Genomic DNA, 144,179 nt, shown 5'->3' on the forward strand with positions numbered 1-144,179 from the left:
GTGAAAAACGTAGCCCCTCCTCTTCCCCGTTGCCATGGTGACTCGTCGAATCGGGGCTCCATTGATGCTGGCTTTTTAAAGGTGGTGCATGCGCTAAACTCAAGGTGAACTTACTCAGAGTTGATTAACCTCACTCAAATCAGCGTTTCTGGAACCGAAAACTCAGGGTTTTCTATCTCAGAGTAGATCAACTCAGAGATCAGGAATAGACTCAGAGTTGGTTGAACCTGCTTTGTGAAACGGACCCCAGGTGTTGTAAAAACAGAGAACGGGATGATAACTCATTATTGTCAAGATTCTGATGACAAACTGAACGTGAGCATAGGTAGTCCTTTTCAAATGATTTGCATTTTGAAGTAGCATGTTAGAAAAGATTGATGGCAAAATGGCAAAATTCAAAAAACAAGAAAAAAACTGACGTAATTTTCCAAAAATAAAAATGCTTGAGCTCGTCTGTGGGGATTTTTTCAGTTTTTTTCAAAAACAGAGTTTTGTTGGTTCTGTTGAACTGAACTTGTGACTCATCACATGAACGATGAGTTGTCTGCTAGAGTAAGTAGAGTAGAGTAAGTAGAGTAGAGTAAGCACGCGGTTCAAGCTAGATGACATGAAAGTAAACGTTAAAAATGACAATACAAAAATCTCTCTTTTTCTCTCATATATGGCCAAGACGGCTAGCTTTGTTTGCTTCTTCTTCTGTTTATTACAGTCTTATTCAACAGAGCGTACATATTTGCATTGCGACGACACAACATAGCCTAGTTCATTTGCTTTAGGCCAGGTTATGCAAGCATGCTTAACTTGCTCTTGTTCTTTTTAACAATATGAAAAAAAAAAAAATTAATGAGACAAATAAATGAGAAAAAAAGCCTGTGAAATATAGATAGGTTAACACCGTTTAACAAATCCACACTCTTCTCTCTGTAGACGTGTGTGAGAGAATGTAAAATAGGCTTGTGGGTTTCTTTGCACCCGTTACTCATATTGTGCTATTTTTCTATGGCTGTCCGTGTACGTGTGCGCACGCATGTGTGATTGTGACATTCCAGCAGCAGAAACCTGAGAAGGTGTGACTTACGAGACACTGGATTCTGCTCTTCCTGGGGACTGAGGGGTGCTGAAGTGTCAGAATTCCAATTTTCTCCAAACAGTCCCTCCCAGTGACACACTCTGACCCTCTGTGTCTCTTTCACACTGCCAAACACAGTCTGCTGCCTTCATCCTCATCTCACACAGCTTTACTTTCACTCCCCTCTCATTTAGCTAGGAACACTTTCTTTCATTTCTCTTACTTCCATACATAAGGTCCTATAAGAAGAAAATCTTATCTCACATGACTGTATTGTGCTGCCACCACCTTTTCCTTTCTTCCCCTGTTGAAACTAATCACTCAGCCCCTCTCTTTAGATTGAGCTTCAAAATTGAGTAAAACAGGGGGGAAAGAAGAGAGGGAAAAAGAGAGGGAAGAGTTTGAGAATCGCGGGCTCCTCCCACTTTCCGGAGATGCTCCAGCCCATCCCTAAATTGCGGACCAATGAGGATGGCTCATTCACAACTCATGCGTTCCTTCTACAATAGGTAAGGAAAGAGAGACAGAGAGTGCAAGAGATATATGCAAAGAGAGAAAGACAGAGAGGGGGAGAAACAGGGAATTTGTCTGGGGGAAAAAGTGTAAAGGAAAGGGCAGAGGGGGAGGAAAGACAGGGAAAAAAGGGAAAGAGGTTAGAGCAAAGTGGAACCCCTGGGAATGAAGCAGAGACTGAGAGACAGGCAGATTAATAGAGATGAAGAGGTACTCCTTGTGACAGAATAGATTTACAGTGTGGACAACCTAGGGGGGAAAAGGATTTAGGTAGACAGGAGCAGAGGGAACTCCTTATCACAGCTGCCTCGCAACACATCACAGAGGACAGGCGGGAACCAATACAGGTGTAGATGCAGACAGGTGGAAGTTCAGACATGCTGCTTGTGCTCCTGCTTCTCTGTATTGTTGGAGGAGTTTGTGGGTCCACCTCCGGAGCGTGGGCGTATGGACAGATCCAGGACAGACAGGGACCATCGGCACCACTTTGCCCATCTTCATGCCAATGTGAAGAAGATGGCATCTTTGTCATGGTGGACTGCTCAGAGATGGGACTATCGTCTGTGCCAACCAACCTCAGCCCTCTCACCACGTACTTGTGAGTAACACCTCACTGTTACAGCTGTAACAGACTCTGGTTTCCTGACATTATTCATTTCCCTTAAACCTTTAACCTTACCACTTATGGGCCTCTCACTGTTTCCCTTACCTCAATAAATCATTTTGTTGTGTTAAGGTTAGTTTAACAGTCACCTTTATCTTCAAGCCTCCTCTCTTCTGCTGTCACTGATCACAGCTGCATGTCAATTAGATTCAAAATGTTGCGTGAAATAAATTGAATAATGACACTAAAAAGTTACTGGTAGTTCATTGTTTTGTAAAAATAGAGCAGTACGCAACAGTTGGTTAGATGTATGACAAGCAAACACTGGCATAGCCCACATGTAGATAAAAATGGACAGGGCCAAATGGGAACATGTGTATAGAAGAGAGGGAGAATGTGTGTGTGTGTGTGTGTGTGTGTGTGTGTATGTGTGTGCTGACCACTTCGGCAAAATAACTGGACCACTTTCAGTGTCAGGTTTCTTGGCACCAACTGGCGACTTGGCTTGTGCATGTGTACGCACTTGTGTAGAGTATGGATTTTGCACGCATGTATGTTTGAATGCGTGTGCAAACATGTGCGAGTGCAAAATGCAAGCGCATCACAGAAGTATGTATTTTTGTGTGTGAATGAGGTGCTTGAACACAGATGTGTGCAGAATTGTAACAATATGCTTTTTGTCAATAGTTTGCATCACATGTTTGTGACTGTCGGTCGTGGAAACGAGGTATAACTTGTAGGCTAACTGTCTTATTTTTCTAAATAAATTGACAAAATGACTTATTTATTGGACTTGATTTGCAAAAATTGAAGAAAAGCTTGGATTATTCTTAAATATGATTTGTTAGCATGGGTTTGAAAGGCTGGCTAGAGCAAATGCCATAAACAGTTTAAAACATGACTACCAGCCACTTACAGACACTTTAGACACATATCACATAAAAGCGCTGAGCTCTTTCTTACACCACCCTGCCGTGGCTTAAAGCCAGATCTTTCAAATTGCTTCACTGCATAAGCCCTCAGAGGACAGATTACAGACACTCTGTGATAAATGATACAGAAGTGATAGAAGTCAAATCTAGGAAACATGGTATGTTAGAGCAGTTCGCAGTTGGGGATCTGCAAGATGAATAACCCTAACCCAAAGGGGTAGAATTAAAAAAGATCAACAGTTTATGTGGCAAACAACTCCATAAGTGACACATAAAAGAACTGTACTTAAATGAGGGTCTTGCAGAGTCTCGGGAGCCCGTGATGGTCAGATTTCACTGTTTTTCTTTTGAAAGTTAAAACATATGTACAGTTTATGGGGGTGAAATATGGTTTATAACTTCATCCAGTAATCACTACCCATGAGAGCATCAGGCTTTGGCCCAGCAATGGGGCACAACTAAATCAGCTCATACACTGTCAGACGGGTGAATATTTTTAAAGGAAAAGTATTGAACCTCTCAGTCCTCTAAAACAAAAACTGTGACAACTTGAGACTTTTTCTGTGGAAATCTACATTGCTCTTAATTGCTCGGCTACAGCTGCACACAAACGCACATCATTCCCTACAAACACGAGTGTAATTGTTCATTTCCCCTCGTTACCTAACAGTGGAACTGACCAATTAGTGAGTTTGAGGGATGATTTGGAATAAGATAAATAAACTCAGTGACCAAACGCACAAGTCCACACACACACACACACACACGCACACACACACACACACACACACACACACACACACACACACACACGCACACACACACACACACAGACACATTACTTGTGGACAAGACTGGAGGGGAATATGGGATAGCAGGAGAGATGCCGCAACAAATTAAGATTCAATCCACAAAAATAACAGATTTTCTTCTTTTAACGTGCTGATAAAAATCATCAAAGGCAAACAAAACAACATCTCTTTGCTGACAGTACCCACATGCATGCACACACACACACACACGCACGCACACACACACACACACACACACACACACACACACACACACACACACACACACACACACACACACACACAGCCCAAAACACAATTGCAGCCTCCACAGCAGGCTACAGTTTCTTGTTTCATTCTGGAGTATAAAAGACTGCAACAGCGGTGAGCCGGTCCAAACCCCACCAAGATCTGTTGTGTCCAGCACGCCCCGCTGTGCCGTGTAGGATGGATTAGCCTCCAAGCACATTGCGCAGGCTGCCGAGGTCACAGGGATTTGCTTGGGAACAGTCCACTTTACAAACCACATCCACACAACCCTATGAAAGTATATGACATCATTTACCCGTGTCACCGGAGAGCTCTTCAAAGTGAGCCGAAATGTTAATGCTGTAGTGACGGAAAGTGCAATCCAGGCAATGCATGATTCACACTATTTTCTTGTCTTCATTTGCACACTTGGAAGACCTCACCGAATATATCTATAAACATAATTAAATTTAAATCACCAAAATCAACTGCATCACAGGACTGAAGCGAATACAGTTTGACTCTGCAAAGGAATTTAACCAGTCAGAGGCGAAAGTGCTCTGAGCAACTCAGAGCAGGGAGGGTAGAGATTTATGACAATAATAATTTCCGTGGGCAACGCATGAAATGAGCTGTCATGTGAGATGCTTTGAAAGACCTTCTCTTTGATATCAGATTAAGAAGGAAAGACAGTGCCCAAGGGTGTGTGTGTGTGTCTATGTGAGTGTGCATGGATGTATGTTGAGTTTGAGAACACTAAGTACAGTAGAGAAGTTTGAGGATCTGAGCTGCTTCATGTGAGGCCGCAGGTAAGGTAACTTGTCCCAGGGGATGACTTCACAGTGAAAGAGCAAAAGGCTTGTATGTCACAAACTAAAGGTGAGACCAAATTAATTTGTAAATTGTTCTCCTGACAGATTTATACTTATTTAAAAAAAAAAAATTAAATTAAATAACTGAAAATAATTAATATGTTTGTCATCTGACTCGGGTGATATCCTGTACATAGACTCATGTTTAGACATCTCACACTTACTCAAGCAGTGTGTGCGAGGAAAAGAGTGTGGGTCTGGGATTGGTCTGAGACTGAAATTGAGCAGAGTTTAGGTGATGCTTTGTGGTAGTGGTGAATGCGGTGAACTTCTGACGGTGTTATGGCCAAGGCCAGGAAACCACAGCTAGCGCATTACCAGACAGAGAAAAACCAAGGAGAGTGTGAGCACGTGTGTGTGTGCATGTGTGTGAAGACCACCCACACTGAAGAGAGGATTTTTTTTTTCTAGTCGGTAGTGGTGTAAAAGGATTGTAAGAATAATGGAGATATGCAGATGGAATATGAAGAAACAGTGGGAGAAAACCTCACAAGAAACTGGTGATACACAAATGTGTCTAGGAAGATTTGGAAGATCCACTTTAGGTTTATCAGCATCACACGCACAGTATACATACACACGAAGGGGGCAACATCGTGCCTCCGTGTGGTGGCCGTGACAGTAACAGTCGTGTGCGTGTCGTTTAGCTATTATGTTGATGGAATGATTCCTATCAGGAGTGACCGGGAGGTCACACTGTAAACATCATGTCTCAGAGACAGGGAGAGAAATTAGAGGAACTGTATGTGATAGAGGGGGAGGAGAATTTTTTGGTGGGGGGGGAATGAACAAAAATAAGAGTCCTGAAGGAGAAAGAAGGAGCAGTGTGAGTGCTTGAGTGCGTGTGTACTGACAGCGGTCCTTTACAGAGCAGCTATCAGCTCTAGCATCAGTGTCCTGGCTCCAGACGTCTATGGTAGACCCCCCGCCTTAACTACACTCCCCTCCCTAGCTGTCTTTGTTTACCCACCTCCCCTCCCATACCTATTTTCCTTTCCTCACCTGCTTCCTCTGGTCCCCTTCAGGTTGAAGTGGAGTCCATACATGAGGTGCCCGTGTGTGTGTGTGTGCTTTCAGAGCAGGTGTTGAAGCTGGCCATGCAGCACTAAGTGTAAATGGATGATCACTGATGTGCAATGTGCTTCCTAGAAAATCAAATTGAACGCATTGAAGTGAAGGGTGTGTCCCCAAGTCAAATGGTGTAAATGTTTCAGGGTGTGTGTGTGTGTGTGTGTGTGTGTGTGTGTGTGTGTGTGTGTGTGTGTCAGTTGGGGGAGGAGTTGCTTTGACTATGAGCCAAGAAACTGTCAGATAGTTACACACCTCTTATACATCTTACACAGAGGCCCAAATCAGTGGCATGTAGCATTGTGGTTAATCTTTTTTTTATGGAAAATGTTGCATTAAGAAGCTATCTATCCAGTCCTTCCTTTATTTTTACTGTTCTTTCTTTCCTTCCTTTACACTCAAATTAATTGTTTACTTCAAAGTGTCAGTTCCTCAGCTCTATACTAGATTCCCTGGAGACCCTGTGGTGAACACTGACAAAAAAAGCCACTTCCGCCAGCCACAAAACAGGTATTTATGCCAGAGGGGTGTTGGATAGAAGGGAGAGGCAGTTAGCATTGGACAGTGCTATGATTTGTGGTTTCCTGAGAGCAAACTGGAAAGCTTTTAAATGCTGTTCAGGGACAGACAGCAGGTAGACAGGTACAGGAAAACAATGGGAACAATGACACTTCCCATAGGAGCAGCAGGCGGAGAAGACACAGAGGCCACAGTGTGCTCTACCGCTCCATATCCTGTCCTTTAGAAAAAGTAGAAAGCAATCCCGACATGAGATCTTGAGGGGAAATAGGGTGGAGGAGGTAGAGGTCACTGGAGAATGTGTTTTAGGTGTGCATATGCCCATTAGTCCATGTACTAAAAACAGCAATGCTCGTTGTCAGAGCACTGCCTGCTGACTCAGTATGTGGACCTGTATGTTTCATATGATTGCAGTGTGATGCAAGTGGGACAGGCTATGAATGTTCTTCTCGTGATATGTGGTGAAGGGCTACTTCTGACTGAGAATTCAGTCTGCGTGGCCCAGATTCCTATTCAGGCCCTCTCCAACCCTGGGAATTCATGGGAATGTTTGTTTGTGTGTGTGTATGTGTGTGTGTGTGTGTGTGTGTGTGTGTGTGTGTGTGTGTGTGTGTGTGTGTGTGTGTGTGTGTGTGTGTGTGTGTGTGTGTGTGTGTGTGTGCATGAATATGTGCATGGATCTGTGCAAATGGATTGGCCCTCTCTTTTTCACAACAGAGAAGACATTGTTCTATCCTGGGATGGGCCCTAGCAAATGTCCCTAACTGTCCTGGTAGATGTGCTTGCATGTGGATCTATATGTCAGAATGACATGATTTGTGACCTTTCGAACTGTTATTTGTATCAGTATATGATCGCTAATATCTTAAAACAAGAATACGGCATCAGAGTCCATAAGCAATTCTAAAAAAGAATAAAGGCGTAACTGGAGTTCCAACATTTTTTTCAATTTTTTTAAAGAAACATCAATAATTACCCTTATAATAAGACATAAAGGGCAATACTAACATGAGTGTTGACAGCTGTGTGTGTAAGACATAGCTTTCTGAGTTCTCCTTATACCTCAGCTTAGGTCTGTCTGTCTCTGTCTGCTATCTGTGTGATCGCTGGCCAGGCCTGCTGAGTAAAGTGGCTCATGTGAGGCTGGCAGTGTGCAGGTGATGACTAGTAAGAGCTAATGATACTTAATGCCCTTTCCAACGGTGTACACACATATGCACGTATCCACAAGACCCTAAGATGCATATTACACATGGGGAAAAATGTTGCACAAGCCTGAATGTGTGTTTGCACTCACACATACAGACACACACGTGCACGCACACAGACACAGTTCCCGATGGTTAAAGCATCAACCTATCTCACAGAGCAGTACGGAGGATGAGAAGAATGGCCCACTAAGATGGGAGTTACTTAAAAGTAACCAAAAAGCGATCACAAACATAAGAATCACACAAAAGTGCACACAATTAAGTTTGAGAGAATCATGGGGTAAAAAAATAGAGAACGATCTTTTTGAGGACTTAATTTTGGAGGATCAGTTCATATCATATGAATGCAACAACAGTCAGGTCACTAAAGTCGCTTTTCCATTCAACTACTTTTATGCATATTTTGAATTTGTACACAAAACAGGTGGGTAGAAAGAGAAAAGATGAAAAAATTAAATGTTTTTTATGATCTGGAGGGGTAGACAAACTATATCTATAAAAGCTAAATGCAAAGAAGTGCATTGGTATAAAATTCAGCGAATATGATCTGAAATTTACTCACATAACCTTTGATGCACATTGGATGTAGGTTTAAAATTCAAATATCAAAATCCTCAGTTTCCATTATCCATCCTGCTATTCAAATATTATTTTCCTTTGTCTGAGGTTCTGCAGTTGTGGCTGAATAAAAGTTCCAAAAACAACTTACAGCAATAAATCTTTTCTTGAAAATGACATACTAGTCGTGAATGGAAAAGGGCATGTTCAGGCAGCCGTCTTACTACATGTCTGTTGGACTCGATTCCTACCAAACCTCTTCCAAACCTCTCAAAGACTGAACTTCTGGTCATCCCAGTCACTCCTTCCATCCAACACAATAAAAGCATAAAAATAGCTTCTACTACTATAACTCAAACAACGATTGCAACAAACCTGGATGTATTGGTTAATGGCCAGCTGTCATTGCTGTCTCTCGGCCATGTGCACAAACTAGCTCTTGGTGCAAACCATGGTTATCTCCTACTTTGACTACTTTAATGCTCTTCTAGCAGGTCCCAACACTTGCTCAGTAAATCCCCTATAAATACCATTGACATGTCTGGTGTTTGATCACCCAAAATTGACATATGTCACTCCAGTACTCATTGATCTACACTAGCTATCACTAGCTACACTATCCTAATTAAATCCAAGTCACTGATGCTCTTATGAAAAGTGACTGCAGGGTCTGCACCCAGCTATATAAAAACTGTTCTCAACTGTGGTTCAAGTGATGGTACAAGGAGCTACTAAATGCTATCCAAACAGGGCACCCCTCTCTACCTTGAAGACTTTTTTGGACCCTAATGCTCTACTTGCACATTTTTGCTTGTTTTACTTTCGATAGATTCAAACTGATTTCGCTCTCAGTGCATAGATTGGATCTCTTACTGCAGTGAAGCTTGAATATTATTTTTCTCTTTCTCACTTTGGATAAGTAAGTGAATGTAAATTTTAATTTACATTTTATTTGGAAAACCTGGTTTAAATTTACTATGGATCCGACATAATTATTGGTGAGGCTGGATGTCACAGGTGAATTTCCCATCTGTTGTATAGGGAGGAAAGAGAGACTTTTGCCACTGCAAGACATATGCAATTGCAGCCAGACTTACTGATGTCTCTGTTACATGTCTGAGAGGGAATAAAATAAGAAATCTGGACTTTTAAATGTATGGCAAGAGGCCAAACTAAATCTCTTTAAACCAGCAGCAGCCATATTCCTTTACTGGCATGGGGTAAGATTTCATCAAGTGCTGATCGAAGTTCAGTTCTAGATGTTATCCAAAGTCACTGTTAAATATATGGAACAGATTAGCTGATCACAGATCTGTGAAAGCAATAGCAAAGGAGGAGGGAGCCAGCAACGGATTTGAGCAGTCTTCTAACTAGATCCAGTGTCCTCCTGTTTCTACCATTCAACCAAATGAAGTCATAATGGAGCCTGACACTAATACTCATCAGGTTTCATTCACTGTTGTATCTACTGCTGAGAATCTGCCTTGAATCAGCATGCAGGAAAAAACACTTTGGTAGAAGATATCCTTTCAGGATGTGTGGAAAAGTGGTGAAATTTGTAACCATTTTCCACACAACTTTGCCATCATTTCAACAGATTTCATGGCATATGTTTTGTCCTTCATAGAATTTTTACAAACATAAATTCAAATCAGACAAAATATACATGCCAGAGCAACAGATATGTAGGCAGGGCTAAGAATGCCTTACTGCCTTCCAAAGCTATGGCCTACAAACAACAGCTGCCTGTCAGTCCTGTCCACATGTTGAAGCCAGTTGTATGTTGTGTAGCACCGACTGTTCCAACACTTCCTGTTCCATTACTGAAGTGCTTGACCTTTCACCCCCCTCCTCTCTGTCTCATGACAGTGTGTGAGTGGGAGGACAGGGAGCGGACATGGAGTGTGTATGTGCACGTGTGTATGTGCGTGCACAGTATACCAGGGTATGAATAAGTCCCAGACGGCATGAGTATGTTTCCCATGACATGGCCTCAGACTAAACAGCCGCTCTCTCCACCCTAACATCCGCCTGCCATTCTCCCCTAAACCGCAGCAAGCACGAGCACAAAACATCGAGGCATCTCCCTTTCTGTCTCTTCTTCCCTCCCTCTCTGTTTATCTGCACTTTTGTGGCTGAGTCCTCCCCGTGGCCCTCCTTGTCCAGGTGACAGACCTCTCTTCGCCCTCTCCGTCACTCTTTGTGCCCCATGAATGAGAGAAAGAAAGAATAAGAGAGGGAAAGATAAAGAGAGAGTGCCTTTGGACACAAAGGGGAGTGTACCCCTCCCAGGAAGTCTGGAAGAGACGGAGAGAAAAAAAAAACACATCTTCAGAGGAAGGAGGAGGGAGGAGGGAGGACAGCATTGTGCCCTCCTTCCTGACTCTTTGTGTGTGTGTATGTGTGTGTCTGCAAGCTCATGTGTGACCAGGACAGAAACTGAATGCCAAAGCAGTCAATCTATTCAGATAGCAAAAAAACAAACACACTTAGACCTCACCCTTGCATACAATACACATACACACTGCTCTCTTTTACACACGCTTGTGCACACAACTATTTAGATCCTCTTAAAGGCAGCACCCAAGCACTGACTACCAGTTGCATTGTGTGAAATAAAAGATCCTCTTTCATCGTGCCTTAACTATTTCAAAGGGCTAAGCGGAGAGGATCAGGCTGAATCCGACTGAAGACATTACTGTCACAGTAACAGTAAAAGACAGCTAAAGTGCGGATCAAGCACCCGTAATACAGAACTCCTGCCCTCTGGCTAAGGCCCCGACTGCTGATTTCCACTAAAGATCTATTACTCTAATGTTCCTCACATATAAGCCATCTTCAAAGGGGCTGAGCTTACTGCCATTATTGGCTGTTTGTTTGGTAAATGTCTCCACCTGAGGAATGGAGTAAAGAATTAGCAGGGAGGCAAGAAGAAAGAATTAGTAACGGAGGAAGTGAGAGGGAAGGCCACAGGGTACAGCTCTTGTAAGTTGATTGTGTATGTGTGTAGGAGTGCTATAAAAAACATCCCTCTCAGGGGTAACAGTGTAAGCTTCTCTATCCATAAGCTTTCGCCTGCCTTTCCATGTACTGTACTTCATGCAATTTTGTGTATGAACGACAGGCCTGAGTTTCTCTCACTCACAACTCTTCACATATTGACCCTTTCAGGTCATTTTTCCAGTTCCAACGTACTAATTGAGCAGCATGGGCATGTTTCTGAGCGAGGACTTCTAACAGCCTTCAAGGTCTGTATCTGGACGTTGAAAGAGTGGTGTGGAATTTAAGCACACACAGAACTTCAAACCAGAAATCTTCATTTTTAGACCCTTGATCCAAATAGGATATGTGCGTTTTCTTAGCTTGACTACTTTTTATGAGTTGGCATTATATGACTACAGTATTAACAAAATTGCTTATTTTCTCTGTAAAGTGCCCTAAGATGACTATAATTAAAATGAATAGCACATTTGTTTTACTTTTGCTTTTCATATTTTGCTTTCAGTTGCTGTTTGGATAAATCCAGCCAAGGAAACTGCTTGGTTATGCACAAGTCATAGCTTATGCACTAACAAAATATGTGAGAGTCTGGTAGGGCCTGTGGGATTTAAATGTCGTCATTAGTTGATGTGCATGATGCTCAGTGTTAAAGTCTGCATTTGCCTATTGGTTGCAACCACATGGATTTGATTCACAGAGCATATTCTAGGAGTATCTTTCAGTAGAAGCTGATCTTCTGCAAATGTATTAAACATGTTATCCAGGCATACGTATAGTGAATACAATATTAATGACAACTGGTGGTTGGTGCAGGTGTCTGAGTGTGTGTATGCAACCAAGTTTAATTGGGCCTTAAAATTCCACTCTTCGACAATGATATTCACAATATATACAGAATACTTCCTTCTGCAAAAGAAATAAAAAAAAACTTCTCTGTTTTCTGGGTTACCTCAGTGACACATTCAGCAACAATGATGTCACCAGCTGAGAACATTTGGCTACAGTCTTATGCCATCTATTAAAGGCATTAAGGGACTTTTAATAAAGTCTATCGGATCACCCTGCTTGTTGAAAAGGGGAACGTTGTGCATTGAAATTCAAGGGCAACAGTCTTATCCAGCTTCCATATGTGATAAGCTGGTGAGCAGGTTAAGATGACAAAGGCCGTTCCATACTAGTTCTGTTTTTTACTGTGAGACAATGTATTTTCCCCATTTTCTCAGTTTGCTCCTGCTCAGCTTTGTCTGACTGACACATTTCAGCAATAATGCCAGAAACAGACACCTGAGTGCTGATGGTATCTGTCCTGCTCTGAGGGTATATTCACTCACCAGGGTGGTCTATCATCGACCCCACAAAAAACAACCGGAGCCTGAAGTGGACGTAGTTTGGGTGTGTATATCTCTCAACTTAAACGGGGAGAGGGGTTTCGTATGATGTGGCCAGTTGTTTTGCTGCGCTAAATCACCAGCTCTTGTCAGAAAGGCTTCCAGTTTGAAACTGGTTACAATGGAGCTAGGGGCACATTCACACCCACACACACACTGCCTTTGATCAAACAGCCGATAACATACTTCGGTAGTTCTGCTGACGGCAAAGAGGAAATATGATAAATCACAATATTGTTACAACAGGACTGTGTAAGCCCATGCTCCAATTGAAATTTAAAACACAGGTACAGAAAGAACGAGTGTGAGGGATAGAGAGCGACTGAAAGGGCCAAGGCTGATGAATGGGAATGTACCTCTGCTTCTTCATGCTTCTGTTCCTCCCTGAAGTCAAGCTCCTTTCCATGGATACTCTGTCACACACAGTATAAAGCAGTCAAATAATCAGTGTTTTACCTTTCTTCCCATGCCAAACCTTTCTCTATAACATTCTCATATACACAAGTTTAACACACACACACGCATTGGAGGGAAAAGATTAAACGACCTATCAAAGCACTTTGTGTATCTGCAAATCATGGAACAATGGTAGAACAGGAATGGAAAACTGTCAAATTCTTTTTTCCTCCTTGAATTGCAGCAATACTAGCCTCAATTTCTTACACGCTACTGTGTTTAAACACACAAAAACTGCATGCACACACACGGAAATCGAATTCCTCTCCAGGGAAAAAGAAAGACATTGCTGGGGCTTTGTCAGTCAGTCTGCAGAATCGATGAGAAAGAGGATAAAAAGGAACTGTTAGGAGGCACTTTTGGGAGTATGTTTGATGATGAGCATTGGTCTGCTTTCCCTACATTGAACACTGCTTTGGAGTCTCTAGTTCATCATTCAGCAAAAGAAGGGAATCTAAGGGAGACAATGGCCTCTTGGTCTCTGTCAGTTGAGACACGTGTTGTCCTACGAGCAATATCAAGCTGCTGTCCTGATGCTGTTAAGGCCAAGACAGGGCAAAACGGTTCCCTGCTGAGCACTCGCATAAAAAATAAAGAAAAGAAACCACATGTGCTTGCATTCTGTCAGCAATCTGTTGCTGACAGAATGCCCCGGCAACATGGGTGTATGATGTGGTTAAAGCGCACCCAGCGACTGTACCCACCACATCTGCAGGCTTACTGGGAAACAATAGGGGTGTGAAAATGAGCGACAGACATCTTACCACACACACCGCAACCACCTATAAATGGAAAAAATAATATGTGGCACACACAAACACAGATATTGACACACATATTTGCACTCATTCTCAATCCCTCTCCCACAGCACCCACGCAATCAGACAGACTGGAGATGCCCATAAAATGGGGGACACAGAAACCCCGGTTCTAATTGTGAAACTACAATACAGTGCGGAGGCTGCAAAATCTTTAGGCACTCTTTTTCTCATTTCTTTTGCGGCCGTTTATTTGCGCTGAAAATATCTGCACCTCACAGCGCCAGCCGACACAATGCACATGTGGTAGTCATCAATCATAATTATCATGGTTTAAAAAAGCCACAGCTGTTATTTGATTTTAAAAACAAGCCATAGAGCAGTGCCTTCCAACGATACGTCAAGTTGTCAGCGGAGGCCTTGGCCTGCACAGCAGAAATGTCTCTCTCTAGCTTCCCAATGTTGGAGTGCACAGCCGAGCTGAGCTGCATTCAACCTTTCCCCATGACTCACCAGCGTGTGTCTTTATTTTTAAACATTTTTCTCTCTCCATCGCTGTGTGTTTATTCTGTCTGAGTGAGCCCGCTGTTATGGACTTCACACAACGTTTGTTTATGGCTTCTTTAATCAGGACCAGAGAATGGAGAGTTGTCTCCATCTGTGGGCGCATCCCCAGAAGCTGTCTGTGTGTACCTACATGTGTCTGCCTGTGTCGCTATGCTTTAATGATTCCTGCAGAATGTTCCAATAAATATTTTTGTCAATAGAACATCAGTACATACAGGATGAATAGGATTAAGGTGTATATGTTTATTGTCCGTGTGGCCACACACGTTTGTGCTGTTGCGCATGGTATCACTCAGTCTTGATTAACTAGCTAACCGGTTTGCTGTTCCTGCTCGCAGTGTCATCTCTATGGCAACTTTGTTATGACTTCCATCCACTTCAGACTTGTGGTATTTGATAATGCATTATATCAGTTGTACTGTTTTCAAAATGACTCTCTGAAGTCCAAGCAGATACAATCAAAAATGCGTGAAACATGAAGCATATAGCCCTGAAAAAAAAACAAAAAAACGAATGCATTCCGTTGTTTTGGTTTGTGAAAACATATTGAGACAGACTTTTGATCCTATGTTGAGGCGTTTTTTAAAAGCAAAGGAGGTTTTGTTTAAAAAAACAACAGTAAAAATCTCAGTAGATGTAATACTTTTGTCACCACAAGTTCATATTGCGAACATGTCAGAACTAACTTTATAGATGCTTTTTATATTTGTCCACTGGTCATTTTTGTCTTCCATACAAAATTCCTTCAGTTGCAAGATGTTTGAAGATTTGATTGCATGTAATAACCCTTTCAAATCTTTCCACAACCCTTTGATGGGATTCAAATCTGGGGCTTGACTTGGCCGTTCCATAATCCTCTGTTTCTTCTCTTGGAGCCACTGCTGGGTTGAGTTACTGATGTCGCCATTGTCTTGCTAAAATATCCACTTTCGGTCAAAGCCCGGCCAACTGACACATTATTTTCAAGCACTAATTAAAATCACCTAGAAGAATGACTCTTAACCCATTGGTCTTGCACTATTCTTATATCACTTATTATTTCTGTGGACAGTTGTTCGTGTCTGTGTTGCTAAAAATCCACCAAGACTACACTCTATAAGAGAATATCTCAAGAGAGTGATGACAATAGTTTTGTCCTTTATTGTACATTTTTTGGTGTGAACCAAAGTCTTTGGACTATATTTTCAAAAGTGACCTTCAGATCCTTCGCAGATCAATTGCTTATGTTTCTTTATTTCTTTGCCTTTTCAGCAACAGTTCTTTTTGTCACAATGGGACGATTTATTGTTGAGATCTATGTTTTATTTCCAACTGGGCTCACTAAATAGAATACAATATATATATATATATATATATATATATTGTGACTGATCTGTTTTCAATAAGTGGAAAAAGTCAAAAGTTTAAATGAGATTTATTTATTTTTTCCATAATTGTATTGAAATTATCAATACTGCATTGGCAGCAGCAATGTTAGAAAAAGGTACACATTGTTTGTCCAGGTGCTTCAATTTACTGAAATATTGTTCTCGACATTCATGAGAAATAATGTTAAAAATTTGTCACATTTTAAGAATCTAGCACACATCTCAGTAGCTGTATTTACTCCATCTACTTAACTCTTATGTCATTTGCTCTCTCATTTAATTGCAACTGCATCATGTTCAATATAAACTGACGTCTGGATAAGATAAGAGATCACAGTCGTCATGTAATGAGGCAATAACATTTGAAGGTGCCTGGTTTCCACTGTAAGCAAATGCAGCTTGGATTACACAAACATGTTGAACAAATAATCTGTTCCTCCATAAATATTTGCAAAATCTTTATCAAATATCTCTGTATCTAAATCATTTACTCTGCCTTGCAGTCTCCTTTATCTTCTATTTTATTGGCCTAATCCTGCTTATCCCTAACCCCAAGCTTATCTTTGAGTCCCAGCTGTCAATATGCATTATAACTCGTGGCTTAAATGTGTAGAGAACTGAGCAAATGATAAGATCCAAACACTAGGGCCTGCTAGGGAAATATACAAATGAAACACCGAGATTTGGTCAGTAATAATAATAACATGATACTGAAACCCTAAAAGCCTACTTCATTCTTTTACAGAATCCTATTCCAGAATAAGTCATTTTCCTCTCAAGATTGATCATAAGCATCCTTGAAAGTCACCTTGAATCTCTCTCTGTGCAGTTAGAATAGCCACGATTGGGGCATTTGTAACAGGAAATTTTCTTGTAAGAAAACTAAGATGCAATTGTTATACTTTCAGTACCAGCAGATGTCTTGGAAGGCGGCTTAATTATTTGTCCAGGAAAATATCATGACAGAAACAAAAGTTTAACACTGCACGCTCAAACAGTGAGATCACACCTTCATACTCCAAGTGACAGTTGGAGTACACATCCAATCTGATGTGAAATGTTCTCTTTGACAGGAACCAAACTTTGGTATTTTCATCTTGTCTCATCTGCTAATTATGACAGGAAACTCAAATAGTTGAATTTTTTAACCAAATTATTGCCATGCAGCGTTTTCCACACCTCACTGGAATCTGGATGTAGATCACGCCTGAGGGCCGATCCATTAAGCTTGCCTGACTTGACAAACAAACAACCAGTGTGTCAAAACTCCCAACTGCAAAGGGCTTCTGAGAGCACAGTTTACACTTGCTAACCCGGTGGTCTGGCTTTATGAGCAATGGTTAGTGTCATACACACATGCAGACACACGCGCACATATGAACCTAACTCCTGAAAACTCATGCAAGACCCCAAGGGCTGTGAAAGCAAAGATGGGGAGACGTAACACCTCCTTGCTTTCATTGTGTTTATCAAGGGGATGACCTTACATGACTGGGGCCACAAGGTTATATATGTTTTCTACCAGAGGCTGACACAAAAGTGTTAAAATGTGTGTGCGATGAAGTCCTGGGTGCGTGTGTGTGTAATTGCCTGAGCATCCTTCACCTCTCCCTCTTTTTACCGCAACCCAGCTGCATCAACACTCACCCCACAAGACACACTCATGACAGAGACTGTGTCAGAGGAGCAGAGAAATGGAGTGTGTCTATGTCAGAGAACCAAACAAGAAGGGAAGGAGGTGGACTCCTGAGAAACCTGAGCAAGAAAAAAAAAGAAGAAAGGAGACGGGGGGGGGGGTTAGATATGAGGGGAGGCTGAGGGGTCAGATGTGAAAGAAAGTCGAGTGAGACATCTGGAAAAGAGAAAGAGTCACTGGGACGAGGAGGAAATTACAGCTGCCCAACAATGATTCATTGGGGAAAATTCTCTTCTGCATCTCCCTCTCCACCCTTTTGTCCTCCAACCTCTCTACCTAGCCCTGTAACCTCTCTCTGTACCGCTCCCTGCTCCCAGTGATTGATTGCCAAGTAAAAAAACACATTTGAGACATTTGTTATTTTACCCATTCTGAGTACCTTCAAAGACCAACAGTAAGGTTTATGTTAATTGAGTCTTTATTTTGATGCTTTCCATTTTATGTCTCCAGGGACCTGAGCATGAACAACATCAGTGAGATCCAGCCCAGAGCCTTCCACCGACTGCACCTGTTATCAGAACTGTGAGTACAAAATCATTCAACTCATGCTCAGTTTATGAACCCCCTCTGACACAACTCACACATGACAAGAAACAGTCATTTCCTGAACTGCTCATATGTGCAGACCTCGGTGATGGGGTTGATGGCTCTGGCCTGCGTCTGATCTCCCCCACCAAGAAAGTGCCTGCAGTAATATGCAAGTAGATCCTGAGATGGCTACACGAAAGAGGGAACAAAAGGGAACCTGATAGTCACTCAGAGTGAATATATGCTCCTTAAAGTATTTGCAGAGTAGGTTTTGTGTTTAGTATCCAAGCCCCTGCTTTTCCCCCGTAACTTTGTTTCAGCTGGACAACTCCGCAGGAGCAATGCACTCAGACACAAGCCTTTGCCAAGATGGACACATATTATAATAGAACCACGACTGTGCACAAGAGCGGTCCCACGAGCGTTGACCCTCCTTATGCGCTCACAAGACGTCAACACATGCTTCAACCACTCGTCAGGTTGATGTTTGTGATTTCATTGGAGGTACTGTTGCCTGCTGTAACCGACTCTAACCATAGCTCAACAGTTGAGTTGAGCTATGGTTAGAGTTTGACCTGGCCATCTAATCGGACCACTGTATGGATTGCTAATCATTGGCAAAAGTATGTTTGATGGAGTGTGTAAGTATAGCTGGATTCAAGGCAGAGGTTGTTGTTAAGTTACTTTTAATTATAATTTCGTCACAATTAAACTGTGGTTTTCTTGAAATCATTTTCATGAAACCAGCCCTTAAAGACACATAGTCTTAAGATGCCGATTTTAAGTCACAGTTTCTGACAAAGTTTATCCGTCTCACAAGTGAAAACAGAAAATGATGTGATTGAGAGCAGCTTTATTAGAATAACAATTTGGTCTAGTTGGGCATACACTAGCAGGAATGATGTGAACAACCAACCGCATTATGCACCAGCACGATAACTTTTTTGTCTTCCGTGTAATGTTAACATGCACATTGGATTGTCAAGACAGAGTATGTAAGACGGTATGTTTGGGTAACACAAGTGCTATGATTGTGTTAGTGGCTGAAATAAAAACTTCTATCTCAAGCAATTCCACAAGTACTACCACTGACATTACTTCTTCTTCTGGTACTTGTAGTAAATCTGCTATAACAACAACTATTAAACTATTAATGCTGGTATTTCTATAGCAAAATTGTAGCCACCACAACTATCTATCAACGGAAACTACTGGCCCAAATTTTACTGAAGTTACTGAACTCTATACTTCTAATAATATGTGTCATGTTGGCACAACCACAACCAGAAAAGTCCACTTGAGCAGCGAGTATTGATCTGTTAAAGGATGGATATCTTTGGAGATGATTTATTGTAACTGTTTTCATATAGGTGCCCATTACATATTTTCTCAATGCTGTATGTTTCTCTTTGCTGGTTACAAATCCAAATTTAGTTTGAGGTAAAATTAGGAAATAAGAATATGTTTTGAAAAACAAAAACCTTGCCTCAGCTGTATGCTATGCAGTTCAAATTTGGCCAGTGTATCAAAAAGAATAAAGTCCTGGTTTTATTCTCACAGGATGAAACAGTGCTCTGCGTAACAAATTTACAAAGCTTTCTGAACACTGTCTTTGCAAGCCTTGCTGATATTTGATCTGACAATTCAGCAGAATTTCGCTCCGTTTGACAAAAGCTGCCTGCAAATTTGCCCTGGGGGTGAAAATGTGTGTATGTCAGTCTTCACATGATTATTTTTCCTCTAAATCCTGCACCGTGTGTGTCTGCACTGGGTGTTTGAACAGTCCACTGTTTTCTTTTCTAATTCTTCCAGCTGCAGCCTGTGAGGCATGAGCTAATGATGATGAAAGTAAAAGGTTAGCTGGATCACCGCTCAGTTCACTTTTAGTCACGATCTCCCTGTGCATGAACGGCACAACAAAGCTGAAATCTTTTGACAACTTATGATTTGAATATTGAATTCAAGACTTTGATCTATTTTATTTCCTTGAATTCCAGATCCTAACTTTTGCTTTAAAAAAAAACAAAACAGTAAAGGTTTGGTTTTGCGGTTGGTGTAATAATGAGAACCACCTACAGGGTGATGCTGAACAGTGAGGTTGACTTTTGCCTGCAGTGGGGAAACAGGCTATGGAGCCTTAGATGCAACACCTGCTGCTTTTGTCAAGAGACGGTCCTCAAAACGTTTTACAGCCCCACTGATCTTGCTTCGTCTGTATCGCTATCAAGTTCTGACACTGTATGGAGACATTCTGCTGCTTTGTACTCCTTCCAAGGAGGATGTTTCCCTAAAGCCACATTTTGTTGCCTGCTGACCATTTCTGAAGAAGTGCTGAGATGATGTTCCAAGGGAGGGAAAAGTACATTTTTGACATTCACCTCTGTCTAGATGGTTTAGGGAGGTAGAGCATAAGGGAAACAGATTATAATTAAAACAAGTTATAGCACTTAGAAAAACAAACCAAGGCTCTCAGCACAAACACGGTTGCTTTGAGACAGACAGCTTTTGATGTGGGACTGCCGCACTGGTTGGTAGCACAAGGAGAGGCAAGGGCCAGGCGTGTTGTGACTGGTAGAGTGATAAATTGTTTGATGTTGGGCTCGACTTCACTGCCCTCTCTTGCTCTGTCTCCCTCCCTTCAAATTCATTTCTACAGCCCCCAATATACATTTCACCAGAGGCTATTGCAAGCTATAGTTTCTGCCTTTGAAAGCTTTTTCCTCTTTCTCCCTTTTTGGTCTTTCCTCTCACCCAACAAAACAAATCTGGCAAGAACTTTCATCCTTTTTTTACGCAACAGGGAGGAGAGGGAATAAAATCTTAAGAGCAAGCTCTTAAACACGAACTTCACCATGCTACCTCTTATCTCCTTGCTCAGTTCTTACCTTTATAGTATCAAAGTGCAGGCAGCTAATCCCTTTGAACCTCCGGCGTGGTTATTAAGTTAACTCACAAAGCAGGTAGCAAATCTCACTAAGATGAACCTACCTTTGATTCACTGCGGTATTAACATTGATAATAAGGTGTAAGTGTAATCATCCCTCCCTCCAGCCTTTTCTCCGCTTCAAACTCCTTATTTTTAATCCTATTCTATTGATCTCAGATTCCTCTCATTAAGCCTTCATTTAATACTTTGATCTGTGAATTGCCCAATAATTCAAACTCAGAACTGCACGCAACTGTCAGTGACGCGTAGTATGAGAAGAGGCAACTGAGAGGTAGACAGCATGTCTGTTGTTTAATGAGAGGGCAGCGGTGCCCACACTCAGGTACAGACTCTGAGCATGGTTACTTATCTACCTGACATTTCAAAGACATCTCCTCTTTTCAGATGTTCCGCTATTATCAAAGATGCCCTCTCTGTATCTGGTCAAATTGCAACTCGGAAGGATGATTTTGATGAAACTGCCCCCAAAGAAGCTTTTCCTGTAAACATCTTTAGAAGGCGACAGTGCTTCCAGCCTATCATCTTTATCAAAGTGAACGCTGATCGCACCTTGAGAGATCACATTTCACTCAAAGCTGTTTGCTTTTGATTCTCCACATAATCAGCCGTTTGGGTTCAGTCTTTCATACTCATCATTATCTGTAGACATCAATCACTTAGTACCGGCAATTAGAAAGCTGAAACGAGACCACTCAAAGTAGCCGGATAGAAACAATTTCACAATTGCCGGGTTAAAATTCCCTCACATACAATATTGCAACAGTGTTATCTTAAGTGAATTTGTGCAGAAAATGGTCGTAAAAATTTAAGCAACCCCACCCCGCCCCAAAAAAATAAATAAAAAAACTCTCACATTTCCATTAAGCTCCTGTCAAAGCACTCCAACAATAATGGATACTGCATGTAGTCCAAATGTTAGAGGGAAGAAGTGGTGAAAGGAGGCCATTGCTGCGCCGCTTATCTTCTTCACAGCGATAAGACTGTCTGCAGATATGCCAGGAGCATGACGTATGTCTTGATGTCTTGATGCTCCAGGTGCACCCCACAGCTGGGTCAATTAAAAGTTCCCCTTTTAAAATTGCCAACATTGTCATTTGTCTTCATGTCTTTCTCGCCCTGTGTCTTCCAAAAAAAAAAAAAAGAAATCAGTCATTCACACCAACAGACACTCCTCCTGTCTATATTTTACTCCTGCAATTTCAGGGGTTAATGTCAGGTTAAGTGGCCGACCCTGAGGCTGGACCAAAGGGTCAAACACTTAACCAATCACTTCTTTTGATGGACCACAGATATCAAAGGTCACACATGCAAAAGTACTAACAGAAAACACCCACGCGCAAATCGTCCTCTCTCAGATAAGACCTGTTTATCCTCTTCGTTTCCTTTCATCATCGACTCCTATCAACCACCCAGGCCCTGTTGTGCCTCTATCGCTAAACCAGATTGTATCCCAAAATATGATGTTGGCCTCCATCTTTGTTCTCTAACTCTTTAATCTGTCAGTTTGTTTATTATTCTGAGGCAATAGAACATGGTGATACATAGGATAATCAGCAGTTGGTATGCTTCAGTAAAGGCCTTACTGATTAGCACCGATAGCAGGGTGGTCTCACCTTTAGAACAAGCGCTACCACTCCCATTTCTCTCCCATACATTTGAACAACAAAGGTCTTTGTTTTTTGTTTTTTTATACCTATGAGTCATTTAAATAGAAGTGAATCGTTTTGAGGTGGACTTTTCTTTATGTAAGCAGGGCCAACAACAATTCTGACAATCCCCAAATCAAGTTAAAAGAAAAACCTCTTGGAGCCCCGGTTTGACAAGAGCAAGGCGCCTTTCATTAGTATGAGATTGATGTGGAACGACTAGGAGGCTAAGTGTGGAACACTCAATCATTTACACGCACGTACACACATAAACACACACACTGATATCATGGAAAGAGTCGGTCAGGGGCAACACTGCTGATGTTTATCGAGAATGTCTGAAAATATCTTTCCTTTTTCAATATCCATCTTCACTTTTGACACAGCTGTCCGTTTGACAAATGAAGTCTGTAAAGAGGAGGCAGAAGAAGAAGAAAGTTGTTTTGGTACCAATGGTGCAGCTATTAGAGAAAGGCTGTGTTGGCAGTAGAACATGCACATCACATTTGTGCTTTAAACCTAAAAGTACTGGTGTTCCTCATCACCTGATACGAAACACTTTTTTGTTTTTTGGTGCTACCTATATCTCATTTTTATCCATTGCATCTGTAACTAATCATTGTGTTTGAGCAGCAACCAAAAAAAGGCACTTAGGGGTCGACTCTTTGCAGAGATCGCCTTTGATGTATTTTACTGTTGTCCAGACTTCAGCAAAGCCTATTGAAACAGCTCCCTCTGGAAATATAGCTTTTTAAATTGTCCCTTGTGACCAGCTAATGTGAAAGCATAAACTGACATGGTATTAAAGCAGTCGTCTTACTTTATGAATGAAATCCTAAGGGCAAAACTGAACTCCTTCATCTTGACTCAAGAATAAATTTTGGAATTTGCTAGGTCACAGCTCAGCTGTGTCTCATTTTTGTGAAATATATACCGAGACATCATGAGGGGCAGTCAATGTTTTTTTGATTGCGGTTTTAGAGGAATGACTAAAGGGTACCACAAGCAGTCTAGTCCACTTTGTATTCTAGTATGTTGATGTGCATCTTTGTGTTGATATACATGAGCTTTGGAAGAGTTGTAGATTGAGTTGAGTGTGAAATTTGGCAGGCGTGGGTGGGGTTGTGTGGTTTGCCACTGCACAGTAATATGACCGAGACGTGTTGACATGAGTATATGATGTCAGAGAGAAGTTTTCTTGGAGCCCCCGTGCATTATTGACTTGATGATAGCGACTTGGAAAGGCAGTCTCTGCTCAGTATAGGCATTTTTTTTTATCCTGGCACTGATGGCACAACTTCGTCAGAGGCCGACTGCTTAGCATAAAGCTTAAGTGTTACCTGCAGAGTAATGGTGTGAGGTGGAGGAGGGTGCCAATGACTAACCTTTAACGTATGTGTGTGTCTGTTTGATAAAAGTGGGTGGTCTTGGGCCATGACGACCAAATTTGTGTTTAAACTGTGCTTCCAGCTTGTGACCTTGAGAGTTACTCTGTTGGACCGAGTGGTATTTATTTGGACATCTTATACACACTCACAAATGACCATTAGGTGCTGTGTTTGATAAACAATCTGATTGGATTGCTGGGGTGAATGTGTGTGGTTTCTCTCCCGTGCTGTCCTCAAGGCCTCTGAGAATAAGCCCAGTTTTACCTCAAGGACATGGAATTTGGCCACGCATTCACACTGCACATGTGTTTGTGTGGACATACATTGCATACATCACACTATACACGCACACACGTACTTATGTACTGCACTTGTTGACCCAGTCTCAGTCTTTACTCACTCATCAGAGCTGCAAGGGATTGGTTAAGGTTTCAGAATGTGCGTTGAGCCAATAGTAACCACACTGAGGGAATTGAATATTGTTATTTGCATACTGCCCCAACAGTAACCCCAAAGCAGTAACTCCAGGATGAAGTCATATTGCATTCTAATCCAAAAACGTTGAATAAAGTAAACGGCAAAACTGCTCTTCTGAAATTTGTACATTTTCTGTCAGTCTGATTATATTTCAATTTTACTTTTACATTTTTCTTTTCTGAAATTCGTGTTTTTTCTTCTAGGCGTATCTCAGGAAATCAGCTGAGGTATATTTCGGGCCTCGCTCTTCAAGGTCTCCACAACCTCAAAGTTCTGTAAGTAACTTCCTCCTTCCTCTTACCTGCGCTAAATTTGGTTCGTCTTTATGCAACGCTGAGCCATCATGTCCTGCTCCAGTCTTTTAGGAGTTGTTCTGCAGCCTTTTCTAAAACACACAGGCTACGCATCATTAACTGCAGTTAAAGTTTATGGGTTGGCGGAGACCTGCTCTGCTTGCAGCTCCTTCAAGTCCCAAACGAGTATCAGTTGCAAGCATATACACACACGTATGCGCCTTCACAGGTGTAATGCAGAGACCTCCCAGTCGCCACCTCACAAGACTGCAGCATGTATAAAAATAGATACTTTAGAACTCTATTCAAAGCTTTTCTCCTAACACCCCACTTATCATACTGTGTTCATAGCCTTATGATCCATGGCCACCAACTGTTAGAGCTGCCGTGAAGTATTAAATCATGAAAAAAAGAGCGAAGCAGCAATAAAATACACAGCACCTTCTGACTTGCGGCATTTAATGAGTTGTGGCCATATTTCTTGTGGTGCAAGACAAGGGTTTTAAGGAGGTTTTCATGAGCTTTGGCAACCAGCTCAATTTCTTTTGGACCCTGGCTGAAAAATGTTTGAGAATCAATGCCACAGAACATAAACTTAGCTAGCAAACTGTACTTTGTAATTGAGAAAATCTGGAGAATAACCAGGGGCACGATCTGATTCTCGGAGACCTTGTATTGTGAAACTCACCAAGACAAAACGAACGAACCAGCCATGAATTCAGGAGCATTACACAATTACTGCGAAAGGACTTGTAGCCTAAATTAATACACATCTGAATATGTTTATGCTTTACACTATAACACCAATCGAGGGTCTCTGTGGCCTCATAGTTGCTGAAAATTGGGCTCTCTTTTTCGTAATATATAGGTGTAAGTTAGGCCATGCCAAATACAAATATACTGCTGACCATGTGCAGAATAACCAGTAGATCTCTGCTGAAACAGACGGCTATAAATAAAAAAAAGGGCTATTCACACTGAGTTATGCAGCTCTTCATGACTTATAGCATTTTGTCACTACACATCAAGGTTCTTTTGTGGTTCCAAAGAAAAAGTCCTCAGGAATCTTACATGATATGAGCATTATTATAAGCTCAGGTATATTTATCTATTGTTTTGAAATAAGGTCTCACACTCACAGACTCACAGTGACAGGCTTTTGTGGCATCATGATGTCACAATAAGAAAATGACAGCATTGCTGGGCATTGGCATTCACATGCATTCTCAACATTTGAAGTTCAAAATGAATGGTGAGAGAAAGAGGAAGAAATGGAGGGTGAGGAAAGAGAGGAGGCTATTGTTTGCCCCCACAATTTTTGGTCCATTCTTCTGAGAATGACATCAGCAGCCCACCCAAGGAGGTTCTTTTTTCCTCTACCCTTCATTCTCTGCTTCTCTTCAAGCTTTCCTTTGGGTCCTTCCTTCTTGTGTCAGATTTCCCTCACTATGGAATTATTTGTTCTGCTTGATGTGCACTAACACACACTAAATTAACGATAGACCTGATGCCTGTCGCTGAATCATCTGTCTGCCTTCTAGGATGTTACAAAACAACCAGCTGGAGAGACTTCCTGATGATGCTCCATGGGACCTACCCAACCTCCTGTCCTTGTGAGTCTTACTCTTACACACATACACACACTAATCATGTTACTCTACCTCATCCAGCAGGGAATGAAACATCCCCCCCCGGCCACCCACACATCTCAGCTCTGACCGCAATGCAGGTATAGAGTACCACTGACAAATTACAGACCATACCCCAGTGCTGGCTGCAACAGTCGTACATTCAGTGCTCTGCAGCCCGACGGTTGGAGTCACAGCCCTGATTGTATCAGTGCAGTTCATGGTAGCATCTGGAAGCCATGAGGGAAACAGCAGACACTGCAGGCCAGGGAGAGCATCTCCAATGAGCTGTGAAACAACCCCATTTTCCATCAATTCCCCCCTCTTCTTCCTCCGCTCCTACTCCTCCGTTCTTCTTCCACCACCCACACTGCTATCCCCCTGGCTAATGAGAGCATTCGGTGGCTTAATTATCTAATCTGTGGGGTCAGTGAATGTGTGTCATTGTGCATGTTTGGACGAGAGCACGTGGACCACCTCATCTACATTTCCTCACTTCTGCTCATGTCTCCCAACTTTTTACCGCACATGTACTCCACTTCTCTGCATTACAAATTGAGTATGCCATATAAATTTTCTACAGCGCTATTTCCTTCATCGCACAGACGGATGCACAAATTGCTTGAGATGTACCACCTAAAATGTTTGCCTGTCGGTGTCCCCTCAATTCAGTCGCTAAGGTGACAAAGACACTCACGCGTCTGTATCAACACACTGAAAGTACAGGCAGAAACTGCAGTTGAGGCTGTGCTTGTGTGAATGAGTCTAGTTCTGATTTAACACTTTGAATTATTTTGCTGTCATGCTTGTCTTCAGCCTGTGTGTGTGTGTGTGTGTGAGGTCTCCTCTCATTTTTTTTCTTCAGACAGAGATCACCTCGTGTAATGAAAAACGCGCGTACACACACACAGAACACACAAACAGAGCCAGTGTATAGAGATGCACCTTATCATTATAGTAATGATAAGCTCGGCAGAGAAAGATTACTGGAAAGACTTTGGAGAGTGAAGCTTGTCGGCGCCTCTCATTGGCATAGAGCACACCAGGTAAAAAGACTGGCAGACAGAAAATGAGTTGGCTCATGGATTTTATATCAGTATAAATGTATAAAGGAGGCTTTCATCCGAAGTAAACCGTGACTTATTCACAGACAACAATACTATTTGTCTGCACAAACTAATTTGAGAAATTCCTCTCACCATTCGAAACACATTAGTTATAACAAAGTGCGAGTGCTATTTTTTAGTTTGGTGCCACCGTAAGCAGACAGACATGTTTTGGGCCCCAACCCACAGGTTAAGTAGCGTAATCACCACTGTTGAGTTTCACAAGCAGTTTTAAGTCAGCATAAGCCTGTTTTTAGAGATTTGGCAGTGAAACATGTGCCTCACAGTTCCCCCGTTGTATTAAACTTCAACCATCTGGAGAATTGAACCGGCAAAGGCAGCTCCCCGGATCTCCTGGATCATTTAAGAGATCTTTGTCTTTCTGTCTCTCCTTCTTTCTCATATAATCGTATGTCAGACTTTGACGCGATGGGCAGGAAATAGTCTGCTTTATTGGCTTCAATGGAACATTCCCCATTCTGTCTGGACCTTGTGGAGACCTGGCAGGTCTGCCCAAAGGAGCAATTATAATTTTGCCCAGAGAACAACCCAGAAAGTTGAAGGGGCCTTCCGTAGCTTTCATCCTGTGATTTGGGTCAGGGACAAACAATGTTCTCAGAGGGAGCTCACAGTTTGCACAAGGACAATGTTGAGCACTGTAAAAAATGTGTGCTCAGGAAGCAGACACAATGAATTAAATTTCTCAAAGCTTTTGTGACTGGGTATACACATATTCAACATTTACGACTATGATGGAGGGTGTCTCTGCGCGTGCCTATGTCGAGCATGTGCCAGTGTATACCGTTGCTCTCCCGCTGGAAAATTCCCATACAAAAAGTGCAGAGTTCAGAGTTCAAGTTCAGATTTCACTTTGATGATGCTCTCTGTTTGGTGTAGACTTGGAGGGGCGAGGAGAGTGAGGAGTACAGAAATCAAAGAACCCCAGTAGAAGATTGATAAGAGAAGATGTTTGAAAGACAAACAAGAGTTAAGGACTGTAATGCAAAGGAGTTCACAGCAGCTGGGAGTGCATCAATGAAGACGTAAGAAAACAAAGTGTGTGTGTGAGGGGCCGAAGGGAGGAAAAGGAGATTAATGAATGAGTGTGAAGGGCCAAGGAAAGAAGAATAGCAGGAAGAAGTGGTCTCAGCTTGTCAACCCTGCCTTGAGGGGATCATTCATCACCATCGACAGTGTGTATGCATGTGTGTACTTACGTGAGGTGTGTATCTGCACTCTTGGCCTGTGGGTTTAAGGTATTTAGGAGGAAAGAGGACAAAGGTTTGTTCGGCTTTGTATGGCTGAAGACATGAAAGTGCATCTGTGAGAGCAAATGTGTGCGTCCACTGTCATAACTTCGTTAGATGAAAGAAGTTGTGTTTGTGTCTGAGACGTAAAAACCGTCAGGGACTGATGGTAACAGCAAGACCCCGATGGAAAGAATGAAGTGGGGAGGAACAGCTGAGAATGCATCTTTCCCTTTTTCCAGACACGGAGCAAAGAAAGCTTTACACAACATAAATAAATTCAGGATGAATAAAACAGGCTCACCATAATCGTTCCTACATGTTTGTGTTTTTTTCTCATCTTGCATTTCATACATGTCTGTGCTGGTGAAGCTTGACATGGCTTATTTAGCATGTGAATAAATCATAATGTGGAACATCTAAGAGGCTGCAGTAAAGATGAAAGAGGGAGAATAAAAGGCATGTAATTCTTATAATAATCTTCCCGTAAGCCAAAGCGTTTCAGTGCCATGACACATCACCACTAATGCACACAAAAGCAGATACTCGTGCATATAAGGAAAAATAGTGCACGTTAAGTTGGTGATTATCTTGTTAAGCACAGCTCCTGTCGTCCCTCAGGCGCCTTGATGCTAACCTGTTGTCTGAGGTTCCGGCTGAGGCCTTTAGGGGGGTTCGTTCTCTGAGGCACCTGTGGTTGGATGACAACTCTCTCACAGACATCCCAGTGATGGCCCTGGACTCTCTACCCTCCCTGCAGGCCATGACCCTGGCCCTCAATCAGATCACACACATCCCTGATTATGCATTTACCAACCTCACCGCTCTCGTCGTACTGTAAGTGAAATACTGATTTGTTTGCTTAAAACTCTCTTTGAGTCAGCATTTCTCATCTGACCAGAGAAATAATTGGTCCTGCTAACTGTGATGGCACAGTCAGGATAGCAACTTCTAAATAATTAAAATTATTTGTGGACTTTTTCCAGGCATCTCCATAACAACCACATCCAGAGCATGGGCTCAAGATGTTTTGAAGGTTTACACAGTCTGGAGACACTGTAAGTATCTCACATGCATTTAGACACTTAGATGCATTGGCACAGGCTTCTGAACAGCCGTCACTTTAAAAAATACGACTTTTTCAGAATGTTACACATTCACAGACTCAACATGCAATCACCTTGAAGTGATATGATTTCATCAACCTAAATTAGTACTTCTTTGTTTCCCCAAACACTCATGCAGACTTTGTGATGACAAGAGTATCAGCAAGTATCAACATTCATTTATTGTGGCACTGTTTACAGCAATCAGATTGCCTTATAACAATCTTAAGATACATGAGGAACTCACTGAATATAACCTCAAAGAGGTAATACAACCAAGAACCATTACTTCTCAAAGCATATCCCTGACTCCTGATGTGTTTTGTGTGTGTAGGCGGTGGGTGTTACTATGAAAACCTGAAATTAATGTGTTTTTATAAATCATATGCAACAAGTGTGCCAAAGAATTCTGACGTGTAGCGCTAAATTGTAAAGTCACAATGATTAATGTCCTGGTAATTTCAGCAGGTGCTTGAACGTTTCTCAAAACCACAACCAACAATTGAACGGCAGGAATGTGAAGATTAAAAGATCCCCTTTGATTACCAAGAAGTATCATCAATGGATCCCTCTGTGTTTTGTTAAAGTAATTGCTTAGCAGTGCTAAGGTCAAGAAAAGCACAGTGTGGCTCTGGGAGTTTTTTTGGGAGTACGTGCCATAGCTTCAACAACTAAATTCTAACCACACACCAAAATGGAAAGCACGGAAAACTGACACAGCCTTATGAAAGAGGTGGGGAAAGAAAGCAAGAGAAACCGACATAGTTGCAACTTTGTCTCCTGCAAAATTCATGGTGGTCTGATGAAAACACATTTTCTGGCATGCTGCTTAACAACCTGTTGAAGTGTAAAAAATGATGTGTTCCTTTTTATGAGCATGTGTGTGGGCACATGCATGCATGTGTGTGCATATATGCAAGTCCTTCTGCCTGTGCAATCATAAGCGTATGGCCAGCTTTACACTCAACTTAAAAGCTATTAAGCATGCTGGGAAATGTGAGGAACGAGGGTGTAAGTCCGGGTAGCCATGGTTTAAGGGGATGAAGGGAAACTAGAGAATGTGAAAAAGAGGGATGGAGCTCTCTGGACCAGAATAGTGTGCGTTAAAGTGTTTGGGCCGTCAGCGGTGGGGAGAGACAGATGATTCAGCGGGATAAGATGACAGGTGTCACTGACGTGGGGATTGTGCTGGTATGAGGGGTTAATCTCTCACAGCGGCCTAGTTTATGAGAAATACGAGAGACCATCTGCATCACCACTGACCTCCCCAACCCCAAGTGTGTATTATAAAATCATTACTACAAGGATCCGTCCAAGGGCCTGCTGAAAAATGCAACAATATATGTGACCTGATCCAGCAAAATGAGTCACAGTGACCCAAATGTCAAAATTGAGATTTTGGTATCAAAAGAAAGGAATGGAAATAAGCTTTAAAATGATACCATAGTCAAAGTCATACGTTGGATCGTTTTCAAAATATGGCCATTTGATTTATGATCTTCCACCCTTTTTTTACGATTGAAAACCTGAGAAAATCGCGTTTAAAGTTTTTAGCCCGTTTTTTTGTTGATAGCTTTCAAAATCCTGTGAATTTAAGGGGATAAACTCTTTATCTTAAAGCTTAATTTTACCAAAGGCATTTGTACACATATAAAATGGTATTAAACCAGACTGAAGCCCAAATGATTAGAAAATATTTATTTTTGTTCCCACACACACTGCTCCACAGCTCGACATAGCCCTCGTCACCTCATTAATATCAGTCACAGGTTGCTCAATGACTTCATCGTCATCTTCCACATGAGTGGCGAATTCTTGCTCCTTTTCCATATCCGAGTCTTCGACATCGCTGTCATTATCTTCTTCAGAAGATATCACGTCAGTAAAAAAAATCCGTAACTAGCGCTAGCAAGTCTTGCTGTCCAGCAGCAGAGCTAAAATTGGACACGAGAGTTTAAAGCTTTCTCTACTTTCTTTAGCGAATGACATTTTAAAACAAAAACACAGATCAACACACTACACTATACTACAGTACTACACGATACTAATATTGTAATAAGACGATGACTTTTTTGACAATGACGAATATTGAGAGACTTTCTACGATTAGTTTAGGCCAGGGGTCCCCAACCACCGGGTCGCGGACCGGTACCGGACATTCGAAACCGGGCCGTGAGATTGGGAAAAAAAAAAAAAAAAAAAATTATTATTATTTTTTTTTTAAAAGACATGGAAATCGGGAATTCTTTCATTTCACTCGCTAGATTCTATACTTGGAAACTGCATAGATTGCATTATGGGAGGCCGATTGTGCACGTTTATTTTTTTCAATGATGACTGTCTGTCTGTCATCATATCCTAATTTGTAAAAGCATCTGCTAAATGTAATGTCTGTTGAACGTAAAGTACAAAAAAAAAAAAAAAAAGTATCCCCCCCCCCCCCCCCCCCCCGGGCCGCGGGAACAAATTGCAGAACCAAACCGGTCCTTGGTGCTGAAAAGGTTGGGGACCCCTGGTTTAGGCTACACCAACACAGATAGCTAGTTTGACAGGAGTGATGGCTGGACCAATCGCGTGCACCAGTCACTCGAAACGTGACTTCCCGCCTATTGTGGGCCTTTGTGTCACTGTGTGTGTACATTTTTAAGCATTTTGATTGGTTTTATGAAGTGAGCAGAGATAGAGACGTTTCAGAGGTAAAGGGAAATCCTCAGAGGTATTAGGAACGGTAGACGTTAACGGGAGAGGAGTCGATGAATTTGTTCAACCTGTTCAATTTTAACGCATTTAATACAACTTGCAAGTCAACTTGAATTGTCATTTACGTGCCTTTCCTCAATTATATGGAATATACAACTTTGGGAGATTGTTTTTTAATGTCTATTCTTTGAAATTAGCTAAAAAAAAAATTTTTTTTGAATCCATTGTTTTTTCACGTTATCTGCCCGTACCTCAAAATAGAACGTTGCGACTTCCGACTCATTTCGCCAGAGCGGGTCACATATGCAGAGGACAGAGCAGATGCATACAGGCAAACATGGCAAACCGCTATTGTAAAACATATATACGTGGTTCAAAGTATCCTTGTCAAAGGCATCTGGCTTTTTGGAAGGTAGAACTTTTAGATATCCCTGGTTGTTGATGGCTGAGAATCTTCAACGACATCGTATGTTGACACACATGCCCTGGTATATACATGTTTGAGTACACACTTATGACCAAGCAAACTCATGTACGCTATTCTTTTCCCATTAACACAAGTTCATCGGCAGTTTATACAACTCTTACAATAACCGACCACAACATTAAAACCACTTAATATTGTGTAACGCCCCCTCATTCTGCCAAAGCAGCTCTGATCCATCAGGGCTTGGAAACGGGGACCCTGGGTGTGTCCTGTGGTGTCTGGCTCTGGGACATTTGCAGCAGATTTTTTTGGGTCCAGTGGGTTGTGTAGTGGGACCTTCTGTGGGTAAGACTTGTTCCAGCTCATCCTGTGGATGTTTGATGAGATTGGGATCTTGGATGTTTAGAGGCCAGGTCAATTTTTTTGGCTCTTAGTAACATTCCTAAAGCAGCTCCAGAGTTGTGTTTGGCACTGGTTAACCAATTTGGGTTTACCAATGGCCGACAGTTGTGGCCATAATTCAGCTTTAATGTTTTTCTTTTTGTATCTGATAAAATTAAACATCATCAAATGAAATATCATCAAAATATCTGAAGTTATATGTCTGGATTGTTTCAGTTTTCTTTAGTTTGGTCTGCAAATATCCTCCTCTTACTTCAATTAAAAACATATGCAGGTAACCAGAACTTTTCTACGCAGAAGCCCCACTGACAAGGCCGCAGTCATTTTTCACTTTGGCTTAATTCATTTGTCTATCTTTCGTTTATGGGGTGAGTCAGGCTGCAACATTCAGGGACTCCCGTTGCCATGTGGGGGTATGCTTACACTACATTATGTTTAGGTGGGCAGCACTGCCAGAGTAGCCAACAGAACATGATACTGTAACAAAATTATCACTGATCAGTGTGAAGACTAGAAATAACGTCCAACTCCTTTTTCTGGCACCTGCATGTGAACTGTGCGTCAACTATAACGATGGTTGTTTTGATACAGCGCTTTCTGAGAAACTAATGAGACAAATACCTAAATAATAAGGTCAGAGCAGCAAAGGTCAACAGTCAAACCTAAACTTCACACTCTACAGGTGTTGGTTTCAGGCTGGAGAGGAAATGGCATCGCGTACATATGCAATCGGACACCATCTCACAAAAAGAAACACAGAGCATCAGATTTGGATAAATGACGATTTCAACAGAAACCTGAAGGGCTTGGACTTAACCATCTTAAATATCATTTAACAGTTTACTTTACTTGCAGGGATTTAAACTACAATGATCTACAGGAGTTCCCCTTGGCCATCAGGACACTGAGCAAACTTCAGGAACTGTGAGTATGCATTTGCACGCACATACACGAAAACACACCTGCCCGACATGACTATCATGGTTGCGTTATCCCAAGTAATCCCGTTAAGTGATTTTAATGTGGCACTCGGATACAATCTCTCTCGCCCTAAGCAGGTGCTGGCTACACACCCACGCAGCCGCTTGCCTGCACATAAACACAGATGCACACGCAGTGTTTTCCCTCTGCTTCAGCAGATGTTTCGTAGCATGCATATGGGTCACAGATACAGCGTATGTGTGTGTGTGTGTGTGTGTGTGTGTGTGTGTGTGTGTGTGTGTGTGTTTACATCTCGTGTGTCCAAAAAAATTTTTCAGCTGTGCAACGGCAGGTGCAACAAGGACATATGACTTGCTTCTCACTCACAAGCACAAACTGTCACTTCTCCAAACACACAAAATCTCATATATATTGATCGAGTGTCTCACTAATAGTGTTTTTGTATTTCCAGGGGCTTCCATAACAACAATATCAAAGCGATCCCTGAGAAGGCATTTGTGGGGAACCCTCAGCTCCAAACCATGTGAGTTTGATTTTCATTCATAATGCTACATGTGTACATGCAAAATAAACACAACACATCTTATTTTATTCCCTTTTTCTTGCAGTCATTTTTATGAGAACCCCATCCAGTTTGTGGGAAAGTCTGCTTTCCAGTTCTTACCTAAGTTACACACACTGTAAGTATGTGGTCAGTAAAAACCATTCCAGTGAGTTAGCACAAACACTGTTTAAATCATCCTCTGTCCATTGCATTGAGAGTTAGGTGGACATGTGTAATCGCCTACTGAATGATGTTGTGTTAGGGTATGGCTGTGCTGTGTGCTGATGTGGTAAGAGAGAGTGTGTTGTGAGAACATGTTGAATGGTGTGACTTATGATGTCTGGTGAGAAGGCCAAAACAGCCTTTGTTGACGTTGGAGCAATAGTTTGATGGCTGAAATGAGCTTTTAGATGAGGTCTGTGTTCATGCACGGGTGTGTGAGTATTAGAGAGAGAAGCCAAGAGAAAGATAGTTGCATAGTCTGATACTTTTCTTCCCAACCTCATTTCCCTGCAGTTCTCTGAATGGAGCAACCCAGATTCAAGAGTTTCCTGATTTGAAAGGAACCACCAGCCTGGAAATTTTGTGAGTGGCATACATACATCATTTCACTGCATACGACATGAAAGAATGTGGAAAAACACCTGGGTTGAGGTCAGAACATGTGTGTTTTAGGACTCTAAAATAGATGGGGAACGAATAGAAGAATAGGGAGGGGTTGGCTAGTTATGCCAGCCAGGGACAGGTTTGGCGAACCTACACAGCTGCCTGTCTGACCAAGTTAGACTCACGGGACTGGGAGATCCTTTCGCTTGCTTGCACTCCAACAATGATCAGAGGAACCTCTTTTTCTCTATAGGACGCTGACTCGGGCTGGTCTCTCAGCTCTCCCTGTGGATCTATGTGAGCAGCTGCCTCGCCTCAGAGTGCTGTGAGTACGCACAAACACACACATATTGTGGGGGGTGAGAGTTACAAAAACTGATACACAATACCCGACTGTGGAGAGTTGTACCCCCGAGCAATCATCCATACAATCACTTTGCTATGAAATCCAATCACCATGCCCTACACCCCACCCTCAAAAGAAAAAAAAAAGAAAAATAAATCAATGTACATTGCCGTGCTCACAGAGCTGACACCCAAATAATCCTGTCACCTCATAATTTCCAACACTAGAAGTCCACAGCTGGCCACTGTGTTCCCTGAGCGCTTTGTATAAGTTGCTTTCTGTGCTGTTATAGGGAGCTTTCTTACAACCAGATAGAGGATCTTCCCAGCTTTTATCACTGCTCAGCACTGCAAGAGATGTGAGTATTGTAGCTCCCAATAAACAAAATTGTTAATACTTTTTACCTCATTACGGCTCATTTTGTATTATATCAGCTGTTTGTTAACTCATACATTTTTGTTTACAGTGGACTACAACATAACCAGATCAGGAGGATAGAGTCGAGCACCTTCCAGCAGCTTACATCCCTTAGATCACTGTGAGTCCATCCTCGTTTTAGCTGTTTTAACTTCTCACACGTTACATGTGATTTTCTTTGAAATTCATTGTTAGGGGTTGAATGTGTCACCTTCTAATCAGTTGGGTGCAGCTGCTCCACTTCACATAACTGGACCTTAAGCAGGATAGTGAACTTTAAATTGCCCCAGTGTATCATCTGTTCAGGACTGTGGGTGTGTCAGGATAAGCTCTGTATGTATTCAATACAAATAGTGGGTGAATGTGGTTTGTAGTGTAAATCACTTTGAGTGGTCAATAAGACTTGAAAAGCACTAGCCTACACAATTGCAGTCCATTTATCATTCCATTTCAGTGGTTCCCAACCCTGGCGTCAAGGCCCCACCCAGGAAGTCAAAACATATGGGGTTTAATTGAATAGATTGCTCTAAAAAGAATGGCAAAACATAATCGCGTTATACAAAATTTGCTCTATGTGAGCTTTTCTCTTGAAAAATGCCAAACGGGTTAACCTCTTTCAAGCAATACGATTTAAACAAATCAATATGTGGAGGGGAAAATCACTAAAAGTAGGAAAGAAATGTCAAAAGTACACACTGGTTAATTCTAGGGATTCATGATGTGAAAAAGATTTAGAAGTGTCGGTTAGGCTCAAGCTATAAAAGTGTATGTCCTGATACTGACACCCAGTGGTGATATACTACACTCAGAGGCATACGAGTTATGCTTGGAGTTGTAACTCCTGTAAGTTTATTTCAGTTCACTTTGTATCTTTCTCTCTGTTTTTCCCTGACAGTGATCTGAGCTGGAACATGATCGAGTGGATTCACCCAGATGCTTTCGCCTCGCTCCACTCTTTGATCAAACTGTGAGTAAAAACCTTCCCTTTCCTCACTCCCTCAAGACTCTCCTGCCTTTCATCTGATCTGTCATCAGTGTCACTCTGCTCCCCTAGAGGGCATGATGAATCTGTGTATCATAAATTAGCAGTATGTAAGAGTCCCGGGATTACATAAAGATTGAAGTTTGCCTAACCAAACAAGTGCATTTTCTATATCTGACAGTAAGTACAATCTAGAGGAAATCTGATTCTGGGCCTTGTCTGAACAGGTTGAAATATCTAACAGACACGTCCGTCCCCCCCTCCTTTTTCTTACTAAGTATAACTCTAAACCACAAAAAGCTACTCTTTGTAAACATATTCTGTTTTCCTTTTAATTTATTTTAGGGACCTGACAGAAAACCGCCTAAGCTCCGTACCAGCTGCAGGTTTGGGGGGCCTCACCCATCTCAAGCTGAAGGGGAACCCAGAATTATATGAAGCCTTCAGTTCGGATCAATTCCCCCACATGAGGTAACACACAAATACACCATCTATTCAATAAACATTGAATGTGTCTCCAATATGAACTTCAGTAATTTGGTTCCTTAACAAAAACTGATTTAATGATCCAGGTGTATATCCTGTGGCTGTAAGGAACAATACATCTCATCCCATCCCTTAAATTATCCCTCCTCTTAAAATGATCTATTAATATCAGTTTACCAAAAGCAGCCAAGTCTGACAAATGGCTAATTACAGCACAACCCTGCAAGCCATTCCTGAGCTGAACTTCAACAATGAGGAGGCATTTGTTAGCAGCAAGTTAATTCTTGTTACAGATATCCCTGAAGGCGTGGAAAGGTGCAGCGAAGTATAAGTGCGGAGTAAGTTTCAAAGGCAGATGTGATACCAGCATTACTGTTGAACACTGACCAAAACAAAAGTCCTGGCAGAGAGCCATTTCCAAAAAACTATTTCAATACAGTAAATGGTTGCATACAGCCAGCCACATCAAAGATGATCCAGCCTCCCTCACTTTTGTCAGGATGAATGTAAATACAGAACACAGTCAGATGTTTTAACTGTGCCTATCGCCTGATGACCGCTGGGATAGGCTCCAGCCCCCCCCGCGACCCGACCCACGGATAAAGCGGGCATAGAAAATGGATGGATGGCTGTTTTAACTGTTAATAGAAACAGACTAAAGATTGTACCAAAAATAAGTTAATGCTCACAATAAAAGAAAAAGTAATCAAGTGTAATATTTTAAAGAGCATTTAATCCCCACCACCTGTTCTACTTTTGTCTTCTCTTGCTTGTTGTAAACACTGTTCCCATCTGTTTGTTACAGGGTAGTAGAGATGCCGTATGCCTACCAGTGCTGTGTATATGCATCCTGCGATAGCTACAAACCAGCCAGCCAGTGGGACACAGAGCAGAGCAACACTCACGAGGACCTTCAAAAGAGGACTGCAGCCATGTATCCCATCCACGCCGACACGCACTGTGAGCCAGCACAAACTTTCAATGTCTATAAAAGCATACATTAGGTTTTAATACATGATATACACCTCGGGCATAATGGATAGAAGTCTGAGCTCAGCATGTTCAGGCTCAGTTCTCAGCCTGAAATATGTTCTCACCTGATATTCTTACACCTCCATGTTGATCATACAGTGCATTCCTGTGGTTAGCATAAAGTATAAACACAAATTAACCAAAATAAAGTTGAGGTAAAAACCATTAAACTTACACAACTAAAACTGAAAATAGACAAAGAATAATTACACCTTGACATATTTCTCATCAAAATTTATTCCACTTTAATTGATATACAAACATGTCGTACCAATTAAATTTCTTGCCAGCCATCTTCTCGAAATACTTATCCATCCCTCCGAAAGAATGTTAGACTACCTCCGTTTATGATCACAACAATATAATACAGCTAGTACCACGCTAAATCTGCCATACGTAAATTCGTGGCAAGCCTATGCATGTTCAATAAACTGTGAACTTGCCAGACAAAAGCTAAACACTGCTCATACAACAGATTGGTCTCTGAATTGTGACCCTATCGACAACGTTGTGTTTTAGATGACACTGACCTGGAGGAGTTCCAGCTTGAAATAGAAGAATCCAAACTGCAAACGAGTGTGCAATGCACACCCACACCTGGTAAGTCAAGTTAAACCTTTAGTGATGTGATCATTTGAATAACATTTGTTTTGACAAGTATGACAATACTGGGCCAGGAATTGTATACTGACATTTCACTTTTCAGCTCATGAGTTTTGCATTTTTTGTTTCAGGCCCTTTCCGTCCCTGTGATTCTCTTTTGGGCAGCTGGCTAGTTCGTGTTGGCTTGTGGTCCATCTCCCTGGTGTCGCTGCTGGGGAACTCCATCCTGCTCTTGTCCATCTTTGGTTCACCGGGCTACTTGTCACCACTTCGCTTCACTGTGGCTTGCATGGGTGCCTCCAATCTGCTGACAGGGGTGTGTACGTGCACTCTGGCCCTTGTGGATGCCCTTACTCTGGGAGAATTCAGTCACCATGGAGCCCGCTGGGAAGGGGGTCCTGGTTGTCAGGCGACAGGATGGGTCTGGGTGTTTGCATCCGAGGCGAGTGTGTTGCTGCTGACTCTTGCAGCAGTACAGTGTGGTGTGAATGTGACATGTGCCCGCGCCTATGGGAAATCCCCATCCCTTGGGAGTGTACGCACGTGTGCGGTTTTCTGCCTCACTCTGTCCCTCACACTTGCTTCGCTCCCGCTGGTCGGAGTTGGAGAGTATGGGTCCTCGCCTTTCTGCCTTCCCTCGCCCCTGCCACCACCATCTTCTCGCCTGCAGTCCTCCCTTGGCTTTCCCTTAGCACTCATTATGATGAACACCCTGTGCTTGCTTATAGTCACAGGTTCATACATCTGTCTTTACTGGGAGTTACTGAGGGGGGAATGCGAGGGCTTGTGGGACTGTACCATGATCAAACATGTTGCCTGGCTAATATTCACTAATGGCCTCCTCTACGTACCAGTAGCTTTCCTTTCCCTTTGTTCCCTCCTGGGTCTCCTCTCCTTGGGGGAAGAGGTTCTGAAATCAGTCCTGCTCCTCCTGCAGCCTTTGCCCGCCTGCCTCAACCCTCTCCTCTTCCTGCTTTTCACAAGAGACCACTCTCAGTTGTTCTTCTGGCCTCGCCCCAAAGCACGTCCACAGCTGCGTCGGGGCCGCACCCTGGACTCGTTGGTTTCTGTGGAGACAGAGAAGAGCTCCTGCTCCGATTCATCAATGCACGTGTCACTCAATGATGCTGATACCATATACAGTGGGGGGTCTTCTTCCCAGCCCCGACTGGACCCAATCAGATTCTCCCACTGCTCCTCCACTTCTTCAGTTCCGCTCATCCCTTGCCAAATACCCACTCTCACTGCCAGAGATAGGGAGAGGGTGACAGAATGAGAGAGCCCGAGCAACAATGAATGTCCGGCGAGTTTGGATCAAGATGTGATTCATTACACTTTCCTTCTGTATTGTGCTATCATGACTCACCTCCCACCCATGAGCCACAAAGCTAGCTGTCAGAAAATCTAGGTACCATGGACATTAAAGGACGGTGATCGTGCTGCAGCAGCAGGACCATCTCTGGATTATTACAAGCTCCTAATAATGAGTGAACAGAAGCGGTTGAGGACTATAGGAAGTAGATGACAAAACCTCTACAAAGAGCCTCTACAAATTGAGGGTGGGACTAAAAGTGGCTTTCATTGGAAAGACTTTTATTTTTATGGAAATGCCAGTCCTGTTGAAATAAAGGGCAATTTCAGAGACTATCCAGTGGACTGAGTCAATCATGGACTTAAACAACTAAGAGAAAACTCAAAAGTTGTTAACTACAATGAAAATCTAAGCATCAGACAAATCAATGCTTTACCCAGAGCAAATAAATGTTTATACTGAAATGTGATAATGAGACATGCAAATGAGAAATTACAAATTGTCTGGTTATTTTTCTTTTTTTTTATCTTTGCCACGGTCTGTTTTAAACACAAAAAGGGACTTATTGTCAAACACACCTGGCCAATTTACCAGTGTAAGTTAGCGTTTTACATCCACATCAATGTTACAACTGTGTGATACAAACTCACTTATTATAAAATTGTAATTATTTTAGGTGGCAGCACAATGCAACAGGAAACGGGTTGCATATTCAACTTCATATGGTTTACATGTTTTGGTCCATAATATGCAACTCTGCCTAACAGGGGGCAATTAGACATACGAAGTGAATGGGAAATTGCTATCTTCTGCAGATTTTGTAGTAGGCAAACTATATATATATATATATATATATATATATACCTACAATGTAACTACCTCTGAACTAGCATGGTATCGACTCAATACAGCCTTATGTTTTGTCTCCTTTTTATAAACAGCAAATACATAATTTTATATATTAAGAAATAAAATCTTAAGTTTGTAAAAAGAAAAAAAAAAAAAAGAAAAAAATTGTACCATTTAGGTTGTAAATACTTTGTATACGATTGGTAAACGTATGTTTGAATAAAATCACGTCTTCATACTGTACACAGATCTAGCACTCTGCTTATGCCGGTAATGGAAAACAAATCCAACAATATACAAGAAGTCAAGACCTTCAGTGCAATAGATTTATAATCTTTAATATCACAATACATACACAGAATACTTAGAAACCATTTTTGTTATAAATGAATAGAGGATGAAAATAGCACGAAATAAAATTGTTAAATTATTGTCGAAAAACCGACAGGTGTGCAAAGCATGGTGGTTAGTGAGATGAGATACCGCTAACAAATGAGTTGCAAACTAAAGACAAGTTCTCTTTGCTGGCTCCTCGGTCTCTTGGTGGACACTGTGCGCCTCCCTCTTTCGGGATGGTTCTTTTTGCTCCAGAGTGTTTTCTTTGTTGTCCTCCACTACTCCCTGAACAAATACATCAAAACTGTTAGAGGCAGTCTCAGTGCGACCTGTCTGAATGACTTGACTCATGTTCTATTGAGGGAGCACAGCACAGCCTTGTGGGTAAAATCAGCTACTACACCTAACTCACATCACGACAGGAAATACAGTGCAGGGGAGCGATTAAAATCACGTCATTATCTAAAACTAATGCAGCCTACCCAAGCAGTGAATGCATGATGGAAGAGAATGATGATTAAGAAAGTCTAAAAAGAAAAAGTGTTGCTATCAAGAGCAGCAGTGAATTACTCAGACCAGGTGACTTACAGTATTCCTCTGAACTGCATGTTCCTGTGTCCACTTCTTGGCTTTTTCCATGAACAGGTGTTTGTTGTATTTGAACTCTGATGACTCCATAAAAAAAGAAAAAGAATACGTTTACTCCATGCATAAAGGTTGGATTTACACCATTTTAAACGTTGAAAGACTGAACTTCAAATAAAAAAAGGCAGGAAGAAAACGTTTTTAGTTCTTTTCCAGTTGCATAAAGCTCTATAGCCACATATCCATTCAAATATTCTTGAGGAAAAAAATTAACCACAGCAGTGTGATGATGTATTCAAGTGAAGCTACTCAAACAGATAGTATGTCTGGTTTATATGAGTTTACATGCGACTCACTATATCAGCCATAAGCGGGTCATCGGGATTGGGTTCATCCATGAGCAGCTGAATGGAGGTGAGGACTGTGGAGATGTTCAGAGATGGCTTCCAAGCTCCCTGAAGGAGAATAAATGACAGAAAGAAAATGATGTATAAAATTATAAGGATATGACGCCATGTCAGATATATACATACAAACATAAATAGTCTTTTGTGGTTGAGATTTCTTACAACCTTTGGTGGGAGTTTGAGAGCATCGTGACAGATGCGTCCTGAGTTGTCAATATTTGGGTGGTAGATTGGGGTCAAGAATCGCATTTTTGGAGGTTCAAATGGGTACCTAAGAAAAGTTAAAAGCAGGTCAACACGAGTAAAGTACATGCTTGTAATTGGTAAACCATTGAATGGATTTCTATTTTAAAGAAAGGGCACCTCTCTGGGAGCTTCACTTCCAGCGAAAAGAGTCCACCCTCATAGGGCGTTCCTGTCCCACCCACTATTTCTGCAATGGAAAGTGAACCAGTGTAAGAATGATTTTTATCACTTCAAAAGCATCTGATGAATTAAAATCCAATCTGAATCAGCTGGAAACTAAATCAAACCCATAGCTGTGGTCATAAAGAACCACCTGCAGCGATAAGAACAGCAAACAGTTTTGTAACTATGTATGACCCCCGGATCTTGAAATTCTGAATCTGGCATTGATGAAAAGTTGGAAGACAACTTAAATCCACAGAAGAACAGTTTGAGGTTCAAGGTACCTTTCTTATAGCCTGGGTGCCAGCCGAACTTAGCCCCGCCCATAAATTTATTTTTTTTGGTCGGGAAGTTCGGTCTGGCTCTGCTCAGTTGGGAAATCATTATGCCCGACATGGAATCAGTCGACCCCAATCAGATTGCTAGGGCGGGCTTTATACGATGATGGACAGATGATCAACAGGGACATTATCGACTACGTCACTAAAGAGCGCTTGGTTTGAATTCTGATTGATTGTAGGTCTATCCAATTGAGCGAAGAGGCATTTTTTCCTCCTGGTTCGGTTGAAACACGCCCCATACTCAAAACTCTATTGAGCGGTATCAGACGTAGTCAGGCTACCTTTCTTACACCAAAAGCAACAATTAAATATTCAGTCAGCAGATTAAAGGTTCAAGGTTCAATGCTTTATTGTCATGTCGACAAAGCTGATTGCAATTTGTTTCATTAAGCGTCACATCCTGTCAAAGATGCACTAAACAAAGTCATAAAATGAGAATAAGATTAAATCTAGTAATAAAAATTTAAACAATAAATGATAAGTTCTTAAAGTTCTTTTGGAGGAAAAACTATATTGGGACAAATGTGCTAACAAATGCCTAAAAGAAACTGTTAGTTTTACACGCCAAGGATAGTAACATCAAATATTAGACCAATTTATTCATTTTTACTCAACAGATTCACAGTTGCTTACAGCACTCTTTCATGTATTACACGCATCGCTTTTCTTCCACGTCAATCTACCCCAAAAATGGAACGCCAACGTTCAACCATGTGAATATCCGTTTGTCAGGTGGATATTCGTTTCTTCAATTTAGGCTTCATGTACATGCTGCTTTTGTGAGGCAATATCAGCAGTGGAAGAATGATTCAAGCAGACGTAGAAGCACAACAATTCAAAGAATTACTCCATCACATGCTAAAGTCTTGCTAAAAAAGTTACGAATACGAATTTCTCAAGTGCAGGAAAGGGGACAAAAATACGTCATCGCTGACGTCATCACGTCACAGGCATCACCAGCAGAAGAAAATTCGATCACCCCATCAGTGCGGCCGGTGATACTAGAACATATTTTGACTTTGACCACAGTGCGGACTCTATATTACTCTATATTTACTATACTATACTATACTAGTAAATATTTACTGGATTGCGTTTGTGATTTAAAGCATGACACAACAAGGGGCTTCAGCAGCGGATGAACCTGTAAGTTAAAGATATTTTCCCATTACTTTTTGTGTATGAAATGTGCTGTGAATAAACTTAAAGCTGTACATCGTCCTCCTGTTCAGCAATCGTAGTTTATTAGGATAGCCTATACATTTGATTTCGCATGCGCTTGTCAACTTAATCCTACCATTACTTGTCACAATTTCCCCTCTTATGTAGGATTTAAGTGGTTACCACCATGAACTACCTCACCTACCTAGATAAACGTGCCGAGTTTATTCACAAGCCAAGTTTATTCACAGCGCATTTCATACACAAAAAAATAATAGGATAACTGTCCTTCCCCAGCGGAACTGTTTCAGTCTGCATTCGCACATGAGTCGGGACCAGGTCGGGATTGATGCGGACAAGGGGCGTAGCTACCGACCACCAAACACCTACTTCAGATGTGTTCCTATAGAACCCTGAAAAGACCCAGCCTCAGAGAAGGAGCTAAAATGGTTATAGGAACTGAGGGAGATGGTCCCGAGTTCCTGTATGTCCGAATGCGGGAGAAAACGGCCCCGTGGATTAAAAGGTTATTAGAACTGCCAAAGGTTCCTACAGTCCGAATGCGGCTATACACCACTAACTGTGAGGTCTTTTATTAACGGGCTGTCCTTTCTGTTATCAAGTTCGCATACCGTACACAATTTCTTCTGTATTTTGAGCCATCGACCGGACCCAGTGACGTGACACTTACGTGCACGGAGCTCATCAATCCGTTCCTCAATCTGCCAACATGTTATCCCGGGAGGGGGCTCGGTGCTCAGCATCTGAAGTTCACGCTTTAAACGCGAAGCCCTCTGCATCCTTTACGGTGGAGAATAAAGAAAATGAAGCTAATTACGCTGAACATTTTAAGCAGACATTTGGTTGTGGTTAATGTAATACAAGTAAAAGCAATTACACGAAGCGTGTGTTGGCTCGATAATGTATCTAATTCGCTTTTGTTGTTTCACCTGCTGTCCACGTTAAATTCCCGGTCGTGTATTCAACTTCCAGCTTTTTTCCGCCAACAGAAATGCTTCTCGGTTTTGGATTTCCCTCTTCCTACGTAATCAGCACCGCCCGCGCTCCTTCTTCTTCTACTGTTTTAAATGCGACGATCTCAAACAGAGCACGATCACCATCTACCGTTGAATTTCTAGTAGGCTATTGTGTGCAATCTCTGTACTCGACGAATGGACTAAAAGCAATGCAAAATACTTCTTTTCAGCTTTCTTTTTCTTTTTAAACTACCTCCTGCCTTAACCACCGTGTTTACCAATTAAATCCCAGCCTCAGACCAACATTTTTTTACATTTAATTCTCACTTGAGTTACTGTATACAGCTGTTTAGAATATAATTTATTTTACACTGTATGTTCATATTTGTGTACCCTTTCTTAAAACCACCCTACATGGATGCAGCCTGATGCGCAGCAAAATGTATTTCTTGTAAGTAGAACGATAAACCACTAGATTTCCTTTTACTTATTTTCAATTTAACTTTGAACTTATTTGTTTTCATGGCAGTCTATTTTGTGTAATCTACAGCATAAACTGTAAGATTATATGGTGAATATAGACTTATTACACCACTTTTTTATTTGAATCTAGTTGTTTAATTTTTTCTTTAAGTAAATTAGTGTTTTTTTCATACATTTGGGCTACATGTATCTTAATAAGTTTAAGCGTACATTCAACCAAGCTTTAGCTTATCACAACAATACGTTTACGGTCATTGAGCAGCATCACAAAAAGAAAACAGATATCATTCTGCAACCAAGCTAAATTATTTTTTTAAACATAAGCATTTAGACTTTTAGTATATTAACAACACTGTGACATTAATATCAGAAAAAACCCCTCTTAAAATTAAATTTCAACCATATGAGAAGAGAACACAATTTTGTGCATGTCTGATGTTGAGTTCTCTCTCTGCGCCAAGAAAATGTTTAAACAAATGTTTACATGATACGGTGTGGTGGAGTTGAGCAATCCTCAATTACCAGGAAAATACATGAAAATGATAAGACTCCAATCATGTATTATTGATTTATTAAATCAGTTGAAAAGGCACACTGTTGTTTTTCCCTTTGTGGTTTTATTTTTATATATCACCTCATGTTCTGTTCTAATTATAAAAAAAAAATGGATGTAAGGATGTAACCTGTGATAATAGTATGATTGACATGTAACAATCCTAAATAAAGACAAAATAAAAAAAGAAAAGAAAAGGCACACTGTAAATAAATAGTTCAATCAGACAAAACAAAAGCAGGGTGGAATACACACAGTCTCACTTTAAAGCAGTGGCATAGATGGCCTGAAAAGTTATGTTTTTGTGCTGTTTGTCTTCCATCCTGACATCAGTAAAGCCACTGGCATCCAGAGCCTCCATATAGGCCTCTGGGCGCCAGTTCTCCCCCGGCATCACTCGTTTTGCTGCCATAGTAACCAAATGGAAATGCCTTAGTGTGGTCACCATCAGGCCTCCTGGACAGAATAAACAATATTTAAAAATCAAAGGAGGGTTTGTGGCAGGTTTTAATGGTAATGAAAAATGTATCTCGAGGATGAAGTCTGTCCTACTGTAATAACATTACCTGGTTTCATTACACGGTGTACTTCTGCAGCCCCCTTCCTGAGGTCAGGCCAGAAGTAGTAGCAGTTACAGTGAAAGACTTTATCCACAGTGCTGTCTGCCAGAGGCATTGCAGCTACATCACAGTGGTGTAGGGTCACTTTGCCACTCGCAATAAGTTCCCTCATTCGTTCCTTTGCCATCTGTCAGAGTGGTAAATAAATAATCAATACCGTTCCAATGTGAGTTATGTCCTCTCTTTACACAATTTTGTTCCAGACTATTAGATGTCTCAGCTTTTTTTTTGCAACTGAGACTTTTCTCTGTTTTGGTTAAATAAGTATTCCTTACAGAAATGATTTCAGTGTGCAGCTTGTTTAGCTTGGCTTGCAAAGATTTTTCACAAAAAAAACCATCCCTCTGCTGTGAGGATTTTTGTTGTTCGGACACTTTTTGATTGTGACAATTTGAAACAAACACCAACACATGCCATTACAAAAAAACAAACAACGAAAAAAATCGATTTGACAAATTTATTCCACTCAATAAGTATTCTAACTTCACCTGATGCATGTACTCTGAGTAATCCACTCCTATGAGGTGACCTGTAGGTTCAGTAAGCAGTTTAGCTGCTGACTGCAAACCTAGACCTGGGCCGTGACCGAGCTCCAGCACCGTGTCCCCCGGCCGGACCCCACAAAGCTGGACGGCGTTCTCCTCAAGGACCTTATTCCGAATTGTAAGCAGCTTGCTGACCAACCATCCCGCCGCTGATTGTGTGGGGTTACCCAACTGTTTCCCCAGTTTTTCAGCCCACATTGCTGGAGAATTAAGAGACAAAAGATGAGCAGTGATGTTCATGCAGTTGGATAAAAATTAAGTAACTGCACTCAATTGTTGGCAAGAGCAGGGCCGTATTAAGTCAATGTGGTGCCCCTGGGCACTAAACCTCAAGTGCCCCTAGGCTACATTTTCAAACGTATTCATTCAAAATCAGTAACAATTAAAGCAGCTTCCATCTATATACAGTATGTAGGATTATTCAAATATCTCCATTTAAAACCAATCAATTCAATTCACTATCAATCCAAACAGCATCCATATATGAAAATGTACAGATTCAAAATGTGTATCAATTCGAAGAGCATTTGTCTATACTGAACTATATTATCAATTCAAAGAGCATCCACCTATGCAGCACTAACAACACTCCTATTATCCAGGGGGACGTCATTGCCACAGCCGTCCCAGAGCACCATAAGTTGTCTCCCCGGAATGCCAAACCACGCACACTTAAAAACTTAATCAGGGTGCTTGCTCTTTTTCCAAAACAAAATTTCAGACTTTTTTTCCCCAAGACCTTAACTTTATGTTCTTGTAACTTGTGTGCCTACTTCATTGGTTGAGATTGTACCAACTGTGTTTATTAGAAATGTTCATTTTTATAGGCTAGTATTCAATGAACAAATGTATTATTTACAGTAAATTATGCTTTTACTGATGAAAACGTTTCAAAACATGAAAATCACAAGTACATGAATTTCACATCAAACAAGTGTCACAAAAACTACCTATAAAAAAATGAATGGATGGATGAATGTATGTAGAATTCAGTCTCTTCACTCACATCACATCTCATCCCATTAGGCTAATACAGTACGTGACCAGTTAGTAAAATTATAGTTTTATAGCCTACCTTCCTATTTCTCATTTCACAATGCATTTGTAAGAAACCTGGTTTTCTTACCGTCGTGCCGTGCTGATGCTGCATATTTAGCCGCCCGGTTGTGGGAGATGGTGGGACCGTTAGCAATAGCCAGCTGGTTGTGACAGCAGTTGTCGATGTTTTAGTAAAGAAACGATCTAACACTGGAACATTTTTAATTGCCGCTAAACGCCTGGAGTCTTTCTCTTTTTTTTATTTTTATCTTCGCACAACCACTTAATTGATGTCTATCCATTTATTTTTTATTTTTACTGCGTTTTTAAAAAAAACATGATGCATTTCACCATAGGTGGACTGGCTCAACTGACAGGTTGAGGGAGGGGGGTTAATGTTCACATTAGGCCACTATTGCTCAGAATTATGACATATCGTTGCTGTTCTTATCACATTAGTTTTAATAATGAATTTTATATGAATATTTATGTCAAGTGTCAAGTGTAACCATTTTAAGTGTACAAACATTCATGAAAAAACTATTTTTAAAGTTTGTCGTGTGGTGCCCCCCCACTGGCTGTGAATGGTTGGTGCCCCTGGGCACTGTGCCGCGGGCCCATATAGTTAATCCGGCCTTGGGCAAGAGTTGCTACTAATACAAAAGGTTTGGCTTAGATTTTAGCTAAAACAACACTGTCAGTTTAAGGCTTAAACTTGACCTGTTTTTATTTTTTTATTTTTATTAAACTTTGGTAAAACAAGTAGAACTAACTACACTTTGTTTCTTGGTACTGGGGTGATTGAAAGATTGACAAATTAAGGTATTAAAGTGAAGTATTTGATATTGCTATAAACTATTCAACAGTAACCTTTCCCAGCTGTGTTAGAGTGTGTTTTAACACATTAGGAAGACGTTGCACTGTACTTCCAGACCATTTCTCACCGGTGCTGCAGGCTGTGTTCCCCATCTCTCCAGATTGTTGGATTAAACACCTTACCTGCTTTTTAAGTAGTGAAACGCTCGTTCTGCTCCCGTCCGAAGTGCTTGCTCCAGATGTCACTTCCTGCTCGGAGGAGGAGCTCCTGGGTGTGTTCAATCAGCGCATGCGCTACTCCTGACTGTGGTGTCATGTCACTCGGTTTATCTCATTCCCACAGGTTTATAATGTCTCGCTTCTAGGTCTTTCCTCTGATTCGCTCCCACTTTGGATCTTCACTCGTGTACTTCATGAAAAGTGTGAAAATCACCGTCACTAAACCCCCCCACAATCATTGATAAATAACAAGGTTAATTATATGGAGCGCTTCTGTTGTGGGATCGTCATGCTGTCAAATGTTTTGGAAGTGTCCTCTGCCGCTGCTTCCTCCAATGAGTCTGTCTTGCACACACCCCCTGCCAAGATTATGTTTCGTTTTCATTTCCCGGAAGGGTCGATTGTGAAAATACAACACTTGTAATTTCATTTAAAACTGAGTTTGGAGAGATGCGACCTTAAGTGTGTTTCTTGGACTGTGCGAACTGTAGGTCTGCTTACAAGGAAATAATTCTTTTTTTTTTTTTTGTGTGTGTAATCGAACTGGTAAGTAGCATTTCCATGGCGAGCATTTCCCCGTCACCTTTGATCAAGGTAAGTTAAACTCACAGGGACAAATAACATTTGTTAATGTGATTATTCTCGTCATTTTCAAAACAGAGACCCCGATTCCGTTTTAGAATGGAGAGAGGCTTTAAATTGTGGGCAATGAGCAACTTCTGTTGTTTGCTGAGAACTTGCCTTAGCTCTGACTTTCTGTTTCGGTGCCAATACTAATTCGAATTCGTGTGCGCATCTATTTGGTCGGATATTTTGCAGCAGGAACACAGAGAAAATAGTCCTTCATCACTGATGCATGGAAGGCAGGTCAACATTCCCCCACGTGTCCATCATTCACCCCCTAACCAAGTTCCTTTGGTCAGTCCCACTCAAGAAGATCTTTGGCATCTACCAGGACGACTGAGTGAGTCCGATTCTCCAGAGTTTGACCTTTTATACCACAACAAGTAAAATACAACCATGTAGATTTAGCAATATATGAAACTATATGCTATCTCTGTTGTTTGATTTTAATTTCTAGGGATAAACCCATCTCTCTGGGATAAGGAGGATGTTGCCCACTGGCTCCATTGGGCTCAGAAGGAATACTCACTGAGGCGACCAGAGAAGGGACATTTTGAGATGAACGGCAGAGCCTTGTGCCTTCTTACTAAAGAAGACTTCAGACGCCGCTGCCCCAGCTCAGGTCGAAATGAGTGTCTTATGTCTATGGGGGGGGGGGGGGGGGGTCATGCTGATGTTGCTTTGTTTGTGTTTACACGAGCTCTCCTGGATTTTCTATAGGGGATGTTCTCTATGAGATCCTTCAATGTGTGAAGCAACAAAGGAGGAGCGTTGTCTGTGAGCCGCCTAATGCGTCTCCTTCTGTGGCAACTGGGCACATTCACGGTGAGGTCAGCTGCCAGGTGCCCTCTCACCCTGTCAGAGAGCAGCAGTCTTTGACAGTCTCGCCAGGTCAGTGATGAATAAGTTCAGGAGTTTTTGGTTTTGATTATGAGTTTAGACGTTTTGAAATCTTGACAAAAAAACTGACAGTATTTAAATACAACAAATGTGTTCTTCAAGTTCTTCTTATTGTACTGAGATAGGAGCATAACTGATGAGCTCTCAAAACAGTTCAACTTACTGCAGGAAACAGCTTTAACTTTGGACCTATACCAACACTTTGCAAATATAACAGGCTAGAGAGAAACAACATACACATACTTACATATACAAGCAGATCATTATATATTGTATGCAGGGGTTGTGCAACATAGTACACATCAGTGCTATAGCTATACAATGCATGCAGTTATCAGACACAGCTGGTTTTGAGCTTGTTGCATATCAAATCAAACTCTTTTATTCTAGAATGTGGGTGCGAATAATTCCTACACAACGTGTGCAGACACATCGAGGCTGAGAACGTGCTTTTCACTTACTCTTCAGACAGCTTTTTTTTCCATTCCTCCACCCCCCCAAACTTTGCCAAGCCCTGACCATCGTATGTCTGCCCTCAAACCATATTTTTCTTTTCTAAGATTCTATTATTTTTGACAGTTTAAAGTATTTGCAGTGGATCATTTTGATGTGCTTTGCTTTGCAAGACGTATGTTCATCACAATTCCCAGCATTAGATAAACGTGTTGAAGCAAAAGCCCAGCACATCTCCATAAAGCAGCGATTAAAGTGCCAGAACTAGAAATCTGTATGAGCACGCTACAACCACACAAGTGCCTCATTCGTGTCTACCATTAAAAACGGTGCTTTCCATGATAGGAAGTAGGATGTCTGCCAGAGGGTTATGGCCTATACCATGGCCGATTGTCTCACAGTGCCAGAGTCTAACATGTCGACTTTGTTCAGTGCCTTGTTTGCAAGAAGTAAAGAGGCCTTTTTATCTTAAACATTACATTAGTCTTCCATAAACCTCTTAAACGAGACAATAAAAGCTGCTGTAAAATTACTTTTACTTTCAGTTTAGCGTTTCAGATTTCCTCATATTTCTGTCCCGCAGTTTCCCCCGCTGTTACCACCGCTGTGTCTGCAGTTGTTGTAACCGCTGTGAGCAGTCAACACAAGCCCTTGTCAACTCTAAGAGATCGCTCCAGCTTTCACCCCTACCCTACTCCACTCACTCATAAAAGTGGGTACAAAAGGAAAATGAACAGAAATACAGCAAAACTCTGCTCTGTGTTTCTGATATATCACTGTGGTTAAGAATTTGGCGGCTCTCATTTTTTTGTTGCCTTCTCTTTGATGGATCAGCAGCTGTCTCTACGCTGCCCCGCAACCAAGTCCAGTCTGTTCCTCCGACTGAGAGCGTCATCCAGGAACCTCTCAACCTGTCAAGTCGAGAGAAACCGAGAAGTTCTTCATACAAAGCCAACGGTCGCATCCCAGGTATTGTTATATTCATTTGTTGAGAATTACTCAGTGCATTTAATCACAGAAAAAAAGCACACAGACAGACTAGAAAATGGATATAAACTTCTAAAATAATGTTTGTAAAAAAGCTTATATACCAAACAGGAATATCTACCATCTCATTGGCTTCCATTATATAGTTCACATTTAGCTGTTTTACTAATTCAGCTATCATGCAAACTAAAAATGTATCTAATTTGCAGATAGTCCGTAAGCAAAGGATATTTGTCTTGGAGTTATTGTATTTTCTTATAATATCCAAAATATTGCTTTAGAGATCTTCTGTAGTGGATAGACCCTAAGATATGAGACAGAGTTTAACTTATAAAAGATTAGTTCTTTGTATTAGAGATTCTTCAAAAAAGCAACAAATTGCGAAATCTGATGATAATGTATACTTTTGAAAAACAAAATGTATGTTAATGCTGTTTTAATTAATGCCAGAGTGCAGGCTGCTCTGGGACTATGTTTATCAGTTGCTGTGTGATGACCGATACCAAGACTACATTCGGTGGGAAGACCCGGACAGCCTGGTATTCAGGGTGGTTGATCCCAACGGGTTGGCGCGGCTCTGGGGAAACCACAAGGTGAGTACCCTGGACTGTGTTTCATCTGACAGGGAAAATAAACACACGTGAAGTGAGCGATTCAGCAAAAGCAGGGCAGGTGTAAGAGCTTAGTGAATGGTTGATCCTTGATGGTTTTTAATTCCTTCTTACAGAACCGAGACAATATGACCTATGAGAAGATGTCCCGTGCCTTGCGGCACTACTATAAGCTCAACATCATCAAAAAAGAGCGAGGACAAAAACTACTTTTCAGGTCTCCGTCCCTTTCAATTTGTCATTCACCTTTTTGTCTTGTCCTCATAAAAGCAAACAACATTATTGTGACTTCCTTAACTCTGGCTCTTCTCAGGTTTCTGAAACTCCCACAAGTCATCAGAAAACAGCAGGTGGAGGCTGCTGGGTCCCCTGCTGGGTCCCCTGCTGGGTCCCCTGACCACAGTCTACTTCCAGATGGGGACTTTCCAGACAGCAGTCCTGCACATGAGTTCAGTGAGGATCATTTTGAGGTTTCACCTGATCGGGTTTCTCCTCAGCCTCCTTCCACTGGTGCCCCAGTCAGATAATAAAAAGAAAAAGAAAAAAAAGTGGATTAAAGTACAACAAAACAAATTTCAAAAGAAAAAAAAAATGGGATCGTAGAATATTTATCTCACAGTTTGAGCTTTATTGTTTTAAACAATGTTTGCTGTGTGATTGCTTTATTTTTTTAATGACTTTTTTATTTGCTGTATAAATGAGATCTGGATGAACACTAAAACATTAAGGGACAAGAAAAACTGTGACGGAAAACAAAATCAATACTCAGCCAGTGATTATCAAACCTTAAATTTCACGGACTAGTTTAACATTGCTTGTATATTGCAATACATCTAGAACTTTTTTTTTTGTTAAAATAAACAAGTCTTGCAGGTACCTGGTGGAAATGACACCGATTGTTCCAGTTTCATAGCATATTGTTGTCAGACGGATGAAGCAATGGTAAATGTTTTCACAAAAAACATTTGTGTTTGTTTGAATGCTGGTTTCTACAAAAAAAGGTGAGAATTCCTTTTCTGCTTTGTGAAATAAATATTTTTCATATGGCATAGAAACCAAGTTTCCGATTGTGCATTCTTTTACATCCACAAGGCAAGGCACATTAAAAAAAACCTGGTGATTCAAAGGGCTTTATACATAAAGTTATAACTCCAGTGAAAGTTATCGATCTGAGTGCTTCAATAAACTCAGCCAACAAATAATAATGTCAAATATGCTTGCAGATATTCAAATTATATCTAAGTAAATATACTGTAATGCGGATTTGTTGCAAAAAAAAAAAACATTTAAAGACACCATTTCTGCACAAAACTGCAATAAAGGTCAGGTCAATGCAGCCCACACATTCACAGCACTCTTGCTTAATGAAGTGTTAAAGTTATACCAGCAGGGGGTGCTGTGGTTCAGCTGTTGACTGTTTGCTTTCTTGGTTCAAAATCTCATTGATTGTCTTCAAATAATATTATACACTGGAATGTATATTAATGTAAGAACAGAAATGGCATCTTTTTTAGTGAAAGAAAAAAAAAACTGAAATGAAAGATATTGTTTTTTTCCTAGGACATATTACCCTTTATTAGAGAAAGATATATCAAATCATTTAAATGTAATCAGGTTAAAATCTAATTGTTTTTTACACTCTTCCTATTTTACTATGTAACAAACTGAAGAACCTAGTGAGAAAGACAAAAAGCCATTGAGACTGCCATATCACGTGGGCATGGCTAATAAGACGTGTCTAATTATGTTGTATTTAAACACACTGGCAGGGCAACCCTCATTCACTTCTTACTGAATAGCTCATATTAGCCTGACATTACTTGGCCTACTGAGCTGAAGTTTTTTTCCACAGTTTTGATGTTTTTTTCCAACTAAAAACGAATCAACGGATCATTGAAACAATTCAGGGAAATGGCCCCCAGTGTCCCCAACTGTCCCTACCATGAAGTTCCTCAGGACGTCTCTTTCTCTGGATCTGGATTCCTGGCCACCTACCAGTTAGGGGTCGCCCTATGCTTTCTGAATTATACACCCTGGATACTGCGCTTAGCCCCCTGCATCCTCGGTTCGTCTGCTGGATCTTTGATAGCAGCTGCTGTGGTCTGTGAACTTAACCTAAGTAAGTGACCATGTATTGTTTGTTATACATTTACTTCAGTTGTACTTGAAAATAACTCAATGTCCTCCTATTTTACAGTTACCCTTCGGGATGAGATACTTCTTTTTGCCAAACAAGTGATGGCTTTCACACTTGGGCCATTTAACCCATCAACTAATGTTTCACACTGGTTAAAGTGCCTTTTACACAAATATCTTCCATCTGACGCACACCATCTGGCCAGTGGTCGTCTTGGTGTTGCTATGACTCGCCTGACTGATGGGAAGCATTTAATTATGTCTGAGTTCCAGTCCAGAGAAGATGTAATACAGGCAAGTTTTTACTGCTGGTCAGTAGTGGTATCTTTAGGTACCGGTTACTAAAAAAAAAAGTTTAAGGAAAAATCCGGTTCTATTATTGATTTAACTATCCAGCAATTATTAGTAAATGTATTCAATTGTCAACTGATATTGGCAACTATTTTCTGAACTGTTTAGAGCATTTTCTTGTGCCAGGTCTCTGTTACCAAACCAAACTATGAAGCAGTCAGCGCTAAAAAAAAATCCATAGATCATTCCATTGTGAAAATAAAGTTAATCCATATCCCTGTACAATATAGTTCAGAGTGAGTGTCACGTAAAACACCTTAAACAGTAAAGCCATGCCTTTACATTAAGGTATCATAATCCAAAATTCCTACGGTGCATGACAACATTGTATTCAGCAAGAACACCTTTCAGTTGTAATACTTAAAGTAATACTTATAATATTTTTTTTACTTTAAATAAATCATGATGATACAAACTTTGAGTTAAAAAGTCAATGCAGGCCGTTTACTTGTAGCAGAGTATGTTTAGAATGTGATTTTAGTACTTTCACTTAAGTAAAAGATGGGAATCTTTCCTACACACAATTACTGGTTTATCTATAAGGATCCCAACACTAAGACATGTGCCTTTGAGCAGTCTTACAATAGTTGTCTGTTGTCCACAGGCCCTGCTGTGTAGCTGCTTTGTGCCTGGACACTGCGGTTTTCATCCTCCAACCTTCAAGGGAGTAGTGAGTAGCTATTTGCAGACTTTTCTGACTAATTCTCCTCAGGCACCTCGATGGTGCAGTTTAGCTATGTTTTTAATCTTTTTTGACAGCATTACATAGATGGCGGTTTGACGGGAATGCAGCCAATGCTGCCTGACGCGTCCAGTCGTACACTGACGATATGCCCATTCTCTGGAGATGTAGACATTTGCCCTGCTGACCCACCTTGCATGGTCGAAATGTCTGTGAATGGGGTCCTACTCAATTTCAACCTGGCCAACTGCTTCAGGATCCTCAATGCTCTTTACCCTTTGGCTTTGGAGGTGAAGCACCTGTTGTATCTCACTGTATGCAAAACTTGATTGTTGTAACCTGATTGGTCTGCCAGCCATTGACCGAAATGCTGTTGTTTTTAATGTGCCACTTAATGTGCATTCCCACTGCTGGCTCAACACTTCAACTTTTCATTCAGAATCATTTCCATTGTAGCTCTGTAAAATTTGTTTAATGATGAGTGGATTTCCTTCCCTAACCAAACTTTCCTCTTTAAAACCAAAAAAGAGACTACAGACTTGGAAATAGATATGTACGGAAGCCCCAAATGGTCATACATATAAACATTTTATTCCATCTGTTTTCTTGTGATAACGAGATAATTCTCGACACTCCAGGTGTTTCGGTGATTGATTACTCCTGTCTGTGGTTATGAAGTTGAGCGGCTACTAAAAGAGCACAAGTTACAGCCTCGTCTCTGCGTATGTTATTTACTATAGAGAACCACAATTCACCCTTTAATAGTCACGCAACAACATAAAACTACAACACTGCTCATGTGCACTGCAAAAGCTCAAAATCTTATTATTTGTCTTATTAAAAGTCTTATTTCTTGTCAAAAAATCTTATTACTAATGACTATTTTTGATGAGAAAAAAGACATATTCTTGGTAAGACTAAGTTTTTAAATTTAATTAATAATTTAATTATGATGTTAATCTTATTATTTCACAGTACTGATTTCCGGTGCTGGTCATGTAAAACAAAGTGGACCAGAGAGGCTACTCATAGTGCACACCTTTAGTGTATCAGTGAAGTATTTGTTCTTGTTTTGTCTAAAAACTCAGCTGGTCAACTATGTAGTTAATGGCGACATCAGGCTCAGTTAGATTGCGCCTCCGATAAAGCTGAAGCCTTGCTAAAGGTCTTCTCAGATGACGCACACTAATTTGTACATTATCTGTAATAGCAAAGGCATAAAGCTATTTCAGCCTGTGTCAGGCCTTGATGGAAGAGATATGTGATGCGGTGATCGACATTCTCCTGCTCCTTTGACATTGCTACACTAAATGATGTTTCCTGCAATGATTTAAAGGGACACTATGTAATTTCTTCCCCCATCTAGTGGTGCAATTTTATTTTGCAAAGTTGAATGAATTTGCTCTCTAGCGCCTCACGTTTTCAAATGTGCGCTGCAACTTCTTGAACTACGGCAAGCGGAATGTGTCAAGATTCAAGAAGCTATAGCTTCAGACTCAAGGTCCATACAAACAAAAAGAAATCAAGACACACAGTACAAAGGATTATATAACACACATACAACAACACTATGAATACAGATGACAGATAACATGTCAGATAACATAACATCTCCTTTGGTGTGCAAGCAATGCAATTAGTCATATTCCGGGAGTTACCGGAAGTGACGTTGACGCAGCGTTAGCATTCGCCTGTGTTAGCAATAGGAGCATTAGCAGCGGTAAATAAACTCCCGGTAAACTTACAAACTTTCTAATGCCTCGTTTTGTGAGCTAAGAGCCTATGTGTACTACGGCAGAAGTTTGGTAACAATCAATGCATTATTAGTGGGATCATTTACGAGATAAAATCTATTTAGCATTTTTTATTTTTTTTTAAACTTTATTAGTAAATCAACAAAATAACAGTTTACAAATGTGAGCATAACGCCAAAAAGAAGATATCCAGGGGGAGCATAGGAATAATAATAAAAAGAAGAAGATGATGCACTTACAAAAAGAAAGCTAATGAACACAAAGACATATGTGCCAAGGAATAAAATCTATTTAGCATTAGCGGCTGTAATAAGCCATTTGGCGGAAATGACGTCACAATGACGTCATTTCTGCTTGTAGGCCTGGTGGGGAAATCGCGATTCGAAGTGCTTTATGTCCCTCTCGGCACTTCGTCATTTTTCATAGAGCGGAAGGACATGGCAGCCTTCATAGAGCTTACCTGCTCTATGTAGATACAGACAAGTTATTCTTCACTCAGGAGGATAAGTGAGATTTTTGACAGAGATCATTTTACACCAATGAGAACTAACTTATGAATGAATATGTTGATTTGAGCTAATAAATGACTTAATTTATTACATAGTGTCCCTTTAATAAAATAGATGATCGTTTTGTTTTCTCGAGATCTCAAATTAATTATCTCGTTATCACAGGAAAACGGATGGGATAAAATGTATATATGGCCGTTAAGGGCTTCCGTAACTACGGCATCTGAAATAAGACATTAAAAAACAAAAATCATTTAGTCAGTGAGCAGTCTAATAAAAGATCGGCTAACTATTTCAGCTTAGTTTTAAGGTAATTGATACAGTTATTGAGACCTTTTATCTTACACTTTTAGAAATTTTCCCTGGCTTCTGGTTCCTTTCCAGACAGTTTTAAACATGTCGTTGTTCATGTAAAGAAACTCAATAACAAATACCTGGACCTCTAAATAATATTAGGCTCATTTCCAAACTGTCATTTTTATGTAACTCTGGAATGGTCATTTTCGTGCAGTTTTTTTTTTTCCTTTAACATTTTACAATCTGGTTTTAGAGCCCTTTGTTGTACAGAAGCCGCATTAGTTGAGGCAACTAATGACCTACTGCTGATAGCAGATAGAAGTATTTGCTTGATTTTATTTCTTTCTGTCAAGTCAAAGACTCCTTTTTCATCAAAGATAAACTTTGATTGAAATGAAAGGCAAAGTCAAGCCTTTCATTTCACTCAAAGTTTATTTTTGATAGTTTATCACATGACTTTTCAACAGAACATTTTCTGTCAATCCGAATGAACTGTACCGCCTAAACAGCTCAGCTGAGTTGTGGTATGCCTAAGTCTAGACAGTCTTGGCCCCCTTTACTATTCTCTATAAGTGCTGCCTCTTGGCCAGCTTAATCAAGATCATTATGTCGTTATATCATTATAGGGACTGCAAACTTAAAAATAGTTGTGCATGTAACTGTGACTAGTTTTCACCAAAATGTCCTACTGGATTCACTATTGGGACAAAGAGGCATGATCACGTCCTTGGAGCTTGCTATCTTCACTTGCTGCCTGTTAAATTTCATATTGATTTCAAAATCTTTCAGCTCCACCATGGAGTATCCGAGACTACTTGTTTGCTGTTCGCAGTTTGCGACAAATACAAACTTGATACAATACGATGCTACTTTCAGATTCCCACTTAAAACTTTTGTCTTTGTTGAAGACTTTGGAAAAGTCTGATAAGTTTATTTTGTTATAGTTTTATGTATAACAGCATGTATTCATTAATATTTTATTAATATTTTATTTCAGTTCAATTTTACCGCCTCTGCCTTTTGGATGCACCTGAGATTTAGACATAAAATTTTGCCTGCTTTGTTTGGCTTTCTTTCTTTTGTTGTAGTAAATTTTTCGTCAGCAACTGACACTCATGTAGACTTGATGGGAGGAGTTTCTGCAAGTTGTTGATAAAGCGGTATGAAAAGGATGCTTGTTCAAGCCTCACACTCACTATGTTGTTGTTGCTTTCTGTAGACTATAGAACAAGCCTTCCACACTGGCTACAAAGATGGTTTTAATTTCCTTAGAAGCAACGGTGAGTCATACGGTGAAATAAAGACTCTTCATTTTATTTGTGTGCACACTCAATCTTACATAAATCTATTCTCTGTGTCTTTTTCCTCTGTGCAGATCTTGTCCCATCTGTGGTGTCTCACAAATTCTCCCAAAGTTCACTAAAGTGTGACCTAACCACAGCATGGAGGCCTCTGGAGACCACAGAAGTGGAAGAGGTGGAAAAGGAGACCACTCTCACTGTCTCAGAGCCCACCAGAGATTCTCAACTCCATTTTGACGTGGTAAACAATGGTATGGTCATTCACTCAAATGCACACAAATGTTAAGCAATAAGCATCAGCAGCTTTCGTTTTGCAGAAACAGCATTAATCTTATTGTAGCTGATGTTGCAGAGGCAACAGGAAGAACATGCAAACTCTACACAGAAAGGCCCCAGGTGACCGGCAAGTTTAAACCCAGAGCCATTTTGATGTGCTGAGACAGCGCTAACCACTGCTCCCCCATGCAGACCACTGAATATTGATGAATACAGTTTAAAGATATGAGCACTGAGGATGTTAATGACGAAACATGCTGAACATTCCAGTTGTCTTTCCTTCCTGGTTTACTCAGCTGTTCACCACCAAAGCTGCAATAATAAAATGCTTTTCTTTTTCATTAAGCTGCACAATCGGGCAGAATGTTGAAATAGTCTAAATTATTCAAATGCGCCTCCTGAAATGAATGTGTTAAATGAAAAAAAAAGCATTGCTGAGACTTGAGTTTGATCACTAACAGGATTATCTGGTCAGGCTTTTATGAGCCAGTTAAGATCTCTTTCGCTAACCTTACCTGCAACTTTACAGCTGAGTGAAGGAAAGTGAGTGAGAAGAAAGTGAAGGAAAAGAGCATTTCACAATCTTAAACTGTAGTCAGCTGAAGAATAAAGGAATGCTATTTTTCATGGGTTCACTTAGAGAAATATGTAAAAAATGGTTTAGATTTCAGATTAGTGCTTAAATGAGCATTATGTCTGTAGAGAAGAAAACTGGACAACAAATTCTATTTCTATTTGTTCTTTTTATTAGCGGTCTGGTGAATTTGTCTTGTTCATGTAGAATTGAGTCTGGAAACATTTTGGCCGTCAAACTGAGCCTTTGTGTTGATTATGTCTCCTCACATTTATATTTCAGTTCCTCTGGGCAATGTGATGACTGATCTGAGTGTGTTTGGACCGCCTACAAGAATCTTGAACAACCTACTTCTGTCTGTCTTGATGTTGCTTTGTGCCCCATTCCAGAGCAGGAACAGGTGAAAACAATTCCACTGAACATAACCCACAGGTCAATATACCACGTATGTGTGCTTTGAATTTCATTCTGTTCACCAAACAGAGATGAAAAAGAAAACACATCCTTTTGCTCTTTTCTTCCTCTTGGTTATGACATAATTACAACTCTTACAATTGTACATTTATTAAGAATATAAAACATTGTATTGCCTTAGCATTAAAGGCATAGAATACCTAATAAACTAAATTTATTGACATTTTTTTTTACATAGAAAATAATCTCATTGACAAAGAAAAATAGTCCTACATTCCTCGTATTGATCCCAATTTTTAAGCATTCACGATGGGGCTTATGAGATGAAGATCTTCTTCATCAACTCAAATTAGAGAAACATTATGATTTCTACATCTTCTTCTAAGGATTTCTTCTTTTTGGCAATTTTCAAGGGAAAAAAAACACAGCTGGCAAAGTTAGTTTTGGGTTCATCCCAGAAAGTTGTAGCGAGAAGAATACAAAATGTTCGATCACACATCTTGTCATACCTTTCCTCATGGGCAGGTTGTAAACTCTAAAAGGGAAATATGTGACACATGCAAACCACTAGACGTCGGATTCGAGCAGCGGCAACTCAAGTCAAAGCAAACAGTGCCCAAACTGCTGGTTAAACCTAATGTAGAGTTACTTTAACAGCTCATAAAGTTCTCTGTCTCATATAATACTGAGCAGTATTGACTCTGGTGTTCATTGTGTGAGTCATTTTAACTGACCAATGTGGTTAATTTAGGAAAAGCTATAATGTTGCTCACTCCGTCAGACTCATGCACAAACACACAAGTTGAATAGGCTTGAAGATTAGGAAGAAATATGAGGCATGCAGTGAGATAAAAGCTACAAGCTCCTGTTAGGTCAGTATCTCACCCGTCTTCATATTACTATTAGTTATTTGCCACTGTGTTAAGTTTTGAAAACGGCTTTTGATCAAACCTTTTCAAATTTGAAGCAAATATGGGAAACTAGCTTTTGTTATTCCCTCTCCCCGTGATGTAAAACCGGCTTTACTTTTTGAATTATCATTTTGTTAAGTTTGTTCAAATTCCCAATTGTTTGTCATTCTGCCTTTTTTCTTGTTTTTGAGATATAAAAAGTTGATCGCGTGGCATAAAATGCATCTTCTCACAAGCTGTTACTATGTGATGAGATAGGAGAGTCTATGATGTCTGTTATTTCTAGAATTATAATATGACATCAGGTTTGACTTGGTGATGTCAAAGCGACAAAGTTGCAGACTGACAAAAACTGAATACCCCCAACCCACTCTTCTAAGCTTCTAAACTGATCTATTATCCTCTTTAAGGGGTGTATATATTACAGAAAGAGGCACTGTCTATAATATAAGTAGTGCATCTTAAATACAACAGAAAATATATATCTATATATATATATATATATATATATATATATATATATATATTTGGCCAAATTTTACACTTGTGAATATTGTTTTTATACATAAGGTCATGGCACCTTGAAGACCTAAGCTCTGACTCAAATATTTCTTCAGATATATCTAAACTGTTGGGTTTAGGTATCAATCATAAGAAAAAAAGTCCCTATATGTATAGAACTTATGTTGGTAGTTCTATTGCATTGAGACATTTGTGTCAGTCAGATAAAAAAAAAAAAGTGAATTTTCTCTGTTTCCTCCAGACTGGAGTTGCTGTTCAGAGAGATTTCTGAGTTTATTTTTTGGACTTGGCATGGTGTCAGACATTGTGGCCTATTCTGTCTTGACATAATCCTCTGTACCATCAAGAAGAATGTAAACGACAGGTAAAATGTTCCTTAAGTCTATTATCACTTATGGAATTTCAGTTTGATGCTTTCAGGATCAATATTTTTACTACTTATCTCAACCTTCATATTCATGTTATCTGGTATTATCTGACTTACTTTGTCTGAACTTGACTGGTCTTAAACCATCATTGTGTTTTAGGGTTATGTTCGTCATCCTGCTGTTGCAGTGGCTGAAGGTTCAAACACAGTAAGAGGCTTTGCAAGGGGGAGGCACCTTTCCAATGGGCTTTCTTGTCATTTAGAAGATATCAGTTGCAAAAATGATGAATCTCTCTATCTTGGGATTACAAGAACATGAAATGACCACTTCACCAAGCTGAAGTGTAAAGTCTACATTAAAATCTACATTTATATCAGTCAAAAATCTTGATGTTTTTATTGAAATAGTTTCTTCAATATGAAATAGTTTCTTCATAACCGTTTCTGTCATTTCCCTACCATAGACTTGTTCCAGCAATTCTTTTAATCAACATTTTATAGAAATGTTAGTTTTGCAAAGTGCATACTTCACCAAAATCTCCAACCAAAGCAAGGAAAATTTCTTGTAATACGGTTATAATTTGCTGTGCAAGGTCCAATGGCCACATTAAGCTGTAAACATCATCACTGCTTGATTTTCCAAAGTCCAATGTCTGATATGCAGATTAATTCAATGGACTGTGAGTTATTATGATTATTAGACACATAAGTCTTCTGACGGAAGTGTGGAAAAACATCTTTCATGCGTGGATTTGAATCACACATCCAGTGGAACATTGCGCACAAAAATTCTTGCAATTTGAAAAATGTAAAACTGTGGCTTCACTGTTGTTTAACCAGTGTCCTAAGCTGACTCAGTGCTGAGGCTCAGTAGCCTTCTCTATGCCCTCATTTGCTTCTTGAAAGTAGCTGCAGGAAAAGTTGGGAATTTGGACTAAAAATGCTATTTCAGTTTGTGTTCAGTTATGTGTGGGTCTTATGACATGTGATGATGTTCTAAGAGCAAACACACCAAACTTATGTTGGAAACTTATTTGTGACTGCAAATAAATAATATGTGTTGCTCTAATTTGTACTTTGCACTTTTATTGTCTTAAAGTGTTGCTGTTGACAGCTGTTAACTTTCAGCCTACAGTGTCTGATACATATAGCTGTCAGTCTATGTCTTATTCCCATTTTATAGTCTGTAAAAATAACTTCAACGAAGCGGTTTACCCTGCCTTAACAGAGAGGGATCTTTCCAGTGTATATTATTCTGGATAGAGAGGACAGGTGATCTCAAATTTAAGCTCTTTACTTCTAAGTTTAAAGGGGACATATTATGCAAAACTCACTTTTTGCGGGTCTTTGTGTTCATATTTGAACACAAAGACCCGCACTTTAAACACTCCAAGCGCGGAAAAAACCCATCCATCCATTTTCTGTAGGTCAGTAGAAAGACTTTGGTGTCAAGAAAAAAATGCTGCTGTGAGCCATTTGGATGGCTCCCCTATTGTGACGTCACAATAGGGGAATTTGCATATACCTGTCGAGTCCCCACCCACTCCCCCACTGTCCGCCAGTGAGAACGAGCATCCCGGCCACCAGCAGACAGGTGACCGTGGCGACAGCAGCGCGAGGTCCCGCTGTTGAGAAAACACTTCTTTTCTGTCCATGAGCGAAGTGGTGAACCCATCCACGCAGTGAACATGTGGAAGCCTGCCTGGGGACCGAGGCTCGCCTTCAGCTCAGCGGGACCTCGCGCTGCTGTCACCGCTGTCACCTGTCTGCTGGTGGCCGGGATGGTCTTGCTCACTGGCGGACACCAGAAGGAGCTGCCGGCTGCAGGGGGCGCGGATGTTTTCTGAACTTATTTCAGGCGGCTGGCCCGGGAGAGGAGAGCGGTGAGCGGCCCGGCGCGGAGGAGCGCTCCCTGTTCGTGGCTGTGAAAACCACCAGGAGGTATCACCGGCAGAGACTGGAGCTGCTGCTGGACACCTGGGTCTCCAGAAACGCACCACAAGTGAGTCAGGCTGGAGACTGCAGAAGCTCTGCACTGAAAACAAATGAACCCTTAATTCATATTGAATAGATAGATAGATAGATAGATAGATAGATAGATAGATAGATAGATAGATAGATAGATAGATAGATAGATAGATAGATAGATAGATAGATACTTTATTGATCCAGAAGGAAATTTAAGCATCCAGTAGCAAGACATAATAAAGCAATAAAAATGTTTATACAATTATAAACACTTTAAAAACAATCTAAGAATTTAAAAAAACAGTTTAAAAATACACTCTCAGAAAATAAAGTACAGAACTGTACCTTTAGGGGTACGATGGCTTGTCACTGGGGCAGTACCCTCTGAAGGTATAGTTTTGTACCCATATACTGAAGTAGCCTAACACAGACTGTCTATTGTACCCCAGCATGTAGAAAAAAAGGTACATATATGTACCTTTTACCACTTGAGTACATATATGTACCTTTTGGACCCAAAAAAGGTACATATATGCACCTTTTACCACTTGAGTACATATATGTACCTTTTGGACCCTCAAAACAAAAGGGTAAACAGTACACGCAGCCGGAGGCTTCTCATGAGCGGGGCGGGGCGTGGCCAGCAACAGCTTATTTGCATAAAATTGTTAGATTGCAATAAACATGCATACATTCTTATTTTTTTTCATTTTTCTTATTTTTAGATTTTCTAAATCATCAATTACCCTTTTTTTTTACAGTCAGGAGACAGGAAAGAGGGGATAGAGAGGGATGGTAACATGCAGCAAAGGGCTAAGAGCTATGATTTGAAACTGGGCTGATTCCGACAAGCATCTCCTGACTACACTGGGCACCAGCTCAGCTTATTGAGTTATAAAGTGTCCTATAAAATGGGCATTTGTTCTGCTTTCTTGACAATCACTTACAGGCAATGACTGTCTGAAGTCTGCAAGCCAGGTGGTTTTCACTACAGAAGAGGTAGCCGTCGTGAGTTGTTTGTTTCCACGTCTCTTTGCTTTTAGTTCAGTTTTCAGTGATTGGTTGATCAGATATTTGACTCAGCGATTGCAGAATTTTTCACTTCTTCAACTTTGAAAGCTCACAGGTTACTTTAGCTGTTTTAGGACTTTTTTAATGTTAGTAATTACAAACAACTCTCTTGAATCTGCACAGACATGTCTTAATGCACTTTCAGAATTAGGTCTTCACTTGGCTGCATGCTGTGATTAAGTTTTCCTTTACCATAAGGGATCATGTCATTATCCACCACTGTTGTCTTCCATGGATATGCGGGACTACTTATAATGCTGAACTCTCCAATGCCCTCTCTTTTCTTGTCAGAATGTATCACATTATTTATAAGGCCAATCCTAATGTTGTTTGGTGGATGCTTTTTTTTTTCAGGATGGCTTTAATCAGTTGCACTAACCACATCTTTTACGGCATATTTAGGATTCACAGGAACACATGTAAATGCGGTTGGAATCAACTCGAGACGTTTTACTTGCTTAATTGATGATGAAATAATGACAAAAATTGTATTGCCCTGGAATGAGGGCAATTCAAAATATTAATGAGGTTTAAAATAAATGGTAATATAATTTCAGAATCAGAATAAGAATCAAGTTTATTGCCAAGTAGATTTGCTCTTACAAGGAATTTGACTTGGTGTAGTTGGTGCAGACAATATAGATATATATACAGATATACAGATGTTTTAACATTTAAATTCAATAATGATTTGATACTAAAGCATTTATCATAAAAGGATGAGACTCTGAGGAGCAAAAAATTGTTAAAAATCTACAGCTTGTTGAGAAATTGTTTTTGAAACTGTTGAAAAGCCTTAAAAAAAACAAGGTTCCTTTAAGAAAAATTGGAAGGGTGGTTTGCATATTGCTCTCAATAAACTGCACAATATAATCTAACAGTGCTGGCAATCCAGAGCAATTTCAGTGCCCAAAGGGCGTGAGTTTAAACTGGAAACCTGTGATCTCTGTTTCTTTTGATGCAGTACTGTCTAAGAAACTGTGATTAATCAACAACTGATATAACCACAAGGTGAAGAGATTTCTGCTGTCAAGCACCACAATACAGAGTTACATTTACAAAAGCCACTAAAAACTATACTGTGCAAAAGAAACCTCATATGTACCTTTTTTCTCGATGTGGCGTTAACTTCTCTGGACTCAGAAGCATCTGGGATGAACTATCACACAGCGGAAATGTGCATTGCATTCAGACCAATTAGTATTCCCCATCTCTCTTGGAAGAAAGTCATGCTGTTTGGTCTACACAAAAGAGAAAAGAAACCATCCATTCTTTTATCAGCAGCAAGTCCAAAAGCTGGGCTTTGTCGTATGGGCTTGTATCAGTGCTCTTGGCAAACCTCATTCACATTTCTGTGCTGTAAGGTATACTGGGGTTTTAGAGCAATGACTGCCGTCACGATGACATATTTTCAAGAGACAATCATGCAATTTTCAATGCAAAACAAATGCAAAACCACATTCTGCACATATTACAAATGCATGGCTGAGGAAGAAGAGGATGTAGGTGCTGGACTGGCCTACCTGCAGTCTGATCCAAAATGCTGCAGCCAGAGTTCTGATGAGAACTAAGAGGAGAGATCATATTTCTCCAGTTTTAGCTTCTCTTTATTGGCTCCCTGTTAAATTCAGAATAGAATTTAAGCCTAACCTGTCTCCCTTAAGGAAAGGATGAAAAATTATGAAAAGAAAAGTGCAACCAGGACAACCCAGTACTGTTGCACACCAGAAAATATGTTTGCTTGAAAAATGGTTCAAAATAACGACTGAAACACTTCATCGCTTGGTATCTTCCTGCCTCTCGCCCAAAGTCAGCTGGGATAGGCACCAGCGCCCCGCAACCCTGAACTGGAGTAAGCAGGTGTAAAATATGGATGGATGGTATCATCAAAGTGCCAGAATGCCTTTGAAATGTTGTGAGAAGAAACTACAACAATAGAAAGTGATAAAAGCTTGCTTTCCACCTGCTTTTTGGAATGTGTTGCAGCTCTGAAATGCAATGATAAATGTACTCTAACTAACAAATGAATGCCGCATTAATGTCATAAAAACATGAAATATCTTGGGTTCATACTGTTTAAAATGAAATGATAAATATAATTTTAGAATAACAACAGTTTTTTCCTCGTTTATATTTTCCATACAGTCACTGATAACTTTTCTGATTTGGGGTTGTAGTATAAATTTTAAAGGGAAACGTTTTGGTACCACGGTGGGATTTTCTATAAAATATAAATTGATTATGATCAGTATATGAACATGCCACTGTTCTAGCTGCTGTAGATGGAGCTGCTGTATTCTATATTAAGTTACATATACAACATGCGACCCTGAACACAAGCTTCTTTGTGCGAGACAAAATAAAACTCTTTTTGCTCTTGTTTATTAACACACAAAAAAAACTCACTATCTAATATTACATGAGCAGCCAAAAAACTCACTGACTTTGGGGATGTGGGGATGTTTTACTACCTATGTAGTAAAAGATCTTTGCTTAAAAAGAACACTGTATGGTTATTAAAAATTGAATGGAAATCTGGAATGGAAATAACATGTCTAATAACTCTTATTCCTGATAACGTTGTTATTTTCCATTTGCAATGGAATAATTGATTTGTGGATGGAAAGCATTCGACTGAAATGATATTTTGGACTGTTTCATTATCAGTTTCATTATTTATTAAGAATCTATCACTAGACTATAGCAGAATAAGTGGGACTTTCTAGATCTTTCAGACAGACTCAGCCTGGAAAGCAAATGTCAAATAAACATATAATGACTCAGAGAAATGTAGATTGAGTGTAGTCAATGAAGTCAACTGAATGTTGTACCTGGATGAATACCATGGATGACTACTCTATCTCCTATCTTTATTTATTGTCACGGTTCAGTCATCTAGCCCTCAGTAGTTTTCCATTGATCCTGCCTCTGCCCCACTCAGCCTTTCAGCCCCACCCACCTCGTCAGTTTACTCTACTCACCTGTGCACTCAGCTGCCTCTCATCACATGCAATCAGCCCAGCATATACTCACCAGCTCCACACTCACTCCTTGCCAGATTGTTCTTTGCCATGCGAGACTTTCCAGCATACTCCTGCCTGTCTTCCCGGTACTGACCTCGGCTGTCCCTGATTCCCCTGCTTCGTCTGCCTCCTGGTAAATCGACCCAGCCTTCTGTCCCTGACCAACAGTTTAGCCTCTCCTCTCCTGATTCCTTTTTGCCGGTTTCTGAACTGTATGCCTGTCTGCCAGAGTCTTAGTAAAACATTTTACCACTGTTTCTGAGTCCTTTGTACTGCAATTTGGTCCATACACCACCCGTTACAATTTATAGTACTTTATAATATTAATAGTACCTCACTTTACTTTGTGGTCAATGAAAGATAAAATACTGAATCCTAAAAGAATCTTTAACAATACATTTATCTCAGGATAAGACAAGTTACTCTTTTGCTGAATTATTTTTAGTAGTTGCAAGTTTAGCTTACATATGCACATGTTTTTCCAGCTGTTTGGGAAGAAAGGAGTTGACAGTCAAATGACAGCAACACATGTGTTATGCTTTACAAACAGCACTGAGTTGACAGAAAAGTGCATAAAGAAAGTGGAGACAGGCCAATCCTGGGATGTGGCTGTTCTCCGTCAGTCTTTACCTCAGAACTACACCACATTCTCATTTGTTCAGCTGGTCCACCTTTCACACTCATTTCTTAACGGCTGACACAAAGCTAAGGCGGATGATTTTGATCACTGTGCTCCATGTCCTCTCTTGTACAGATGGCCTGTTACCTGCTGAGAGATCCTCTTATATAATGAGTGTTGATGGATCATAAGGATAACACACACATCTGCTGCTGTTCAGCCACTGATCCACCAGCTGGCACCAGCTTTGCAAAGACAGAGCAGACACACAGAGATGTAGGTATAATTAAAACATGCAGTTATTCATGTGTTTAGGATGGAAACACAAGCAAATAAATGCAACTCAGAACTCTTCTCTCTTCGGCACTGGACGTTAGGAGTTAGTGTAAGTAAGCAAGAAAGTGGTAGATGAGTGTTTGAATTGTTTTATCAGAGTTTTCAGTCTTTCACACTGTTCTTCATTGAAAGGCAATAACAGTCAAACTAATCAGTTTGTGGCTTGAGAAAGTATAACTTGTTTCATAGTAGTTGTTCACTGAATGCTGGCATCCCTCCCTTTGTCTGCCCTGTCAATAAACCGTAAATAAGAGTCATGGCTGACCCATGGCACACCTTGGAACACCTTGACTTAGCTGAAAGATAACAGGTTGATCATGATTGAGGGTTGAGGTTACGATACTGTTTTCTTTATGCTGCATGTAAAACTTTAATTAATAAAGGATTTGTTAAAGATCAATAGGCTCCCTCTCAATGCCTCTCCTCATCTGAGAAAATGAGTGACATAAGTGGAATTATGGCACAAAATTAGTTTTGCCTCTTTGGTGGCTATATTTTAAAAACATCATGACTTTTTCATATCTTCTTAACCAAATGTTTTGTCTGTGTCTGACTGGGAATGAGTTCATTGTGAATTAATAATAAAAAATAAAAAAAACTGTATAATTGTATAACTGTATAATAACTATAAAATTTATCAAATTTATAAAAAAAAAATGTGTTTTTTAGCAGCAGGACTGATGACTGACTGTTGTGTGAGTTTCTTTGAAATGATGTTAGTAAAAGTCCTCTTTATATGACTGCAGTCCATTCACAACACTTTCGTAACATACAGATGGTAAAACTTTGACGAGCTATGACTAAATGGGTGTATCCGAGACCTCCCACTCCGATTCTCTGTGACTCATTTGGAAGAATGTAACATTGTCTCTTGACAATATGTCTGTTGACATATTTGGAGGCTTTTTTTCAATTTTTGGTTTAGCTTCTATAGCTTGACTACAAATTCACGCATAGCTGTGCATGTTCAGGGCTCAGACGGAAGTTTGCAACAGGACGTTGTTTGTTTTTTAACTCATATGTATGTCACAAAATGCTTCTTCAAATAACCCAAACTATTCCTTTAAAAACATTCCATAAACATTTGGGAACTGAGGAGACCGGTTGGTGCACTTTTGGAATAAGATTATTGTTATTTTTTCTTCTTTTTCTTTTCAAAATTATTCTTCTATTATTATTATTTTGCTGATTTCATGTCTGTTTTTAATGCGGTGCTGCCTGAGGGCCTGAAGATCAAAGGCCATAATTGATTTTCCTCTTTTTTAACTTATAAATGTCTCCAGATTATCAGAATCTTTTAATGGTATCATATGCTGTAGCTTATGGAACATTCAAAGTCATCACAACTTCATGTCAGGGAATAATATTCTAAAATTGCTCCAAAATTTTAGACACACATGATACAGATTCTCTTTCTTCTCTAAGGTCCTCTTTTTATGCCCATTATGTTATTGACCTCTTGCCAACTAACCTAATTAACTGCAACATATTCCTCCAGCTGTTCCTTTTTAGTAACACTTTAGTAATACTTTCTCTTTTGTCTTTGGTTGCACCTGTCTTAACTTTTTTTCAGATGTGTTGCTGTGTTGCAGATGTAGTTAATATTTTTCAGAAATATTTTTCCATATAAAACTTCTCACTTTTAACATTTGTTTGATTTAGTTTTTCTTTGAAGAAATTTTGCCAATCTATTACCCATATATATATAAATATATATATCTCATCTGGTACTCTATAATATTCTATACATTTCACAAGTAAGTATCAATCCTCAGCCTTGATGATGGGTAATCTGTTGCATACAGTTTAGATTAATTCAGTTCACCCGATCAACAAATGTAAGCAGATGTTGTCAGGTTTCACTAAGGAGTCCTTACATGTTTTAATGAGAGTCAGCTTGTGTGATCTGTCAGACTCTCAGCTGGATTTTGACAGCAATACGCTGTAGTTTATTTGAATTTTGCTTGTTTTATTTCCTGTCTGTTTTTTCTGCAACTCCTGGTGTCTTCTAAATTCAGAATCCAGCTGATAGGCTGAAAAAAGTGTCTTGTGGTGACAATGCCAGGCATTTGGAATATCTTTTTTTTCTAAAAAAAAAATTGGCAGGGCTCCAGTCACTTTTTTACATATTTATCTGTTTTCTGTCTTCACGTGTTTTAAATCTAATCTTCATTTGCAGGTAACTTTAATACCAATAATATAAAACAATTATTATTTTCTATTTGTATATTAAAAAATACTGGCAATGCATTTTCCAAGCATATCTGTTAATTGCAGAAAAAAAAGAGAAAAGATTCTAAATGTCTTTCAAATTATGTCAACTCTAAAGGCCTTTTCATGACGAAATGGACTGCCATCTACAATGACAACAAAGCAAAAATATTGCAAATGTTGTTAAGATAAATAGGGACAAAGAACATTTGTTATTGGAGCATAGAAGACAACAAGTCAGAGAAAGCAATCCACAAAAAAAATCTGAATAACAAGAGCAAGAGGTAACTGCTTCTTCGTATCTCATGACCGGCTGCATTGAAACATGGTTTTGTTCTGAATTGGTCTCAGTGGAGGACAGTTTAACCACAAACACACAAAAAAAATATTTTTTCAAATTCCTAATCCCATATTTTCCTCTTATGACCGGTAGATAAGGTGGAAAACTCTTCTAGTGCACAGTTGAGACGATTGTATCACTACTTTTTTTTCTTTTAACCTCATTTGCCCTGGCTAAGATGTTCACTGAGAGTGATTTTTTTTTTTTTTCACTGCTTCTTTCTTCCCGCCCACACATTTCAGTCACAGCCGGTTGTGTCAGTCTCAGATGACCTTGTGGACTCTTGGCAAGTGCTGCTTTTTCATTCCTCAATTTGCAGTTTCACTTCATCGACTAGTTCTAACCGCGTAATTTTCAGTTGGACCCTTTCTCTTTTTAAAAATTTGCGTGAATAAATAGAAATAGAAAAAAAATGGTTGGAAAAATGGTTTGATAAAAGCTATCATGAGTGACCAAAAATTTCTACTGATTTTCAAATGAGTGTGTCAGCTTCAAAGTTTTGCAGGTATTGGCTCTCATGACTTGGCAGTCACAGGGACCAAAGCTGTGAAAGAATTTACAATAAAAACTGTTACATAAGATGAAGAAAACCTGTTGTCATGGATACACACACACAAATTGTAATGATGAATGTGCAAAGAAAGGAAGTGTTTCCCACACCCTTGATTCAAATTTGTCAGGATCTGACCCTGAACTGATTGTATACAGTCTATGATAATGATTTGTTTCCACTCGACATGTTAAATTATAGATGAACACACAGACAAACACACACACTTGAGCATGACACTTCAGGGGATGCCCCAGCTTGAAAAGAAATGAACTGTTTCTTTCCTCTGCGTCACACAAATTATCTCTCCAAACTAGCCTCCCCTCTTCTCTGTAATCTCCCTCGCTCCTCATATCTCTCATTCAGTTGTGGAACTTTCCATCAACGCATCTTGTTAATGATGGAGCAGTCTCATGTATCTTTAAGCACTTGACAGGGAGCTCCCCCTATGCAGTTACAGCTCATTCAAGACACAAACTCTCACACCAGTAGATGTTTGTCAGTGTTGCTGATTTCATTTAACTCTCAGATCACAAGATGTTCAGTAAAGACTTAATGGGATAATATGTGTAGGTAATATATAAAACTATGGCACATAGGTCCACTGTGGTTTAAAAATGCATTTATGCTATATTTAAATATGTGAAAGTTTTTCTTTTTGAAGGGTCAAACAGATAAAGTTCCTGTTTGCCTGGAGATCAACTTTAAATACTGAGTCTAGTGTGTGAAGTTTTCAACCATAAAGAGGATAAAAAAAAACAGCACATGTAAGTTAGATTACACAACTGCACCAATGTCTGACCCAAAAATCCCCATCCCAATCTCACCGTACATGGTATAGTAGTATCTGTACGTATGTTTGTGGTTGCTCCAAACAAACAAGCAAAAATCTAATTAAATCTATATCATAAACTGATATCAAAATATTATCTACACATTGTGGAAGGGATCCTTAAGGGAACACTTCTGATGCTAGAGTGACAACCTTGAGAAATCATAAAAAGATCTTTATAATTCACAGCATTCAGTTTTCGGATAAATTAAAAGGTTTTATGTATATTTATATATATATATATATATATATATATATATATATATATATATATATATATATATATATATATATATATATATATATATATATGTATATGGAAATGATTTATGGAAATGATTAGGTTTGAGAACACCCTGTGTTCTGATGTTGATGATCTGTTGAACTCTTACACATCAAGTCTCTTAAATGTTTTGGATACCATTGCTCCTGTCAAGGTTAGAATGGTTAAAAGTAGGCAAAGGGCGCCATGGAGGAAAGAAGAGTCGGTCAGGGCACAGAAAAGAGAGTGCCGGAGAGCCGAACGGAAATGGCGCAAGTCAAAGCTCCAGGTTCATTATGAGACTTACAAAGAAAAGCTATGTGTGTTCAACCAGACTTTGCGTAGAACAAGGGAGAGTTATTTTTCTGAAATCATCAAAAACTGCAGTAACAACTCTCGTGTCCTGTTTGCTACAGTAAACAGATTAACAAACCCTCCAGTTTCACTGCCTTTAGAACTCATTTCTACATCCAAGTGTAATGAGTTTGCAATATTCTTTAATGACAAAGTTCAAGGCATTAAAAATGCAATAATTTCCACAACACAAATAACTACTCTGCAGCCAGCTAGACACCTAGAGCTGACACATTTCACACCTGTTACTGACAAAACAGTCGAAGAGACCATCTGCAGTCTGAGTTCATCAACGTGCTGCCTTGATGAGTTGCCCACTAGATTCCTAAGTCTGTGCTGAGCAGTTTGTTACCACAACTTGCTCATCTAGTCAACATCTCACTCCAGACTGGAACATTTCCAAAGGCCTTAAAAACTGCTGTCATTAAGCCTCTTCTAAAGAAGAGCAATCTTGATGCCACAGTACTGAACAACTACCGGCCCATATCAAACCTGCCATTCTTAGGCAAAGTCCTAGAAAAAGTTGTATACCAACAGCTTAGTGACTTTCTCCTGTCTAACAATGCTTTTGATACTTTCCAATCAGGCTTTAGGCCCCACCACAGCACTGAGACAGCTCTGATCAAGGTGACAAATGACATCCGCCTGAACACAGATGCAAGTAGAGTCACAGTCTTAGTTCTGCTGGACCTGAGTGCTGCCTTTGACACAGTTGACCATGCGATCCTATTACAGAGGTTAGAAGACTGGGTGGGAATCTCTGGTCGTGCTTTAAACTGGTTCAAGTCCTATCTCGAGGACAGGAAATATTTTGTTGAAATAACAGTAACTGTGTCTCAGACCAAATGGCTATGACCTGTGGGGTTCCCCAGGGGTCAATCCTGGGACCCGTATTGTTCAATCTGTACATGCTTCCACTAGGCCAGCTAATACGCAGCTATAATGTGTCCTACCACAACTATGCAGATGACACTCAGATCTACGTGTCACTGACGGCAGGAGAACACGGGCCTGTAGATACACTGTGTCGCTGCATCGAACAGATCAGTGTGTGGATGCAAAACAATTTCCTCCAGCTAAACTCAGACAAAACTGAAATCATTGTCTGTGGCCCACAGAAACAAAGAGAAAGTGTTATCAGTCACCTTGAGACTCTCTGTCTAAAACCTAACTGTCAAGTTAGAAATCTCGGGGTAATATTGGACTCAGACCTGAACTTTAACAGCCACATTAAATCTGTAACATCAGCAGCTTTTTACCATCTAAAAAACATTGCCAGAATCAAAGGAATAGTGTCTAAACCAGACTTAGAGAGACTGATCCATGCGTTTGTCTCCAGCAGGTTAGACTACTGTAACGGCCTGCTCACTGGGCTCTCTAAACGGGCTATAAGACAGCTGCAGTACATCCAGAACGCTGCTGCTCGAGTCCTGACTAGAACCAGGAAATACGACCATATTAGTCCAGTGCTCAGGTCTCCGCACTGGCTTCCTGTCGCTCAGAGAATAGACTTTAAAACAGCTCTGCTTGTGTACAAGTCTCTTCACGGTCAAGCGCCAAAGTACATCTCTGACATGTTAGAGCCATATGAACCAACTCGGGCTCTGAGAACCTCAGGGAGGGGTCTCCTGCTGGTGCCCAGAGTCAGGACTAAACAAGGTGAGGCTGTGTTTCAGTTTTATGCCCCTAAAATCTGGAACAGTCTTCCAGAAGATGTGAGACAGGCCTCAACTCTGACAATGTTTAAATCCAGGCTGAAAACAGTTCTATTTAGCTGTGCATATGACACCTGAAAGTATTTTATCTGCACTCTTCACTTTTTAATTACTCAATGATTATTTTAATGGGTTTTAAATTTCTTTCTTTTTTAATTTCTTTCTTTTATTTTTTTTATTCCTTTTTAATGGTTTTATTGCCTTCTTGTGATTTTATGTAGCTGTAAAGCACTTTGAATTGCCCTGTGTATGAATTGTGCTCTATAAATAAAATTGCCTTGCCTTGCCTTGCCTATATATATATGATGTGTATTATATTTGTTTCTTTAGAAATAACACACTGCATTGTATCGTCTACAAACATGGAAAGTAAGTATCACTGAGTTTGGGTAAGCCCTTGGATTACATTACCAACTACAACTTTGATGAGGTGTATAGTAACCGTGCTGGAATTCAGTTGTGACCTCACAAACCAGGATGTTGTTGGATTGACTGGATGTGTTTAAGACAGACACAAAAACATCATTGCGCATGCACACATTGTGGGCAAATATAGCAGGATTAATACTGAGAGCTTCTACACCCCCCTTCCGCATTTGATGTCTCATATTTGGATTTAGTATTTTGGATAAGTATGTAGTAGTCCTTTTCAATTATGTCCTTTTCAAATTTAATTTTGAATCCATGTAATTGATAAGGCTCAACTGTGTTTGTAGTCAAAACAAAGCTCTAATTGCAGGTTTAGCAACTTGAACCATCTTCAAAGACATAGATCCCAAGTTAGGATCTATGTCTTTGAAACAAGCCTTGTCTTGACCTTTTAAGTTGTGGCGGCAAGAATTAAATACGGTCCATGGGTAGTTGTCAGCATTTTTGACTGCATGTCAATTGTAGACGTTGTGTAGACTTTTGACTGAGTTCCAACCTCAAAGCAATGCTTGAGGATAAATGTAGCATTGTGTGCAGAAAATGAGGATGTGTGTTTTGACTGACTGAGGCAGAGAGAGGCAGGATGTTTTGGAGAAACAGACATCTTTATGCTTTTTGTATGTTTCTTTTTTCAGTTTTCACTTTTTTTGGCTTGAAGATGACATTTCTTTTTTTCCTTTCAGATGGCCTAAATTGTAGTAATTGCCCTACAATGAAACAATCTTCTCTCCACTGTTTGTGTGCAAGTGAAAAACAAGCTTACACTGGTCCTTATATATATTAGTTGACAAACTGGAAATCCTTCTCACATCTTTTCTCCTCAAAGACTCTGCTTTTTATGGATGCTACTTTTGTCACGAATATAATCGACTTCACCCGTTAAAAATAACATATTTTTATCTAACCTCATTAACAGTACTAAACTGATCCCATCCCAACTTTCCTTAGAATGTGCTAAGGATACAGTATTATGCAACAATGGATTCTTATTAACATTAAAATAAAGTTGATTGGACAAAACATGAAAGTGGGCTCGTAATGTTTGCAATGAAACAAACATAAACAGTAGTGTGAGAATCAAATACTTTGGTTTGTTTGCTTGTTTTATTTTTTATTTTGCATTCTCCATATCATCCCAACTTCTTCAGATGTGGGACTTTAATTGTTTGTCAAGATAAGTCAAACTCCACAATATGTATTTTTTTTTCTGTATTTAAAAGGGAAAACACCCAGTTTAAACATAAATGTTGCCATTTGATGCATCATATCAGATTATAGCTGCAAGCTAAATCAGATTCATTGTCCCTTGGCAAGTATTTACAAAAGATCTTTGTGTCACTGTTGGGTGAGATATTGAGAGTATAGATTATGTATAGTGCAATGCACATCATAAAAAAAACGCAGTTTTAGAATACCCAAGTCAAAGTCCAGTCCATAATCTAATATAAATGATGTGGAAGGATCTGAAGGAAGCAGTTTATGTGGGGAAACCACCCAAGATTCCAGAGTTGAAAAAAATTCTGTACAGAGGAATAGAATCCATCCAAACTCAATTTGCAGGATTGATGAAAACGTGACTGAAATATTTAGTTCCAGATATTGCTGCAAAAGAAGGATAAAGCAGGTACTAAAAGCAGAGGGTGTCATACTTTTACAAATACAAATATGTCACATTGAATAACTTTCCTCCAGAATTAAACAGCCAAGTTCTCTGCATTTACTTTGAGGACCTGTATGAAATTCTTCATATTAATGCAGAAATACAAACAATTCTAAAGGGTCCACAGACTCTCAAGCACTATTGATCTGTGCCACAGATCTGTTTCACTTGTAACCTATTTCCCCACCTCCTTGTAATGTATCTCCGTGAATGACATTTCATTACAATGAAGCAGCTAGTGTTTGAACTCACGGCTACTGTTTCTAAGTGTCATTTGCCCCTCGATTCTCTCCTTTCATCTGCAGCTCTTTTTCTCTCATTGTTCTTGCTTGTTCCTAATTTATGTGTCATAATTTGGGCCATGGCTCATTTCAGTTAGAGGTCCTGTCAAGAGATTTTCCTGGAGAAAATACAATCTGTTACTTCAGAAAATGGAAAAAAAATGATATTGTCGGACGTCACTCATCTGTTCAGTTCAGCAGCATTCAGTCTAACATGTCGCAAACAGTTTTTGTGTGATTGTTCTAAACCCTGGATAATTATACAACAGCACATGAAATTCAAAGTTGCCTGTGAGTATGTTTTAATCTGCATTGCTAATTAGATTTTTCCTCAATAGTTGGTGTCACTAGTTGGTGTAAAGATCTGAAGATCTGAGAATCTGCTGCTTGATATTGATCTTCTGATGAAACAAAGACATACACACCATTATGCCTGAAATCATTGTGTCTCTCAGAGCTACACCATACACTGACAGTGAGTGAGATTCATTATTTGGATCTTTTATGACTCTTAACTGTGATTTTGATATGTCTAAAACGGTCGCCACATCTGTGTGTTTGTCCCACATCTAATTATTAATGAGCTAATGTTTATACTTCTGCAAGACAGTTTTTAAATGCAAGAAATTAATTTTCCTTGTTGAAAGAGACCTGAAAATAGCTGTATATTGACCCTATGCATTAAGGTTGAGGGTAAACATTTGTGATGAGAAAAATTGGAGGAATTTACAAAGAAATGGTGTCTTGTGCTTGTAGGATAGTTTTTTAGAAAAAGTGTAAGGTTTGAATACTTATATAGTGTAAAAATGATATTTCAGTCTTTAATTTTTAGTAACTTTATACAACACACTACCAGGCGTTTAAAAAAAAAGAATAAAGATTCTGGAGTATCAAGGTTAGAATGATGAGAAAATAAATTAAGTCCATTGTAAGATTAGTCTGACAGATAACAAAATAGAGAAAAGCATCTGAAAACCTTCCAGCTGCACATTGTGTTAAGATGACAGGAGCCTTCCTCCATCTGAGACGAAGTGTTGAAGTGTGGGAAGGGTATCAGGTTAGCGAGCTAACAAGCATTAATAGATAGCATTCTACTCCGTGTTAACCAGAGACTGGCATCCTTTCGGTGTCTGGAGGACTTCAAATGATAGGGTGCCACACATGCTTTTTTCATGTGACCTCTATCTTTGTGTCCATGGCACTTATACTGCAGTGAAAGCGGAGAAACGTTAATGAAAGTAATGAGGGATTTTCTTACCTGAAGGAGATGACCAATGGAATTCAAGAATGTTAATTCCTTCGATCTCTTCGACCGTGTGTCACTCACAAACACACACATCAATACATACGCATACACCTGCCCATTGCCACATGAGAACAAGTAACACATGAAAGGATGCAGATCAAAATCCCAAAATGTATTGCAGTAAAACATATACTGAAACGTTGTCATACATAGAATTACAGTGTAATGGTCTTGTTGATGTAATAAACCTGCTGTCTACTCCTGAACTTGTACAATTGACCAGCAACTTCACAGAGGGACCGAACCACATCCAAACATCTTACTGTATAAAAATCCTAACAGTCATTATCGCATGTTGATTGTCAAACACAAAGAAAAAACATTCACATAGTCACTAGTGGCAATAAAATGTTGGTGAGACATTTAGAATTCTCAGTGTTTACATAGAAATTTAATTCAAGTTACAATTATGGACAAACACAATCAATTTGGAAAAGTAACCAAATTATTGTATTTTTATCACTATATTGAATACACCTTTCCTAAGAAATGTGTGTACGTACGCTGATAAAAATATGAATGCCTTGCCTGTTACTATTATCAACAAACGCTGACCAAAGTCAAAAGTTAAAACCTGGAGTTCAACCATTGATGTAAGTGTTGCTTAGAATTGCTTTGACCATCAAAAGTTTGAGTTTGAGTATGTATACTATGATTAGCACATGCTTACACTAACTGTGCCTCAGAGTGCCTCATCACAAATAAATATCAAGATCACAATTAAATAAATTGTATGTAGACTCGATATACAGTAATACTGTGGCTCCGGAGAAGTGAGTAACCAGCTACGATGACTTCAAAGGCACAATACAATGTCTGCTGAGTCTGAAAATCAGCCGGGGGTTCCAGCTAAAGTAAGTCATAGAGCTTAGACCAGATTTCATTTAGTCAGATCTTAGAGTAATAGAAAATAACTGAATGAAAATGGTACAAGGCTATTTGATTAATCGAATTCCAGCAGAGCAAACGACTGCATATCTACTTTGACATAAAAGCCAGTGTCTACCTCTGATTCTACTCTATCTGCTGCAGCTTTGGCAACCTCAAATCACGCAGTGGTTTGTATTTCTGACGATGCGAGATGTATTTTCAAGATTTCCATGCTCCACTTTAGAAAACACATTTAGAGTCCCTTCCACATGGAATGCCCAAAGCTTACACATTATTTACAGGTAAAAAAAAAAAATAAAGGCTAGGAAGTGTAACCAGCTCTGACTGATCAGCTCTTATGGCCTAATAAGGGTGGACGTCTTCAACAATATAACAAAACATTGTAATATTTTGTTACTAGCTTTAGCCTGCTGTATTTGTCCAAAATTGTGACCTCGATGACAAACATTATATAAGTGATTAGTTCACAAAACAATTCCAAAGGCATTGTATGTTCACATACATTTTTTTTTTGCCATGTTTTTTTTTTATAATTTGATCATGTGGTGAAACAAGAAATGGAGATATGATACAGGTCTGAAAATATTTTGAGAAAAGATCATATTCCTGTATTGATATGCCACATCCATTAAAATATATTTCAAAGTAGGAAACCATACAAAAGAAAAACCCATGTACCATATCACCATTGTGTCGCATTAAAACAGCATACTTTACATTTACTCTAGCAGAATAAGATGGATCATGGGACATTTTGGCCTTATGCCCCTTAGCTCTGTATCAAGTTTCCTCTTAATAAGCAAAAACCTTTGGCTTTTTGATTCTCTCACTCAGTTTCCCAGTGTTCTTCCATGACTTAAAGCACTCCTTCCAAAATAAGTTACCAGTAACTGTAATAACAAAAACAACAACAAAGAAACAAAGAGATAAACACCCCACAGTGTTTCCAATAGGCAATCCAACATTCTAAAGTTTGTATCCTCTCCTCAAAAAAGAAGGGATCAATTATACTTTGGATACTTTCATATGGATTTGAAGTAAGAATAATAATTCCATTACAAATAATTCCTTTGTAGGGCGGCATTTTGGGAAAACAAACAAAAAAAAAATCTAACAGACAAATGCCAGAATGAAGCCAGTTAATCTCACTGGGGGAAAAAAAATTAAATCAAATGCATAATAAACACAGGTACGAGTGATTACATATGGCAGATTCAGCAGTATACAAATATTGTACATTTTAAGGCACCCCGTTATAATACATAATGTGGAGTAAGTTCAACATTCTATTGGAGTATTTGTATCTCGTTCACTTAAGAGAGAGAAGTAATGTATAACTAAAAGAAAGATAAAAATTTAATAAATAAATAAATTCAACAGGGCTATAACCAAGACACTATGCACAAATATTCTTTCATGACAGTTACAAGAAAATTGAGATTGCTTCGGGTTTTTTATTTTGTTTTTACAACTTTGGTCTTATTTTTTGGAAACTGACCATAATTCCCATTGGTTTTATAGCTATTTTTTTAAGCATCTATGGTAAACCACAAAGACACTGTTTTCAAATTTAATGAAGATTTTACAATAATATTATGATAATTTGTTTCTTTGGTCAGTCTATAAGAAATTTGTAGTGCACACACACATGTAAATGCACATACCTGCACACACAGAAATGTATGCACTCATATGTTAGTTTGAGTTTGCCAGCATTAGAGACATATTTCCATAATCTAAACCACAAGAGTGACTATGCACTGCTATTTTAATCATCAATTCACATAATTCATGACATTAACAACATTTTGGCCTGTGACATTTGACCATCCGCTTAACCTTTGATTAAATTTGCCATTTAAAGGATATGGTTGCAAAAAGGCCAAAATACAGTCTGAAGCAAGAGGACAAAATGTCATAGAAAATAGAATTAATGGCCAAGTATAATGTCAAGAACAAAGTTAAACCAAATTAATTAGTTAAACATGCACTCTGCGGGATGAAATATAGCCTGGGCGGATTTCATTCAGTTTCTATGCATCTACAACTACAACATGAATTAAACTTCAAACATGCTGACTAAAATTCTTAAATTTAAATGTGGTGAGTCCACGAGCAAATCCATGAGTGTTGATTTCCTATTAGACGAAAAAGAGGTAAATACAGTGCAAACCTCTTTGTCAATACAAACATATTTTTTCCCATGAACAGTGAAAACATATATCATCGCATGAAATCATTCTTTGCGGGATCTCAAAACACTAATATATAATCATCATACCCATCTCTTTAATCTCTTCTCTGCTCATAGGCAAATCTCTGTGTTCTTCCCCTTCTTCCCTCACTCTGTCAAATGCCATTGGCTTTATTGAGTGAAGCATCGCTTCCCTGTCTGGTACTTGCCTCCGCCTTCATGGCTTGCTCAAGAGCATCAACCATGGGAACCTTGTCCTCTGCTTCTGTCTCTCTGTGGTAGAAGTAGTTGAAGTTGGAAACAATGACAGGAACAGGCAAAGCAATGGTCAGCACGCCTGCGATGGCACACAAGGTGCCCACTATCTTACCCCCCATGGTAATAGGACACATGTCTCCATAGCCTACAGTGGTCATGGTGACCACAGCCCACCAGAAACCATCAGGTATGCTGACAAATTGTGTGTTCAGTTCATCTACCTCAGCAAAGTAGATAGCACTGGAGAACAGGATGACTCCAATGAAGAGAAAGAAGATGAGCAAACCAAGCTCCCGCATGCTGGCCTTCAGAGTCTGTCCCAAGATCTGCAATCCTTTAGAGTGACGGGAGAGTTTAAATATACGAAACACCCTGACCAGGCGGATGATACGCAAAATAGCCAAAGACATGTTCTGTCCTGAGTTCTCCACTGGTGTTGTGGACAATTCTGTGATCAGAGTTACAAAATAAGGGATGATGGATATGATGTCAATGATGTTCATGAGGTTGCGGAAAAACTCGCTTTTGCTAGGACAGACCGCAAATCGAATGCAGAGCTCAAAGGAAAACCAAGCAATACAGGTAGTCTCAATGAAGAAGAAAGGATCAGAGAAAGTTCTGATCTTTACACCAGGTGGAAATGCAGAAGTGTAACCTCTGGATTGGTTGAAAGGTAGTATTGCTGTGGGCACAACTAGGTCATCTCTGAATTCTGGCAACGTTTCCAGACAGAAGATAATGATGGATATCACGATGACGAGGACAGAAACTAGTGCTACACCTCGTGCTGCATTGGAGCTCTCTGGATATTCAAACAGCAGCCACAATTGCCTGTATATATCATTTGTAGGGAGTGGAATTTCAACATCTTTTATAAATCCTTCATCTTCTCTGAACTGTTCCATGGCTTCATTTCCGAGCTCATAGAACACAATTTCATCTGCAAACACATCCAGGGGAACATTAGCTGGCCTTCTGATTTTACCCCCAGACTGATAATAATACAATATTCCGTCAAAGCTTGGTCGGTTCCGATCAAAGAAGTACTCATTCCTCATTGGATCAAAATAGTCCATCCTCTTCAAAGGGTCTCCCAAAAGTGTGTCAGGAAACTGGTCCAATGTTTTGAGTTGTGTCTCAAAACGGAGACCAGCAATGTTGATGATGACTTTCTGGTCTCCATCATTCAGCCCACGTTTATCTACAAACAGATCTTCACAGCACTCTTTAGCGAGTCGACTGAAGATTGTCTCACTCTCCTTGACTCCCTCACTGTTTAACAGCAATTTCCAGTTGGAAATCATGCTGGCACAGCTGCTGTGTCCCTTTATGCCTGGGGTTGGCATCGTTGGGGACTGAGGCACTCCCAGTGTCTGTGTTTGAGGAGTTGATGAAGATGAGGTGGATTCCCAAATGTAGGAGGGCGCAGGGCTGTACGGGGAGGGTGTAGAGGACAGTTGAGGAGCTTGCAAGAGGTAGCTAATGTCTGGGTTGTGCTCTGGGGGCATGTCCACGGTGAGAGCTGTGGTCTCATCAGCATAGGTTTCCACCTCATCTTCAAGGCTGCCATCAAGGTCATCTAGGCTCTCAAAGTCTACTAGAGCCACCTCCATAGCTGTGGTTGAGCCAGTGTAAAGCCTTATAGCACCAGGATAGCCCAATCACATACAGTGACTGACAGATGGTAGGCTTAATTTACCAAAATCATCAGCAGCAGTGTATTAGAGCATCAAGTCGAAAGCCCCTTTTATTCTTATCTTCTGTCCAATACCTAAAGAAAAAGAGATAGAGAGAAGAAGAGAGTCAGTGTGTTTCCAATAGTAGTATTCTTGTCAGGTGACAAGAATATGATACTCTATCATAACATTGTTTAATGAATATTCCTTTTTTTTTTTAAACAAAAAAACATAAAACAAACCGTTAAGTTAGTGTTATAGTGTTTAACATCAGTGTGGCAAGTGATTTTTTTGTCAGATGAAACATCTCTGACTAATCAAATCTGGTTCTAAAACTGTTGGCATGAACCAATTTTGTCAACTTAAATGCACTAAAGCCCAGAACGTAGAACATCTCAAGAAATGTATGCAAATAAACATTTTTTTCTATTCAAATAAAAGTCCAAAGTTAGCAAATAACAAGAAAAACAAAAAGAGCTTTAATATGATGTACCCTGTAAGCAATTATAGATATCCCTCACTTGTAATTTGGCAAAAAATTATACCACCAAGATGATATATCAACATTTTGATTTAATTTGGATCTTCTAAAGGTTTCAATAAATAATATCTGTGACATGGAATAAATGTGCAGGTAGTTTCTCTTTTCACTTAAAGTTATTTTTATACAGTAGATAGGCATCAAAGTCTATATGGTGTACATATACCCAACTCCTTTATTTACAGACATTCAGCAACAAAGCTACAGCCTCCATTGTAGCTTTCTAGAAGCTTTATGCACCTCTCGCCTTTGACTTTCTGTTGCTCTTCCATTGTTATGTGTACCAGTTCTAAAGTTTGTAAGTCTGTTTCGCAAAAGCAAACTTTCTAAATGTTCGCAAAATGTGGGATTGAAAATTTTCAAATAGGTCCATCTTTTCTTTTTTGACTACTTTACACGGGCTGCTGGATGTATACTTCAAGTCATTGGCGTGTTGATTGGCCTACGACCTTCACATAATACCTATTTTTGTTTTGACACTCTGCACAGTTAAATGCACAGTTGAGTCCAGATAAAGATAACTGCTTGACTGGGACATTTACAGTTGTTTACTATAGTTTACACTTGTCTTAGTACCATATTCAATTTTGCAAAACGCTTAATACATTCACTATATCAATAGACTATAGAAAATATATTCATATATGTTTGTTTATAGGCAAAATAAATCTGCAGATACAATGCAAGTACATTTACACTCAGTAGAGGTCTGTACACTACAGTGACCACCAGAATACAGAGGCCACCATGGATCAGTTTTCAGCTGGACTGAAAATGTTTACGTTCATTTTTAATGTCCAGTTCTGATCAGACTAATGCAATTAATTTTTGAATACATTTTTTTTTCTAATTTTATGTAAGCCTGCACACAGAGCAATATATTTTACTAAAAAATAACTTCATATTACATGTAAAACTTGTTACATATCAGTTTGCAATCTGCACCAGCCTCCACAATATTCTCTTTCTGCTTGTCCATGTCCTGGAAGAAGCTAAAAAGTTTTAAGGCTGGGACATTTCTTGATAATAGCATGAACTGTTAAACATGAGATCTCAAGATTTTTTATGGTTGCCTTTTAGGGCATAGAGGTGTTTTATTTTGTGTTCAGATAGCACTATTGTCTTCACTATTTTTAAGGGAAAAGTAAATTGCTACAGTAGAAGTTATTAGTTAAATACGGGCACACAAAAATAAACCCAAAAAACAGCGACTCTTGGAGATTGATATTTGCAATTTTTCTTGGACGGTTTAACTTTCCAAGGTTGGATTTGCAAATTCAAGATCACATGGAGAATTTTCACAAAACTGTCCATGAAAAATTAATTGGCACCAGGATTTTCTCTTTGTTTTGGTTCTTTCACAAACAACTTTTTAAGGGAGTCAAGGCAAACACACTGTAACGACCCTAATACCAGTTGTGGGAGGAGAGACCAGCGCAGGGTAACTAGGGCTGTGCATACATTAGTGCATAATTAACATGCTGTACAGTGATAGCATGGGTCTGTGTTCTCCCAGACACCAGGATCCACACTTAAAGAGCACTCAGCCACATTATTTTAAGTAGCCATGATACTGTTCTTGTGTTCGCATTTGCATGTACCTGGTGTACCTTTTAATCAGTGTAGACTGCATCAAAAGGTAAACTGTTCTGAGGGAGGAGCATGATGTTGTCATGGGACTATGTTTTTAGGTCATGTTTGGTTTTAGATCACGTTTTAGTCATGTCTTAGTTTAGTTCTTAGTTTTCCCATGTTTTAGTTTCCCTGCAATTAGTTTCATTCACGTCACCTGCACTCATTTCCATCAGCTGCACTCATCATTTCCCCACAGTACTTAAGTTCCCTGTTTGCCTTCAGTTTTTGTGAGATCCTTGCACCATACTTATGCACCATCACGCCATGTCAAGTTTTTCAAAGTTAAGTATTTATCCATGCCATGCTAAGTTGATTTTTTGTTCCTAGTCTTGTTAATGTTTCATTTGATTCAACAGTTTAAGTTTCTTTGTTATCCAGCTCAGCCGCGCCTTTTGTTTGTTACTTTGTTTTTGTAAAATAAATCTAGTTTGCTTTATTGAATATCTGCATCCGTGTCCTTCTCACCCACCAACACTGACAGAAGGATCTCACCACCATGGACGCGGCGGACTACTCAGCCTTCTGGGAGCTGGTTGGGGACTTCTGGTGCCGCTCAGGATCGAGCAGCACCTCCTGGGAGAAACTGAACTCTGCTAATGACCTGATTGACCTTTTTTTGCAGAAGCAGGTCCTCCAGCACATACCAGGGGTGTCAGCTATCTGGGAGGAGGTCAGGACTGTGCAGTGCACTGCCTCGCTGGAAATTTTCGGCTTGGAGCCAGAAGAGGTAGCTACGCTGTACAGCTCCTCAACCTCCTTTCCTACACCACAGCCCCAGGACCCAGCTGCCTCAGAGCAGCCCCCTGCCACAGAGCAGCCCCCTGCCACAGAGCAGGCCACAGCCACAGAGCAGGCCACAGCCACAGAGCAGGCCACAGGGCCAGACCAAGAGGCCACAGGGCCAGACCAAGAGGCCACAGGGCCAGACCAAGAGGCCACAGGGCCAGACCAAGAGGCCACAGGGCCAGACCAAGAGGCCACAGGGCCAGACCAAGAGGCCACAGGGCCCATGGGGCCCTGGCCCATGGACTCACGTTTTCGAGCCCCTCCCTCCCACCCCCAGATATTGGGGATGTCTGGGATCCATCCCTTAAGGGGGGGGGGGGCTCCCCCCACGTCGTCGGAGGTCTGGGTGCCCATCAGACCACCGCCTCCTGCCACGTCGTCGGATGTCCAGCCGCCTGCTGGACGGTCTCCGGCCCCTCCTGCTGCCACTTCGTCTGGGTGCCAGCCAGACCATCGCCTCCTGCTGCCACGTCGTCGGAGGTCTGGGTGCCAGCCAGACCACCGCCTCCTGCCGCCACGCCTTCTGCCGCCACACGCCATCAGAAGTCTGACCGGCCACCAGACCACCGCCTACAGCCGCCCGAAGCCGGTACTCTAGCTGCATGCCTGGTTGGCCACTGCAGCCACGCCGCCGGATGTCTGGTTCCCCGTCGGACCGGTTTCGAGCCCCTCCCTCCCACCCTCGGATTTTTAGGGTCGTGTGGGATCCGCCCCTTGACGGGGGGGCTCTGTCATGGGACTATGTTTTTAGGTCATGTTTGGTTTTAGATCACGTTTTAGTCATGTTTTAGTTTCCCTGCAATTAGTTTCATTCACGTCACCTGCACTCATTTCCATCAGCTGCACTCATCAGTTCCCCACAGTACTTAAGTTCCCTGTTTGCCTTCAGTTTTTGTGAGATCCTTGCACCATCATGCCACGTCAAGTTTTTCAAAGTTAAGTATTTATCCATGCCATGCTAAGTTGTTTTTTTGTTCCTAGTCTTGTTAATGTTTCATTTGATTCCACATTTTAAGTTTCTTTGTTATCCGGCTCAGCCACGCCTTTTGTTTGTTACTTTGTTTTTGTAAAATAAATCTAGTTTGCTGTTTTGAATATCCGCATCTGTGTCCATCTCACCCACCAACCCGACAGATGTTTGTCTGAATAAGCATCTTTGTGTGTGACCAAGTGCTGACACCTGTAAATGTTTAATTAAGGACTCCACAGATGAGTCACCAGCTATGGCCAGGGCCAATGATACCAAACCTGCTGGGAAGGAAACAGACAGACAGAAAGAGACTGAAAGAAAATGAGAAAGGAGGATGACATGAAAATTGTTAGGAAGCCGGATGTGAGTGAAAGCGAGGAGTGGGATGACGACAGTGTTGTAAAAAAAGGGAAATGAGACAGAACGGGAGTCGTTAGGTGGGTGGATGAATAGACAGGGTGATGAGTGAGGACCTCTGTAAAGAAGGGTGATTTATCACGAACAAGCGAATATATAATGGGGGGGATAGAGAGACATAAGGCTGTCAAGTCCTGGGGGGCAAATCAATCAAAACCAAATATTTAATCTTACCAAATATTTTCAGATGAAATTCAACCACATATTACCCAGCAAAAATTAAGTGAGGGTAAATAATATTATAATTCATTTTAGAAAGACTGTAACACTTGCATATATGTGAAAATGAAATAATAAATGAAGAAACTGAAAGCCTTTTCTTTCTCTTCTCAAACCACACGACTGATCAAGGTTATTTGACCCAATAAAAACTTGTGAAACCTAAAATAGAATGTAAAAACCGGGTCACTTTAAAGACACTTTCCCTTAGATTTACACCTGGAAATGATTTAAACTGCTCTGGCTGACTAATACCTAATGTTTATTCTCTAATAACCAAAGACACTGTAATATATAATTTCTCTACATCTAACTGGAAAAACATGCCCTCTCTGATTCTCAAAAGATGAAAGTGATTTTAAGTGGTCGTTCTGATGATTTGATAAGAGCAATGAGCTTACCTTAACATTCTGCTTTCTCTTAAAACAGAGTGAAATCTGAATGCAAGGAAAAAGAAATCTGGTATCTGTCAAATGTCAGATTAGCTCTTTACTCCTCTATGTTAAAGATGGAAACAAAGGAAAAATTGGTCCAAACAGACTCACAGACAGTAGTGCTCAAGTAACACAAATCTTACCTTATTTTGCATGAAGCTGCCAGACTATCTGTTTACAATATGCTGTAAAAAGCTAAAACAGAACAAGGAGGCAAAGACTCCTTACAGGGTCTGCACCTGATGCAGCTTCCTGCTGTATTCTCATTTGGGATGTGAATGACTTATCTTTCATGGACTACATAGGGTAACCTTATGCTGGAGTAGAAACAGGAGCTGTGGCAAAGGCCAAATGAGCAAACTTGAACACACACCCACACAAATATACATGCAAACAAGCATATGCACACAGGTCTCAGAAAGACAAAGTGAAACCGTGGACTTTTACAAATGTGTATGGTTGCATCAGAATCAAAATCAAGTTTATTGCCAAGTAGGTTTGCACTTCCATTTGACTCTGTGTAGTTGGTGCAGAGTATTAATGCTAGAAATACTATAAATGCAGATATACAACAGGATGAAGTGTTCCCAAATAAATAGAGACACTAATGTAACGCAGAAGGTCTGAAGATGCTACTTTAAGGTAGCTTATAGGTCTGGAAGGGGAGAGGGAGAGAGTCAGTGTCAAGGGAGGGGCTCCAGGCCTTGTTGGTAAGGCTTGCATGTCTGAATGTGCTCCTCTCCATGTGTGCCATAAACTTCCTCTCAGTGATCTAAGTGATGTGATTAAGACCCTCTGGACTGGAATGGTGTGATTAGATCCTCAGATTTCTCCATGCATGACTCACTTACCTTACACACACCAATGCACGCATGTTGTATCCACATCCATCTTATTTACAGTATTACAGTAAATAATTAAAAACTAACACAACCATTTAGCTGTTCAACATGGCTGGGTAGAGAGAATAATGAAGCTCTCTTCCTCACCTCACAAAGCTTTTCTCTTTCAACTCAACAGCTCTTTTTTAGTATCAGTTCTTTTAAGTCTATCTTCAAGTCTTAGCTCCCTGCCTGGGAACATGAATCTTCAATTACACTTGATCTAAATTAGCCTCCAAAATGGTCCAACCATTAAAGCAGAAAAACAGTACATATTGTTGGAAGCTGAGGAGGTTACAGATCTGATCAGTCAATTCCCCTCACAAATCATTGAATACTTAGTCTGGAATTCACTGTATCGGTTTGCTGTGGTTGTAACACAACAGTTGTGGGATGTGTTGCCATGGGAATATCCATCCATTTTCTTAAATATTTTTTGTTTTTGGGCTTTTTATGCCTTTAATGATAGGACAGCTGGAGAGAGACAGGAAGCAGAGAGAGGGGGAAGACATGCAGCAAAGGGCCACTCGGTGTGGGACTCGAACCTGGGCCAGCTGCAGCGAGGACTGTAGCCTTTGTACATGGGGCGGCCCTCTACGCCACTGACCGCCCCATCCATCCATTTTTTATAACCGTTTAATCCAACTCAGGGTTGTGGGGGGGCTGGAGCTTCTTCCATGTATTTGAATATCTGACCATGATAGTTTTTGAAAGTTTTACTTTGTACTTTTATTGCCTGACAAAGTTGTGTAGTAGTAGAATGAAGGGAGTCATTATAAAAACAGAACAACAAAAAAAATTGAAAAAGGATTCCAAAATTGCAGTCTCGTGATTATACACAAGTCACAACCTCAGGTTGCTCCTCCTACCCCATGAAACAGTTGGTGTTATTTGTTAGCCTGGGTGCCAGCCGAACTTAGCCCCGCCCCTAAAAGTTTTGGTCGGGAAGTTCGGTCTGGCTCTGCTCAGTTGGGAAATTATTATGCCCGACCAAGAATCGGTCGACCCAATCAGATTGCCAGGGCGGGCTTTATACGATGATGGACAGATGATCAACAGGGACATTATCGACTAAGTCACTAAAGAGCTGAACATGGCTGCCGCTGGAGAGCTAGGGTGTGTAGATTCTGCCATCGAGTCTGTTCTACAGGATCTCCACATTGCATTCATTTTGAAAGACGAACAGAGGAACGCGATAAAGGCTTTTATCGATAGAAAAGATGTTTTTGCCGTCCTTCCTACAACAAGTGCGTGTTGCTTGATCTACGTCACATACTACGTTGCTCTGATTGGTTGTAGGTCTATCCAATTGAGCGAAGAGGCATTTTTTCTCCTGGTTCGGTTGAAACACGCCCCATACTCAAATCTCTATTGAGCGGTATCAGACTCACATTCTGACTAGAATCGTGAGTATAACGTAGTCAGGCTAGTTATTTGTCCCCAACGCAGCAGAATGACGTTTTCTTCTCATTGGACCAACCATTGCATCACTGGCAAAAAGCAAGCATTCAGGCAGTTTTTTGTGTGTAGGAAATTGACAAAAAAAGGGCTAACCTGTGTATTGAAAACTGAAGTGATGTCACATCCCACAAAGCAACATGTAGACACAATCTATACCTTCCTGTCCGCTCATTGCAAAATGTATCTGCATAAAAAATATAAACCACTCTACTTCTGCAGTAACTACATGCAAGCAAACACTGTGGAGATAAACTCTGTTCATCATCATGACCTCAGTGCAGTGTTGCTGTATTAAATTAATTTTTGCAAGTGTTTTAGTTAGTTTCAATGCTCCTACATGACCATGTGAGAACTTTTCATATGTACTTTTCCAATTATTGTAATCAACAGAATATTCATTCATTCATTTTTTTTATACCTGCTTATTCCAATTCAGTGTTGGGGGGTTGGGGCTGGAGCCTCTCCAAGCTGTCATTGGGCCATCAACAGAATGATGCAGTTTAAATCTGCAGGAAGAACACAATTGAGGTTTTCTCATTCCCTCACTATCGCAAACAATCTTATCATTATGAAATATTCTATATAAACATGCTTTGACTATAAATGTTTAACAGTCTGTGTTCGTAGGCAAAAGAAAATGTGCTGCATGCCTGAAAATGCTAAAAGAAAAAAAAAAGAAGAGAGAATGTAATCAATGTATGGTTATTAATTACATAAAAACAATACGTTTTTGGCCCATGCATTTTTTACAAGTCCAATACAAAAAAAAGAATCCTATCCTATGTAAAATGAGGATTAAATCAGAATGCATCATTATATTAATTCAAATTGTATTATTGAGAGAAAATAGTAACAAGACAACACATTACATAATGAAATTAATTGGAAAAAAAAGCTGGAGAAGTTGTGTGATGCTAAAAAGCATTAAGCAAAAAGATAAACAAAAGAGCAAGTCATTGTGATTTGGCATAAAAAGGATACCTCAGAGAGCCTGAATCTTTTAGCAGTAGAGATGGAAAGGGGTTCATCACTTTGAGGGAAACTGTATGGGCAAATATTTCAGCAAATTTAGGTATAATGTTTGTTCACATAAAATTGGGGAATGAGCAAACCACTGAATTTTGGTTTTATTTACATTTTACAGTGTCCTAAAGTTTGGGAAAGGAGGTTGTACATTTAATAAAGAATTAAAAGATATCATTTCAAATTCACATAAAATGGAGGGTGCTTACAGACAATCAACTTTGTGATTAGATCACATATTCAGTATCAACTGAATTCAAAGCCATCCGCCCATCAATCATCTATACATGCTTTATCCAATTTAAAGGGATAATCCGGAGTAAAATGCACTTTAGGTCAATTTACGGGATGTTGGGAGTACATACGTTGAGTTGACATCAAAATCATTTAATTCTGATGTGTTTTGAGAATTTTGATTTGACCGTTTTCAGCCAAAAGTCGTTAGCCTGGAGGAGAGTGGGGCATATGGTATCGCCGCTACAAAACGCTATTTTTATACCTCTTCTACAGCTCCAAACAACATAACACTTACGTGGTAGTGAGTAGAGGGTCCCTAAAGCCAAACAGAAGTGTCCCGAGGTCTTCATGTGGCCAGATAGAGAGTCCAGAATGAATTTAAAACCAGCCAGTATCTTTCCGGAAATGCTCCTGCTGCAGCTGGCATCTTCAGCTTTAAGTCCGTATAGTAGAGCCGAGCGTGAAGTAACACGCTCTGGAAATTCACAATTTCGTTGCCGTTTTTTTTTACAAACATAGTCCAGTATTTCTTTCGAAAGCCAGGATAGGAACAAACACGCACCATAACTCCAAAAGTTTGCTCCGCTGTTTGTTCAACAATCTGCTCACACACCTCTCCTTCTTCTGTGATGGTCACTCCAGTCACGCAAAAGACGTCTTCCGTAAACAGGAGGCTAGGTCACGCGAGACGTAAGGTCACGTGACATTTTATAAAATTCCAACCTGTTAGTAAGCTAGGCTTTGCTGTTGCATACAACTTCATTTCACTTTCGAAAGAAATACTGGACTATGTTTGTAAAAAAAAACGGCAACGAAATTGTGAATTTCCAGAGCGTGTTACTCCACACTCGGCTCTACTATACGGACTTTACGCTGAAGATGCCAGCTGCAGCAGGAGCATTTCCGGAAAGATACTGGCTGGTTTTAAATTCATTCTGGACTCTCTATCCGACCACATGAAGACCTCAGGACACTTCTGTTTGTTATTTAGGGACCCTCTACTCACTACCACGTAAGTGTTATGTTGTTTGGAGCTGTAGAAGAGGTGTAAAAATAGCGTTTTGTAGCGGCGATACCATATGCCCCACTCTCCTCCAGGCTAACGACTTTTGGCTGAAAACGGTCAAATCAAAATTCTCAAAACACATCAGAATTAAATGATTTTGATGTCAACTCAACGTATGTACTCCCAACATCCCGTAAATTGACCTAAAGTGCATTTTACTCCGGATTATCCCTTTAAGGTCGTGGAGGGACTGGAGCTTCCCCAGCTGCCATTGGGCAAGACAAAGAGTACATTCTGAACAGGTTGCCAATCTATCACAGGGCACAGAAGTCAAAGGATTCTTGGGATTTAAAGTAGTGCTTTTGATTTAGGATTACATTTTTATTCACAAGTGGCCAGTGAGTGCTAACAAGCTACACATAGTAGGGAGGGCCAAATTAATCATGACCTTGATTTGTTTCAGTACAGCACAAGACAGAAGTGTCATTTGGGCCCGTGCCAAAACGTGGCCGTATAACTATTCTTGCCATTCTATTAATACACAGACAGCCATCGTGAGAAAAACCTACGAGATAAAACTCTCACGACATTAGATGCCCTAATACTCAAAAACACAGGCAAGTATAGTGCACAGAGCAGGGATTATAAAAACTCCATGTTGGCGGCAACATAGGGATCTGCATCAGGAATATGGTAATGCCAGCTGAACTGAGCTGTGCATTTTAGCTGGCTGTCCCCTTTGACTTTATTACATATGTGTAAACATGAGCAGATGTTCTGGCAAATCTAACCTAAGCCAATCCTGGCTGGTTGCCAAGAATAGCATGTATCCGTTCAATACTCAACTCAGATGGCAAATATATTGTTGCATCCCATTTAGAATTAACCTTTTTTGCTTTGTTTACCACAGTGGAGGATTTGCTATAATAACCACTGTAAAACTTGAGCACGTGGAGCTTATGTAGCCGACTGCCACGTTTGGAAAAAAGCAAAAACAAAAAATAAATAAAATCAGGCAGAAAAAAATGGTACACTGTATAAAATGTCAAGAAATCTGAATGTAATAATTTGTTATTTGTAATTAAACCCCTATTATCAATTAGACAATTTAAAATTGCAATTTGTTTTATTTCTATTGATTAATTTATTTATTTATTTTATGAATCCTAGTTTTGAATTTCATGGCAAAAAACACATGTTAAAGAACTTGTGAGAGGGACTTCTTAATGACTTCAGTGTCTCATTACTGATCTGGCTCCAATTAACTTAAATAGTCAACCAGGTACAGACATCAGGTGTTGCAAACGGAGCAATTTCTCAGTTTCAGCAATTAGTACGCTAAAATTGTACTATCATGAACTTATAGGAGCTTTAAATTATATGGTTCTCTTTCTTTAGTCACATTTTACAAATTGCCCAACTATTTTGGATACAGATTTGTAATGTTTGTGCATTACAGTATGAGCAAATTTTAACAAAGGCAGGAAAGACGAAGAATCCTCATAATTCACATCACCATTAGGAAAAGCTCTGTGTCACCTGTATGGGCTCAAAGTAGATTTAGCAAGAATTTCAAAAATAATTCCAGACTTTGTAGTCAAGATTTGTCAAGAGATAAAACCAGAATTTTCTTGAAATGACAATGTGCATGGTTAACATCTGTTTCCAATTCTAAACAAAGCAGAAAAGAAATGTGAGTTGCAGGCTAATAACCTTAAAGACATAACGTAAAAGAATATATATATTTTTTTTTCAAGTGGGCATTATTGAAGTACTTAAGAGTAGTCAGTGTCTTATCTTCTGTAGATAGCAGTCAGAGCGCTCTGAGTTTTAAGAATCAAGGAAGAATTTGGGGGGAACTAAGCTGAGAGATACTTAGAGGAGGGGCAGAAGTAAATTTCATGGCACTGTGAATCATTGCTACATGTAATCATTGTTACTCTGTGTTACTTTAGCATCAGCATCTGTGTTCCACTGGATATGTATCCTGCCGCTGATGAGCTGAATCTTTCAGGAGTAGCTTACTGCTGTACATTACTTTTTGTAAAGATTTAAATTATGGTAAGTATTTGTGCTTTTCATTCATTTATAATGTCTAGTTGGTATATTGGGAATAGACTTGGGAAATGTTAGTCAGGCTGAGGGCATTGGTTAGTACGGCTCAGAATTATGACTCTATTAAGCAGATTATTGCAGGCTGGGCAGCTCAGTACTATAAGCTGAGGAATCTCTTCCAACAGATCAACATAGATACACAGTCACAACAGATATGCACACAACCTGAGAAAAAAAAGCAAATGGCAACACACACGCACATATCCACCCTTCAATCCATCCATTTTCCATAGCAGCTTCATGTCACTCCTAAGCTGCTGTTAGGAGAGAGGCAGGGAACACCCTGGACAGTTTGCCAGTCCGTTACAGGGCCAACACAGACCAAACAACCATGCAAATACTCATACTCAGTCCTTAAATTTACACCAACTGACCTAAAACACATGTTTTTGGACTGTGGGAGTAAAGATTTGGTGTCTTATTTTGTGTTCTCACCTGGATTTTATCAGACAATTACCACATCTGCCTTTTGATATCCATCATAGGTTCCCTATCACAATCAGTCAAACTTACCAACTTGGTCTGGTAGCTGTAGCTAGATGAGAGACGATAGATGTATATAAACCTGCCATCAATGATCTGATAATCTTAATCTTAGAAACAAACTTCAAATGTACACATTGCACGACTCCGATGAACAGATAGCACTACAGTCCTGCCTCTGACACAGCGCCTGACACACTTTCTGAATAGAAAATGGGTCATGCCTGTTAATGAAAAAACAAGGATTTGTAAACATTTTCGGACAGAAACACAAATGGCTTTAGAGAAAAAAAAATTGTTTTCAAACATCTCTAATCTGATTTTTAAATAGCCATTTCCCTTCCTCTGGAGCTTTTAAATCATTTACCAAAATATGAATTATAAATGTCCATTTGTTAATGCAGTTCTAGTAACTAGAGCCAAATGTTGCCTCTCATTATCTGAGTTAAAAATAGACGTAAAGTGGAACCTTAATAAATGTAAGTATGTGGCTTTATTGTATGCGTGATTATGAGTCGCATTGGCCATCTTATACAACAAACCACATTCTTCAATTGTTATAGCACATTCCAGTTGAATAGATACAGTGCTTTTATCATCACTCGCCAGTGGCAGAGGCAGTCAGTTGTTGAGTATCTTGCCAAAATGACTTTAAAACAACATCGCAATTACTTTCTGCTTTAGCTCTTTGACTACAGCAAGTTGCAGAGCCATATTTTGCATTCCTGTTAAGACAAGAGCGAGCGTATAAACGCACAAAGCCTCACAGCCACGTTTATAAAGAAATAACATATCAAACTGTACTGTGTGAGAAACAAGGTCCTGAAAGGCCGAATGTGAAGCCACAAATGAATGTGTGGGTGAGTACTTTTTTCTCACTTTCTGCACCAACTTAGGTAATTGTTCTCTGCATTTACACAGTTTTGTTTCTTAACCAATAAAATATGTGGTGTGTCATATTATCCAGTTTAAACTGATTAAAGAGGATTATCTCGGGAGAAAACTATAACTTCATTATTACCTGCAGCTCAGCCCTACCCATAGTTGCAAGAGTCTAAAAAACATAATTCAATGAATGGTTCAAACGGTTTAACGAAATATAACTGACTGTAATACCTTCACATTACATTGAATTAAACAGAGTTTAACTCCTGGAAAACTTGTAAATCTATTTTTTTTTCTGTGTCTTCTCCAAATGCCTTTCTGGATCAGATTGGTTGGTTTACTTGCAATCCCTGTAAGGCAGTCATGGGATGCAAGCTGCTGATGCTGACATGGGTGTGTCGAAAGGCAGCATGCCAAGTCTCAGCACACAGCAGCTGGGACCAAAATCCTCAACTGGCATTTTGACAAGACACATCACACATACACACTAACAGCAGCGGGAAAGAAAAACCGACATCCCTTTCTAATAAATTAAAAACTTCCTGTGGAGCATCTAAAATAAGCAGACAGTCAAACCACAGTGCAGTATCACTGGAGGTAATTACATGGTCTTAACAATAAGGTCAGTGCAGACTACTGTTGGTTATTAACCAGACAAATCATCATCAGATTAAATAGACACGGAAGAGTTTCCGTTTGGACCTTGTGTCATTCATCATGTAAAGACATTATCTGGAACAGAGCTTGGGAGTCTCCCTAAAAATCTGAATTTGAAATTTACACTTAGCACAACATCACAACCAATATTGTTCTATGGCTAATATAGATCACTGCCAAATGTTTTGGCTATGGGAAAGTATTTATCATATCAGAGGCACAAATCTATTAGTCCAAGTGCACTGCATACTACTACATTTATAGTTTTAGGGAGACGGTAAGGGGCTCTAAAGACATTCTGGATCCTTTCTGGAATGAGTGGAACTGGGCTTGATGCAAGTGTTACTTTCTATCAAACAACAACTATAAGAACCCTTTAGTTGCATTTAACTTAATTCATTCAATTTTGCCTGTAAAGTGCATTCATCATAAGAGAAGCAGAATGCTCTAATAAATAATCCTTTATAGTTGTATGTGACACTGTTCCACTGTCTCACATGTATTTCCTCATGTCATTTGAAACACTGTCCCTTTATGCTAAGCTCTTAGCATTTTAATTCAGATCTTCTTGACTCTTGCCTCGCATTCCAACAGCATTCATTTTCATCTGAATTTGACAACAAACCAAATCCACATGACAAGCAGTAGCATTTAATTAGATAAAAAAGAAATAGAACTGATGCACTCTCAATCCTCCCGCCATGTATCCAGGGCACCCGGGGGGGGGTAATTTCTGTCTCATTGACAGAAATATTACATTATTTTGTGGAAGCCTTTTTTAATATGGCCATCTGGTCTGACTCTCTATTACACATCACTAATCTCAGGTGACGTACGAGCATGCCACAAACATTTATACATGCTGCACATACGCATGCTTTGCACATGCTGATGCAAAAATACACCACGCATAATGAGTGAATGTACACATTGAAATTACACCATTAAGACTACTTGTCAACTTCTAGTTAAAGCATCTCCAGACTGTTGCTTTGCTTTAATCTTGATTTTACAACCACAGCATCACCAAACAAAAAAAAAAATACTATTTATGTCTTATGGCTTTGCAACTAATTTGCCTACTAGAAGTGGCAGTGTGTCCTTTTCATTTTGTTACATAGTCCATAGGGATGTGAGGTCTGATTGGTCAATAACTCGATTCCTCTCCCATGTATGTATATTGATACAACATCAGCGATCCAATCAATGAGGCAAGTTGACCTGTCACCATAGGTAACCTGTGCTTGTAACATACCGAAAGAGTCGGCCATGAACTTCTTTGTATACCAATGTATTCTCGAGTCAAATGTATGGCCATCTGTCTAACAGTTAAAGCTTAGCCTAAACTGACTCATGCAACAGAATAATGATCCCAACCACAGCAGCAAATCTGTGTGACTCTGTGGAGGCCTGTCCAACTCCAGACCTCAGCCTGATTGAAATGCTTTGGCAAGACCTTAAAAGAGGTCTACATACACAAATACAAACTTCAGTCTGTCTGTAGTTATGAATAGGTTATCGTAAGATTACTAAGATGCGACCATTTTGATTTATACCAAATTCTACACCGATTAAAGCATAGTTTTTATACCACATACACAGTTTTTATTTTAGACGGTGACAGAAACAAAATAAATGCTTCTTTTCCAAAATGGATAATCAAGTAAACAAACAAATAAAAAACCCTCTGTTTAGTCTTATATCTTTTATGAATAGTATTAACCCCTCCCAAATATTTTAAGTAAATTCTAAGTAATCATCTGTACATGCAGTCAAAACACCTTAAAAGTGGGGCTTGCAGCTCGGAAGTTGTATTTAACAATATCAATGGTGGTCAGGTTTTGCTGGTGGTCAGCATGCACACACAACTTTTAGATATCAGAGATATTAGTTTATACTAAACAGAACCAAAATGTGTTTGCAATTGAATAAAAAACTGATATTTTAATATATATATATATATATATATATATATATATATATATATATATATATTATATCATATTCATATTTCAATATGTAACATTCTTTGGGAAGAAAATTAACTTCTTTTCGATTTTCTTATAATAAAAAATCCGAATAGAACTGTTAAGCTGCAGCTCATCCTTAAAGGGTTTGGATGTTCAGTAGTCTACACCAACCCAATCCATAGGGTTTCACTTTAAGGACCAACTTTCAGGGCCAAATGTATTGAATATTAAGTTAACATTAATTGACCCTTTATCAATAACACAAAATATGTCAGAAATCTGCACTAAGTATTGGGGATGCATTGTAGGATTCTTTTGTCAGACAGTCCTGATGTGATCAGGGTAAAAAAAAAAAAAAGTTGATAGGTTTCTGTATTTAACATGCTTCTTACAGGGTCCTCCTAACATAATGGTCCCTTCTACTTCTTCCGTTCATGTTTTTGTGAGGCTTCCTTCTTATGCAACTCTAATTATTGAAAGAGGGTGTTTGTTTTTTTGTTGAATGTGGAGCACTGCGCATAACCTAGTTTCGTTTCAGAACATGATTTATAACACAGAAACCTCAAAAACTTACAAACAAACTCAACGGACTAAAAAAAAAAAACGAGATAGGCGTGTACCTTCAGCACTGTGGCGATGCGGCAAACTTCGGGCAGTCGTCCGTGAAGTTTCGAGGTCCAGGCCGCGCCGGAGGCATTGTTAGTTTGTGCGCTCTGGATCGACTCACCACAACTTGCTTTCCGTCATCCCCCAGCTGACCGTACAGACAGAAGGCACGGCGGGGGTTACTGGCCGATCTCCGACGGGGGCCAGATGTAGATGATATAACAGCATCATGATACTGTTTAATTTGGCTAATTCCTTTGCGCTGCAAAATCCCAGTATTTGTCGTATTCCAGCTAAAGCTTTGTTATTATCACGAGGGGAGGGGACAAGATGGGGACAGAGAGGAAGAGAGAGAGCCGTGTCCTCACATCTGTCACTCTTCTTTATGCTCTCTTGGCTGTATCATTACATTAACCCCTGGTTTATAATCACTTGCTGAGGAAAAGAGCCTATTCACTGTTTTGCCATCAGGAGTAGATTAAGATTTCATGATTTTCAGATGTCACTGAAAATAAAAGGCTATTTACTTGTCTATAATTAGGCTACACAAAATGTTTTCTCTCTGTCCATGTATTAAAGAGATAGATTAAGATAGTATAAGGCTTCGAGAAATCAAGCTTTGGTACCCTCCAAAACTACAGTTTTTCTGCACAGTTCCTCCTTTTTTGCACTTGGTTTTTGCATATAGCCCCTTATAATACATGTAAACCAAAGTGGAAATCAGATCCCCCATGATATTTGCATTGTACCTCTATTATGGGACACTAGATGAAGAATTTAAAATCTCATTTAAAACAAATCAACAGAACCAAAGAAATGATGTCATTATTCCACATAGTATTCCCTTGAGTGAAATTAATTTGTGTCATATATTCATCAAAGTCTTACAGTCCATAGTGATGAGAAAAAAGGAATCACACACTGGTATAATGGTTTTCAGGTTGAAAAAGATAACCAACTAAAAAGTTTTTTATCTTGATATTGATTCATTTCTCATACGGCAGCAATGAACGAGGTGCAGAGTCAGAAAAAAACCATATTGGTAGGAAAAAGTCGGACCAAACATGCACACCGTGCACACAGGAAACATGAAGGAGCTGAGTTCACAAAGCAACTCCTGTTGGAGCTAAGTTCAGCTTTGGATAAAGGTCAGATAATAGCTTTTGCAGTTAACTATCACCAACATCTGCAAACATCTGACTTACAGCCTCTTGTGACACTAGACAACACCCTTTTACTGTCATCATAAACCACTGTGAGTCTCTGCACTTTGAGTGATGCAAACATTTCCTTTGATGCTCTCGAGTTCTGTTAGTTCTTCAGCTTTGCTTTTGTTTGACTTGTCCACCAACACTAGTCGTTGGATTACTTGTTGGTTACTGCTGCACATTCTCTCAAGTTTCTGGAGGTATTTCTATTTGAATCAGGGAGGTCAAAATGATTCTCCGAAAAGCTGAATGAGATTGATCCACAACAAGAATACTGTAACATTAATACCCAATCATCAGTCTTTTAATTGATTTGTTTGGCAAAGAGTGACCCCTCAAGCTGCACACAGCATCAGATGAGGAAAGAGAGGCACCAGTCTGGACTGAGTCGGGAGTCACATCAGGAGAACTGAAATGTATGCAAAGGCTTCCCTCTGCAGGGTGCTAGCAGGACTGCTATTTGGAATGCAAATTCAACAGCAAAGTGCCTACATTTGTGTTACTTTGAGGTCAGGTGAGAAATCCATAATTTGATGGTTGTGTCTCTGATCCTCTGACTTTGAGGGATTTCTCTTTTGCTCCCTCTAGAAAATCAAACTCTTTGGCTATGGACACACTAAGCCACCAATCAAACGGACCAGTATTTTCAGACTGCAGAGCATCAGCACAGTTAGATTATGTGACCACTGTGCCAATATTTCTGAATGAATCCAAAATTAAGAAAGCATGTCTCATAGTTTTCCATTGTTATGGATCGATAACTCAGTTTACTTTTATATATGCAAACATCTGAGCTGTACCCTAAATTCATTTTCAATCAGCCATTTATCCTTTCTTATTTTTCCAAGTCTTTATTTCGCAATATTTCACTCTTTTATCACAAGCTTTAAAACAACACAAGTCTGAATACCTTGGATTGTTTACATGTGTTTTTAACAACTTATCCCGTATCAACGAGTCGATCCATCCTTTCCCAGGAAACCTTTGCAACATGTCTCAACAGGGCCGGCCTCTTTTTCTTCGCCCACTCACTCGCACTGTTTTTCTGCTTTCAGAGCTGCCATTACTAACACTCTATTTCTGCAGTTTTTCCATCAGTGTCCCAGAAACAGGACATAGGACATTAGGACATTAATCAACAGCAAAAACAAACCTAGAGAAATAAGCAGGTAGAAGGAAGAAATAAGGCAAATTTTATGTAAGTCTGTCTAACTAATTTTTCATTGTTGCTTTATGTCAGCCAAGTTTGCTGATACTGTCACATCTTATGAGGAGAATAGAAAACCTATTTATTCACCAGAGTTTTTCATGAATCCAATATCCTGTGGTATCTTTATTGACTTACAGTAAATCTTTTCTTATATTTTAAGTCTCATTCCTACTTAGAGCAGGTTAGAACAATTAATGAACAATGAAGCATAATGCCTGTCAATGTTGTGACCCGATAAAGGTTGCTGTAATGGTGAATAACACTAACTTACCAAAAGACCTATGCTTTTATTGGGTGGGTTCTTTGAACATAAGAGACCAGGCACAATGAGGGAGGAAAATAACCCTTGAGATACAATTTAAAAAACCTCTCCAATTAGAGTGCATTATGCAAATTATGTTGATGGTTGCTCGATCCATAGACTTATGAGATATCAACAGCGAAAGCAGAAGAGAACAAAATTAAAGAGTGTCCTGTGTATCCACTGGAAATGTGATAACACAACAAACATTTTATATTGTACTTGAAAGGAGAGACACATCCAGACAGAAAAGAAATCATACAAAAGAGCAAACAGACAAAAGAACAAGGTAGAAACAGAAGACTGGTGGGAATTTAGACCATGTTTTTTGAGTTTATGAATCATTTAGGGAGGTGGGATATTTTAAGCCCCCCACATTATGTCAGTGAGCGATGAGTAGAGGAAAGTACTGAGATGAGAGGAGAAAGTGGATATCATTTGCTTTTGTCTTTACTGAGGGGACTATTATTGTACCTTACAGCTCACTAAGAGACGCATACACATAGGTACAAAGTATAAAGGAACTGCAACTAAACTATCAAACTATGATACTTCATGTTCTGTAACACATTTTAACATCACAAGAGAATAAGTATGTCCTCCTGTGAATGAGCTTTGGGCTTTTGTTTTCTTAATTGCTGCCTTTTCTCAAAATCAGAAACAACATTTTGTGCTTTGTAATTATTCTGACTCCTTTGAGTGGAATATTATGCCATTCTACTGTGAATTTGAGATGTCAGCATGAAAAATGTTAAATAGTGGTTGACTTATACAGAGTAGTATATGTTACATTCTTAAATCAAAACATAGGCAATCTGGATAACAGGTGCCAGACTTGTTGCACAGTGTTGCGCAGATTCGCAGATTCACAGAATGAATGTTCCTATTTATGTGTTCACCTTGTAATACTTTTAATAGACACATGGGGGCAGAATTGGTAATGGAAAGGTAGTGAATGAAAACATTGATTCGTTGATAAATTCTAACAGCTAACTGAATTTTTGTTTACGGAAAACTTTTCTGAATCCAGTATTTCATATACAGTATATATATATTAGTGTCACTTATCAGCTAAAAATCTTTACCCATTGTTGATTAAAACTCTCGAAAAAACTATGTACACCATTACTTATGTGATTATCACAAAACAATGTAAGATACTGACACTTTGTGGGTTGTAAATAAATTAATGATACGCATAGCTAAGGACTTTTTCTTTGTAATTTATATGAATTTGTAATATCTAGTAAATATATGTATAGGAATATTTAGCAGTACAAATGTTACAATAAAAGTGCTTCATAAGACAATATTGAAGATCAGCATGTAAATAGAGGAATATGATGGAGAGCAGAGAACATGATATGAACCAAACCAGGTAATAACTCAGTCTCCTTGAACACACTGGCAGACTGAAGCTCCCCCTTGGTGTCTACCTATCACCTCTCAAAAATCCAACCATTCTCTCTGCCTCCCTGTTTGCCTGTATTAGTAGGGCAGGAGTCTTTGCATAGGCTTCAATGTATAACTGGGCTCACCTGTGTGCATAAAAGACATACCTGAAAGGTTCATCACTTTTTCTGCAGGAACTTGTCTTACTCACGATTACACTGTTATTACACTGTTGTATCAGACGTCTTTCAGGCTTACATTAGGTAGGTTATTCCTACCATCCATTATCTAAAAATGCTTTTAATTTCAGTGAGCTCCTTAGGTTAAACAAAAACTTCAAAATAACGTCAATCTATTCGTAATGATCATCCCAACATCCATACATATTGGACTTTAACTTTCATCAATCAGTTGGACAAAAAGGAAACCTACCACTATCAAAAGATGAGATAAGTGAGTGGCGGAACAAAAGGGCTTCCCCTTCTCCACACACCCATGAATATCCTAGTGTGCTATAAAGAAAGTTCAGGTTGACAGGCGATTAAGTGTGCTGTGTATTAGGTTATAAATCAGCCATTACTGGAGTAGGAAAGTGATCCCAGCATGTGGAGCCTTCACTTGGCTTATTGCTTCACATAGTATACAAACGCAAGTGCACATCAAAATGATTGATGGAGAAAAAAATCGGCCTGAAAAAGTTATTGAAAATATGCTTTATGAATTTGCGCGAATTAAATGCAAATTAAATTGCACTTGGAGAGAGTAACTTCACCCACATCTTAGAATGCAATTAATCACAAATGGAAGATTTAGTTGGAATATTTGTCATCTCGCTGGTTGCCAGAGGACATGGCATACTTCTAAGGTTTTCCCTTACCCAGTGTGTTATATAGGATTATGTGCACAAAGAAGGTTAGCAAAATGACAAAGCTCAAGTCCACAGTAAAACACCCCAAACAATGAGCTACTGCTCATTTTTTTGGAGGTTAGATTTAAAGAGACAGGAGTGAAACAGTGTTTTTGGATTCTACTGTAGTAGAATCTCAAATAAACTGATGACTTTGTGAATTGTGAAAAGTAAGGTTGACAAAAGCTTGTTTGTGATACATAAAAAATAATAACTTGAAAGACCCTGTGGCGCTGTTCCCAGGTAGCATACCGGAACCCAGCCAACTGAGATGTCTAGAGGGCTCATCCCTCTTGACCCAGTATATGTATGGGAGGAGAATCAGATCACCCACTGTGCATTATTTTGATGCTTAGAGCTGCTGGAGAAGGAGCGTGATGAACACAAGAGAAAATGTGTGGGCAAATCAAATTTGTGAGAGGGGCAAATAATGGAGAGAGAAACCAAGGACAAACCCAGGCGGCCGCGGCAACAACAGGAGGAAAAAACAGGGCGAGGAGGGAGAAACCAGCTGCTGGGAAAGAGTTAGACTTCACTAAATGGCATTGATCCAGAAAAAAATGCTTTTATTTGTCCCACTTTGGATTGTCCCGCAAGTCAAGAGCCTTTTGCTCTGCTCTCTTCCCCTCCCTCTCTTTCCCTCACTTTACCTGATGGTTTTATAAATAGGCCACTTTCCTTTCCCACTAATCCACAGAGAGCATAATATTCACTTACTGGGAGAAGTGGGGCACAAAACCATTTAGGATATTAGGACCGATAGTCAATTCAAATGTACCGTTTGGAATGGACATGAGACAAGCTGCTCCAGTTGTATTTCCTCCAGTTTATACTGTATGATTAATTTGTTCTCAGGGCTTAATTGTTTTCTTTTTCTTTAGAAAAACTGTAAAGGGAAACTAATTTGTTCCCAACAGGCTGCACTCAGTGACTGTGCACATATTGTGATTGTAAATATACATTCAGATCATACAACGTGCACTAATGAAAAACTTAATTAGTGATATCATTATAAGGTCAACATGACAAAAACACAACATTGACTTAAAGTTTCTATAAAATTACTGCTGACATTATCATCAGGACCACAATTCTTCCTAAGAGTTTCATGATTTACAATTGTTTTAAATAATGACACTTGTCTCTGAGGATATTCTCTACTGCTCATTTAATATTCATTGGAAGTCCTTGTCAAGAGCATGGATCCATAATGCTGTTGTGTGCATTACTATACAGTATACCTGTTGTTTCAGTCCTTTCCATACAGTAGTAGAGAAAAACAGTGATAACAGAAGTAGCTGAGCATAGACAGCTGAACAGTCAAAGAGCAGAGGATTACCTACAGTTCATTTACACATATTTGTGAGTGTCAAATAGCTGACTTAGGGTACAGAACGTGGGATGTATGAAGATGTTTTATGACAATAACAAAATCTATTTGACCAAGGCCTGCATGTGTATCTTAATCAAACCTCCCGCATTGTACGAGGCTCAAAGTTGAGCCAGCGATAACATTCAAATAGAATAACATAATGAGGGTGGCAAACAAACAACAAGCTCTTTCATTGACATTACATATGTGTATATATATATATATATATATATATATATATATATATATATATATATATATGTATAAATACATATACATACATGTATATATATATATAGGATTTCTTTCCATACTTCCATCATTTGTGCCTGTAGTAAAAAACTGAAAGAAAGTTAATTTACTATACAGCATACACCTTGGTTCCCTACAACACAGAAACCTATACATGGCAGAAGCTTGTTTTAAAGCTGAAGCTTTAGGCATTTTAGGACATCATTAAAAGCAGCTGTAACTCTTACATACATTTACATGGCTACAGAAGTGCAAACCCATTAGCAGCGGGTTTAAGTCCATTGTGGCATTGAGGTGCGGTAAATCCACACGTAAGTATCTGTCTCGAGAGCAGATGTGTCCATAAAGGTTATTGGTCACAGGCAGTATGTGTACACGTGTGCACAGGCAATATGAGTTTATATTCTCAGTGTGTGAGTAAATGTCCATTTGTTTGTGTTGTTAAGTGCAGCAAAGATGTGTTTTCCACAGTTCAGATCTTGATGTGTCGTCCTGTTGGTTTCCCCAAGAGAGCCTTTTTTTGTCTTGACAGAGTGTCACTTCACGTGTGTGCTTGGTAACAAGAACTGAAAGGACAGCAGTCCCAGCCAAGCTTAATGTGACATAGGTGTTCCGTAATACAAAGAGAGTTCAGAGAAATAAAAGCACAAATCTGAATACAAAGCAGAAGAGGGTGTGGGCAGTGTTTATTTTGCTTCTATGTTTTCTTTTCCTCTCCTTACTTCTGTCTCCTTTCTTCAATTAGCAGTAAGTGGCCCAGGTTAATAGTGTAGCTTACCTCATAGGTCAACACATGCATATAGAAATTATCTCCAGAGTGTAGCAGCACATTCCTTTCACTTTTCTTAGTTTAATTTACTATATGCTTGGGTTGAACATGCAGTGCACAGGCTCTGCCAAGATGCAATAGGTCATACAGAGCACCATGGTCATTCTTGCATGTATTCAAGAGGAGAAGCTACTACCACATTGCCTATTGAAGCTACACACTCACCTTGCTTTTATATCTAAAAGCTCTCCATTACTCTCACAATCTGTCTGTCTTTCATTCATTCCCTGACATATAAATGCACAGACAACACACAACGCTAAACTCGATGGACCTACATATCATTAATACAAGCACTCAGCCATTTCCTTAGAGCATTATGATACACTCAGCTGAACAAAAACTCTATGAAGCTATGAATCTCTGTGCACCCATCGGGCTGGCAGCAGATAGTCAATGTTGTGCTTTCATTATGGCACACGGTTACTGGGTTGTGACTTCAAACAACATTTGTTAACATCTGCACAGGGAATTGAAGGTTAAGAGTCCCTCATCCGGAGTCAGTGCAACTGAGAACTCTCATCATCAACAAGCTGACAATTTCTCAAACCTTCTCTGATTCCTTCAATGATTTCCCTGCTGCCACTAGTTCTGCAAAAACCAGAGATAGCTGAGTTGCCTCATGGGTATGCAACCTTTCCTAATTGAGTACTTCACACGAATTGCGTCCAAAGTGCCAGTATCTCTAGAGACGTAAGAATATATTTCAGTAAATGTGCTTTTTAAATATTATTAAGACTAGTACATGCTATAACTTTAAAGGACATGCAGATCTAAATAAAGCAATGAATAAAAGAAGGTCCCCTATATGTCCTACATTACTGTGTGCCTGCAAAATAGACCAATGGAATGAAAGTTGCTTACGCGACATACTGAGATAGATAGAACCTTTTTTATAGCCCAGTTGTAGTATGACATGTGGCAGCATAAAGCAAAAAGGAAAATTATTGTCTTGATATTAACTTGTTCCAGAGGGAGGCAAAGATTTATAATTTGGATGTATTGCTTATACCTAAGAGGGAAATCACTTTGATTAGGCCAGATTAAACAACGTAAACACCATGATATTTGTGCTGCTGGAAGCAAAAGTCTAAAGTAGCCTTAAACACTGCCAGTGTTATTTACACTTTGGTGTGACTCAGTAATACAAGGCTTTGCTGACGAACATTGGACTGTAAAATTGTCTGAGTAACCTTAAATCAGCTGCTACTTTGGTTGCAGCCTTTTTTGAAAATCTGAGAATAACAGCTTTTTAGCATTGATGCCATATAAAGCTTGATTAATTGTACATCAGACTAGTTTAGACTTTGCTGGTAAAAGTCCGGAAAAGTGTTGACATGGGCTTCAGATAAGCATACAAACTCACTAAAATTCAATTGCCTCTGAATCTCATTTTACCATGGAATGATGTGAAGTCAAGAACAGCTATGTTTATGCTGGGCAGAAATCAGACTTGAAAGACACTTAAGGGTACAGTTAAAGAGAGGATGGCAAAATAGGCACTCTGAACCCTACAATGAAAATATTCCCTATCTTTCATTCAACATTGACTGTTATAAACATAGAAAATACAAATTTGAAATATACTTTACAAAAAATCACACTACAAAAACAAAATAAGAAACGCATCGATAAATAAACAAGACATTCACTACGTTCAGAAAGATATCTCTTTTGTTCACCTGCAAGTCTGCATTAATCAGAAGACAAAAAGGCAAAGTATTGGCTAATGTCTACGTCTAACAAATGTACTGTAAATTCACTTGAGCTTCACTGTGAAGAACTAGAAGGGAAAAAGCATTAATATGCAGTTGTTGTACAGATTTTCAGCACACCACAGTCAACTAATTGTTGATCTCTACTGAGGCCATTGTTTGTACTGGAAACGATCTACTGAGGGACAAAGAGAATGTTTGCCAAAGGGCACTTTTTCTCTAACACCGAAAGAAACAAATGTCCATTTGGCCGAAAATATATTAATATCACTTCCTTTTTGTCTCTCTGCATTGCTCAGTTCCCCTGACAGAACAGCTATGATCCTATTGATTTAGTCTCCCTCTTAGTCAGGACTTTGGCAGTTAGAACAGCAGATTAAAGCTGCTCATGAATGCTGATAGTATTACCTGTTTTAATCACATGTTAAGTTACCTTTTCTTTGAAAAGATGGCTGATCTCAATCATTGTTATTGTGCATCTTCTCTGCAGCAGTTTGAGCATTAAGGTAGAAACTAGTGGTCCCTTTACGTTGTTACTATTGATTATTACTGGTTTGGCTACTATTTGGCTACTGTTGCGAGCAGGCAAACTACTGTCACGTACTGTAGGTACAGTAAGACTTACGACATGCAGACATTCCCAATGTCCTAAATAAGATGGGTGGCAGTTTACAATATGCACTGAGTAGTCCATATTATCCAGGAGAACATGACCCTTTTTCAAGGTTAATCTCCCTCTCGCTCTGTTCTGTACTCCCATATCGGACGCTAAACATTGGTCAACAGACCGTTCATCCTTCTGATTCCCAGCAGAGGTTGACCATCTACAGTAGATCACGTCATACATCTGTGCGCATCTTGGTGATGTTTATGTAGTTAGTGTTGGCAAGGGTGCAGTTTCCTGTTTTCATGCCCTCTGGTCTGAAGTCCTCTGTGCTGTGATTCACAGCTTCCTGGATCTCCACATAGTCCGACTTGCTGAGAGTGGATCCACTACCACTTCTACCGCTCTTCTTCAAATCATCAGCTGAGCTGGCTTTAGGCACACTTGGGATATTCAGATACTGTGCCTGCTCCTCACCCTCTGTCTCTCTGTGGTAGAAGTAGTTGAAATTTGACACAATGACAGGCACAGGCAAAGCAATAGTCAGCACACCGGCAATTGCACAAAGAGACCCCACAATTTTTCCTCCAATAGTTGTTGGGACCATGTCTCCGTAACCTACAGTTGTCATGGAAACCACTGCCCACCAAAATGCTTCAGGGATGCTACTGAACTGGGAATGTGGTTCATCTGCTTCTGCAAAGTAGACGGCACTAGAGAACAGGATTACGCCGATAAACAGGAAGAAGATGAGGAGTCCCAGCTCACGCATACTGGCCTTTAGAGTCTGCCCTAAGATCTGGAGCCCCTTAGAGTGACGTGAGAGTTTGAAGATACGAAACACCCTTACCAGACGAATGACACGAAGAATAGCCAAAGACATTGCCTGCTGGCCTGCCTGGCTGTCCTCTGGCCTCTCTGCAAGCTCTGTGCCCAGGGTGATAAAGTAAGGAATGATTGCCACGATATCGATAATGTTCATGATGTTGCCAAAAAATCCAGCTTTGCTTGGACAGGCAAAGAATCTAACTAGGAACTCAAAGGAGAACCAAATGATACAGAGGGTCTCCACAATAAAGAAAGGATCTGTAAAATATGCTGAGCTGTCATAAGTAGAGGTGGAGTTGGACATGGAATGGAATGGATATGTGTAAATCTCCTCATCGTCATTGCGGAAAACTGGTAGTGTCTCCAGACAGAAGCTGACAATGGAGATAAGGATCACCATGACAGAGATGATGGCAATGATACGCGCTGGACCAGAGCTCTCTGGGTATTCAAACAGAAGCCACACTTGTCTTTGAAACTCATTCTCTGGTAGAGGCCGCTCCTCTTCCTTTATGAAACCTTCATCCTCCCTGAAGATTTCCATAGCTTCCTCACCCAATTCATAAAACCGGATCTCCTCAGAAAAAATGTCCAGGGTCACATTAACAGGCCGGCGCAGCCTCCCCCCGGACTGGTAATAATACAGAATAGCATCAAAACTTGGACGATTTCGGTCAAAAAAGTACTCATTTCGGAGAGGATCAAAATACCTCATCCTTTTCTTCGGATCACCCAGCAGTGTCTCTGGAAACTGAGAGAGTGTCTTCAACTGAGTCTCAAAGCGTAAACCCGAGATGTTGATGACTACTCTCTCGCAACACTCATGGTCTGGTTCTGGGTCGTATTGGTCATGAGGCTGACCTGGATGTGCCGCTGCTTCATCTCCAAGGTCACTGGTGGCAACCGTCATGGTGGAAAGAGACTGGGCTTGCAGCTTTCAGATAGGGCGTGGCCGCGTTGGCCCACGAGGATGTAAAGGCTCCACACACTTGTGAGTTCAGATATAGGCAGATCTGCCAGCAAACAGCTACAGGGACAGAAAGCAGAGGAGGGTTGCTGTTTTAATGCGAGTACTGACGGCTTCATGCTGCATATTGTAGGCAATAAGCAAGAAAACTTTAATGTTTAAAGCAATTCATCTATATGCAATCCACATATTCAACAATTTGTGATACTTTCATTTAAAAAGAAAGACGTCTCACATGTCTTATAGGCATTAATACAGATTTGAAATTGTCAGTTTCCCAGAAAAGCAGTGTTATTTTAAGGCTTTCCTGCAAACACACAAGAGTAGAACCATTGAAGCCTATTGGCTCCATTGTGTCTATGTGTATTAGGTTATGAGTTCTCTCTCATATGAGCACCCTGCAGGATCAATACACTCACCAGTTATACTGCATCTACTCTCACAGGGTGCAATTACAACCAACAGATCTGATTATATGCTGAGTGCTCCCTACAATCTTTGAAATGAATCTTCTCTCTCTTAATGTGTGATGTGACCAGCATTCTTCTCAAAACAGAAATACTCCACAATAAGTCTTGTTAAGAGTTTATCATTTGATTTCTTTTTGGATAATTGTTGTATCATAGTTCAGGTAATTGGCATTACCATTTGCATAACTGTAGAGTTGTTGAACAGTATAACCAACTAAATGCTTATTAGGCTCCCGCACAAAAACACATTTTTTTCAACTTATTTCAGGGCACACTGTTTCACTGTAGAGACGTAGTTGCAGGCACATTTAATTAAAAATCTAATTCTCCTACCTATTTGTATTGGCACTTGTAAGACCTGCTTGCAATATGTCCTCTGGTGGTAAACGAGGCCAGCTGAAGTGTCCGGTCCAAAGTCAGTCCCTTCAAAGCAGTCTCCTCTGTCAGTCATAAATCACCCAAGTCTCCGGCCCTGCAGCAAGGCGGCAACGGTAGTAGAAGGGGAAACAAGGTAAGGATGCAGGATTTACCTCCGTCGCCTCAGTGACCAGCAGAAACATACTGCGATGTTGCTGCGCTACAGGTTGAAGCAGGTATGAGAGGCGATGCTGGGGAAACGAATATTTCTAAAAGCCAATCCAAAAATGCCGTCATCAGCACAATTTGACACCACTACATCAGAAGAATATACCGCCGCCGGTAGCAACAGCAAAGGTAATCCTCTGTCCTGATTTCTGCAGAGAATTGAGGAAAGGGGGCTGCGCGGGAAGCGCAACCAAAAGCATGTTTATTCCCAAACACCAACGCTTCAGCAGACATCGTGTATGGCGAAATCACCTGTTTGAACCTTAAACTTGTTCCACCTGAAGATGTTTCTGCTATTCATTTGTTCTTTTTAAAACCGTTAATTCAGTCAAATCTTTTTTTTTCCTGATGGGAAATATCTATATGAATCTATATGAATAACGCCAGTTACGCACATTAACAAACGGATGCTTATGTTCACAGCTCATTCCACTGAAAAACGCAGTCCACTGATGACGTTTTTGTTTTGTAACAGAAAGCAAATGTCTTCATAAATGTCAGATAAAGCAGCCAAGTTCATGCATTTGAACAATCTAACATCAAATGTTGATTAGCAAGCTCGATGTAGTTTTGAACGGCAGGTGCCACACATGCTCAAGTCATTCGTCGTCCTATCCTTTTGTGGAACATGCTGCCACAACAGACTCCATGCACTAAACAACACTACAACACTATACAGCATAGCATTATTTTTCGGACTAAATAACAGTATTTTATAAGCTATTGGCATGCAGGAATTCACCGCGGTTATCTTGGTGCACAGATGCATGTATTTTATCCAGTTTGTCTCATCTTTTAAGTTGCCTTCGAGTCGTCTACTCCTTCTTAAATGTCCTTCTTCCCCTCATTTGACTAATCAGTGCAGCGGCTGTGTCATCTCATCACGACTAACTGTTTATGAGCTACCGGCTCTTCCCGTGTCTCTCACATTTCACCATAATTCACCACAGTTGAGATGTGTGGGCTGCAGTTGGGCATTGCAGCGCATACTAAAACCTTCTTGCGCGCCTCGCCCTATCCCTCTGACCCCCCCCCCCCCCCCCCCCCCCGGCACTCCTGTCCTCACCGTTTTCACTTTCATTAAAGCGGAAGCTCATCACAAAGTGGAAACGTTTGTTCACCAAAACATGCGAAAATGAACGAAGAATGACAATTCTTCGGGACAGAGACAGAAAAATACGAGTAATTGGCTAGATGTTTATCAAATGTTGCAAATGTCTTTCAGAACACACGGCAATTTGACAACAATGGCTAAATGACGGAGACAAATGAAGAGCCAGTTTTCTTTTGGTTTTAAAGTTTCTAACAAGAAAACAACAGTCACTTTTGAGAGAGAAAAAAAGTCCATACGTGCCTGTATCATCCAGTAGGGTAAGTCACCGTTGTCATCAGTTTGTTATATTACAAGGTTTGATTTGGTATAGTGTTGAATGCCTGCTGCTGGAAGTGTATCTGTGTATGTGTTGTGGTAATTCATGTTTGTCTGCAGAAACAGATTTGATCTGTAAGTAAAATCTGTGTGCTGCTTATAATGTACAAGTCCGTTAATGCAAGTATTTACGGAACTACATACTGTCAACTATCCATAAACACTGCTCATCCAGAAACACATGTTTAGAGAACTAATGCTAAGCTCTTTATGTGCTCACAAACCAGGTAAAATTCATGTCATTCCAGCAATTAGACGCATTAACTGGTGTGCTAGTTAATGCCAGGGAGGAGCAACTGGAGGAATCTCCCCTTAGCTATTCCCCTTAGTTCTCGAAAGTGGGTCAGGTAAAAACCTAGATCTGTCTACAGGCAAGGAGAGCAAGAAGTGCATATAAAATTAAGAGATTCCGCATCTCCCTGGGGAATACATTAGGAAATGTCCTCCTCAGTGTGTTCTACTTGCTCTGAAATGTTCTATAGGCATGTTCAGAATGTGATCCATCTCCAGTTGAAGTGTTAAAATAGTCATTGATGTGAAGACATAGGGCAAAATCTGGGACAGCAGCAAAGCTCATTGGCCCACAAAGTAGGTAGTTTACCACTCTTGCCGAAGATTTCAATTAATGGCTGTAGACACTTGTACATATTAAACAGGTTGATTGATGGTAGGAACTTTTAAATCATCATCATCTGTAAATGGCAATGAAGAAGAAGATCAATTTTGAAACACTGGGGAGTTGAAGGTCAAGTGTAAACCATACCCAGCACTGTCTGTCAGTATTATAATATTTCACTATCCACTGCCTCATATAAGGAAAGTATTTATAACAAAGTTTTACTTGTTAAATTAGGGAGAGGGAACTTAAAGAAGTTATGGGATATGAAATTGAGTTAGCTACGACTGAGAAAGAATTGCCATATCATTATCATTATCATATCGCAAATCATATTATCTGGATTTGCCACTTCCACATCTTCTTGAGGAAATTAATTGCAATTACTTCATCTATCCATCCATTTTCTAAACCTGGTTAATCCACTTTAGGGTTGCAGGGGGCTAGAACCTATCCCAGCTGCTACTGGATGAAACGCAGGGTTCTCCCTACACGGGTCGCCAGTCCATTACAGGGCCACGAAAGAGACAAACAAGTGAAAACAACCATGCTTACACACATTCATTCCAAGGGTCAATTAACCTACAATGCATGTTTTTGAAAGGTGGGAGGAAGCCAGAGTACCCAGAGAGAACCCACACATGCACATTTAAAACATGCAAACTTCGCACAGAAAGGCTTCGAACCAGGAACCCTCTTGCTGTGAAGCAAACAGTTACCTGATTTATTTGCTTTTTTTTTTAACTAAAAAAAAAAAACACGTTATTGCTGCCCAAATTTTCCCTCTTTGACACCTGGCATCTTCAAACAAAGACATCATACACTTATGAAATAAAACATGAGGCTCCTTGTAACTGTAATTTCTTGTATTTGTAATTTCCACGATCATCCCATTGATTCATCCCGTATGATTCATCGTATGATTAGCTTAAAGCTAATATGGCAGACTTTAAAACTGTCATTTAGCCAAAATAGAACACTTTAGGAGTAATTTAAGTTAGGAGCAGCTGGATTTTCCTCGACTTCAAGAGACTTTGAAAACCTCTGCTCATCAACCTACTTTTCATACCTCCACAGTGTAAACCCAGTATACTATGAATAATTTGACAATGCAGCCACAGAGCTTGACCTTACTTTTGAGAACACAAATGCCCACCACCATCATTTTAGACAGCCAATTCTGTCTCCAGTTCACCTTCAGTTAGTGTCATGTACAAACAGAATAGTCCCATTGATTCTGTTTTGAGTTCAGTCTAGTAGACCAAATTGACCCTCAAAGAGAAACTGTAGAACGCTTTCCAACTATTGACCCCACATTACTTCAGAAACCCTATCTGGATTTTTTTTCAACATTTTGTGATCGTGAATTGATATGCCAACCGATGCAGTTACATCTATCTTAGTGGGGACCCAAAAATGTCTGAAAAAAAGACAGAATGTCTGTGTTTAAGCTTCCTTTCAGGTACAGATATAAAAGCAAATCCTCTAGACTGAAGGTCAAAGGCCAACACAGAAGCAGAGTGTTGTTAAGTCCCACACATTTTCCACATTATTTTGAGATGATCAAGCTGTTTGTGTAGTGTCGCACACCATCACATCCCAAATCCCCTTCCTTTCCCATAGAACATAAGGAAGTGAAAGAGGAAGGGAGAAAGTCAAACAGAGACAGAGTAGAGGAAAAAAGAAACAGCAGATTGCAGGGGAGGGGCTTTGTCCTGATTGACCTCTACTGGGGCTGCAGCAGGTGATGGCTCACTCACAAAATACAGAACACACTCAGTAATAATCTTAAACGTTGGTATATGCATCAAATCACTTCCAGGACACTCTCACTCACGTACATTTATCAAGAAACTGAAGACACATTTAGATAATGTTATTCTGACTTTTTATTTATTTAAAGCTGAAAGATCACACACGTACCCAACGGCATATTATGTAAAACATGTTTATACAAAAACAAATGCACACAAAGACAGATATGAATAAATGTAGCATTGGGACAGTGTCACTCTATCAAGAAGCACTTCCTAATATATCTCTAATCAAACTGTCCGCAGTTCTTATGGAGAAACAAGTACCTATTCCAAGAAATTACATCCTGTACAATGATCACAAAGGATGATTATATTACTTTACATGCACAAGTGAGCTACTTTTTCAATATTGCTTAATCAGTGATTGACTTGAAACAAAAGAAAATAGATGATCTATTGTAGCATGTGAAGATCTAAATAGCTCAATACTACATTCATCCCCCTCTATGTCAGAACTAAGGAATTTATCTGCCTCATCAGCTTGTTTTGAACTCTTCAACACTCTTTTTCACAATTTTTTCTTTCTATTCTTCCAGCATGCCTCCCTCTGGGGACCCTCTGTAATTAGAGATTGACCTTGGAACTTCTCTACCTGCTTGTTCAAGTCAGACAGGCTGATCAGAATCACTGCTTTCATAAGATATATGCTTACCTTCAGAGTGGAGTACTCCACTATTGATTTGGTTTCACATTCTCTTGTTTTCTCAGCCTTTGAAAACAAGGAAAAATCAATGATTATCCAGAGGTGTGGCTTAGCTAAGAAGATAGTGTATAAATCATATCGGATTTGGATATTAGATTTGTACGGCCAACTATATGCTACGTATGCACCCTTTGATGCTTTCTGTCTCGACAATACAGTCAAATGTATCATTAATGATGAATCTTACAAACCACAGAGGAGTGATTGAGACAGGACCTAAGCGGACACAAGATGAAAGAAAAGGAAGGAAATGGTGAAAATCATGTCTGGAGGACCATACATGTATGACAGAGTGATGCTATGATAGGATGAGGAGAGTAACAGTCAGCGCGATAAAAGTGTGCAGAAAATGAAGATGAAGAGGGGGAGATGGAACAAATGAGGTGGAGAGGGGAGTGGATAAAGGTCACAGTGTGATGAGTCATCTAGTGTAGAGCACAGCAGCATCTTTCTCAGTGTTGCACTATCACCCTCTCCACCATCTGTTTGTTTTGACAGCGAAAACTGAGATGACTGGCGACTAATCACCCATTCTGACAGCTTGAAAAAAAGAAAATATGTGTTAACATCAGGCTGTGAACAATGTGGACTAGGTTGTAGAAATAAGTTTGAACAGGTATATTTATTTAGACATTTTTATGTGAGAGCGTGTGCAGTTTTGTTTTCTCAGTTTGCATATAGATTAGGCGTCTGGATAGGGAATCCTGCCTTGTCTACTCTGCCTGGTACTGATCAGCCAATCAGCTTCAAGACATAATCTGAATTTTATGGAAGCACTAGCAACAGCATCATCATCCTTAGCAACCATCCTTCCCTGCTCCACCAGTGGCTGGTGAACATAGAAATATCACACAGAAACTCACAAAGAGTTCCATTTTATAGTCGTGGCTTAATGTGTTGTTATGTTAGGGGAATTTAAATGTTGAAATGTTTAAATGTTTCGAATGAATCTTCGTTTAGATTTTATTAGAAAAGCTTGATTTGATGGAGCCTCACTTTAGAAAATCTTGTACATACTCATTGAACTACTCTTAGTGGTTGGCAAAAAAAGGCATATGGCATGTTGACATATTAAACATAAAAGATCTACAATCATTAGGCCCTGATTGACATTAGTACTACATCCCTGATATTATTTAGGTCTTATCTACAACCTCAGTAGATCCTGTGTACTCCTCAGGCAATGAGATGTTGTCAGTGGATGTTTCAGTGTCTCCCACAGGAGCGTGACTAGATTGTGATCAGGGCAGATTGAAGGCTGGGTTAAAGCATCAGGAACTGCTGCTTGTACCTCAACTCAAGCTGTTCCTGCTGTTTATACAGTGTGGTGGGACATTGTCAGGGAGTGATGGTGCTGTGCACAATGTTTTGGTAAAAGGAACATCTCAAAGTAACGTGCGTAAGTGAGGGTACCTTCCTTGCAGAACATTGTATTATAACCAGATGGCATTTTCCCTGTCAGTGTTTTTTAATCTTGTTGGTGGGTAGTGTTATTATGAAGAGAACGGCGTTCAAACTAATTACTAATATTGATATATCTGAGGAAAGCTGATCAAAGTAGCTTAACCATGTGACAACAATACGGCTTGACTTTGTGTAATGAGTGCATTCTCCCATTAAGGGCAGGCCTTTTGTTTTTATTTTGCAGATTCTTAACAGTGTGTTATATCTGATGAACACTTTTTTCTCTTATTAACTGGGATAAAGAAAAACGTGTGTGGAAACCATCTGAAGAGGATTGCTTGTTGAAATTACTCTGCAGAGAGTTATCAGTATAATCTGCAGCAATCAAGTAAAGTGAGTTTCATTTAACAGCTGTCTGGGAATCAAATTTATCTTCTGATCTCTAATAGTGTTCTTTTTGGTCACAAGATCTTGCTGGGCTTTTTTTTCAGATGTTACAACATGCTTTCATCTGTAAGTGTTTAGGTTTTTGATTAAATTGAATTAAATAAAAAAAATGTTTTTCATTTATCCCAAAGGGAAATTAAATATAAACTACAGATGGTGCCTGTTGCTTGTGTGCATGTGCAAACTGATGTTTACTTATGATGTTAGCATCGTCTTGGCTCATCTTGAACATGCTGTCCAAACGGAGTCCCTGTGAGGTGAGACCCAATCTGTCTGTAAGACGATGCAATGATCGTCTGCCAGAGACACACACATGCAGTGTGCAGTACTTATAAGCACACACAACAATGTTTTGTCGGCCACTACCTCTCTCAAAAGCTGTGTACACATACAGTAAATTCTGCAACAATGTAGACAGCTTAAGTAGTGATCCCTCCAATGCACCTGCAGGGCTGAATCTGTCACTCTCTTCATTTTACTAGAAGCTCCCCCCTGTTACTATGGAGATTTCATGCTGTAGGGCCATGGCTGGTGGTGAGCTTTGATGACGTCATGTGTATCACAGATGCAGCAAAACACCTTTCACTAAGATGTTTAATTGTAAAACCATGAATAGTTAGAAAATTCCAGGCAAACAGACGCAAAAAGACCACCTTACACAAAAGGTGGTTCAGCAATATTGACCGCACACAAGCCTAAGAAGATGGCATTCATCAGTGAACTGCTAAGTCACTGAAGCAATAAAATATACTTGCTCATACACAGCGTGTCAGTATGATAGCTGTAAACCTCTCTTAGAATGTTAATATTTACTTCTTTGGCACTGAGATGATATTAAGTTTTCCACTGTGCTTCTGCTCAGTTCAGTTCTCTTTTCTGTCCAAACACACTGCCCTGGCAGCAGGGAATCACCCTCTCTTTTCCGAGCCAAGTATAAATCCCTGGCACTTGTGCTGTTGTGGTTCTCATATCTGCCAGACAGAGCTTGTCTGTGTCTTTTTTTTTTAATTACTTTCCTTTTATTTAATTGATGATTATTGATGTTGTGTCCTCTAATAAAGGGCCTGGTCACCTAGTTACAGAGAGGCTGTCTTGTTCTGTTATCTCTTGTGTTTATGTGTTTTTCTTTGACTAGGAGGCTGTGAGCCAGGCACCATTGTTCACTCTGAGATCTTGCATGCGAAACTCAGGATGGTTCCTTGTGTGTAAACAGTAAATGTTAAATTACCTAAAGAAATTAAAGCAGCATAATATAATCTAATGGTTCAATACATTTTTTTGTCATGGATTAAATCCCTTTTTATGTTATAGTATCACAATCACATGAGCCAGTGCTCTACTTTGATATATTCAATATTTTTCATTCTGGTAATGCTGAAACTGAATGAATTTGCCATCTCTCTCCTTAAAGAGTATATTTCAAATACTATATGTATGTAGGCAATCTTGAATGTGCACAGTATTAAAGCCTGAAATGTTCTCATGCTAGTTGAGTGCTATTCTCTCAGTAATTGAGAGAACACAGACTGCAGCTCCTCACAATAAAAACAGTACACATATTCTCATTATATGAGTCTTGTTTAAGACAGTACACAATAACAGAGAACAAATACTGGCATACACAGCCTTCCTCTCAAACCTTTCTGTCCCATCCCAAAAATCCATAAAATGTGCACTCGGGATAGAAGAGAGTCATCCACTGGCATGTATATACATGTGTGCACGCTGGTATGTCTGTGTTTGTATTTGCATGAATTTGTATTGTACTGTTTTTCATGTATATACTTCTAGAGAATAGCAGCACATGTACATATGTGTGTTTCAAATCACTTGTTAGCAACACAAAGCACACAGAGCTAACAAAGGCATATGGCTAACAGTCTTTGATTGGTATCACAGTTTCATACCAGTAAATCACAGATGGCCTCAGTTTTCAACACTTGTTTACTTTTTGTCCATACTTGTTTGTCAGTTATTGTCCACAGTGAATATCACCTCCCAGAAACATGAATGTAGAATGAAGAAATCCTTTTAAGTTCCAATAATGTGAAGTGTGCTTTGCAAAAATGCTGGCTGTTTCCTGAATCTGTCCTTTTCAGTTTCCTATAGAAAGCAGTGTGGAGAAAATGTCAGACTTCATAACAAAATTCCAGCTGATCTTTCCTTTTTAATGTCTGAATCACTTTCAATCCCATGACATTTCCATTGTTTGAACTCCTTAACAGAAGCAGTCACAAAACTGCAGCTACAAAACTGTATGTGGAATATTTTGTCTGTTTGTTGTGTTCGTATTTTCTTGCATTTTGGATTGAATGGTGTTCCACTGGAAGGGGAGAACTGCTAGGCACTGCTTGTTAGTCCATGTTTGAGGGCACCAGTCGAGGAAAATAGAGCAGGAAAAGAAGAACTGATCCAGTGGGATTTCTGTCTCAGTTTCTAAATTTGGCCCATCCGGCCGAACAGGAAGACCAGTGTCACTGCACCCCTGAAGGGAAAAGAGGGTGACTGCAGGTTAGCGGCTAATCTTCCGTATGTGGCCTTAACAAGAAACACTTTTTTTATTTGCTTTAAAAGGTCATTCATAGCATATATACACTCCTATTCAAACATCGTGTAATTACCTAAATGTGAAGCAGTCTAAATGGGGTCGTCAGGGTTTCCAGGAAGTCTGAGCAGAAAAAGACTTTCACCTGAGAGTGTCAGAGGAGGGTGGAGAAAAGAAAAAGCAAAATTATTAGAACCTCATAGCCACCACTCCGTTGTTGGTCTCATTTACAAATCAATGATCCACTTCCTCTCCCAACTGTCTCATCATGCAAAAATCTAAATTTAAATGCTGTGATTTCAGAAGGAGGGGAGAAAAGAGGAACAACTGTCTTGTGACAAGAAGGACTAATTTTACAACAGTTTGTCTCTATGTCTTCACCCGAAAGCAAGTTATGCTCTGCAAGAGCATCAATGGAATAATCTAAACTGGCAAAGAGAAAGAGCAGAGTTAAAGGGAGGTTATGATGATAACAGATGAAAACACAAGTGATAATTTGGGATTCAAATTAGCAGACAGGATAAGAAACAGAATAAGAACTGAAAAGATAAGGTAATGGTATTGTATGACATGCGTGTTATTCTGTGTCCAACAATGCAGTTTTGTGCCCAGAAGATGAGCTTCCACACTGACCAGTCATAGATGATGAACATGTAAGCTATCACCTGTCTTCTCTGTGATATATCCCACTTTCTGATCAATAGACCAGTTTTTCTCCTCACTGGATATTTTATGAGGCTTAAGAGATGGCAATGCCATTTCAATTATGACTGGTATGCTAGGTTTGCACATAAAATTTTAAGCTCATGCCAGGGGTCAATTTGGATACCAATAATATGTGAGCAAGCAATTCTGTGGGACCTGCCACTTTATGCTGCCAAATGTGACATATTTATCCATAATTATCATACAATACAGATATCATTATGTGTGCCCATACTTAGCAAAACTACATTGAAAAAAATGATAGATTCACCCATCTTGCTTTTGGAAAATTGCACTCCTTCTGACTCTCCTGTGTTTCAGTGAAAGTAACAACTGTCAGAGATGACACCGAACATGAATCCACAAACACATGCACATGTGCAGCAGTTTCAAATACTTGATTGTTATCCATTAAACAGGAGCAACAAATTCTTTTCAAAATTGGCTTTTCAACCTGAAGCATGTGCTATCATGTTTATGAATGTATATAACCTGTCAGACAGGAATTCATTTTGGCTGATGTTAAAGAATCAACTCTGGTTTTACATTTAACGTTTTGTATCTCAAGTTTATTGGATTCTGCTCCTAACTTGTTAATGGCAGAAGGAAACATGGGTCATGAGACACCTGTTCTATTAGCAGGAGAAAATGGCCACCAGGGGGCAGCACTCAGGGGTGCTGATTTGCCATGCTGTTGCTGATCTTATTCATTTCATGGACAAAGTCAGCTGAAGGTGAAACACAACCTGGGCGCACAGCAAGAATGTCAGGTACAATACACAAACAAACACACTCAGCGATATGGAGGGTCCAAAGATAAGAAACATGTATGACTGATGAGATATAGCAATGCCACTCAAAGGAAGCCAAACGCCAACCCTCTCTTTACATTATCTGATACTGGCTCTGAAACACTTGTAAGAACTTTAGGGTGCTGTTTTGACTTTAACCTGTGAAGGGAGCTCATGTAAGATCAATAACCTGATGAACAATTTCGTATGACCTCCCTGAACTGAGAAAAACCAAGAGCATAGTCTTCTTTTATCAAACCTATTGTTAAAAAGTCTGGTTTATGGACAAAGGCATATAGATAGATGCTCAGAACTTACCAATTTCGTCAGTGGGAGAACAGCAGCCTCTGCTGAGCGTCCACGATATGTGCACTCAGGACAGCAATACGAAGTGCTCCCACGCCATTCATAAATCCTCACACTCTGCCTCTCCTTTTGCGTCTCCCAGCACAGCATCTCTCTAAGTTGTGCCCAAGTTGTGTGTGGTAGTTCATAAACAGGCCTCTTCACTAAAATTGATTTTTTTTTCTGTTAAAGTCACTGAAAGAGCTTGCTGATGAGCTGTCGAAGCGCTGGATAAGTGTGGGCTTCTATTTTACGCAAAGCGCGATGACAAAAAGTCTTATTAGAGATCGGAGACAAGCCACGCTGATGAATCTTCAATATAGCTTACAAGCCATCTGGGAGGTTACTGTGGAAACAAGGGTGTCATGGCAACGGTGACTGGGGTTACCGAGGAAACGACCGTCACCATAGAGACTGCACCACAGTCTGGTATATTTGAGGCATCCAAAGACAAATACGCTCCATCTTTGGTCACTGGTTGACTGCGCGAGATGACTCTATGTTTGTTCACTCGCGTGTCTTGCGCCGATAATAAAATACCGACAGTCTGGCCCCAGTGTTTACATGGCGCCGTTTACGCTTTAAATAGCTTGCGACGACGGTCCATATTGACGAACAATAGGGAAATATTTGTAAAGACAGCAGCATTTGGACTAGACTTTAGCACAATAAAGGCAGAACACAAAACAGTCTAATTGAGATAATATATGTCCAACCTGTGTTTTTCAGACATTACATCGTGTTTGAACACATTCATATTTAAATGACTGATTATATAGGCAATGACTGGCGGATCACGACTCCTAATGCATGATAATACAGTGTGAGTGTCTTTCGAGGAACATAGCCTACATTTGTTCTAATCTTTGACAGTTCTAAAGCTTCTATTTCTACCTGTTGTAGTAATAAACTTGCTATTGCACAATGTTGCACAACAGGTTTAATCCCCTCGGTCTGAGAGGAACAGTAAACCAAAATACTTTAAGGAGTTCTTTCTTTTTATGCAAGCGCGAGTGGAACCTTAAAGGATTATGAATTCATGTCACTAAAATGAAAAAAAAAATCCAGATTCTTTGAATTGAGCACAAAGCAACATCTCTGAATAGACAGGACATGATCTTTCTTTGTTCCTCTCATCTGCTCGCTGCTTCCACACGCTGGTGCGCGAGGACGGATCCAGCTGCGTGTTGACACATCACCTCTTTCTATATTCAGGGTCATAAGTCTAAAAAAAAAAAGCTACACGTCCGTGAAAATCTTTTTGTTTATATTCATACAGTTCTGTGAGTTGTTCTGAGTGGTGGTGGGAAAGTTTGGCTGCTGTTTGAACGCGCTGTTGATCCCATGCTCTTCTATCACCATATACTCGCTCTTGCTGAGTGAGGAAGAAGAACGAGTCTTCCTCAGCTCCTCTGTGTCTGCCAGAGGTTGACAGCTGCCCACGTGCAGGTACTGTGCCTGCTCCTCGCCTTCCGTCTCTCTGTGATAGAAGTAGTTAAAATTTGAGACGATGACAGGGACAGGCAGGGCAATAGTTAGTACACCAGCGATTGCACACAACGATCCCACAATCTTCCCCCCAATTGTCACGGGATGCATGTCCCCATATCCAACGGTGGTCATGGTGACAACAGCCCACCAGAATGCGTCCGGTATGCTGCTGAAACCCGAATCTGGGTCGTCTGCCTCGGCAAAGTAGACAGCACTGGAGAAGAGGATGACACCAATGAACAGGAAGAAGATGAGCAGACCAAGTTCACGCATACTGGCCTTTAGAGTCTGTCCTAAAATCTGAAGCCCCTTGGAGTGACGCGAGAGTTTGAAGATACGAAATACCCGAACAAGCCTAATTACGCGCAGAATTGCTAATGACATAGCCTGCTGTCCATTTCCTTGCCTCTCAGCAAGCTCTGTGCCCAGGGTGATGAAATAGGGAACAATGGCCACAATGTCTATGATGTTCATAATGTTTTTGGAGAACGTTGCTTTACTCGGGCATGCAAAAAAGCGCACCAGCAGCTCAAACGAGAACCAGATGATGCACAACGTCTCAACCACAAAGAACGGGTCTGAGAAGGGGCTGATTAGATATGGGAGCGTGCCATTTATCACGGGCGCAATTGTGATTGGATCCCTGTTATCGTCCCTGAACTCCGGCAGAGTCTCTAAGCAGAAGATGACAATGGAGATGAGAATGACCAAGACAGACACTATTGCTATTCCTCGGGCGGGACCCGAGCTCTCTGGGTACTCAAAAAGCAGCCACACCTGCCTTTGGAATTCATTCTCTGGCAACGGCCGCTCCTCTTCTTTTATGAAGCCCTCATCCTCTCTAAACTTCTCCATAGCCTCCTCACCCAGCTCATAGAAGCGTATCTCCTCAGAAAAAATGTCAATGGGCACATTTACGGGTCTTCTGATGCGCCCGCCAGACTGGTAGTAATATAAAATGGCATCAAAACTGGGTCGGTTTCGATCGAAAAAGTATTCGTTCCTGAGAGGGTCAAAGTACCTCATCCTCTTCTTTGGGTCCCCTAGCAGCGTCTCTGGAAACTGTGACAGAGTCTTGAGTTGTGTCTCAAAGCGTAACCCTGAAATGTTGATAACCACCCTCTCGCAGCATTCGTGATCCGGTTCGTAACGATCCAGAGAGTGGTGGCCCGGGAGAGCCGCCGACTCCTCAAGCATGTTGTCACACGCCACAACCGTCATCACGTCGGCCTCTGTCTCGGTGTATCCGTGGTTCACCAGATTATCGCCCCGGGTTTTGGTCACGCTCGGCGGGGGTGATTGCAGGAGGCTGAGGTGGTCTTCCATGCGCGGCTGAAGACGCATACAGGGGCCGCCGCCTCGCCCCCTCCGCGAACCCCGGTCAACCACAGCCGCTGCCAAAGCCTTGTCTGTTCCACGTCTCTCTCTCACTTTCACTCCCTACTGTTGCTGCTCCCGCCCACGGGGAAAGATCTGGGTTTATAAACAGGCGTGCCAACCGCCCATGGCGCGCCAGTGATGGCCACCTTTCACTCTCGTCCGCCAATCACAGGACGCACCGATGTACTGAAGAGGCAACAGACGGGCATCATTCATCGTTTGGGCGTGCCAGCCAAGCTCTGCCTTCCCCTTCTTGTAGAAACACACGCTGAGAAAAAAACTCTCTCACACACACCTAGACACGCATTTAATGGTGAGTCCAAAGTGTCTCCTTTTTAAACAAGGTCATTCATCATAGATAGGACATTTTCAATGAGGCTACTCATTAGTATATATTATAGTCTAATGTTTCCCCTGAGACCCTTCCGAGATGCCTTTGGACACACCTTTTTTCTTCAACAAGAAAATAATCTGAGGGATTTATTGTAAACCAGGCCAAACACATTCACAAGTAGATGGTTGCATCTGACATGCCGTTTTTCTTTTTCAAATAGTTTAAAAATAAATTTTCATCAGCTGGTATGAAATAAGAAGTATATTGGATATGTGCTCCCAAAGTGGCTATGGGACGCGGTAAAGTGAAGAGGAGCAAGTGCTAGGGAAATATGATACGACATCAAAGGACACAAACAATCATAATACATGCATTCCAACCTTGTCTATTTTAGAACTGGTATAGTGAATGCCATAGGTCCATCTATGGTAGGCAGTATCTCCTTTTTGCTCAGGTATTATCACCAAAAGTAATCCATGCCTTTCTCATCTGAAAATAAACCAGTTTTTATTCTCACATAGTAAAAGTCCCACTGTGCTGCCAGTAATGCTTAATCTTGTTTATAACTGGAACTATAACCACAACAATGTGAGTTTACTGTTTTTTGGGGGAGTATTAGGCCGTGGGGATGAGGTACAGATGCATCTGAAGGTTCACTGATTGGCTCAGTTGGCTTGTCACAAACTGTAAATAATATTTAGGGAGGAGGGGCAGTCCGAATACTGAAGATCTCCCACCCCCAACACGATAATATCTGAAAAAGAGGAGGTAGGAGTAGGGAAAAATGGTTGAATGATTAAAAGATGAGTGAGAAAAGATAAATATGTGATAAGGGATGAGGGATGGTGAGTATTTGTAGGGGAAGAGGTGATAGGGTGGAGAGAATGAACAGTGCTGAAACAGGTATAAAGAAGGTTTAGCTGGTGATGAGAGTTGTTGAGGCGTGGCTCTGCTCTTAAACCTATAAGGTAACAGGTTACCTTCAGGATGCAGTGATATTCAAACATATTACTGTCCAAATTTAAGTTTGTTAATAATTGTCAAGTGACCCTACTTTATTGAATAATATATGAGAAATCAGGAAATTAGCAGGTATGTTCTTAAAGCAATGTTATAAATAGTTTGACAGCGATTCACCAGAAACCCATGTTTTATGGTAAGTGCATAATGGTTCCAATAAACACACAATATTTAAAAAGTCACTTGTATTTTACTAGTCCCTAGTTTATTAAATCTGTTTTGCGAATTTTACCATTCAGTGATGTCTTCTGCAGAGACTTAGAATTGAATTACCGTTTTCAGGGTTGCTGTCCGAGGTGCTGAAAGAACTAAAAAGGGACAAATCCAGACAGAAGCTGACCAATAAGAATACAATTAGGATGTGAGAAAGACAAAACTGAGTCTGGGATTGAATGCTAAGATCAAAACGTCAGTGTAGTTTGTTAATTATTAGCACATTTGGCCTGTGCGAGTGGATGTAGGTGGGTGGACAATATGCTGAGAAAAGAACATGAAAGCTGTTTGGTAACTAAACTGAGTCTAATCAATAAAGAAAACATTGAATACCGGAATTGTTTTAGCTGCTGTCTTTTACTCTGCTCCTCCATTGTCTTTAATAAACAGATTTTGTAGTTTTGTCTTCAGTGTTTTACACACATCACTGGTAGTCAGGCATGCACTCCTTCAACAAGTGGAAGGAACAAAACACAAAAACAAGGAAAGGAAGAACGAAAACTAATTGTGAGAGATGACCATGTTTGCTGCTCATGAGCATCTGCTTCCTCCAGATTAAATTAAATGAGCATTGGATGACAGAACTAATCTGAGAAGTCTCCCATCAACACCCAGCCTGACACATTTACCCCCACCCCCACACACTCAAACTTGGACTGGACTTGCATTGCATTTTTATGTTGTACTCACTTTACAATTGTGACTTTACACCAACCCATCCCACTATCTCAAACATACAGCTGTGGTCAGACTCACTGAGGACAGCATGAGTGTGCCTATAACAATAAAGTTTTGAAACTGACAGAGTAGTGCTCTGCAAACAACCTAACACTGAATAGACTAAATAGTCTTCGGGAAAGGCAGCTCTTGAACCCCTTCCATTGTAAATCAACAGAAACTGTGTGGAAACGGCTGATGACAACGGCTAAAACAATCTTTTTTTAAATTCATCAAGTCGTCTTATTTCCTCAATGCATCAGGCTTGATAAAAGTTTCGAACATTTTACATGAAATTTAATTCATTTAATTATTTACCATGAAGGTCAGATTTATGCAGGCCTGGCTGCTTCGTTAAAAATGGGTGCATTACAACTCCAAAAACTCATAATAACAGACGGATAATAATTCCCCTGAAGGTCTTTCTCGGTCAGATTTTAATTCAGATTTTCGTTTTTAACTTTCTCCAAGTCCCCAAATTACTTCCCTCTTAACCTCCACTGTTCCTTTTAACTGCTGTTTCTTGCAACATGAGCGACTGACACTCGAAAACACTTTGTTATCTAATTATAGCCTTCTCCAGCTTTGTTGGCATTTGCTGTTTTTTTTTTCAGAGTGCTGGGCAGCTACTTAGAGGAGAAGGTGTCTTAGAGGAGTTAGAATATTTATAAAACTTTCTTAACATTGTCTGAGAGCAAGCCATAGCACTAAAAAGCTAAGTAAGACCTGAGACCTCAGTAAAAGTTATTTGCAAGAGCGGAAATCTCTTGGTGCGCCCAAACATTTGCATGGTCCTCGTTTCCTTCTTTTCTCAATAAAAATGTCCAAAAGAAAAAAATGTTGAATGTTTAATCTTTAAATTTGCCGTTCAATTCGATCAGTTCAACTTTTATTCACCTAACTATTTGCACTAAAATAAATACTGACCATGGGTTTGCAAACTTTTGCATGTCACTGCCTATGAAGTGATTCTAATGAGTACTTTGTGTCTATGGCACATTCAATGCAGACACTTATTGAGGCCACATTGAAACTGTCTAATATTAAAAGGGCCAGTCAGCCCATAGGGAATAAGCTTGGGGACAGCCAAAGGGCTTTCTAATGTGGTTTCCACTCTCCATGTTAAATATAGACCCACCCAACTCCCTTATTAACCTACGAAATTGGGCTACCTTGCACACTGCACTTGAATTCTTCAAAGTATCATGTGGCTGAGAGCTGTTGAAACATACTGAAGGGGTAAGTGGGTCAGATGCAGGAGGAACAGCTCTGCTGGCAGAGGTTATAACAGCTGGCACTTGGGTTGGTTTGGATCTTCTCTGTGGGATAAACTGTGGCATCCTTTCACACATCCTTCTAGTAAAAGGGTGAAGTGAATGTTGTTGAAGAAAAACTAGAGAACAGGCTTTGGCAACTGGCAACCTGCCCCAGTTTCTGGCAGTCAACAGTTATGTGACATGTTATGTGACCTTTGTCCAATTTTCACTCATGACACTGCTGCAGCTGCTGATGTTAGGTAACATTTATTTAGCAAGCTATTTGTCTTTGTCTTTTTTTTAGCCATCCCCTTTTCCTGAACAAGCTATCCTTCTGCTTTTTTATGATTTTGACCAAGTATATTTTCCTAAAAACTAGCCATGCTGAAGATTCTATTTTTGAAATAGGCCTACTATTTTTCTCCTCAGTTTATTATATTACATCTAAAAGATAGGCTCATAAATGTATTGCACCATTGTACTGCACTGTATGATTCTATGGTGGCTGTAATGTGATGTTGCCAAGATATCCCAACAGAATTGTCGCTTGATCACATTTACCCTGAACTGTGGGGAAGGTTAAAAGATTTTCCTGGTTGTAGTTCCCATGAGAGGCCTTAGGGAGTGTTAGGCGGGCAAGTGCCAAAGAAAGAGTCATGCTTTGCAGGATTTACATTAAGTACTCCCATTTGTAAAGTAGCCTATTTCGATTTCTATGCATTAAAAACAAAGAAAAGCTGTGTTGATTTATTGTTATTGCTGACCTAGTTAATGCAGTGACATGTTAGCCTGGGATGTAAGGACAACCTTATTTATGAGTCTTTATTCCCCCACAATAAATCCACTAGCAGTCCAAATTAGAAAACAGCTCTGACTACAGCAAATTTATATGCAATGCCTCGCTCTAACTCAGTTTGTGAGATCTCCTAAACAGTCCCACATCCTTTTTCTGAATACACTTACATAAACAGTAAAAGCACACCAGTACTGTTTGTTGGATATTTGCAAGTAAATAGAGGGCCCATTTGGACAAAACACCTGCGCATGTGGACTAATTAATCAAAAGCTCATATTAGCATAACCAGAGATATCAGGGCTGGAGTGCACCTGCACATGACAGAGCCACATTGGAAGTAGAAGAAAAAACAGATAGAGGGAGAGAGGACAGGGACATTTCTAGAACAAAGACTGGCCAAGAGCCGTGTCAGGTCCTGCTGTAACCCCAGCAACGGATGTGGGAGAGAGGGTTAGGATGGAGGAGGGACACAGCTGAAGCCCGGCTGGCTGTGGCACTTTGTTGTTGTTTGAACCTGATAATCTTCTCTGCATGCTGGGTGGAGACAAAGTGCTAAACAAAAAGCAGGCGTTCACATAAAGCATGCATGTGCACCACCATACATAGTTTAACAAACACACGCACACAAAAAAAAAGAAAAGACATTTAGTGAAAAAAATGTTAGTCTTTGCTACACTGTGCTTTTTCACTGTCTGGAATCTGACTTTGTCACTTAAGGGCATGTGATTTTCAGGCTGGATTAGACAGCCAGGGGTTCTGGAGAGTTCCGGCAGGAGTGTATGTGTCATAAATATGAAGACGTGGCAGTAGGCAATATGTATGCATAATATATATATAGTCCCACCAGAGCATGTCAGCTGCAGAGAGAGGGGGTTCCCTGCTTTAAATGCCAAACATCAGATCCTTTTAGACACAGAATGGGAACAGAAACAGAAAGAAAAACTTTATTCACTGGAGAAAAAAACTGCAAGGCCAAAGTTGATTGAACTGAGGATTCGTGTTCAATTCGTATTCGTTCCACATATTGACGCTCAACAGACTTTGATGAATTATAAAATCTTGTAGTGTAATGATCTTTTAATTAGAGTATTTTTTTATTTCTTTCTGGCCTGGAATCTTACTCAGGAAACAGATCTTTCTTAAATCCCACTTTGAATTTATTTCAAATCTTTTGATAAACATTGTCAAGTAATGTAATTCAACTGGCAATACATTTCACTTCATTCAAAATAATGTAACACATGGCATGTTAAATTTTTTATGGTTTATACAGCATTAACAGAGACCCAGTGTTAACCAAATACAATAAGAAATATTAACCTGCTCCTAAAGATAGATTTCTAACAATTGGACCATAGGGGAAAAAAGGAATCAAAGGAGATTTTACATATATGGACTACAGATGTTTTAAATGTAATTTCCTTGATTGACATTTAATCACGTTGCATCACACAATTTTTCTATTATTATCTATAGCATCTATAGTTTGGGTTCTGACTGATGTTTCATGGGGGAGCAGAGGACCAAGATGTATTATCTGCTCCCTTTATAATATCATCCCAAAATCCCCTTAGCTAGCAAACATTATAAGCAACAATACAGGGAACTGGATGCAGCATGGTCTCTATTGTTTATTGTCTTTATGGTTTGTTTTTTTAAACCTGGACCTTATTTCTGGCATAAAATAATTTCATCTACTCACGATAACAGTTTGATGAAAGTCGGCGTCCTGCCAAAGATATTTAGATCACTCGAGATCCGTGTATATCCATATAACAGGAGAGAACAGGGCATAGACAATACAGCCTCTAAATAGGGCATTATCTGTCTTTATTTCACCAATACTTAAAGACAAATTAATGAATGAACACGACTATTGCACTGTTAGCTCATAGCTACCGTGTTGTTGTTATCCGGGGCTATCGGGGGGCTTATGGGGGCTTTCTACACACGCGTCTAGTGGGATGACTTCATCGCTGCGCGCCGCTGCAGCACAGCTCATTCACTCTGGTAAGGACGTCCATCATACTCAAAGTCGACGTCTACGTCGTCAAAATCTGATAAATATTCTGCCATGTTGCACAAAACTAGAAGTAACAAACTCCGTGTGAAGTTAGCCGACTGTCACAGAGCACCGAGTAAATAAGCTGTGCCCTTGGGATGTGTGTGTATGTGTGACTGTGTACATTCACTCCAGTAGTGGTTCCATGGGAGGTCCAATACCTATCTAAAGCAAGCCTGAACTGCACAGAGGTAGAGGCAATAAGTCATTATGGACTGAAGCTGACACACACACACACACACATGCACAGAATTACTCTGTGGCTGGAGCTCCTTGGTGGCCTTCCCAGGCGTTCCCTCTCAAGCAGTCCATCCTTGCTAAGTGGGTCAGACTGTCATTGCCAATAGCAACAGTATACATAGGTCATTTTTACTTTTACTTTATTTCTTTGCTTCTTTAATCTCTCATGTCATCCTTTATCTTTAATCTTGTACCATCCATCTTAATGTCAGCCGAAACTGCTGAATTCTAAGACAATATCCAATGTGCATGTATGTGAGTGTGTTTAGAGGACCTAAGATGACATTGAATTCATGAAGTAAAGTCCTTGAGTACAAGGTCACATGAGTCACATCATCCTGTGCCGACTCAACAGTCTTTTTAGTGATGGATGACTTTTATCAATGTACAAGTCGCCTAAAGACATACGTTTTTATAGAAGACTTTACAAGTGTTTCAGCCCTGTCTCACCAGAAATCATGTAAAATGCACCTTTGTTCACTCCCCAGAAATGGACTAGTGTCACAATTCATGACTGGAAATTCTGAAGTGGTCACATATCGCTAGGCTATTCTTTTCTATAGGCCAACATTCATGTAATATCATGGGAATTGCACCCGTCTTTTCTATCATGTTTTCTCTGTTCGCTGTAATTTATCAACTGGTCTCATTCAACCTTGGACATTCAGATTATGGACTGATTAAGTGTCCTTTCTCAACTAATTCTCTCCTTCAATGGACATCCATGAGCTGGTCTGTACAAACATCTTTTATCAGTGTCATTTGTTGAATAAATCTGGCTTCCAAAAGACATTCAAATAATGGCCTGGGTCAATAAATGAGACATCAGCCATTTCTGTGCATATATAGACACTGTTTTCTCTGTAAGTGCATACATGATGTTTGGGGAAGTTATGACCCCCAGCTATTTTTTGTGGTTTGTTTTTTATTACAAATCTATGGAGATTTTACCAATTCAGGCTTGCAAAAGAAATTTCAAAGATTTATTCCTACTCTCAGATGCTGGAAGAGAAGAAATGTTTCTGTCCTCGGTAATAAGAACATAACTTTAAAGGATTCAAATGAATGTTGTTTTTCTTATGCCATGTGCCTTCATTTTTCAGTCAATATAATCACTGACACTCAGAAGTGTGTATATATACTGCTTACCAGGACATCAGTTCCACAATAAATGTACACTTTTATCCAACAAATGGTGTGTATATCACAAGCTGAAGTTGTCTTCAAAGGCTATCATTACTTTATTATAACCTGTTAATATCAACAATATTTTCTGTGACACAAATCATGCCGAATTTATCGACGAGAGAGGACAGTATTCAATGTAAGAAGTCTTTTATCAATGCAGGCATCGCGTACGGTACTGTATAAAAGTTGGACATGGTAAATATAAAAGAAAAAGAAATTATGTTTCACAGAGTTTTATCATATCAGAATGATCCTGTTAATTTACACGCATGTCAGGAATAAAGCCACTCCCTTTTCAGCACTTCCACTGAGCTGTCAGTGCTTGTTTTCACAACATATCAGAAGTCACATTCCACATTAGCAAATGAATGCATGTACAACACACATGCATTCATGTAACTGTAGTTCCTGTTTGCATGTGTGCATGTTGTCCTCTGTGGTCTCCTCAGCAATTACATCTTTTCTCCTGTCCACTACTCAGTCATGACACTCATCTCCTTTCCATCTGTCTTCATCCCCCATCACTGGCCTCTTTGAAAGGTGTTGCCTTGATAAATTATTCAGCTCTGGCATTTAGAAATCTCTGCCCTTGTGAATGGAGAACACACACATTCAAATATGGGTGTCATATCAACCCTGCCCTCAGCATGCGTGACATCCTCTCCCAGTATCTTTTCACAGTATCTTTTAAAGTAAAATTGCAGAAGGGCTATACAAACAAGTGAGTGTGAGCATGTGTGTGGTTGTTGGTCTCGTTTGTCTCTGTGTGGCCCTGTGATGGACTGGCGGCCTGTCCAGGCCTCTCGCCCAATGATCGCTGGGATAGGCTGCAGCCCCCCGCAACCCTACCGTTGGATTAAGCAGGTAATAGATAATGGATGGATGGACTATGAGAACTTTGGCCAAACTTTAGCATGGGCATCTAAAAAAAGTTTTGGTGAATTTTTTTGATCATTTGTATCCTCAGTATGTTGCCGAAGCTATGTTCTAAAAGTGCTTTGAAAGACATGCTGACATTTTTTCATAATCATAATTGTCACTGTAAATGATAACATCATGAGAAATATTGATTGTGTCAGGACAGAAGGAAACAACAGGACAGTTTGAAAAAGCATGTTACTCAAACTCATTGAATAATAGCAGAAAATCAAGGATTTGCTTTTGAATGATAGGACACTTTAATGAGCTTGCCAGCTTAATAGGTAGTTCTGTCAGAACCACTCTCGTCAAAACGAGACGAGAAACAGAGATGAATTTCAGAAGCTTATTCTGAATGCATACAATTTGTGTTTGGCAGTATGGCTCTGTTCGGAGGAAGTTCCCGACTTTTCCATGAGCTCCATGGAAGCCAAGACAGGGAACAGCAGCATCCTCAGGTGGAGTGCCTTCCATTTGCTGTAAAGGCAACAAACCCCCTAGAACAGAGCAAGCAACAATGAACAACAGTATGACATTGTTTGGCAATGAGAAGTCGGTGGAGCAGGGGAGGTGGTGGGTGCAAGCAGAGAGCAAAAAAAAGCAGTGACAGCAAACCAAGTTTAAATGAAGTGCCCCAAATGGGTTCTGGGAACCGACAGCAGCATCTGATTAGACGACCTCAGAGTCCTAAATGAACAGAGAGGCTTCAGAAGGTCCAGTATATATTTTGGAGACTCACCATTAAGTGCCTTAAAAGTTAAAACCAAGATTTTAAAATTAATCCTAAAATGCACCGGGAGCCAGTGCAGGGAGGCCAGAACAGTTGTCACTTGGCATATTGTGTGGCTTTGATTCTGTGCTCGTTAAGTAGAATCTCAAGCTGTCTGTTGTGGAGCACACAATTTGATGACAGAACTAACCCATTTTCTCACCATTTCCCATAAAAGGTTTCTGATATGATCGTCTCATAAGCACACATACACGCATGAACACCCATACTAGCATGTTAATGACTAATACTTTTTTAAAGATGAGAAAATATACAACCACTTCTATAAAAGAAAAAAGGAGAGCTAAAAATCATGCTTGCAAGATAATGAGTCCAGCACACTATTTTAGTGCATAGCCATCATTTGGAGATTATAAAATCAGTACATCATTGCTTTTCACTTACCTCTGTTCATGGCTGCTTTCCTTGTTGTCAGTGCTATTTCAGTGCTATCAAGAGAATAGAAGAGAAGAGAAGTTGTTAAAAGGCATAAAGTTATTGAAAGTTAACATAGGGTGTTTTGTTCTGCTTTCCCCTTGAGGACAGGGCAAAAGGCTAATAGCACTGAGACTGTCAAAGGCCTGAGCAACTGAAAGATTCAGGGCAAAAGAAAACTGTCCCACAAAGACTCCCAAAGACACATACACACATACTGTAAAGACATGCCTGCTCTTGCCACAAAGCTCCTGAGCAACCCACTTTGACAGATGAGTATATGCACACTCAGACACACTAATTTTCAAAAATTGACACTCACCTATACGGCCCATAACCAGAATGACATTGGCACTCTCAATATCTCTCAATCTCTATCAGAATCACTTCATTTTCTATTGTCTTTCTCTATCCTTTCACCATTTCCCCCTTTGTCTTTGTCCATTCTTAAATGTTCACGTGGAAGTTTAATTTACGGGAGAACTGGTGTTTGAGAGAAAATACGTGAAGCTGTAGGGGCCGTGATAGTTTCTGTGGATGCATGTGGAGCACCCTCTAGCCATTGCTAGAGGGTTCCAACAGTGGAAGAAAGACGGCCAACAGGTTTGGAGTGAATTCCATGTAAGGTATAGTGGAAACACAAGGGATGCCCCCCTTCATTCAGAGTCACTTTTGATATGCTGCAGGTTAAAGGAGCATCTACTAACCAAAGCAAGCGGTAATTTCAGTGCCTAAACCTGACCGAGAAATTGGGCTGCCAAAATCTAATCACATAGCTGTGAAGCCTAAATGAAAATAAATAGCAAGTGAATAAACACAAAGAAGAGGAAAAAATTGTTGTTCATGGTTCTTGAACTAACTCCTGGCTGGGGCCTTTCTGTGTGGAGTTTGCATGTTCTCCCCGTGTATGCGTGGGTTCTCTCCGGGTACTCCGGCTTCCTCCCACTGTGCAAAAACATACATGTTAGGTTAATTGGTGTCTCTAAAATTGTCCTTAGGAGTGTGTGTGGTTGTTTGTCTCTGTGTGGCCCTGTGATGGACTGGCGGCCTGTCCACGGTGTACCCTGCCTCTTGCCCGATGACCGCTGGGATAGGCTATAGCTCCCCCACGACCCGACCGACTGATTCAGCGGGTATAGAAAATGGATGGATGGATGGTTCTTGAACTCAAGTCTAATCTTTTTTTTTTTTTGGTACTTTTACCTCCCCCCACCTCCTTTCTTGCCACCCTCTGATTTTATCAGAGGTTTTGACAAAGTAATGCTCGCCACGTTTGATTTTTGGTATGAGATTTTGAATGTCAATATAGAAGCAAACAACTATTTTTAGATAGATTTGTTAGATGGTATATGTAAAGACAGTGGAGCAATGGCATCCATTGTAGAGTGAAGCCTTGTTTCTTCTGTATGTGTTGAAATCTAACATGCTGTGCCCTGTGATATAGAAGCTGGACCAGCAATGAATGCATGTCAGTTTGAAGCATTCAGCTAGCTATGATGTTCCAGATTTTCTTCCACGAAATAAACCACGTCCATTTGAAAAAAAAGGCCTATCACAGGCAGAGGGATAAGAGCTTTCCTCTTATATAAGCGGATTAGAGGGTTCTTCTTAGATGAAGGGGACGACAAGTTGCTAATTCACTCCAAGTTTGTTTTTTGGTTTTGGCTCAGCTTGTTTTGGACTGAGATGCTGTTGCACTAGTGCCACATTCAGTGTTTCTAAAAGTCATATATTGCATCACTAGATATGCCAGCTGAAAAATCAAAGGAGAAAGAAAAAAACTGTTGGAAAATGAGCTTACATTGATTGATTTCACAGTGATACATATTAAAGTGCATCGTCCCTGAAAAACACCATCCACCCATCCATCTATATCTACTACTTGTCTGTAGTGCAAACTCTTTGCATATAGGCAGAGACAAAAAAAAGCACTTGTACAGGTGAATGTAACCACCCTGTAAGCGTCAGTATAGGATGTTCATGGGCCCAAACATTTGTGTTTTTACCACAAATGGATAACTTGGAGACCGACAAAAATAGATTTGCTTGTGGCTGCAACCTTGGGAATCATGTTAGAATCCAGCTGACTGAATCTATTCTAAATTAGCAACAGCCAACCATGACCTGATAAGCACTTTGAGGCTCCTTAAAAGTCAAACTACAAAGTTAGGTGATATTGGTCGCTCCAAGGGACACCTCACACATTGCTGATTTAAAAACATTTTTGAAGCTTCAATAATTTTGCCCCAATACAACACAAAATGTAATTTTATATTTTGAAAATCTGAGCGGTGTACATGTAGGAGTAATGCCTTTCTTGCCTATACATATAATATAAGCCTATATTATCATTAATACATTCTTTTTTTCTTACCTTTTCAGGCCACATTTGTGAACAACTTTGAGCTTCTGCAGTATTGCAACAACTGTCTATGTCATGTTGTTTTTACCTTTGATATCACTGTTTCTCTTTGAGGTTGGTCCTGCCCCTAGTGTTTATTTTCTTTCCTCTTTTTTTTTTAACTTTTACTTTTCTTTTGTTTCATACAGGCACTAAAGAGACCAGGTAAAACTTCCCAAAATTAGATAGCAGATTAGGAATAAAAGGAAAGAACTTGTTGGAAAACACACACTTTGTTACTGTTTTAACATACAATATCTGATGAGGGTTTGAAAAAAATTAATGGCTTGGTGTTGTAAACCAGCCTGGTTACAAGGAAGTAGCATGAATACACTGTGCACCTGAGTTAAAAAAAATGTGTTACACAAACATTTATGAAATTTGTGTATGGAATGGTATGGAAATTTGCTTGGCCTTATATACAACTATCAAGAAGAGGCCTTGAGCAGGAAAAATCTAACCGAGGAAGAAAAGAAAGGATGTGTGGAGGAATGTGTGGAGAAAGAGATTATGGATGAGTGTTTTTTTTTGGGAGGAGGAGGGCGGTATTCGTGGTCATTCTATTAAAAGTGCTGACTCCCCTCTGGCCTGCAGTGGCCTTTGCCATAGCAACAATGCCCAATAGAGGTATGTTAATAATGTAACAGATGGGAAAATAAAGCTGCCAATCAAAGAGCTTCAATCCCCACTGCACTGAGTGAATTATTCACCACAGGCACTGATTAGAACAGGCAGATAGAGCAAGAGAAAGAGACTGACAAAGGTATGAAGAGGATGACAAAGGATGGCGATGTGACTCGAAGGGGAACAGAAGAGAGAGACAGAGAGAGAAAAGACATGAGGAAGAAAGAAAGATAATCACTTGTTATGTAACTCAGGAGTTGAACGAAGGTAGAAGTGGATTGTGGTTTATATCAAACAGTACAAAACAAAAAATTTATGAAAGAGAAAGTGGCAACCTCATCGTACAATACCGCTCTGTCTGAACATGGTAAGCTGTCCTTTTATGTCAACATCCTGTTGTCGTTGTGTAGAAATGTAACCTTCGATGCATTTACTGTTGTTAACTGTTTTTTTGTCCAATTAATTAATTTTATTTAGCAATTTGTTGGGTTTTTTGGTCTTACAGCATTGGAATTACACAGTCAAAGGGAAGCAAAAGTATGTAAAATGATGTGGAATGTAAGAAAAAAATGCAGATCTCTCATTATCAACTGCAAAAAACACAAGTACAATAACCCATACTTTATCTATTCACTGGAAAAACATGGCGCTTGCTTGGGATAATAAAACAATAAAGGACAAAGAGGGCCACCTTTTAATTAATGCCATGTGATTTTCCTTCCTTTCAATGACAGTTTGGGCTCATACACAACACCACTTCCTTCCCTTTAAGTGAGCAATCTTGAGACACATCCCTTCCTGGCAACCTTTTAGCCATTAGGATGCAATTAGTGACTTAAATACACTGAGCTCATGTGTAAATTTAGCTTTTATATGATCACTTCATACTTGCGAGGCAATGTCGGCATGGAAAGAAGCTTATAATTAGAAGCCTTTGGCACAAAAGGAAATGTGCCACATACAGTAATCATTTACACGTGCATGCACACAAGGCAGACATGCCGGTACACACACACACACACGCACACACACACACCTACACGTAAAAGGGTTTTGCAAAGAAAAAAATGAACATCTTCACAGTTTTGAAGTCGAACAGTCTTGAAAACTGCCATCATTCAAATAATTCCTGTAAGGTTACATACAGCTTTCACTTGTATTTACTTAAAAAGTGGATTGATTTCCACTTTGGCATTTTAGACTCAGGTCTGCACTCTGTAGCCAATGTGGCTTTTGTGTGTGCGTGTGTGTGTGCGCGTGTGTGTGCTTGCCCACACATGCTACAGTGGGGAACAAATTCACCATTCTTTCCTTGGTAATGTAGTTTACTGTTTTTCCAAGACTGAGGACAACCCTCTTCGAGGAACTGCTGTTGGATGAAATGGCATCTTTCCACATGTTGGTTGTATGTGTATGCTCATGTGTCTGTACTTGCATTACTTACTGTATGCTGTGAGTACAAATGAATGTAAACAATCTTATGGGGAACTTGGTTTGAGATTGGGTTTATGTTATGACTCAGAATGGGTTTAGGTTGAGCAGTTATCGTTATGGTTACATCTTCAAGAAATGAATGCAAGTCAATGTAGAGTCCTCTAAAGTGAGGGAAACAAAGCACACTAAAACACACTTTTTCTGTGTATGTGTGCGTTTGTGTTGAGGGTGGGAAGACGTTGCTGAGTTTTGCTTTTGTCATGATTACACATGGTGGAATAATGCTTCAGGCAACCAGATGGAGTCTCTCTGTGTGAGAGCTACATAATCAGATTCATCTTTGCAGTCCACCACTTATTCACTGTGTAAGAACAGACGTGGGCCTACAACAAATAAACAGACAATGACGCAAACCCTTTAAACCCTTTTAAAATTATTGTCACTAATCTTATTGATTTTATCATTCTGTTCTCTTTTCATCTTATATATGTATAAAACATGAAAACAATTGTAAAATAATGAGTTGGAGACAATATATGAGGTGATTGATGGTAATGTGAATACGTTTGAATATTTAATGTAAGTCCTATCTAATAAACCCAATAATATGTGTGTGTGTTCTTTATTTCACTTGACAACCCTTCTCTGCATCCATTTTAAACTTGTTGGGTGTATTCCTTAACACAATTCTGGCTATCTTCCTGATGTATTTCTCAATCTTTGTTGTTTCATCCTGGATAGTTAAACTGATGCTTACAAATCCCCAGCTTTCTCTCTCAGCTTCGTGTACAGTCTCAGGGGCCTGGACCTTGGATCAAACCCTTCATGCATTGTTTGGAGGCTTATTGTCTTGATAACAGTGGCTTCTATTCCCTCTGTTGACCAGTAGGATATCTGATAACTGCTTGGGCACACATGTTGATGGTTCAGACTTTATTTTTTCCCCATTCGACTTTTTCCTCAGGAATTGCCTTACTCTTAGCGTACTTGGTTGTGGCTAACATCCTTGCAGCTTCTTTGTGGTTGCATGTGGGATCCCAAGGTATTTGTACGTGTCTGAACATCTGCTATGCTGTTTTCTGGCTGGTCAGCTCTTTCAGTTGCCACATGTCATGGTAACTTGTGCAGATGGCTTTGAATTTGCTTGAAGAGTTGTTTTCCAAAAGCCCAATCGAATTGTTGACGAAGATTCTTAGTTTGCTGTTGATATTGTTGAGTTTCAAGCATTCCAGTATCCATGCGACATTGAGTGGTAGTCTTTCTTTTCACCAATATACAGATGCATAGGACAGATTTGTCGGTCTGATCTCACAGTTTCGAGTGTTGGCTTCTCTGATGTCACTTCCAGGTTTGCTCATGCCCCGCTC

The 144,179-nt window shown here is 40.0% G+C and overlaps 6 protein-coding genes across 8 annotated transcripts; 2 read left to right on the forward strand and 4 right to left on the reverse strand.

The window, feature by feature from the left end:
• Positions 1–1,588: 1,588 nt before the first annotated feature.
• On the forward strand, positions 1,589–42,756 carry lgr6 (leucine-rich repeat containing G protein-coupled receptor 6). The gene is made up of 18 exons (XM_075476835.1): positions 1,589–2,180; positions 18,069–18,140; positions 24,808–24,879; positions 26,439–26,510; positions 29,500–29,715; positions 29,865–29,936; positions 34,369–34,437; positions 34,907–34,978; positions 35,064–35,135; positions 35,516–35,584; positions 35,859–35,930; positions 36,244–36,309; positions 36,418–36,489; positions 37,264–37,335; positions 37,696–37,821; positions 38,642–38,796; positions 39,388–39,468; positions 39,603–42,756. The coding sequence occupies exons 1-18, from the start codon at positions 1,936–1,938 to the stop codon at positions 40,745–40,747; spliced, it is 2,820 nt and encodes a 939-aa protein (XP_075332950.1). The 5' UTR covers positions 1,589–1,935; the 3' UTR covers positions 40,748–42,756.
• ube2t (ubiquitin-conjugating enzyme E2T (putative)) lies at positions 41,875–50,458 on the reverse strand. 2 transcript variants are annotated; one of them, XM_075476837.1, is made up of 10 exons: positions 50,086–50,458; positions 47,992–48,248; positions 47,450–47,630; positions 47,147–47,339; positions 45,562–45,671; positions 43,324–43,393; positions 43,126–43,231; positions 42,910–43,008; positions 42,557–42,640; positions 41,875–42,253 (listed from the first exon to the last, which is right to left on the reverse strand). In XM_075476837.1, the coding sequence occupies exons 2-10, from the start codon at positions 48,244–48,246 to the stop codon at positions 42,137–42,139; spliced, it is 1,215 nt and encodes a 404-aa protein (XP_075332952.1). In that variant the 5' UTR covers positions 48,247–48,248; positions 50,086–50,458; the 3' UTR covers positions 41,875–42,136. The 2 variants fall into 2 exon arrangements, with proteins under 2 accessions (XP_075332952.1, XP_075332951.1); XM_075476836.1 differs by having other exon boundaries at positions 50,031–50,458.
• On the forward strand, positions 50,233–54,751 carry etv7 (ETS variant transcription factor 7). 2 transcript variants are annotated; one of them, XM_075476839.1, is made up of 9 exons: positions 50,233–50,715; positions 50,941–51,085; positions 51,203–51,367; positions 51,466–51,636; positions 52,682–52,810; positions 52,933–53,067; positions 53,536–53,678; positions 53,813–53,913; positions 54,010–54,751. In XM_075476839.1, exons 1-9 carry the CDS (start codon positions 50,683–50,685, stop codon positions 54,221–54,223), a joined length of 1,236 nt encoding a protein of 411 aa, XP_075332954.1. In that variant the 5' UTR covers positions 50,233–50,682; the 3' UTR covers positions 54,224–54,751. The 2 variants fall into 2 exon arrangements, with proteins under 2 accessions (XP_075332954.1, XP_075332955.1); XM_075476840.1 differs by having other exon boundaries at positions 50,234–50,715; positions 52,936–53,067.
• Positions 54,752–80,873: 26,122 nt separating this feature from the next.
• Positions 80,874–102,279, reverse strand: kcna10a (potassium voltage-gated channel, shaker-related subfamily, member 10a). The gene is made up of 3 exons (XM_075476841.1): positions 102,107–102,279; positions 93,529–93,616; positions 80,874–85,861 (listed from the first exon to the last, which is right to left on the reverse strand). Exon 3 carries the CDS (start codon positions 85,701–85,703, stop codon positions 83,988–83,990), a length of 1,716 nt encoding a protein of 571 aa, XP_075332956.1. The 5' UTR covers positions 85,704–85,861; positions 93,529–93,616; positions 102,107–102,279; the 3' UTR covers positions 80,874–83,987.
• Positions 102,280–108,226: 5,947 nt separating this feature from the next.
• On the reverse strand, positions 108,227–115,702 carry LOC142390943 (potassium voltage-gated channel subfamily A member 2-like). Its single transcript, XM_075476842.1, has 3 exons — positions 115,475–115,702; positions 114,481–114,619; positions 108,227–113,737 (listed from the first exon to the last, which is right to left on the reverse strand). Exon 3 carries the CDS (start codon positions 113,618–113,620, stop codon positions 112,118–112,120), a length of 1,503 nt encoding a protein of 500 aa, XP_075332957.1. The 5' UTR covers positions 113,621–113,737; positions 114,481–114,619; positions 115,475–115,702; the 3' UTR covers positions 108,227–112,117.
• Positions 115,703–118,648: 2,946 nt separating this feature from the next.
• LOC142390944 (potassium voltage-gated channel subfamily A member 3) lies at positions 118,649–128,515 on the reverse strand. Its single transcript, XM_075476843.1, has 3 exons — positions 125,508–128,515; positions 123,770–123,838; positions 118,649–123,633 (listed from the first exon to the last, which is right to left on the reverse strand). Exon 1 carries the CDS (start codon positions 128,367–128,369, stop codon positions 126,774–126,776), a length of 1,596 nt encoding a protein of 531 aa, XP_075332958.1. The 5' UTR covers positions 128,370–128,515; the 3' UTR covers positions 118,649–123,633; positions 123,770–123,838; positions 125,508–126,773.
• Positions 128,516–144,179: the final 15,664 nt, after the last annotated feature.

The sequence above is a fragment of the Odontesthes bonariensis genome, chromosome 10 (genome assembly GCF_027942865.1).
Source record: "Odontesthes bonariensis isolate fOdoBon6 chromosome 10, fOdoBon6.hap1, whole genome shotgun sequence".
Taxonomy (NCBI): Eukaryota; Metazoa; Chordata; class Actinopteri; order Atheriniformes; family Atherinopsidae; genus Odontesthes; species Odontesthes bonariensis.

Excerpts from the sequence above, each read along its gene's own strand:
- lgr6 (XM_075476835.1), top strand. The coding sequence starts at position 1,936 with ATGCAGACAGGTGGAAGTTCAGACATGCTGCTTGTGCTCCTGCTTCTC. Across the intron at positions 2,181-18,068 it reads AGCCCTCTCACCACGTACTT|GGACCTGAGCATGAACAACA; the intron begins GTGAGTAACACC and ends TTATGTCTCCAG. Across the intron at positions 37,336-37,695 it reads CTCCACTCTTTGATCAAACT|GGACCTGACAGAAAACCGCC; the intron begins GTGAGTAAAAAC and ends AATTTATTTTAG.
- ube2t (XM_075476836.1), bottom strand. The coding sequence starts at position 50,055 with ATGGGGAACACAGCCTGCAGCACCG. Across the intron at positions 47,340-47,449 it reads ACACCGTGTAATGAAACCAG|GAGGCCTGATGGTGACCACA; the intron begins GTAATGTTATTA and ends TATTCTGTCCAG. Across the intron at positions 43,009-43,125 it reads CTCTCAAACTCCCACCAAAG|GGAGCTTGGAAGCCATCTCT; the intron begins GTTGTAAGAAAT and ends ATTCTCCTTCAG.
- etv7 (XM_075476839.1), top strand. The coding sequence starts at position 50,683 with ATGGCGAGCATTTCCCCGTCACCTTTGATCAAG. Across the intron at positions 51,368-51,465 it reads ACGCCGCTGCCCCAGCTCAG|GGGATGTTCTCTATGAGATC; the intron begins GTCGAAATGAGT and ends GATTTTCTATAG. Across the intron at positions 52,811-52,932 it reads TACTCCACTCACTCATAAAA|CAGCTGTCTCTACGCTGCCC; the intron begins GTGGGTACAAAA and ends TTGATGGATCAG.
- kcna10a (XM_075476841.1), bottom strand. The coding sequence starts at position 85,703 with ATGGAGGTGGCTCTAGTAGACTTTGAGAGCCTAGATGACCTTGATGGC.
- LOC142390943 (XM_075476842.1), bottom strand. The coding sequence starts at position 113,620 with ATGACGGTTGCCACCAGTGACCTTGGAGATGAAGCAGCGGCACATCCA.
- LOC142390944 (XM_075476843.1), bottom strand. The coding sequence starts at position 128,369 with ATGCGTCTTCAGCCGCGCATGGAAGACCACCTCAGCCTCCTGCAATCA.